General features: G+C 36.7%; 1 protein-coding gene across 2 annotated transcripts; it reads right to left on the bottom strand.

Annotated features, from left to right (window-relative positions):
- Window positions 1–17,555: 17,555 nt before the first annotated feature.
- ATG7 (autophagy related 7) lies at window positions 17,556–128,076 on the bottom strand. 2 transcript variants are annotated; one of them, XM_074914255.1, is made up of 19 exons: window positions 128,039–128,076; window positions 123,794–124,004; window positions 123,526–123,580; window positions 121,697–121,814; window positions 120,581–120,658; window positions 119,910–120,026; window positions 118,495–118,644; window positions 116,220–116,308; window positions 115,014–115,135; window positions 113,879–113,969; window positions 111,846–111,990; window positions 111,071–111,229; window positions 105,106–105,300; window positions 100,268–100,471; window positions 99,901–100,016; window positions 99,081–99,156; window positions 95,770–95,850; window positions 78,469–78,591; window positions 17,556–19,135 (listed from the first exon to the last, which is right to left on the bottom strand). In XM_074914255.1, exons 2-19 carry the CDS (start codon window positions 123,969–123,971, stop codon window positions 19,103–19,105), a joined length of 2,130 nt encoding a protein of 709 aa, XP_074770356.1. In that variant the 5' UTR covers window positions 123,972–124,004; window positions 128,039–128,076; the 3' UTR covers window positions 17,556–19,102. The 2 variants fall into 2 exon arrangements, with proteins under 2 accessions (XP_074770356.1, XP_074770355.1); XM_074914254.1 differs by lacking the exon at window positions 128,039–128,076 and adding an exon at window positions 127,513–127,992.
- Window positions 128,077–134,479: the final 6,403 nt, after the last annotated feature.

The following is a 134,479-nucleotide window of genomic DNA, read 5'->3' as shown; positions in this document are numbered from 1 at the left end:
GAGGTGTCTCCAAAATTAAAAAAGGAACCCCTAAAAATACCGAGACACGGAGTTACTGGTGTATTAGAAGTGCCTGAATGGTTTGAACACCAAGGTCGGTGTGCCCATGCGTGTGCAAGTGGCTCTGCTCAGGGTGTGGGAGCTTCCATGAGAACACAGCAAGAATGATGAGTTTAACACATCTGAAAAACATCCCTCTCTAAATACGCATGGAAAGAAGCCTAAATACATGCTTCAAGGGCTGTTGGGAGGGAAGCCAACTGCAACACGCCTCACAAGCCTCTCGGGCTGCTTGCTGAAGGGAGCCGGTTTCCTTTCAGGAAAAAGTCATCCTTACATCAACATTTGGGGACTACTCGAGTCAGGACAGGCAGCATTGCTGTTTCTCAGGTCAGCAGCTTAGAGAATGTTCTGTTTTCTCCATGGCAAAAGGAAAAATAATTTTTTTCTTATCACGTTATTTTTCTAATTAGCAGCAAGCAGTAATTTTGCACAAAGGGGTAGTACCATGGTTTAGAAGAACTGAGCCGCACACACACACATTTCATATTATTAAGCCCTACACAATTTGTAATGGCTTATCTTTTTCTGTGAGCTAAATGAAGGGCAACTTTCAGCTACGCGTTTGTAACCTCACCCCTACATGCACGCACACGTTACTTTTGCTAATTTACTTCAAACCAGAATTTTTATTCTAGAAAACAGGCCTGACAGCACCACTCTACTGTGGATTAGAGTTCAGTTCTTTGCCTAGTTCAGTGATGGACCTCTCCTGAATACAGTTTCTATGTATTTCAAGCTGCCTCAGGTGTGAAAATGAACTTTACAGACAAATATAGAGGCTGGCTAGACAGTGCCTGGTGCAGCAGCGGTGCTGTGGGAGTGCAGAGCTGAGTAGAGGGGCACGGGTGGTAAGTCTGCGTGCTTGCTAAGCCTGGACTAAGGGCGTCGCTGGTCGATGGCCACTGAACCTCCCCAGCAGCCTGTGCTCGCCCAGTTGGGCTGAGGGGCCCTCACACACTGTTCATCTCCGTTGAAGCTCGAAGCAGAGGCAGCAGGGCCGGGCGGTGCTGGGCCGTGCCACCCGTTTTGCCCGCGCGGGGCCTGCGCCGAGCAGGCCGGCGGCAGATGCCTGCGGGCTCCCGCCCCTGCTGCAGCACGCTCTGCGGGAACCGCCGCAGCTGCTCGTAACGCAGCTCCACCACGTAACGGCGAGACTTCAAACCTGGCACGTGCACAAAACTCAAAATTGTAACCAGTTCGCCATCGGAGATCGCTGGGGCTGTAACTGCACCAGTCCAGAAGCTGCTTCGCGAGCTGCAGCTGAACTGTCACTGCAGCCGCGCTGAGCGCTCCCGGGGCGCCGGGCACTGAGCCAGCTGTTCCTAGGAGGCCAAGTCGCTCAACAAAGATGTAAGATTGTCTTTCAGCCTCACCCAGAAGCCTTTGTGCGGCAGCAGAGCGAGTCGGACACTCGCTGCTCGCGCCGTACCGAGGGCTGGCGTTACGATGGCTGCAGGTGGAGCCCTCGGCAGCCCCCAGGCACCCTGCCCGTCCCCCCGGTACCCTGCCAAAGTGCAGCACTAGGCCTTCACATGTGATGTGTGTAAGAGCTCCACTCACCCGAGTTGGCACACTCAGGCTTGGCTGAGGGGAAAGTTCACCACTATCTTTAGCTCCTTCTTGAGGAATGGCAAAATAAGACACTGGCCTGCAGCTTCCTGATACAGAAGCTTCCATTTCACCTGGCACCGATACAGCTCCAAGTATGTTACACGGTGTCTGCAGCTCTCCTCCCTGAGCAGAGAGCTACCACGCAGCTGGATTATGCTGTGGCTTGAAGCACACTTCATCACTGAAGGGCCCATGACAGAATATATACCAATTTAATAACTAAAATACACCAATTTAATAATTTTGTAACCCCCCCATCAATGGGAACATTCTGCCCCTCTGTGTGGAACAGCTCTCTCAAGTGCACTTCTTGGGTATAAAAGAGCCAAGATAGATAATTTAATTGCTTATTTTTAAACTGCAGTTACATCTAGCTCCACAGCAGCTGCCTTGTTCTTCCAACAAAGCTCTGCTGTTTTCCCTTGGTGCTCTCCTGTCACAGCACACGAGGCAACAGCACTGTATGTCTGCAGAGGTGCAGGAGGGAGAGCTCAGAGTGCACACTCTGTCTCAGGACTACGGTCACCTCCTCTGGTAGAGGCTTTTCCACAGCTCCCGCACCCCAGAGAGGTGCTGGGGGGCTTGAGGAGGCAGTGCTCCTCACCAGGAATGACATTTAAGAAACACAAGTGTTTGCTTCTCCATCAGCAGGGCACAAGGCTTGAAGGAGACCAGCAGACCTGGGTGGATGTTACTGACCTCTGCATGTACGGCAAAACCAGGAACACGGCCACTTCAGGACATGCCCCTCCACGGGTGCTCAGCCTTCAGCGGTACAACCTTCTTGAGTGGAGCAACGTTCATGGGAGCATCCAAGTCTAATCCTGCCCAGCCGCTGTCCCAGGGAGATGCTGTTGCTAACCAGCTGTTTCTGTAGAAAAGGCAAGGGGAGAGCAAGTCATTTCATCCTTGATCTAAAGCCACAGGCACCACTTCTTTCTCCAGTTCTCTGATTTCAGATTTTCTTTGAAACATTTAATAGTTTAGACAAACAGAGGTGCCTTAATAACACCCTGAACACAGGCTGAAAGCAAGCTGCAGAAGACGACCAACTCTGGGGTAGAACAGGCCTTGCAAAAGCAGTGATTAAATTGCAAGACAATAAACAAAAATTTAATTAAAACTCCAAGGACAAATCTGGTCCTGGTACGTTTTATCTTCATAGAAATGGTAGAAGGAGCACCTTGTGGAAGCTGGGAATCTTCCATGGAGCTCTGGAGCTTTTAGTTCAAAACTACAGTTTGAATTCCTCAGTCTTCCGCAAAACAACTCCATCAGGTGATGCCCTTCCTCACTGTCTGTCCATGTTTACTCTAGACTAACTGCTGAGCTTGGCATCAGGTTTGATTTTTATTTGCAGAAACGCATCACGTTTTTCCTGCTTAATTCTGCTCAGCAAATCTGACCTTCGCCTTTACAGAAACCCACGACTATACAAGGCACGTTCCAGTGAGCAGAGCAGAGCCCCAACTCCGGTGCTGGTGTGCAAGGGGGCCTCTGCGCACCCTCCTGGGCGGAGACAGGAGCTGTCACCATCCTGGGCAACGCACTTGGCCTCTTTGTGGGCACGTTCCATAGTCCTGAACTTCACTCCCAGGATTTTCCCTCTCCTCAGGAACTGCCACACCAGTAAATACTGACCGAGTAGACCGGCAGATCTCATTGGACCAGCCTGGGAGCATTCATGAAGGGAACCAGATGCTCCACTGGGCTCATCTCAAGGAGAAACAAGAGCAGCAGGTCTCCAGATAGGTCCTTTTGAATGAGACCCACACACCCGCCCTGAGGAGTGACACAGTGGGCCCGGTGCCTCCTGGAGCACTCCCGGCACAAGCTCCTCCTGTGCTGCTCCCTCTCCGGTGCTAGATGTGGACAATGTCACTTGGAAGGCTGCCTCCATCCTCATCTGACAACTGCACCCCTAAGGATCATTAAATAGGAAATTCTCATATTTTCCTTTGTGACACAATCAGGAGCCCAATTCATCAGACAACAATGCGCTAACTTAGGGGTTTTTATAGCTGCTAATTGCTGTATCACTTAAGCATTTATACCCGATTGACATGCCTCTCTGTTAAGAATGGTTGGCATGGGATTAGTCATACATGGATATTCAGACTGACATGCATTTATATTTTAACAGAGTTGGAAATAACAGAATTTCTTTTTCTATAGGCTACTTCTAAATCATGACAAAGCAGTTACTGACTTTCAGTAAGAACACACTTCATTACATTCACATGAGACTGTTTCAATCTCTTTTGCTTGAAGGCTAGCCAGTTACACCACTGTTGCACTGTTCATTCTAATTTTACATTTTATTTTGCTAAGCAGCAGCTTTCTTGAATGCCAAGGAGAACATCTGTCTTCTCTCCATCACAAAGACAGACACAAAGGCATCTGTCAACATGAAGCTGTGTCAGCCACATGCCTGCTACATTTAATAGTCAAAAAGCTGCTTATCTTAAAACTGTTTACTCAGTTTGGGCAAATACTATGCACACAGAATGCTTCTGATAGCATTAATCCAGGAAAACACGAAGCTCAGATCTCCTGCTTCCTGAAATATTAAAATAATGTGGGTCTAGTTGTATTTAATGACATGTGGCTTGTGTGTTAAAATAATCACACGATATACCACTGCAGTTATATTAGTTCTAGTTAGTTAAAGTATAAAAAATACAGGATTATTTTTCTTTCAGATTAAAAAAAAAATTGAACTATCTTTAAAAAAAAAAGTTCTCAGGCTAAAACCAAGCCTTTGCTCTTCAGCAATCCACTGCAGTATTCTAAACCTTTTCTTTTTGGAGGGGGAAGTAGGGATGAAAATAATGGAAAGAACTAACAATACTTGGAGACTAAAGCAAGGGCCTTTCCTTTTCCTTCTAAGTGACAGGTTCTTGGGCTCCTGCTAAGGCGATAGAATATTTTAGACTATTAACTTCTTCAGATGACAATGCATGTATTCAGATAGTACCACAGGTAATACAGCATTGTTGTGGGGTTTACAGCAGCAGCAAAGTCCTTTTCTCTTACTTTCACTGACATACCTTTATTTAACTTGATGTTACTTTTATTCAGCAAATGTTTTCTCATGGCATTAGTAGTTACTGACATTGCTCTGGCTGCTAGAGCCTGTTGTTCTGTTTAATATGCTGATACAAACACATCTATTCTGAAAACAAAACCACAATAACAGAACCGCAGGTCTGGCCTCCTGGCACTCCTGACATACAAGGGGTCACGGGTACCCCCCCGCTCCCCGCCTCGCGGGAGGGACGTGGAGCCGCCGCAGCTCCCGCTGCTCTCGGGTCGCTCCCTCGATGGAGCCGTGGCTGCCCGCGGGGAGGCCGCTGCCGAGGGACAGAGGAACCCCCCTGCTCCCGCCCGGCGGTGCCAGCCAGCTCACCAGCCATCCCTTCACACTGCCAACAAGCTGCTCTCAAAGGTGAGTACCAACAAGAGCGTGACCCCAGGTGGAAACCTCCTGCCACCAGTCTGACTTCCCTACCAAGGAAAATTCTGGAAGGAAATTAACTGGAACAAGTATCTAATCGAAGATGACTATCACTTCTTCTCATTATTCAGCGTTGCAAAAAATACAGTCATCCTCTGTTGTGAAGGTCTTTTTGATCTTGACGGTAAGCTTTTGTCACTTGTTTGTCAGTCTCTCCTTCCCAGTGGCTCTCATACCTCCCCCAGGAATTTGAAAATCAAGATTTAAAGAAGTAATTTAATAACCTGCAGGGCCAGTTAAGTAAAGTCATAACTGAAACCAGTAAACCTATTTCTTCTAAAGTAAGCAATATTCTCATTTTGTCCCCTGAAACACAGGCGTATGTACATATATAATTTACCTTTTGCTTTAAGAAAGCCTTGATGATACATCAGGACAGCGCAATTAGCTAGTCCAGGGGAAAATAAGAGTATGCAAGATATTTTCCTTATTGCAATAAAGACATGGCTGTCTGAATATAGGCTAAGAACAGGGTTCAGAATGATCAACCACAAAAATGTAAAATGTACTTCAACTTTTAAAGACTAGGGGTTGTCTAAAACATACTGTATCAGAGATCATTGTTTTGAACCACTCCCCTGTCGTTTCTTGCATTTGCTAATTCAGCCTTCAGCTTCCCTAGTCTATACAATGTAACGTCATCAGCTCAAATGCTGAGTTTTTGGGCGGGGAAGTGAAGAAAAACCCAAGTCCTGCAAAGCCACCACGACACAGAACGTGGTGGGATTCTAGGGCTCTTGTTTTCAAGATCTGCGTGGCAAGAATAGATTTCCTCACAACACAAAATAACGCTTTTGTTGTTGCCAGTCTTACAAATGCAGTCTGTAATGTGAGGCTAGCTATGACCTTTCAGGATGATGCAAAATCAGCAGTAAAAAATCAAATTGTGACTTTGCTGACATGACTGTAAATTTAGTGATTAATCCAACAAATAAACAATTTCTGCTTGGAAAGACAGGAAAGGGGAGTGTGGGATTCTCCTCCTGCTCTGCCCTGTTATGGCTGAACTCTGGGTGCTGTTTTGGTCCTTCCAGTTCTCACAGGAAATGTGAAAAATGCCTGGGCAAAGGCTGAGGATTAAAGTCAACAGCAGATCCACCCATAATACATCATTAAAGAAAGAGAAGCTAATGAAGGCAAGAAGAAACATTTGCCTATTTATATGAAAAGTTCCTTACTTTAAACAGTTGCCCCATGACAGACCCCACCTCCTCTCCATCAGTGACACTCTCCCAGAGCAACTTTTGTGCATTTTTGCCCTAAGAGAAGCACTAATTTTACCAGCACACTACATCTAGCTCAGACATCAATCCCCTTTGCGCCCTCCTCTCGTCGCACCTTCCGCCAGGCCCTCCCCTCCCCTCCACCCTCCCCACTCCCCCGGCGCTCAGGTGCAGCACTGGAGCCTCTCACACCGCCCCGCCGCGCCGGAGGAACTTGGCGTGAAGTGCCTGGGGGCTGGAGCAGAACTACAGTAACTTGCCAGTGACTACACAAGTAAAATCCACCCAAGGCTCCAAGATCTGCAACTGTACAGAAAATTCTTTGAACTGACTTTTTCTGAATTATAAAGTAAGTTCTTCCCTTGAGCTTTTAACAGCATAGAAATCTATACTCAGAATGCTGATTTCCAGAGCTCAACAAAAAGAAAAATGAGTGTATCCAATTTGATCAGCTGCCCAGAATGTAACGTCTAATGCTGGTATACAGAGGAAATAAAGCATCATAGCTGCCAAATATGTGATCTTGCTACTAGAGAATCAACAGGATTTGGATTTCAGGACTTCTTTACACTATTCCAGAGCCATTCAAAAAGTGGTTTTCTGCCTTTTATAAGGAAAGGATAGAGACCATTGCTTTTATACTACTTGCATAGATCTCAACTGATTTGCCAGCTGTTTGTCCCGTGGATACCAAGGCATAATGAACAGAACACTATCAAAGTGTTCCAATGACTAGAAATCTTTCTTGCCATGCAGTTATGTTGGTTATAACTTGCGTTAAGGTAGTAACACTGATAGCTCACCACAGCTGTATTATGTGTTCACAGAAATCACTGTATGAGAAAATATTTCCCTTGAATTTTTCAGAAGCAAAATTAAAATCAGGTTGTTATAAATAATTGCATTTGGAATTAATTCTGTTCTTGAGCCATTTAGCTTCACATTTTCAATTCTTTCTACACAGCCACAAACCAGATGTTCATTTTTAAATTAAAGAAAAAACAAAACAGATTCTTGGGAATTGAAGGAACACAAAACAAAAAAGCCCAGTGTTGGGAGACCAGCAACAACACTCTGAGAGTTGAGAAAGCTATCATCTACTGATCTAGTCAGACTGATGAAAAGCAAAGACTCTCTCCTCAGTGAACTCCCAATGCTTAGCTTTGCAGCCCTGATGTGGGAATTAGCTATGCTATAACCTCAAACCAAAACAATTCAAGAACTGCCACACAGGATGGCATTTAGGGAGCGCTGGGAACGTTCATGGAGGTACAGGATCACATCATGAAGCTTCCATATATATATATATATATATATATATATATATATATTTTTTTTTTTTTTTTTTTTTTTTTTTCTTGTGGGTGAGAAGTCTGCTTAAGCAAGTATATTGGTCTAATTCCTCTGTAGGCACAAAGTAAGAATGTTCCTCTCCTTCCTGAGAGTGCTAGAAAATTTGGGTAACAAAAGAGAAATAGCACTTAATTTCTGTAACAGAGTGAAAGGGAGAAGTAGAAACCTGGCGGGCTAACCTACACTCCCTCTGATCCTTTGAAACCTTATAGCTAGAGCAACCCAAGAAGAAGCTCCAAAATAGAAGAAAATTGATGCTAAGCCTCAGGAGAACTTCCCATAGATAGACATACCCTGACCAGAAAAAGGGACCTGTCAGTAGCCAAGGAAATGGACTGAAGCTTGTAGGAGGAGTGTAAACTGCTCAAAGCCAATAAAAATACCTCTGATGGGAAAGCTCCCAAACTGGGGCATCCTTGATCTGTTGCTCCTAAAGCCTCAAGCAGGAAGCCAGTCTCTTTATAGCTGTCTTTCCTGGCTCTCTTCCAGGTTCCCCTTCTTCTGGCACTACTGCTTTTCTTCTGCCCCTTCATATCTCCCATCTAGAATGGAAACGGGAAGAAAATAATAGCATGGTAGGACAAAAGAATTACTGGGCTTTGTTACAACAGAGATTTGGAGCAGTGGGCAATGGTTTCAAAGGATTTCACTTTATTTGCTCTTCTCTCAATATTGAAGTTTGGTACTTCTTCTGTGAAAAGTTTCATTGGGGAAACCAGCCAATGACTACACTGTGGAAGTTCAGTAAAACACAAAAATGTCACTAACACCACTATATAGTCCAACAAATTGCAGGTCATGGCAACTTATTTACACCTTGTACTTGGTTCATGAGCAGTTCTCTGTATTTCACTCAGGAAATGGACAGAAAAAGTTTTTTTCTCCTCTGGAGTACATTTATAATATATGGTCAGAACTAATTAAGAAACATTTGTTAATTAAGAACATTTAAAAAACCCCTGAAGTCCAATTCTTACTTGCTTCTTGCTTCTTAATTCTTCTGTTTCTTTACCAAAGTAAACGCACACCTTCCTTTGGCAAATGAATCCGAACCTTTAACTCTAGGGGACAGAAAATTTAAATGGCAGTGCAGGCCTTGGAGAACACAACCGATGTTATTTCTTGCCACTTTCAGACTGGATTGCTAAATTATATTACCTTGATTTCCAACTGTGCTAACAACCCCAGCTTACTGTGCATTTGAACCCCTCTGGGAGTAGCAAACATTTACTGTGAAACGAACAGTTACGCTTCTAGCAGTCAGACTGGTAACAAACAACACAAGCCTCAAAACCAGAAACCCATTTTTAAAAAGTGGACTTAACTAACTCTTTCCTTTTCTGTTTTCTTTTCCACAAGAATAACAAAGCTCTTTTGTGACTCCTCACTATTTTAGCTGATTTGTTACACAAAACATAATGCTCATCCCGGTAAGGATATTTTCCAGTACATACACACAAGAAAGAGCAAAACTGAAACAGCAAGCATTTAAAAGTTAACAACATATTTATTTAATCTTCTTTTACACACATAAAAGTTTTTAAAATACATGCTTAATGTAGGATTGTCTTTACATTTGAAATCAAACTCCTTTTAGAATTCCAAAACCCAGTTGAAGACCTCAGCAAAGTCTGGCTCAGAGCATCCAAAGCTGGGCATCCAAAAATTGAGGCAAATTCCTTTCACTAACCACGTCTGAACTCCTTGTCCAAACGGATCAAATTAGAAGGCATTAATAGACAATATTAAAGATGAGATACACCTGTCTCGTCTCTAATACTTGTGCTTTTCTATTGCCTAGCTGACTCAGTCAAGATTGGTCTTGCTGTTCTAGGCACTTACTCAGCAAAAGCAACTCTACCAAAGAAAGCTCAGGCAATGGATGGGAGGCAGAGATGATGTGACTTTCTTTGGCTTCACTGGAGGTCTGTGGTACAGCCCATGTGTTCTGCCTCAATCCATCTTCCCATGACTATGACTATTACGGAGAGGACAAAGTTGCTTTAAATAAGCAGTGTTTTTTAAAATCACAGTAATTCATTACATTAATCCCAAAACTGTGAAAGCTGGAACATAACATTTCAGCTTAGAAAATTTCTGAAGCCATAATTACCTACTATAATAGCAACAAAATAATGTAAAAACTGTAATTTGGTCATATTCTGAAACAACGTTCTGCTGCATGTCCTCGTGGCATGAGTGTCAGCCCCCTCCTGACACTCAAGTGACATTTAAACCACATTCTTTTCCAGTATCTCAGATCAACAGGTATGTTGTTATGCTCTGTTCCAAGCTGACTTTTAATCAGTGGATATCATCTATCAGAATCGCTTAATGACATTTACAAATACTAACAACAGGAAGCTAAATTAAGTAACAGATACTATCATTGTTGGAAATGAAACTAGAGTATGTCCAGCAAGAGGGGAACGCTGTACACACACCAGTTGACTTGCTCCCTGCTTCTCCCTTGCAAATCAGAGTGTGGTTACAAAGAAGCCTATCTTAAGTTTGTAATATTTGACTGCTAAACACTACTGAATTCCTGTTCAACAAAATATAGTTAGCAAGTAATTGCAACGTCTTACCCCAGGATTTCTGAGAGCACTGGTCACAGCGCACCGGGCAGCTGGTGACAATGACCTAGCTCCATGCTATACATCAGCCCCTGCCCTGCAGGGCTCACAGGGCACCGTACGTGTACCTCACTCATTCCCAACCACTGCCCTAGGGAAAATCACAGACAGTGCCTAACCGCATGCAAGAGACATGCAATAGTAAACATTTTAATTAGAGGAGTATTGTCTTTTATCTGTGTGACCAAATAATTGTAATGTTATTACATTTATATCATCTATCATCTCAAAGCATTCTCAACTTAGTACCAACAACAACATACAACTATTGCTCTAATAGCTGTTGGGTGGAACTTGAGTAAGAGTTTTCATTAAAAGCATGCGTGACCCCGACACAAAGGGTAATTTAGAAAACGAAGGATCCAAAGGAAGCTGCACAGCAACTTTAGGAAGACAGGGTGGAAAAAATTTTTAAAAATTAGAAAGAAAACAAAAAGAGATAGAGAACTTTGTTTTAGAAATAACTTTAATTGCATGGGTCTCCATAGTGCCAAAGTCTGGTGCGGATTGACATAACTGGAAGAAAGACCACTGGCTATGGTAGTCACTGATACCACCTCCCGGAATACATGGACTTTGAGTTTTCCTTTACAGTGCAACCTCAATGGCACTGCGGGCTCAGTGAGAACCCGTGCGGTCAGAACACAACCAAAAGGACATATCTAAAGTCTGCTGCACTAATTTCTGTGAGTTCCAAAACTGCTACCGTTTAAACAAAAGGACAGTGATCCTTTGCTCATGACAATAATAATAAAACGCAACACTTTTACAGCCCGTCCATGAACACTGTGAATAAATGACCTAGACACTCATCCAACTTGTCACATTCCTTTGATGACAAGAATTCCTGACATTACTTTTAACACTCGCTTAAGAGCCAGCTCCTGTCGTGACGTCACTGGGGGTTTTGTCCAAGAGCGAACTGCAGCCGCCCGTCCCCGCCCCCACCTGCTCCAACCACTGCTCCAACCACTGCTCCTGCCGCCTCTGGAGACACTCAGCAAAGAACCCGGCTCCTCCTATTTCAATCATGTATTTATATAGCATTATCACTGAAAAGTATCAGTTGCAGGAAAGGAAACGCTGAAATCTACCAAGAATCTCATGTGGTGCAAATACACACTACGGAGTGCAGCCAGGGAGATCCTTTAAAACTGCCCAGTAGTATGAAAACACATTTCTTTTGTCTGCATTACTTCCAAAATAATAACGGAAAATTATGCTCAGAGCTTTTCCTCCCCCTCCCCCTCCCCCCCCCCCCCCCAATCAGGAATTAATTAAGAATGCTTTATAACAACAGAACCTCTACTAAGGGCTAATTAGATAATTAAAACCTCTCACCCCTCCCCTCTCACAAAAAAAAAAACAAAACAACCAAAAACCCAACTACTAAACAAAGCTGCAAGTATTAAAAGAAAAACCAACAGTCCCTATTTAGGAAACAGGCAATTCAAACAAGAGTTGCCGGTGATGTCATTTCATTTATACTTTGCCTGAGTCACAGGTTCCTGAGGAAGTGGTAACACCTACAGAATTACTGTATAAAAGTCACTTTGAAGCACAAAATGAAAATAAAGACACATAAGGACAAAGCACAATCATACCTACTTTATAAATTTCCTCGTCTCTTACACTAATCTGTCACTAGAAATTAATTTGCTTGTTCATCCAGATCCCTCACTCAGCAGTGAGGCACTGAGCACTGGGGGTGGGGAGGAAACATTCAACAGGGAATGAAAAAAAAGTGGGGGGAAGGACACCAATTTACTAGCTGTCAAAAACTAGAGTTCAAATGCAGAGTGGGCCAGACTTGGAACCTCCACAGCCCTTGCCTTTCTTCCAAGCCTATTGACATGATGTGGAAACAATTTTAGCAGCATTTCTTCACACAGTTTTAGCCCATACTGGTTTTGATTTAGAAAGTAAAATCATTCCAGAAATGAGACGCCAGCTTGCATTTCAAATGCACCAGACTCCTGCAGCACTGCCTCGCAGGGAAGCAACTGTAGTTTCTTAAGAGGCTGCACACACATTAGACCAAAAGAGAAATTGAGGAAAACACTGCTGGCCTCCTCCCTAAGAATGAGACCAGAATAACATCTCTCCTTTCTTATTTATGTAGCGCATAACAGTATTTCACTAACAATGGAACATTTTGCTGGGATCTTACAAAAATCAAATATCCTGGTGCTCAAAAGCAAACTGAAGTTACATACAAGCCTACATTTTTGGATGCTCAGAGACTACTGAAGCAGCAATCCACTGCCAAAGAATGTAAGTAACTGTATAGGAAAGGAGAAAAGTTACAATTTTTTTAAAAAACTGTGCTTTTGATTTGCAGCAGTACAACGCTATATGTATGCTTCTGTCCTTTCCTGTTAGCTTACTAAAATATTTTGTTAAGAAGTAATTTGAAATTTTTAGCATTTAAAATGAAATGCACGTGTGCATGTGACCTTCAGTTCCAGAGGCGAAGTCCATTGTACTTTATATCAATGCCCTGCATAAACATGTATTCAAAGAACAAGAGGAAGCAGGCATTTAGACCGCTACAGTAGATGGAAAGACAGTGTGTACTCCATGCCAGGCAGGAAACATAACATGCTTGTTTTTAGAACTCCTGACTGCCCCTTTTTATTCCCCAAGTCCAAGGAAGTGCCTGCAAGAAGCTACAATGGCAAGAGAGTACTGGCCCGATTAAAAGAAACCATGCTTTAAATAGTTGCAAAGTTAGACAAACAGCTGATGGGTTCTGAAAATCTTTACAAAGAATGTCCTAAATAATTCCAGCAGATGTGAAAAAATGCTATGGTTAAGTCTCAGCAGGCAGATAATATTGTCAACTATTGAGGGCAACAACTAGAACTTGAACTGATATATGGTTGGAGTACTCATCTGAATCCTTACCCTGCGGTGAGATCATTTGAAGTTGGAAATAAGGTGAAAAAATTGCTGCCCTAAGATATAGAATACCTTAAGGTACTTAACATCATTGCTACTCAAGCTTATTGCTACTGATTCTTTTGGGAGTAGCTTCAGTTTCTCTTCCGTGGTGCCAATTTCCTTGTCCAGGTTAAAATAATCCTCAAGTGACTCACCCCAAAGATTTCACTACAACCTGAACAAAACACCAATCACTGGCTGGTGGAAGAATACAGACTGCTGAATTTCAGCTACTGTACTCAAAAGTGGCTACAAATTAGCCCAAGCCACAGCCGACTTTGGTTAACACTACATGACTTCAAACAATAGCCAACAATACTTCAACGAAACAATAGGTCAGAGCAACAGAACAGTTTCTTTGACCCAGGATAAGTGACAATAAAAACCATAGATATTCCCTGCCAAGTAAATATATCTGATTTCCATACATTTTACAGCTGAAGAATTAAATAGAAGTTTAAGAAAAAAAAGCAGGCAGTGTTAACCTCTCTGTATCAACCTAGGAGTAGAGCTACCACAAAGCAAGGAGTCCTGCAGTCTGTCCATTCATGAATCACTGCTCACCATAACAAGTCACTATTGTCAGCGACAGTGGACAAAAGGCCATCAATGAAAGTAAAACGAGAAAGAAAACTCTGTCAACAAATTGTCAGGGTATTTTATTTCAAAACCTGTCAAGTGCTGCAAAGAAAAGAAAATGAACTTTGTAGAAATTATTACACTGGATAGCTGAAGTGGTAATAGAGAGGGAAAGTCTATATAAATTTCAAAACTAAAGCATTACCTGTGTGGTGCCACACTATTTTTAAACACTGTTAGGGTTCTGGAGAAGGTCCAGGCAGCTGCAAGGGAAAGAGAGCTGGAACTGAAATGGGACAGGTAGGTAGGTTTTTCATAGTTTAGGAATTTACATATTGCCAGATTAGGGCAGTCCAAAATCCTTCTAGTGTGGTATTTCTGTCTTTCAAAACAGTTAATCCAGGTTCTCTAAAAGAGAAAAGATGCACAATACCCTCCTAAAGGAAGGTTTCATTTCAGCAGGCTGTGCATGAGCATATCTCCACTAAATATTAAAAAAAGAAAAAAAAAAGAAAAAAGTAAAAAAAGAAAAGGAATTAATGAAGCCATGCCAAAAGATTCAGAAAAAAAAAATGGTAACAGGCTCAGGACATGTTGCAAATAATGTTTTAATGGCTCTCTTTGGAGTATAAATGCTTATTTGTTTCTAAGGAAAGTATTGCATCGTTATTTTTTAAAAAAAATCCTAGAAACTTGGGTACAAAAATTTGGAAAAGTAGCAAGGAAAAATCCCACCATCTAGCTGTTCATGCTCTGTTCAGTTCTTGTTACTCTTAACGCAAAGTCAGAGCACAGCAAACACTGCACCAACGCGCGAGACGGGCTGTTGGCACTCTCAGAGTGGTGCCTGGGCTCGCACTGCAGGACAGCTGGCACAACGACAAGAAAGGTTGACTATGTGATAGCTTGCAACATATTTATTTTTGAAAGAATGTGAGCTATCCTTCCTATTCCCATAAGAACAGAGTTAAGACTCTCCTTGAACTCTTAAACCATGGTTATACTCTGAAGAGAAACTACGTAAAAATATCCTCATGGATTCTGTCATGGCTTTTAATGATTCTTTAAGAAACGGGCATTCTCGATCAACAGCATAAAAGCTGGCATCAGAAGCTTACTGATCTTTTCACACACTACTGGCATTAATAAGAATCCTGCATACCAAAGTCTACTCTCAGTCACATCTTCGCAATCTCACTGGTTTTATGATTTGGCTTGAAAAAGAGGAAGAAAACACAAAGGAAATCTGGGAGCTAGGTGAACTCTTCATGGTCCAACTCTGTCCCAGAGTAGCGCAGTGGTGACGTAGGTAGTGGTGGACTCGGCAGTCTTAGGCTTACGGCTGGACTCAATGACCTTAAGGGTCTTTTCCAAAATAAATGATTCTATGATTCCATTAGCAATTCCAATTAGACTAGTTAGCATACATTTAGAAGGAAATTGTTCAGTAAGAAGGAGAAAGAAGTGCTATGATATGATTCTACAGTGCACAGTGAAAAGTTCAGAAATACATAAAACCCATTTCAGTAATTTTTCTATGTGAGCACAAGTGAAAAATTAAAAGAAAATGCTTGTATATGGAAAAAATACTCAGTTTTGCTAATACTTATGTGGCATATACTTATGACGAGCAGCCAAATCTTATACAAAGAAACAGAATTAGAAAGAACATTATACACGAAGTGGAGTATCAGTACCAATATCAAAGATGACAAAAATGAAATTTTAGTTTATGTCACTGGACTTCTCTGAGGATACAATACCAAAGCCATACAGAACAGAGGGAGGGGAAACGTGTTTTTCCAGGCTCAAAATCAATGATTTTAAGGGCTGGAGCAATCACTGCAGTTTCCTTTGATGTGCCAAAATAAGTATTGTGCTGTTGACTTCTACTGAAGCAGAATCGCCCTTTAGTTCTTGGCAGTCATCAGCTTCCTAGGAACATAAATCCTATGGTTCCATTCCTCTGTGATTTTCTCAACCAACCTGTCTGGGCCATCATGAATCTTCATGGATCTAAGTGTAATATTCAAATTTGTGCCCTTTCTCCCTTATAGAGCCCAATGTTGAAGGCTTAAGACTCAAACTAGCCTCATACTCCACAGTATAGTTTCTCATGTGGTCTGACCCACCTACTGCCTATGATTCTGCTGGCTTTCATGGCCCTAAGACAATTTAGACATGATATAAAGAGGATGCCCTAAGTGAAATTTATTCCTGGTTGACAGACTATGACACAGGTGAAGAGGACTTAATAGCAGATTGTGAAAGCAAGGATGATGAGAGCAGGTGAGAGCTTTAAAGAAGAAAACTCTTATACAGAATGTCAAGCTCCTCACTTTCATGGATGTGGTACTACTCCATGACAAGTTCCAGACTCCAGCCAGCAAACACATCGAAGGGATGACACTGAAGAAAAATTCTAGTCAGTAGAAGCGTAAAAGCAAAACAGAAGCTATCACTCCGTGAGTTTCTATAATACGCAAGCACAAAAATAACGTCAACAGCTCTCCATTGATATCTGTGGTCTTCTAACACTACTAAATGTCTCTAGATGTGATATGTAAGTGTCATAGTTGCCTCCTGTGAGATACAGTCCCACCCATGCCACCTTATAATGTCATCACATTTCTGTTAGATAGTTTAAGAAGATGAGTAGGTTCCTCTGAGGCTGTTCATTTTGGTTTATATCTGTTTATCAACAGATTTGGTTTATACCTGAAAAGCCACTGGTAGCTGTTGGGTTCTACAATGCAAATATGAGTTTGGGCTCTTCACTGATGCGAAGGAGGCAGCACAAATAAAATGTAAATCCTACCTCCTTGATGAAGAAAGGTAAAGTTTAGCTTCATCCAGTAAACAGTAATAGCTGGAGCTGAGGACTGTGCCAAAATCCTGCCATTAAGTGCATACAAGCCAGTAAATAAGTGTGCTTATCTGTTAATAGTATTTGAAAGTGCATTCATTCATTTGAAAGGATCCTCATGATTTCTCACTCAGTAAATGCCTAGAAATGGAGTAAAAGCAAAGTAAGAACAATTCTGATCCGCAAGGAGAAAGAAAACATCATAGTTAGACAACGGAAGTTATTCCAAGTCAAACTGAAGTGTTTCTGGACATCAGAGACATCTGGGAAGCATATGTACAGGAAACAGCTCAGCCTGAGAGAGTTGTATGTTACTGAAATTACAGAGGTAAGGAAACATTATATTAACCCTGAGTTTTGAACCTTTCGATCTTGTATACTTCTGCAGTTAAATAGATAATTTCAATGTAAAGGTACAATGTAACTTTAAGAGGATACGCAGAGTTTCAGATAGTTAAAATAATTATTAATGTTTATCAGATTTCAGAAAGATGTCTAGTTTGCAAGTTTTAGACAACCAAAAACTGCCAAGAGACACTCCACAGTCAGCAACTCCAAAAGATAAAAATGCAGATCATTCTCTTTAAACTACCCCAGTACTGGTTCATGATTCCCACTGGACTATGGCATGGCTAACAAAATGGAAGTCATTTGAACTCATAACTAATTATGTACATTAACAAAGTGCTTTACAACGGACATGGCATGTTATCAGTCTTATTGTTCATTCCCTGACCAACAAAAGATCAGTTTCCTATGACTACTAGTCTTTCAAAAAATATATTTCACTCATATACATTTTTACATTACAATGAAGTTAGCTAAACACAACATTCCCTTAAGGCTACTTAAGAAAACATATAATTATAATGAATATGATTGTTAAAATAAATAGCAACAATATCTATTTTAGACACTTGATGCAAACCTCAGCATGTTTCAATAAATCTTTTTTTATGATCAGAATATGGGAGTTGCAGATATCCTTGGTTTTAGGCAAATTTGACCTGACAGAACTTCTTCTGATGTGGCATAAGAGATAAAATGTGAAATTATCTACACCAAATATTCAGAGCTTATGTTAAGGAAGGACCTAAAATAACTGGATTGACCAAACTAATTTTCATAATATATACGGGAAATAAAGACTGCTTGGCAGATAAAGAGATTTGCATTTTTTCTGAGTGAGTTAGTCCGTAATCCCCACAATATAAAGCCATAAAAGGGATTTCAAATATACTTCTAAAACCTATTCCAAGATAAAAACCAATAGATTCACTTTCAATTTTGTAGTAATGTACTTCAATATTTTTCAATCCTTTTTTCTCAAGTTATCTTTAAACCTCAAGGATTCTCAAACTGCTCTTTGTGCTCAGCCATAATCTCTGAAGCCATTGCTGATGCTGCAGAAATTTAAAAACTTAAAATCCAACCAAAACAAAAATCAGAATTGCTATTTTTTTAACACCTGTAGAGTACCACATGACAGCATCCAAGAATAGCAAAGTTAGAGAACCAATTTCTTCTTTCAGTTAAGCATTTGTCTACAAGTTTTGACTGAATCAGTTATACACCCCCCAAAGCAATTTTTACTATATAACAGAGCCTTCTCTAAACTTCAGGGGAGCCTAATCATGATACCAACACATTTTGGTTTTGCCTGTGTAAAAATAAGTCAAGCCACATTCTTTTCCATAGCATGAAATTATGAGATCTTTACAGAGAATAACACCTCCACTGACACAGGCAAAACAATCAATTGTAGCGTAAGTATGTACTTGGAAGCAGCAAGCAATGTGGTGTAGGCAGTAGGTGTAGATTCTTACCTACTCCTGCTCTCCTTTAAAGATGCAGTTTAAACTCCCAATAGCAGAATATTATCAATCTTAATAATTTCCAACTAAAGGGGCACTATTCTGGGAAAGATGAAAAAAGACATTTAGACATGCTGCTTGGACATGTCCATTGACAAGCAAAATAAAAACTGGGACAAATAAAACACCAAAGTTTACTTAAGCAGCATATTTTATATGTAAGCCATATTTAGAAACTGAAAAAAAAAAGAAAATAAGACGAGGTTTAAACATAACCACATTGCTTTAGTTATTTACATAATAAAAACGAAAATGTGGAGAGTTATATCCATAACAGACTGCTCTTAAGGTGAAGATATTAGTGTCAAAATGTGGATTATATTTGTTTGTATTTGTAGCAGACAGAATGGGTAAGCAATCATTAACTTGTCAAACAACAGATAAAAGGTGGTGCTGCAGTCCAAAGTAGGTCATCTTCCACCTTATTCAGCTGATTTTCAGACTGTTTCATCATCACTCATGTCCCAGATCTGCAACAAAAAAGGAAGCGTATTTTTAGCTTGTAGAGTTCAAATATGCTTTTAATATATCTTTATAAAATTAGTATTACTTTTTAAAAAAGAATAACAACTAACATTTTGTGGAATGTTGACTAGCACCAAAGGAGCTTTACATAAAATTCAGTATTTATCTCTTCTTTTAACAACCTACACATCATTCAATATTTGTAATCTTGGGGATAATTTTTAACATATACTTTTCAGCATTTGCTCCTGAACTGTGAGTTTGGTTATTTGTTGTTTATTATCATTTACAGTGAGCTGTAGACCCAAACCCAGACATTTTGTTTTGGTTTGCTGACTCATTGCCACATATTTAGTGTAGAGAATAACTTACAATAAATAGTATACACTGCAGAAAATTTTCAAGACATTCATGAAGAACTAATACACCAATACTTCATTTTGTACTCAAATATTAGATCTCATAAATAGCAGCCTAAAGATGAGAAGTTATATGGAAATTCATACTTTCCTATTTTTTAAAGAAATTTTAGGACTACACGGATTTTCTTCTGCAGTACAATATAACTGTAATTTTACTTTGCTACTTGGCCTTGTTCAGTAAGCAGTTATGGACTGGGAGAAAAAAGTGAGTATTTCCACAGAACATCAAGGTATCTGGTATCCTTGTGAACATACTAAGGCGAGTGTTATAAATTCATATCAGTTACCAGGGAGTAGAATGCATGATGTGAGGAAAAATACAGGGACCTGCACGCAGAACTACTGAGGGAGGACAGGGACGACCATATTCTGAATATTCTTCCAGACAAATGAGGGTGCTCCTAAAAGACTTATTATTTTCTTTGAAGTTTAGCTCATGGCAAATACTCTCCTTCCACTTGGCAGGGCTTGCAGGAGCTTGGGATCAGGACTAACATGGGTAGTTGGATTTAATATCATAATATCGATTCATCTCTGACTGAAAGAGATGATATTATGTGAAGAATAAGAATTAAGAATTTTCTTCATTTCAAATTTGCCTAAATTAGCAGCAGTACTCCTGGAGTACCATGACAAGTCTTTTTGATTACAAGAACAAAAATGCCATTTATATGGCATACAGCACTCAGAACTGTGTCCCTCCAATGACTTAATAAAAAAGGAGCAGCATCAGTCCTCTGTCCCCGTGGAAAAGGAAATCCAGTTTATTTGTTCCAAAAGTTATTTTGTGCGTTGGCATAAAGTGGCCCAGTAAGTTATACTCTCATTTTACACCCTGACCACTAAAATATATCCAAAGAAATACAGAACACAAACAGTTATTTAGACTGTAAATTCTTCAGGGCACAAAGCAGTATTTTACACGTATACGAGGTCTAGTACAATGGGGCAGTGTTCACAGCTGCATTGTTTAGCCTGAGACAAATAAAAAATACAAACAACCCCATTTCTTGACAGGCACCAATGAATATTGACCTACAGCTTTAATAAACCCCTTCAAGACAAAATGCAGTATTTCTGGAATTTGAAAGCATTCTGAAAAAAGCTCCTCAACTCCAACCTCAGAAAACATAGAAAACATTTCTATGCAGTGCTACAAGCTGTGTCAAATGAAAACTCTGAATGGCAAAATTTTCTCAATTCCTAGAAGTGTTGCAAAATGGTGGTGTAAATCTTTATGGAAAATACTGAAGGAACAGTTTGTTTACAAAAGGGAAAAAGAGTTTTCGTCCTGCCCTAGATGAGCAGCTTGGAGCTTGCCAAGGCAAACACAAATGTCCAACTCATCAGTCAGGGTCAAGGATGTGGAAAATAAATACAAAAAACAAAATCTTTAAATAGAGTTTATGGTATGATTCAAGCTGGCAAAAAACAAGAAATCCAAAGTTTAGACTGATAGTCCATCTTTGTCTAGTCCACTCTTGTGTTTGAAAACAAAGCCCATAGATTGGAACCCTTACAAACACACCTCTCTGTCAAAGCAGCACAATAAGTACTTTTTAAAAATACACCACGAGGTGATTCAAAGGCAAAAGTCAAAGAAGCCAACCGACAGCCCTAAAAAAAAGTTATCTTTATCTACTTAACAGATATACTGGGAGCGTAGCCAGCTTCTCCGCTCTGTGCTTTCCCATCATCTGTTCGGATCTGAGCAGTGTGGGTGAGAAGGCAAGTACACTCTCCGTTTTGTTTGTTTGTTTTTCACAGAGAAAGGCTGGTAAGGGTGCCAGTTACATCAGTCGTTTTGTGATATGAAAATACTTCTATCCAGGAACTGGCTAGCTGTTCTGTAATTCCTGTAAAGCTTGGAGAGCCTTTTTGCTTTACACATCTGAAGTGTGATGCTTGCATTACTCTAACACCCCATACAATACAAACAGCAGCTCCAACGGCACTGTAATTTCTTTCCGTTGAAACTAAAGAAAGCAGTTCCCTGTATTTGGCCTTAACAGTCGAGGACAGGCAACCCACAGAGGGCCTCAAGTAACTTGAAGACTAACAGTGCAAGCACATCGCAGAGCCAGCAGCAGCGCCTACTAGGCTGTTTAGGAAATACAGTGCTGTTAACAAGAGGATAAAAGCGAAGAGAAATGAAAGTCAATTAAATTCTCTCCTATCTAAAGCACAGCTCTTTTCTAGGAGGCTCTTAACATAAAAATATTTGCAAAAAGACTGAAACTGAGGTTCACAGGTATTTAACCACTATACAAACATCCCGGACTGAGGAGAATTTTTTTTTTTTAAAATGTTTAAAAAGTATGCTATTATTTTACTTCCACAACACAGTTTTATAAGACAGATTACACTTCACCTAACTATCAGAGCAGTCACAACCATAAAATCACAGAGTGGTCTGGGTTGGAAGGGACCTTAAAGACCAGCCAGTCCCACCCCCTGCCATGGGCAGGGACACCTTCCACAAGCCCAGGTTGCCCAAAGCCCCGTCCAACCTGGCCTTGAACCTTCCAGGGAAGGGGCATGACATGGTGTGTTGAATCATACTAAAGTTTATAAAGAACAAAGTAGTAATACCTTAATATACATGCAGAGGGGCGAGGAGAACATGAAACAAAATGAGAAAATTCAATAAAAAAGTTAACATGCATGTTAACCTAAAGAAACCAAGCTACATGACATTGTGCAAAAGTTGTGGTGTTGTCAATACTAACAACTAAATTCTAATACATCATAGGCTCTTAGTTCAGAGCAATACACATTTTCATGAACTGACATTTAAACTACATAGACTACGAGTATGAAAACTTTGGATATTACTTCAAAAGAGTGAAACTTTTAAGAGGAGAAATCATGAAATACAGAAAGCCATGAAAGACAATGTCTGTAAGACTGTCACAACAAGAATCTGATACCCAAATCAAGCTGTGAATTTGGATTTTGTTTTCACTTCTCTTCTGTCCTGCAGCACACCTGGGTGAGTCAAACCTAAATGCAGCTACAGGCAATGACAGAAGAAGTCATAAAATAGGAAGATAATAAAACAGCTGTCAAAACCAACCCAGTCTGTACAAATCCGGACAGATTATCTGAATGCACCTGTTTCTTCAAATAGGTGCTTTTATATTCAAACTTCTTTGTAGAGATTCTTAAATTTCAGATGCAAATTATGTCTATTCGGGATAAGAGTAGAATTCCCACACTTGTTTTCTTGAAATGACTAGTATTATTTTCTTACATAATAGGAATAATAGAGAAAAAAAGTCCTGTGTATTAACTTAACTGTTCACAAGTTCCCACTGATTGGTTTTACAGTTCCAGATTGCATGTTCAATAAATCCTACTGAATAGAGAGTATTGCATTTCCTTCATACAACAACAACAACACCTGGTACCTGAAATTTAATTCCACGACAATGGCTCCAAAATTGGTGTTCACCTACTGAAACAGGTAGTGGCTTTGCATCCTAGAATTAATATATGTAATTCAAATACATAACTACTGTTTATCTTATAAATAAACTTTCAAGAATATAAATGTACCCTTGAGGGATTCTTAAACTTGCCAGCATGGATCTAGCAGGATTTGCCTCAGAAATGGCTACCGCATTAAGAGAGACAAAACAAACAAACAAACAACCCCCACAGATACTATTTTCTACACACAACTGAGATAAATTTACATACACATGTACCAAAACACTCTGCTTAGAAAAACCTGGAATAGTTTTATCATGCAAACCACAGTATTTACTATGTTATAAATGCTCCAAATATGGTGAAGTGTAAGTAAAGAGTAAAATTCTACAGGCAGAGGCAAGGGCTGAAAATTAGGTTACATACATCAAACAGCACAGCTGAGTATCACATGAGAACATACAGCTTCCCAGATCAATTAACGCTTATCATATCTTGGTCTTTGATGTAGAAATGTACACTTACTCAGGAAATTTAAATAAACAAAAAAACCCCCACATTCAAGCATATGTTTGAATTTAAAGCAACTAAATAGCTATAAAATGTGAGGGTTTTGATAGATATTAGGTTAAACAATGTTCTATGATCTACCAGAGAGACAATACATCAGAACTTTTGGCAGGCTAAATTACTTCACAGGGTATGTGTGTCTAAATGTAAGAGAAATGAGCTAGACAGAGCAGGCTGCATGAACGTGCCTTGTATGTCTTGTTCAGTATTATTCTTGGTCCACTGGCTGTATCTTTCAGGAATGGCAAAGAAATTAAATTGCAACTTGAAATTCATTAAATGCCTGCAAGTTCTAACACGCACCTTTTTCAGACTTCGTGGTATAGACTGAGGGATAATTATAAAGTTCAGCACCCTCCTTTCATCTTGGATACCTGATGCACAGTAAGCACTACCCTTCATCTTAGTGAAACTGAAAACACTTCAAGCATTTTGCATATTCAACAATTCCTTCCCCATCCCCCTTTCCCACAGGAAAAAAAAAGCCATAAATGAACAACCAACATGAAGAGTATTCTACACTAAGGTGAGCATTTAGCTTTGTTCAGAATTTATATCCAGACGCATGTCAGAGCCTGCATAGTGCACTCTCCGGTGAAGTATTTTCTTTGCTATCTAAGAAACCAAAGTAATGCACTTAAAAAAGGATCCACTCTTGCTCCCAGGGGCAAAAGCTTATCCTGCAACAATCGCAGTGGTTCCCCCACAACTGTTCATCCAGTCCACACCTAACTGCTCTTCTACAACAGATTTCTATTTCTGCAGCAGGATATAGCTAATTTTTTTATTTTTTTTTTCAGAAGTGGCTTCTAAGTTTCTATAATTACTCTACAGCTAAAATCAGTTTTGGCTATAAACTGAAGAATTAACTATCAGATACTTCCCACTTCAGTTGACACAGAAATTACAAACACACACAAAAAGAAGTTAACCTTAAAAAAAAAATAAAAGCCAAGGATTATAAAAACTGCATTTCTTATTTCAAGCTGCTTTATTTAAACAGTAGGTAATTTTTTCCGATCTCTGTACACAGTTGTCCTACCCTAGCTAGTTGATCATGGCTGACAAATTCCCGGCATCCCTAGCACCTCCATACATTCTTTTTTTCTGTCTCTGTCTTCAGAGCCCACCCCATCTGAATGGTTTACTATCTCTCAATAAAATTCAAGTCCATCAACTTTGTATTTTTTTTCAATGATGGTGTCCCTGACTGATGCTTGTCTTCCCTTTGCAGCCTTTTGAAAATTCTGTATTTTCAGCCTGCAACCACAGCTTAAAAGGTCAAGGTCATGAGATATTCCCATTTTTATCTCAACCAAGAGCAACCATCATTTTTTGAGTTCCTCTTGTATGCATTCTCTTGGATATATGTATAATACTTGTCATGACTGGCCTCACTTTTCATACAAAATGCAAACATTACCCCTTTTCAATTCATCCACTGATTTTCATCTTGTGAGCTGCAGTATAAGAATCCTGTCAACAACTTTCAGGACATCTCTTCTTTCTTCCTCTGATGTCCTCCATTCTATCAAGCTACAAGTGTCGTGAATTTGATTTCCTGTCCCTTTACTGTTTACTCAATTTTTGCATCCTTTTATCCAGCACCTAGTGTTCTAGAAGCTTGGGACAGAGGGATCAGAGCCTTCTTCTGAAAATGACTTCTTCCAAGATGGGCTTTATATTTTGACTGACCTACCTACATTTGAGCTATGACTGCAACAGCTGGTCAATACGGAAATTCAGCAAGCTCCTTAGCACATGGGCTCAGTCTGTTCATACACTTGAAACCACACCATTTTCTAAGTATCTTGTAGAACTGGCATCTGAAGATTTGAGATACTTTGAAAAACATATTTAAGAATGAAATAGAAAAAGGCAAGTAAACCGTACAGAAAGTATTTGTTTACATTGTGAACTTTTAGCTAGAAAGCCATTTTTATATCCTGTAGTAATACATTCCAAACAGATACACAAATAGTAGCACTGGACAGTAATTGCTCCCTTCTGTTTTGATAGGAGTTTTCCTAGGTATTTATCAGAATATTATATGAAAACATTCATAAAAAGGATGATTTTTTTATAATACAACTAACAGTTAATGAAACAATATAATAAAAGAAACAAAAAAAATGCATACTAGGGTTTTCTTGGTGTAAGAATGCCTCAGACACATTTCCTTCCATTGTTTCTTGTTTTACCAGGCAAAAAAACCAAAGCAGAGAAGCAAGCAAAAACAAACCCAATTTTTCTCCCCCTCTATAAGTGCTTTGAAGCTGAAAAGGCCATTTTTCAGGGCACAGCACTTGAGTTGTTGGAATGACATATACCTGAGCGGATAGTTTCTACTATTAATTATTTTCCTCAGGCTCTTAAAAACTGAAAATAAACAAGTGTGAAAACAACCAACCAACCACCCCCCTACCAAGCAGGTTTGATGATTGCCATTATCCTATTTTGCGTGGGATTTTAAACTTCATTTTACTACCACTAAAAGGCAACTATCCAAACAGAACGTCTGTTTGAATAAAGCCACAATTAATGTAAATACTATCATAGTAATGATTAGATCTGATATAAACCCTTTGACTGAAACAAAAATAAAAACATTATAGTATACAAAAGTATATATTCAAATTCTTCTATCATATTCTTCCTTTGATGTGCCCAAATTTTACATTTAAAATAAAAATATGTGTAAGTCTATATTCATTACATTTCTAAATCCCACAAAAAATTCACAATGTAAATGCACATTTACTTTCAAGGTTTTCACAGCCTTGTACAGGAAATCTGGATCATATACAGAAATGAAGATCTCAGAATAATTAACAGCATTTACGCATGTGAGTTCCATTCCAACTACACAGACTTTACATGTTTTGCTGTAAATCAATAGCTTGCCATGTTCCACTACATCTTTTTAATTCACAGGTGATGCATAACTGCTGTCCAAGACCTGTAAATTGGTTTTCAGGTCATAAAGAATCAAACATTTGATAGTTACTGGTTAAAAAAAGAGCAGCTGTTTAACTACACAAGCTATTCATCTGAATTTCAAAACTAATTCAGAAACAACAGACATTATAAAACATGACACAAGGCACACTCAGTGCTCTAATACAGGGTCACAAAATCACAAACTGAGCTCAATTGGAGGATACCTCTGGAAATTTTGTCTGTTCAAAAGAGCAGGGCCACCTAGATCAGATTGCTCAGGGTCTTCTCCGGCTGATTTTTAAACATTTTTGAGATTTCACAGCCTCTCTAAGGATCCTGATCCAATGTTTTACTCTACCTTCAAACCAAAGATTAAATAATCTCTTGAAACAAGGATCGTCTTTATCAAATTAACCCATACCCATCACATATCCATAAATACGCCCTCTATCATTATCATCCTCATAATGCTTCTTTATAGCACCTGTGCTGGTTGACAGAGCCACATCTTCCTTACAGTAACAGAAGAGTCATCTACTTCCAATCTTTTCAACAGCTTAAAGATGCTAAGTTACAGAGGTACAGTTTCTCTTCACCTAATAAACCAGACAACCTTTACAATCAAAAGAAATTCAGACCACAACTATATGGCTGGTCAGACAGGGGACACGTTCCTGAATGTGCATTCTGACAGCCTGCGTGAAGAATCAGTCATCTCACCACTCTTCACGGAGACAGAGAGTTGAGGTGGAAGAAGGAACTAAGATCGATATTTGCAAATCATGCCGTACCACAAAGGGAGACAGCAAAAAGACGCTTTAGAACTGGAAAAATCTCCCTCTTATTTTCAAAAGAACTTCCAACTTCTGCAAGTGAAAAAAAGGTCCACAGAAATCCTTGAAGTTGTACTGACTGAGTGAAGTGCACAATTTTCTGATGAGACACAGAATCCCACAACAATAAAAAGTACTACTGGAAGGTCACCTAACTCAGATATGAGCCACACTTCAATCCTACAGTATTCTCCTGTTTATCCAACCACACTCCACCTTCACAAAGTGTAGCTGGCAAAAAGAAACAAAATATGCATTATTCTAAATAATTCTGCTATCAACAATATGGATCCTTTTCAGCTCAATTCCCATTATCAGAAAATAATATTTGGCAGAAAAACTAACACAGATTTCCTACATGCAGTTATGCCATCTTACATACGTATTCTGTACACATCTTTAGTATAAATGTATTTCCACTAGTGCACTGTATATAACACATAAGTAAAAGAAACTTGAAAAGCAATCAAAATATGAATTCATTAGAATTTTGATTTATCCAGTGACCCCACTAATCTCATCATTGCTTCCATGGAGATACATGCAGTGTTTACACAACATTTCTATTTTGTGGAGGAGGCATCACAAAACTTTATCCTCTCTCCTCTTCTGCAGAAAGAATGCTCCTCATATAGTTAGAAACTGAAATTATTTCTGAAGACACCAGCTGAAACTAACTGAATAAAGGAAAATGGTTTCCAGCATTAAATGCATAAATGATACTGTAATAATCAGATTTATTTCACATTATATAGTTGAAAAACGTAGAGAAGAGAAATGCATTTGTATTAAAATCTGACATGTCGGTCTCCCCCATGATTATTACTAAAATCCTACAGATCACTTTTCCCATTAAGTTTATCAAATAGGATAAAAATAAATATTACCTAGAAAACTGCAAGTGTTGGTATAAAAGCACAGCTAGTAAAATCTTTAGATATTAAAGGTAGAGATGTTCTAGAAATACAACAGGCAGATTAGGTTTACAGTTTAGTTCTACTAAACCCCTACTGTTATAAATGGACAGAAAATTAACATGAAAAACCAAAAGGTGCATCATCAATAACAGACCTCTACAAGCACATTACCTCACTCAAAGCATTTTCTATGCCCATACGCTACACAATTTTCTAAATAATAGAGGCAGCCTCAAGCTCATTAAAAAACCTACATAGTGACTCGGGAAACAGTTCTGAAACTACATGTCTGATCCAGATTCAGCTGAAAACTTGTACAAGTGTCAGATTTATTTTTACAACACTTCCATTAATACAGAAACAACTGAACAAACAAGAATTTTGATGATACTGCGCAGAGATTTTGTGCTAGCAGGGTCTTGCATGACTTTTAGGATTCTGCAACACTTTTCAAAAATGCTTTTGATTTTCTGACCACATAATGTTGTAGTTGTATGTGTCCTAGCTATCAAATCTCCTTATTTAATTCTCTCATTTTCCCTTTCTTCATCTGTCCTTCCAGACCTGCTTTAACAAAGGGGAAACCCACTTGCTCTCCTGTTGGCTTTTTCATTTCATTTATTTTCATTTTATCAAGCTCGCAATGGTAGGTGAAAAGTATTTCAGTCCAATGGCACTAAACTGTAGGAAGATGGCATGACCACATCAAGTGATTTCTTTTCTCTGAGTGCAGCAAATTGTTCACCAACTCAAAATCAAACCCACTCTGTTGCACTTTGTAACCCAGTGCTCTGAAAAAGAGAATAAACACAGTCCCTCCAATGTAATCTCTGTGGTACAAACCAATCCTTTTATTAAAAGTCTATTTAGCCTAGTCAAGTTTAGCACAGCGCTGTTAGAGCATTTCTATAGTATCAGAGTATCTCGAAGCATGCAGGATGCCATGCTATGGAGCTCTGTAACTCAGAGAACATTGCAGATGTGCTACAGTAAAGGCGTCCAATTGCTTACAAGCCAAACAGCTTGTTTTGGCTCAGAATGCTCTTTCCCCCCTATATGGGATTACTTTGATGGTTTTGCCTATTATATGATTGCAATTACACTGAGTTTATGGGATCAACGGGGACTGCAGAAAGAACATGTTAATCCAACTGTGAATGACAGAGTGAGAAACTACTTTTAAAAGTGATTGCAGGGCAGCAAATATAATGAGTATGCTTTCGAAACGGGAATATAAACCAAGGCTGCTAAATGAATTTTCCATGAGATTCATCTTAAAACAAGCAACAGATCTCTTGCACTATGAAAACATATTTTATTTCTTTGTGGCACTAAATTTACATGATCTTAAAGATCCTTTTTTTTTTCACTTCACCACCTCCTCTTCCCCCTCAAGAAAGAACTGGAATATACTTATGAGGTTGTTCTCCATAATTAAAAAAATTGTTTTAATTCAAACAGAAAATTGTAAAATGCAGCAGGACCTACATTTTACATGTCCTTACAGGGATCTCCTCTCATGCTGTGCTTCCCAGCAGGTTGCCTGAGCCAGGCGATGCCAGGGTACAACAGCATTCAGCTGAGACATATCCCCAGAGCAACAACCTGCTGCAGACAGCACTGCTGCTGTTTCATCGGGCTGTGCTTTTCCTTCCGTGCCAAGAGCAGGAGGATCGAGCAGCCGTTTGACAATATGCTGTGAGTGACACCTTTTCAGACAAGATTCAAAACTGAGGTCATACTCATTTAAAAACATTTAAGATCACGTTGCCCTTCAAAAAATGGTTTTATTTTCAGTAGTGAATAAAATGATTTATTTTACTCAGTTTATAAAGCTCTTCCATTCCTTACAGAACTGATAATAAACAGAAATTAAAAGGAACAGGTGATTATAGATATTGCATAGGGGAAAACTGAAGACTCGATATAAACCAAAACACAGAGGCACTCTATAAATAACTGAAACATTAAGCTATTGTTTGCAACTGCTCTTTTTTTAAACTGAAAAAAAAAAATCTGAGAAGCACTCTCATAATGTTAACTTAAATGTTTGGGTCTGAATTTGAGAAACGTAAGATTGTGTTCAATAGCTACAATGTGGGACTCAGGCAGGCAAATGATTTTATCCAAAACAAACACCTTAAAAGAACTATTTTGATCATCTCTTTACTTTGGCAACATATGATCCCGCTCCCTAAATACGGTTCTTGTCCTGTGTAAACTTTTGCTGCACAGTGTTCACTGACAAGCTGCGTTCTGGCTTGCAACTCCATATATAATCATCTCATTCTTATCCCTTCTGACTTAACATCAAATTTTCATAACTTTTTTTGGCTCGATGGAGTATTCTTACAAAATGTCATTGGTGCATTCACCTATTGTGTAATACAGAAGACTTAAAAAAAAAAACCAAACAGAAAACCCAAGCAACACCACAAAAAACAGCTAGCACAAAGGATGGTTTTCCCAGGAGTAGTATTTTTCCAGAGCATCCTCACTGGGAGCTCAGAGAAATGGTACAATTTTCTATTTTCTGTAAAGCTGACCACCTCTCTTGGATTAACCTTTTGAATGCCTGTCACTTTATCATGAAATTTATTTAAAAGCTCTTATGCAATTTTAATAGTTTTCTTCTAGCGTGATAAACAAGTGTTATTACTGTTCTACTGAAACAGTTCTTTCTTCTCATAACGGTATATAAAAAATTCTGCTGTAACTAAGGACAGGTTTTGATTTCCTTCACATCAGAAATGGATGTTTTCTCCCCCCTTTTTTTTTATTATGGGTAACAGAAAATATTTTCTAAGAAGCTCAGTCTGAATTAGTCATATCATACCCAGGTTGTGGTCTAAGACACTATGAAAATAACAACATTAGAGAAAAGGAGTTTCAAAAGACATAAATGACATTTGGTTTCCTCATAACTGTAAGTAGGGAAGCTTTAGCTAAGCGCCAGTCATTTCTGCCTTTGAAATCCTCTCCTTTTTTCTCCTCTTGGTAATCCAAACCATCCTGGATATTAGAGCCTGCCTTTATTTGAGCTACACATCAAGACAATTTTAAACCATATCATAAACATTTTTAACACAGTCCTATTTGTCCAGAGGTCCTCTTTAAAGCCTGCATCTCCTTATGCCTTAAACTCCCCTCATTTTCTCATTGTTCTGAGGGTCATGCTGATTGCATTAATCTCATTCAAAGCACAGATCTACCACTTAGGTCTGTTATTCCAACTATAAATCTTTGTGTGTGTGTGTCTGCTGCAATACATCTCCCATGTATCACAAACCCTTTAACTGTACATTATTTCACTGTATAGCTCAAGCCAGCTCCTATCTTAAGTTACAGACTGCATGTAATTCTGCCATTAAGGAAAGCTTCTGTTGTCCACTCATCTATTTTATCAGTTACCATGGAGCTTTCTCCCACACTGACATATCCACAGGGAATAAATTGTATGATAACAAGTTGATAACTATTTCTTTGATACTCCTGAAAGCTAAATTATAATCACACGCAGGAATCAAAGAAACAAATGATGGGCTGCAATAAAATTTTGCTGTTGAAGTAGAATTTGTAAGTACAGCTTCAAACTACTAAAGACAGCAATCTCACTTTGGGGGGAAATCGAAACAGGATATTAAAAGCAAGAACTATTTTCTTTGTTGCCCCTTTGCACAACATTTAATACAATGATCCACAGTCTAGTTTCATTGTAAAGATGAAGCAAAGTTTTCCTTCATCTTCAAAGTCATGATCTGTTTCTTCCACTGATAAGACTATGTAGTCAACAAAACTTGGCACAGCCAACCTTTAGAAATTATTCACAGATATACACAGCTATAACTGAGAGAATAAGGTTGTTTAGAACTGTGATTTTTATAGATCAGTGCTCTATCAGTGCACTCTTCAGATAAAGGAAGCTTTGAAAAAATAGGAAGCATGTTCCTAGTCACATATATTTCACCCAAATGAATAATTTTCTTTAAAAAAAAGCAATCCCTTCTTTGTCTAAGACAAAATGTCACTTCAGTAACTCCCTTCAGTTACTGTATCCAACAGTAATGTACAGAAGAAAACTCTTTATGAAAACATTTTTCGAAATTTATTTTGTTCAACTTTGATTTAAACTAGCTTTTAGCATTGAAAATAAAGGTTTACCAAGAAATTCAGGGAGTAAACAGTATATAAAGTTCACCACGTTAAGATACTTCTGTAACTTCTTCGTAAAGTATCTCCACTCTCTGTTCCAGCTAATAATGAGCTGTGGAATCAGATAACAAGACTCCTTGGAGTAGCACGTACAGAAAAGGCAATGGGCATAAGTTGCAACAAGAGAAACTCTGTCTGGACACAAGGCAAAATTGTCAAGTGACAGTGGTTAAGCACTGGGATGAGCTGCCTACAGCTGTAGCCTGTACCGAGGAGGAAGCAGGACATGATGACCTCCACACCTCCCTTCCAGTCTCAATTTTCTACGATTCTGTAATATGTTGAATAACTGGTAGTTAGGTTTTATAATTTAAGTTGTATCAACATTATTATGTTACTCAGATGACTTAGTTATATTTGTCATGAACAATTAAATCCTCTAATGGGTTTAGCATCTTAACTGAATTTTTTTTGCTTTAAAGGCTTATCTGTTGCTGAGGGAAGGGGAATTGCTAAGGGAAAGAGGGAATGGCATTTCTTTTTCATGTGCTGCTCAGCACACACCATGATGAAGTTCTGTTTCCAGCTGAAACACCTAAGTAGCAAAGTTTTAATCAAATACTGTCCAATTATTTTAATACAGAACAAATATTCTATACTTATTGCAAATACATGCTTCATAATTCTTCTTTTGAAAGTCAAGGGACTGTTTTCTAGTTCAAAAAGTTTCTGAAAGACTAAATGCTGTAGTCTGATGTAGTCATTTCCTGCCAATCTGATATCTAAATATTGTTGCTCTGGATGACTTTGGTGATGTAAGGAAGTAGCTGCTCATGGAAACTTTTGTATTCTTTTGTCTTTGTAGTAATACAGCTCAATTAAAATTTCAACAAAAAAAGTGTTCCATAACATTAACCAACAATACTGAGGGAATAAAAAAACCCCAACCCATTAACAATCATATCTCAGGTTTGGATCTGTATGCTTCATTTTGTGATGCTTTCTTTGAAGAGCGTTCAATACTTTAAACTCACTAGCTTCAGAAAATTTCTCTAATTACCAAATAGACATGAGACAGATATGACAGCAGGAAGCACACAGTCTTCTTCCTTCGAGGAAGTCTGCCTTGGAGAAATGGCTTTGAGTATCTGGTTTGTCAGCCTACCTCAGCAGATAAATGACTCTTCTATTGCTCTGACAGCACAGTTTTCTCTCACCAAAGCCACACCTTCAGAGGCAGCAGATAGACCAGTCACACCTATAGTAACTTAGTGATCGCTCTATTGAGCATAACAAACCTAATCTTATTTCTCTCAAAGCTTTTATTAGTGAATTCCCTGTTCCTTGTTTTATTTAATTCGATAGCAAAAAGTTCCCCCTGACACCAGTTACACAGTATCAGTCCCCAGTTCCACTGGCATCCTGGGGATACCACTCCAGAGCTCTAAACTTACATTCAAGAGCCTCCACATTAAAGTCAAAATCTTAGCAGAGATTCTCAGATTCTTTTTGTGAGTCATGATGACAGGAAAACTGTTGTGGTCATGAATAAACAGCGCTGGGTTTTCTTACTTTGTTTTCATATAAAGCAAGGTTTGATTTTTTGGCTATATTAAGTACTGCTTCCAGGGAATTAAAAAAAACAGAAAAATCGAAACACTGGAAGTGTTTTTATTTATGCAAAGACTAAGGTGTTCCTTAAAAAGTTAAAAGTTCTTGAGTAAACCCTGAAATGAAGAGAACATGAACAGCGAAAATATTTTTGCACAAATTGAAAAACTCCTCTACCAGTTGGGAACAAGCTGGAACTTGCATGGGGCCCTACACACACTGGCAAACATCTTAATTGTTCAGAGCAGACAAAGTCTGTTTAGTCATGTCTGCTGAAGTGGGAAGGATATTACAACACATCTGTGCAGTCTGTTTCCACATAGGTCAACCAGTTCTTGAAGCCTGTTTTTAAATGACTTTCCTCCAGCCAGAACAACACACATACAGACACCATTACACAGGTTGGCCATACACCTGGCTAACACACAAGTAATCTTTTAATAGAAGCTCACAAATGAGCAATCAAAGACACAATCTCAGAGTCCTAGTAGACATGCAGTGCCAACACACTTACACTAATGTCTGGGAGAGATTTTGTAAGAGTCTAAGTATGCCTCAATGAAATTTCAAAACAAGCACATTCAAAGTTTCAGTGCCCACTGAGGATAGCAATAACATATTTAAAACACACAGGGAACCACAGCATGGCAAATAGAACAGGCAGCAGCTGAAACTGGTAGATGAATTCAAATGGGTTTCTTAATTTATAAAAGGATGAGGCATGTTACACAGGGTTCTTTCGAAGATATTCTAGCAAGTTTTTTAATCCATGTTCCAAAACAGTCAAAAGCTATTCACCTACAGACATGTCACATGACAGAAAACAATGGACCTCATGTAAATCAACTCTGCAAGGAGTAGGTGCAGTTTTGTGCTCTACAAACAGCCAAACACTGTTTTCCTGCTTTGCCTGTGGTATCTCGATTTTCAACACATACCGTCTCTTACCTACATTGCATTATTGGAAGGAAGAGTTTTAAGATGCATCTATACGCTGATCATGAAACAATATGCAAAGTGGCAGCTCTGTAAAGAGCAGCTTCATCACCTTTTCAGTGTGGGCCAGTCTTGCTCTACAAGACTGTGTTGAAGTCCAGACAACCAGCAAAATATTAAAGAAAACCATACACAAATTAGCAGACAAATCTTACTGTGTTTGGATCTCTCCGTCTCATCTAGGGTATGGTTATGGCTCAAAGAGCCCAAAGATATATTGATTCTATTGTGTACGGAGATGGGCCATTGTGGAACCATGAGGAAATGTTATATGTTGTGTTTGTATGGAAATATATACTCTTCCCTTCAGTTTAAGTTGTGGTTAAGTTCAGGTGGCAGCCTAAATTATTTACATGTATTTTAACAAATTCTGAATTAATATATACAAATAAATTTAATAAATAGTTTAAACTTTTTAAATTACAACGTTTCAGAACAGAAAACTATGTCTAGGCTTCATGTCCTAACTGAGTAGGATTTTGTTTTCACAAGGAAAAAAAAAAAAAGCCTAGAAGATGGGGTTCAATAGAAGGAATGATATATCTCCATCGATGTCTCCAAGCTGCAGTCAAGTTCTAATCTGGGGCAGTGATAGCATCAGTGACATTAGCTTAGAAACAATTGCTGTTTGCTTTATTTAGAGCAGCCAATCAAAAAGGGATTTATCTCTAGACTAGTACTTTTCCCACAGCAAAGAAAAATGAAATTCATATGGAGACCAAGTACAAAGCTGGCCAGGCACATCACATTATTTCATTTAGGAGAATTTTTTTTTTTAATTATGGCATTGCTGCTAACAAGAATAAAGAAGTCAAAAAACAACAAATCATTCAAAAGGCAGAACAAGTTCCAAGTTATTCCAATTATAAAAGTTCATGCACAAAGATTAGAAGTACCATAAAAACTTATGGAAAATTATGCAGTGAGTCAAGGTTTATTAAAAGACAATGGAGAATGGGATAATTATTGCATTTCTTCATGCTTGTGAACTGGACTTAAAGAACATTAGATGAGCAGGACAACATAGCAGAAATGGTACAGTTATGTTCCCTGACTTACACACTGTGGTATGCTTACATTAAGAAAGCTAATCTTTGTTACTTAGGAGAAAAAAGTGGTGTCCCTTTGACTTATAATCCATACCAAAAAGGCAAATTAAGACGCATCTCAGGAAAGGGCAGCACCTAAACTGATGCAATCAAGCATCAATGAGATCGAAGAATGAACATATTTAGGTTGTCTGATTATCAGTGACAGCTCTATGAAAAATTAGTTAAAGGAGATTTATTAAAAGTGTTTCATAGAAACTGAGATGAAAAAGGTATTAACTGGGGTTCTAATATCACTACAGACTGGAAGCATTTAGCAGTAAAAGAAAGGTGTCAGTAAGTTGACAAGCAGTGGTGACGAGAGTTCAAAAGAAGATAGGTATAAAGTAAAACGATTTTTAAGACAAGCTGAAAGTTAGGTCACAAGATGCATGCATGGGTAGACATCAAAAAGCTTAGAGTGACTGACAATATAAAGGACAAAGAGGTGCCAGAATAAAAAATCCCTTAAGACAAAACATAGTTGAAATACTGGGCAAAGCAGACATGGTCTGTAGGGACAGTGCCACATGGGACTAAACGAAAGAGCAAACCCTGGGCAATGAAAGATATCAGTGCCACACAAAGATACTACAGTACTGATGTTACATTTGCCTGAAGGATTAGGTTTTTCCTTGGACGTATCCAAACAATGATCCAGCCCAACTTCTTTAAGAAATATGGAATGAAAAGATTTTTGAAGTTTAAGAACCAGATTCAACAACATAGGTGGCTCCTGACAGCTCTGATCATAACAAACCATTTTTGTTTTTTAAGGATTGATGGCAACAAGCTAGTTACCATCAAACAGTGTGGAACTCAGCTGACTAAGTATGGACAGACCAACAGTTGTCATGATGATAAATAACTGCTTCAGAGTTGGTTACTGAAGTCATATTCCCAAGGGCTGTACAATGGGAATTCCAGCCTCCTTCTGAACCTAGTCCTTTAAAATTGCTTTGTCTGTTTTGGCCCTAGGCTGCATATTAGAAATGATAAAAGTAGTTCTTTCATACTCAAAGCAAGACAGTTCGATTGCCAGTGTCAACATGACAAAGTGCTGATGGCTATAGGAGTGGGGGGAGGAAGCAAAAATGGGGGGGGGGGGGGGGGGGAGAGCAACCACGAGAGAAAACTCTGTAGTTAAGACTCGAAATATAACAACAGAATTTTTCTCTCCAGTGGAAGCCCAGACAGCCCATCATATTTTTTACCTTCTGCATGTTGATTAGATTCAGAATTTTTGCTCTGGCAGTAATTACAATTCAAATTCATTATAATTATTCTTACAACATAAAGAAATGACCCCGGAAACAATTCTGTGTCTTTGATACATGTTCAATGCTTATTTGATCAGTGTTCTTTTTTCAAAAACAGTGAAAAGAAACAACCAAAAAAGGAAATAAAGTAATTTCTTGAGATAAAACCAAAATGCTATGCTTTATGCTGACCTATACATATAAAGTAAGGAGATTTTTTTCTCCCACAAAGTTAGAGCAAAAAAATGTTTAGTTTCAGCAGTAGAACACCCAGTTTTTGACAGCATATAAATTTGAATTAGGGACAGACAGACATACAACCCCAACAGACTGTAGTGGTTTATCACAGGACCTAAGAATATCCAAATTACACCCAAATAAGACTCTTCAAATATAATAATCATGACTAAGCTGCACGTAAGTTTCACCAAGAGCCAGAATAGAAAGTCTAAACAGTACCTTATTTCATTTTGAAGAATTATTTCACTACCTAAGAAGAAATATTTATAATTGGAGATATTATAAAATTTGTAGATAGTCTGTTTCAGGAATTGTAAAGTCAAAGGGAGTTCACAACACTGAAATGTCAATTTGTTTTTTTAAATGTTTTGTCTCATGCTGTCATTAATTTATGAACAGAAAATGTTCTAACAAATGTAGTCAAAACATCCGCAAGAAAAATCCAGGTAACATTCAATTTAAAATTATATACTTTATATTTACATGATGTGCGTACACTTATGGAACACGGTAAAAATTTTCTGTGACAGTACAAAACTTGAAACAAGACTGTGAATGCAAAAGCAGTAAGTTACCTTGATGGGCCCTTTAAGATACTACATAGCATGGAGTAATCTTAAATTTTATTTTAGTTTATGTACAGTAAGCTTTCACATACTTTATTTATAAACTCTTATTTGGAAATTTCAATTATTTTATTCCATGGTGCTTCTTTTTTGGACATCTGTTTCTTCACACATTTTGCCCCAAGGCAAATCAGCTGTCTTCACAGCTGAATGAAATTCCCTTCTCTGGCTCAAAGGAAAATACTTTTTTTGCCTGCTTGTTTAACTAGGAAGAAGCCAGCCATCAAAAAGCAGAAATCCTTACCTACAACCTCTGTCCTCAGATGCTAAGAACATTGTCCCTACAAACATATGTATAGTCTGACTTTGAAATGCAAGAAAAGAAGCTTGTCTACCACAGGTTATTGAATCTGTCTTTATCTTTACTAACATTAGGCCTTCTCCTAAACATTTTGTAATAACAAGAGCTAAGTTTTGTTACACAAATAGTTTTCATTAACCATACCGAGGTTTCTGCAAAAAAATAATCAAGGATGTTCTTCTATCCTGACTATCACTTATCAGAGTAAGATGTCTCCATCCCTTAGCTGAGACACAGTAGCCAGCTTTGAGTGCAGCCTTCATTAGTACCTCATAACATTAAACTGCAGGCTCAGTTTCATGTTACTGCAAATATTGGACTGCCTTCAAAAGACACTGTCCTACTCCCCTCTTCTGCACTGCATCTAGCAATCAGTTACACATGAACTGTCAGCAGAAAGTAAAATCATTAGAATTGGCATTATTTGTAACTATTTTTCTTAAGTGCTCATTGGTATTAACTATGTTATAGTAGCACTGCAGGACTCCTGTCATGATGTCACCATTTGCTAAGACATTCTCAAGCTAATCAGAAATCTGTTTCTTGAGTTCACACTGTAGTCTGCAGCCTGTGTACTGCCTATGGATGGAATCAGTGTACCTTATAAAGCCTCGGTGTTGTTATCAGTTGTCCTTTTGGCTACCCATCTTCCTGCAAACAGAAAAAATATTCTGGCCTATTTATTGATAACATCTCTATATTCAAAGTATTCTGAGAAGAGTATCAACCAATAAAATATCAACTATCTGCAATTTTCTCTTCAAGATATGATTCTTATATGGGTATTTTCTTACAGATACCTTCTAAATCGGTGCAACTGAAAAAACCTGGTGCATGGCCTGGAATAATGAAGGAAAATTATGTCTAAACTAGAAAATTATAAATGGGTATAGCTGCCATCATTGATTCAGAAGAGAAAGTCAGACACAGGAAGGGATAGGAGATGTGGAGAATTTTGAAGAAAAAAGTTAATAAAGAGCTATATTTAGGCAGGTTTTTTTTCCACTTACAATTTTTCCAGAAAATGTAATACAGCCAATAGTCTTAAGAGAAATGAAAAGCACCCAAAGCTGTATAGAGTACGACAAGCATCCAGTTATCAACAACAAAACAATTTTCATAAAATCATCCACCTCTTTCCATCAGATCAAACCATCTCTGAGCTCACATTCCTCATTTAGGCTTGACCACTTAATTCTCTCCAATCATTTGATAAATTTAAACTCCAGCTGTAGCCTGGGTGAGATGTAGGCTTTGGCAGAGAAATCAGCCTAACAAGCTCTCTGCTTGCTCACCCTTGCCTACTGCTGCAGATTATCACGCTTTTAGTGATGGCCAACATAACTGTTTATGAATTTGCACTGTGAAATGACTTAGGAAAGTGACCCACCTTTGAAGAACAAAAACCAGAATCTAAAATCAGCTCCTAACAGAAGAAAAGGGGAATGGAAATGACTGGACGCCAGTGAAGCCAAGGAGAAACTCTACTATTCAGTCTCAGAGCAAATGATTCAGCTTCAGCCAGCCTAAATTTTGCAGCTTTCCTTTGCATGTAAATGTTGTATGTCAAAAGATTCTCTTGATTTTCCACTATGTCAGTACATATAACACAAGATACTACCTTCCCTGCAAACCTTGCTGTGCTCATTCCTTAGACTGCCACAAGTATATGACCACTAGCTAACTGCTCCACATCACAAACTCAAGACTGAGAATCATCACAATGATTTAAAAAGATAAAAGCAATCAATAATTTGGACAATTGGAACACTGAAGGAAGTTTGCTTGTAAAGTACAAGCTGCTAGTACTTGATGGCTTAACAGTAAGTCTAACGAGAGACAACACCTTTAACGTTAGGCTGCAAAATAATACATGCCTTCAGTGCTGATTCGAATGAAGAAGATTCGCTTACCCAATTGCCACTTCCCTTCGGGTACTTGTTTCTGTCTTTCAAACTATCATGCATGACCCTCCTGTTTATGAGATAAAATCAGAATGTGTCTTTTGGTGACTAAGACCTTAATTCTGCTCTCTTTGAAGTCAATTGGAATTTTGGCATTTATTTAAACGATGAAGGATCAGATCGCAAAAGTGTTTGTGCAGCAGTTTTGGAAGAATGCCAGTCTTAATAGAATCAATTAAAACACATCTTAAAGACACGGCCAATCAAAATATTTATTTTCAGACTCACAGATTCATCTCAGTATTTGGCATATCTTTTCAGCTGAAATGCACAATGATGCTCCTTGGCAGAGGCAACACAGTGCTGCAACATGTTCTACAGATTTCATTATACAATATTCTTGTTAATGCAAGCATTTGAATCAGAAGCTTGTAAAGACTTAGCAGTACTGAAATACTATTCACATTTTCTTTCTCATCTTCACTAATGGAATAATATCTTTGATAAATCTGGCACATCAAGATCTTAATCCTACTCTTGGAAGAAGTTCATGAACTTACCAAGGTTTTCCCCCTGAGAAAGAATCCTTTTCAAGATAAGCTATAATATTTATTTTTCATAAATTAATTCTATTGCTCCAATGAAAAACAGGATCAAAAAAAAATCGTCAAGGCTATTATTATCACTACTTTCTAAAAGTACTAAGTAATAATTGAAGTTCAAAATAGGACTTTTGTCCACTGTGGCTTATTATCACCATGTTCTTACATTTTCAGTACACACCATACTATGATAACTTGCTATTTTCGAATTTTTTTAGAATCACAGATAGAATTAGATGTTGAGGCGTAAGGATATCTGAAGGCTTCCAGGAAGATGAGAAAAGGCAGCAACCATTTCTCATACTACACAGTTTGATGCATTTGCAAAGTGCACAGGTGAAGAGATCAACCAAAAGCAGATCCTTAGTGCAACCATTTCATAATTCTTAGAAGACTTGCATGAACATGTTTTTAAAGATTAATAAAAGTCCAACATTCCTTGTAATCTTGTTTATATTACATGTATGAATTATCCAGAATTTGAATCTCTACAGTCTTTTGAAAGCTGAAAGTATTTTATAAATATCCGTTTCCACCATCTTGCTGTCTCTATTACAGGCACAAAGACCTACACAAACTCTCTACTCTTAATATTTAATTCATCTCCTTCCCATCACGACAAGGCTTTTGATTTGAGAACTAACCAAACCCAGTTTTGTACTTAAAATGCAAAATAAAAAACAAGTTGTCAGAGGTGTAAACTGCTCTGAAAAAAAGACTTACCATCTGTAAATTGATGGTTAGTAAGTCAGTGAATAATATTCAACATTCTGAAAAGCTGCAAGGATAGCTCTGTTAATAAGGAATTGCTGACTTAAAATAACAACTGTGTTTATCGTGTCTAATAATACTTAGTGTTAACAGCCAGTCACACAGCAAGAAGAACCAAATATTCTATGTTGCGATATCAACAATATAGGTATGTTAAAATTTCTATATAATTTTAAAATGTATTTTCGTGTCTAATTCTAACAGTGCTATATATATATGAATATTTTAATTGGTTTTAAAATTAGAATATATATTATAAACAGCATAATACATTTTTTGTGGGGAGCAAAAGAACTTCTGGTTTTAATTACTGTATCACAATTAAATTACCTAATGTACATAAGATCTGCAGAGTCTTGGAAACAATAGTGGGTGGTGTTTCCTGGAATAGGGCGATATGTCTTATGACTGGGAAGGAACACACACCACCTCATTTTAATGCTAAGTCACATAGTTCAATCCACACAGTCAGGCAAGAATTAAGAACAGGAAACAGGGGGACTTCTTGTCAAGGTAACAATTCAGGGAATGGAAAAGTTAATTTAGTAGCCTGAAGCAATAGCTAAAAGTAACTTAATTCAATTATATTTGTTTCTACAAAATAGTGTATCTATTGCTAGGTTAAGCATGACCATAGAAAACATAACTGATTTTAACACTGGTTTTAAGAATTGCATATTTCAAGAGTACACAACATAATACTGCAATGCATTCTGAATATTAGTTCGGAAAAATTAAGAATCTTTCACCATTTTACCTGATTATAAAAAAGTTACGGTACTTAATGTATGTATATGTACTGCATTTAGACACACAAACTGAGTATTGAATACATGTCTTCCAAGTAAACTGAAAGACATTTCATACTGAGACAAAAACCCCTACTGTGCTAGGACACATTATCAATGCTTTTTTTACTGTTTTGTGTATGATTAAAAAAACTACAGCTTAAACAAGCCTTGCATAGTTTACACCCAACCATATTTTTTAAAGCTTCATTCCCAGTTAATCTAGAAAAACTAATCCAATTCATATTCTATTTCCAGCAGGCATAGCTAGAACCAGTTTTCAATTATTCATGTGAGACTCTGAAAAGGAAACTCAAAAACGTTCCCAAATCAGTTGTAAGTTTAATTGATTGTTCAGTGCTGCGAAACATCATACTGAACTTTCAAATAATGTTGTACATTTATCACTTAGAGGGTAAATGTAAATTGTCACCTTTTTAATCAGTGCACCAATTAGCACTGTTAATTCAAAAAAGTGCACCGTTTTAAATTTACAAGATAGAGTGCATTAGAACAGTCCACTTTTCACAAAATAGAGTGTATATTACAAATGCTGAAGTTTTTACTATAGCTATTGACAATAAATTATGAACTTTTTATCAGTTTCTCAACACAGCTTAATATTTATTTGTTTTAAAGTATATGACATCTCTTGTACATGATTTGAGTGAAAACCAGGTTATGTAGATCACAGTGGAGCTTGTGAAATCATGCAACTACTGAGTTCACTAAAACTTCTACAATTCAGTCAAGATTCTTTCCTTAGTTTATCTTAAAAATCACGGAAGTTGAGTCAGTTTTCAAACTGGTCGAGGAAGGCCTAAACCTTGTTACTCCATATGTAAGTCAATAGCAAAACTTCTTTGGCTTCCTTGTAAGATTTTCAACTTGTTCAAAACTCGTTTTGTCTGTTTATTACTAAACATGGTTTCAAAACAGTTTAGACTTGTTCAACACAGTTAGAAGCTCCATTGTGTCTGAACACAGAAAGCAGCAATCTGTGAGAACAAGCTATCTAAATCCAACAATAATATGGTCTAGCACAATTATTTTTATGGTAATTTTTTGCAAAATCTAAGTTTATGGTACATTAACTTACATTAAAATTGATGACAAGCATAAACAGTCATGAATGGTCAGCTCTCCTTCCAGAGACTGAGGTGCTGGTCAGTCCTACCATGCCCAAACAGAAGCCTCAGTCCAACACATAACATATTACATTAATGAGTAGATGCAAGAATTACAAAAATTCTTGGTCTCTTCCTAGCAGTAGAAACCACTAGAATTGTGAGCACAATTACTTTTTCAAAAAGGAAGACAGAGATGGGAACAAGGCTGTCCAGGAGGACTTTTTTTTTTTTTTTTAAAATTTGGAATATCAATTGTTTTCCAAAATTTTTTCTCCTGACAAAACAGAAAGAGCAGCTTTGCTACAGGGGAAAAAAGTAGGTCTGTCATACCAGTGATAGCTCTAATAATTATCAAGCTGTTTAGAAAAAGGTAGCTTTTAAAAAATTTTTTTGCATCAACATAGTCCCCAATTTCAGAAGTAGTATTCATGAATAACTGATGTGAATAATACTTGTCTTCTAATATCATGTCCTATATTTAAAAACAACCAAGTTTCTGAATATTTAGCAATCTGCAAAGCTAGCTGTTTCTACTGTAGCAAAACCATTTACCTTCCATGTCATCAACCCCATTCAAATGAATTAAAAAGTTTTCAAATTATTTCTATAAAAATGATATTAAAAATTTTAGTTAAGCAATACATTCAAGGGCAACTGTTATTTCTGCTGATTAAAAAGCCACTTAAGCTCAATATGAGATTTCAGTGTAGTTCAAATGTTGTGATTAAAACTTTCAGGAGTGCAGGCTTAGCAAAATACAAGAACAGAGCACAATGGCAGATTTATACATGATAGGTGTTCTTCTCCAAGAATTATTATACTTTCGCTTAGAATTCCAGAAAAAATGAAGTTAGGAACACCTGAAGGTCATTTACTGTAACCCCCACACTAAGAAGAGTCAAGGAAACCAGGCTGAGGCCTTGTCCAGTTAAATTCTGAGTATCTCAAGAATGAAGCTCCTTCAACCTCTTTCTGACCCTGGTCCAGTATTTGATCACCCTCATGATAAAAAAAAAACCAAAAACAAACCCCCAAACAACAAAAAAACCCACAGAACCTTTTTCCTTGTATGAAACCAGAATTTCCCGTGCTACACTCTCCTGTCACCATGTGCTTCCAGGAACAATTTGGCTCTGTCTTCTCACAGTTTTGTCAGAGTACTTGAAAAAGGGCACGAAGATCTTGAAAATTCCCCCCCCTAAATGAGGAAGAGCACACTGAGATGGAGGAAGATGGCTACTGAAGCACTCACATCTGACAGTAAGGCAGGCAGATCTGCTAGAGTAACAGGAGATAAAACTGCCTCTCCTCTTGTCAATCCCAAACAGCTTTGTCTCCTGAGCAGTCTACTGGTGTCTGCTGAAATACAAGATTCTCTCTTGGGGTCCCACTTACTCAAGTGCCACAGAAATAGTTTTCATGCAATTGTAAAGGAAACTCATCCCATTTAAAATCTTCTCAGCCTGGACTAATGTCACTGTCTTCACTCTCTAAGGAATTACCCCCACTTATAAGGAACCAGTTGCAAGCTCTGCAACTTCTTCTGACACATAAAGCAGCAAATCAAGGCTAAAAGGCATGTAAGTATCCAGTACCTCCTAGATGTTACCTGTAAAATGCACACCCTTGGTAGGCATGTCAGATTGACTATTTTACACCGTGCATTTAAATACTATGTGTGTAAACTAATACTAAGAAACGAATGACTTTGTGTCCTACTGCTTAATTCACCCTTTTACTTTCCTGCATTTGACAGCACTGTATGCTTAGAAAGACAGAAATTCTGTGTTCCAAGTGCAGTGCCCTTATTAGGTTGGGGATTTATTAGAAAAAAAACCTTTTACATTAGATACAAGTGTGAAAGTGTGGAATGCAATCACTTTAAAAACCAAACCTGCTCCTCAGGATTCTATGAAAAGTTCTCTCAGAATGAAGACCTCTCTGTTTACATTGGTAATTTAAAGTAAAAATTTCGACACCACCACATTCTTATTGAAGAGATGAAAATCAAGACTATTGCTTTCTAAAATTATGAACATCTAAGGCTAAACATTTTTTCTTCACAAAAGCTGAATTATTTTTGTTCAACTTCATACAAATGAAGCCTGTATCGCTTATAATCAGAGCTGTTTTGCAAAGTGCCCCTTTTCTTTAAGTTAACCTTGATCTTAATTAGAAACCAGGTTTCAATACCTATTCAAAAATGTGACTTCCCTATAAACAATACCATAACAAATACCATAGCAAATGAAACAATGGACAGGTATAATCTTACTTTTTTGACTACAAGGAAAAATTCAGTCAAAATAAACAGTTAAGAGGTTGTTTTATTTAGTTAAAACTAACAAGCCCAAACAAGCAAAGACACACTCTCAATTTAAGATTATTTTCCTCCAAGCAAGAAAAAGAATATCTTTAAAGTTAAATGACATTTAATTTTTTTTCTCCAAATTAAAAAGTCCAACACATTTAATTAGGAAAATCCCCCAAAAGACAACTTGTACACAGTAACTATTTCCTGATAGCTAAATATTTTTCTATTTAAGACAACCAAAATAAAGAGTGCATGAAAACATAAATACTTCCAAAATCCAGCACTTTACTGAGCCCTTTCAAAGAAGGCTTTACCTCTTAATTTTCAAAACACCACATACAACAGAGGCTTGAGTTTCCATGTGCAAATATATTCTAATATGCTAGGTTTTTGTCAGCATCTTATATAACTCAGAGGTTTGCATTTGCAAGCAGCCAGAAAAGTATCTCTACAGCTGTCTGGATGCAAAATAAAAACAACCCCTCTAACAAAGAATTCCATCTTTATACCACATTCACAAGGACCATACTGCCACAGCTACAATTCTGATTCACAGGTAGTTAGTCAATTAACTAAAAAGCCAAAACAAACCAGAACAAGCCTTGATCATGTCCTGGCAGTCTAGAATTGAACACCTAGAAATACGCTTGGGGAAAAGCGGAGAGGGAGGGAAACATTAGCTTCATGTTAGCTTGGATGCCTGTTAAACACCATTGGCTTCTCTGGAAACACTAGCCAGATACATCTATGAACATTTTTTGTAACTTAATTGCAAGTCTTGCAAGTAACTTTATTTTCCAGTTGTATATCCTTACTTGGTTGATTTTTAAAAATTGTTTTCTTGCGACTCTTACACACCCATGGAAACAAAGACAAGCAAGGGCTACTGATTTGTTGAAGAGCTAGAAGACATCTGTGAAGGCAAGCCAAATCCCTTCTTTTTTCTCTTATTCAAATATTTGATTAATAATAACATCAGCACTCAGAAAATGCTATAGTCCCTTGTATCAACTAACCAGTCAGAGGGCAAGGTAACCTGCTTCTTTCAGGTTTAGTTTATTTGCCTAACATTTCTAAAGACTCACAATACATTGTTTAAATCATGATACAACACTCTACAAACATGAAGCCCTATCAGTTTGGCTGAGATATTAACAACAAAACCTCCCTTGAAATAATAGCAGCAAAAAATGTCAGACGCAGCCCTACATATTAGCATAGTTTAGGAACTAAGTGCATACAAAAGCCACTGTCCAAATTTGCACTTAGTGTTATTATTATCATCCCATAGTTCAAATATCTGAAGATGAGTATTTTAATACATTGGAAAAAAAAATTCACTGCTGAACGGAGAAAAATAGATTTAAGCCACTTCCAATAGAACTTTTATATTTTGATCTTTTAAATCCCTTCCTTAGCAACAAAACACAACAAAGCATAAATACAAAGTTGATTTATTACCTACATCTTCATTGCTTAAGTTTCTTATTTTCTTTACTAGTCAGCTAAATGTTTCCGTAAGAAACAGCATTAGTCAGTGGCCTAAAGGAGAAGCGGCAATATAAGGGTCCCTTTTGCTGAAGGTACAGTTTTTAAAATTTACTTCTTCCAGTATCTGTGAAGAGGGGAATGTGAGAACACTGTGAAACCAATTACACTTGAGACATGGTAACTGATGAAGTGCCAAGTGTAAGACAACATAATTAGGAATCGAATTTTGTAATACCTGCATACTTGTTTATTAAGTTTGAATTTCTGTTACTTTCCCAAGAGAAGTTACTTAAGACATCTGGGAAAAGTCTGCTATACAAGCAAAAGCTTTCAAGAAGCGAATATGTGAATTTCTGTCAAAATTCAATTATGTTAATTTTCAACTAATTTATAACTCAAAGATGTTGACTGGCATTGAGTAACTTCAAGGAGTTTAAGATCTCAGAGAAGATCACTGCATGTGAAAATTCTGATAGATATTGAGAAATACCCCAGAGGCTTGACTTCTCAAATTAATCCTTCATCTCCAAAAATACACAATAGTACTGTAAGCATCATATAAATACTTCAGATATAATCTAGTCTAATTCCCTTCCCATTTCAACAGAGCAAATCAGAGAGATGTATTTTGTAAAGGTCTCTGCAAAAAAATGTATATTGTTTTAAATTATGAAAAACACAGCCCTTAAAATGGGATGCCTGCACAGTAACTACTCTAACTGTAACTTATGACGTGAGTACCACTAAATACTGGTAAATTCTAATTTAAGTATTTGAATGTTAATACAAATATCTAAATTAAATACAAATAACAGGAACAGGGAAACCCTGTCTGCACTATGGAAAAAACTGAGGAATAGATTAGCGTTACAGTTACAATCATGAAAAGACCATGCCTAAAAAGTCGACTTTATTATCAATGCACCACAACAGTAACGCTCAAATGAACATTCTTCAGATAGCCATAGTCCCTCAGTAATTCTTTGCAAGATAAAAGGTCTTGTGGCAGAAGGCTTTGTGTGAAATACCCTCCAAAAACACACAATTTTTGCATAGGAATGACCAGAACATAATTTGATTACCAACAAGATCCTATATGTTAGTATGAAAACATTCCTGCTATTTGCTAAAATTATAGATTGACATACATTTCAGAACCAAAATGAACAAAATAGCATTTAATTCACCATTAATTTTTTGTTATGTTATTGTCAGAATGTCACTGCCCACATCAAATCAAGTACATATACATTTATAATCAGGCACAGAAAAAAGAGCAATGCTGAAGTAGGTGGTAAATAAGCTCATTGGATGGTAAACACACTCTTTGCTGGACTACAGAAATAAATTGTAAAAGAATACACGCCCAGCTAAGAATATGTAGTTTCAATGTCAGGAGTTTTCTGGTTTGTAACTATCACAGAGGAAACAAAAATCAGCATTCAGTTTTGCTTTGCTTTTTATGTTTTTTTAAAACTAGGTTTTGCTTTCTTTCTAGCCTTTCCCTTTCCCCTCTGCAATTATGATGTTATCTGGTAACATTAGATATCGAAATCAACTTAATTGTCTTAGTTATTCTATGAAAACAGTCAGGCAAATATATGATTCAAATATCTTTAACTGTACCCTCTAGTTACAATAACTGAAAAAAAAAAAAAAAGGAATATCTGATTTAGGCTTTGCAATAGTATAGTGGTATCCTAGGGAACCATAGTGCAGAAAGAAGAACACTGCATGACAGCAAAGGATCAGTTAAACAACATGCGAACGGGCTGAAGATATACAAGCTATAGTTTACTTTTTCAGTTCAAATTGCTCTTCAATTATGTCATAACACATCTATTAATTAGTACGAACACAGTTTTGGTACATGCTATATTAAAATTACTTGTAATGCAGAAATCCCGCAGACATGGCACAGAGAATACTGATGTAAACCTTAATGAACATTAGCACAGGAGAGCAGGGCAGTTGCATTTAAACCCGTGTCAAGTGTCATGTTGCCGATCAACATATACCTACCAGAACATGTATCACCTGGGAATGTCTCTGGGTGTCAGATAAATACTCTGGGGACACATGATTTGATTCATTTTGTATTTTATATAATAGAAAAATAATAATGAATTTTCAGATGTGGGGTCAAATTCATAACAAGGTTCAAAAAGATAAAAACTCAGCACCCCAGTGAAGTTTACATGTATGCTCAACAATCACACTGGTTGACTAGATGAGAGAAGGAAAATATTTCATTTGTCAAATCATAATCTACTGAAGGAAAGCTGGGAAATATAAAGAGACAGAAAACAAGAGACTGAATAATATACAGTGAACACTGAAGAACAAACAGAACATGTGCACATCAAAGACATGAATCCATATACACCAAGAGCACAACATCCCACCAGCAAGGCAAATGCAAACAATGAAATAAATCAGCTTGTAGAAAATATTCTTCAAGGAAAAACAAAGGCACTGATTTAAACCATTTCTTTTAGGTTTACTTTATTGCCTGTAAGTAGTTCCTATGTAATAATCTTTACACACAGAAAACAAGAAAAAATGGAAAGAATGTGAACTAAATTTAATTTTGAATATAATTCATAAAAAATATATCAATTAATAATCGTATAAAATCCATGTTAAAATTATTAGATATTATAACTGGTTACACAAAATATACATTAAGATGTGATAATTGAGCTTCAGTGCCTATATATTTATGAATAACATTCAATTGTATCTCATAAGCTATAAATAAAGGACAGTAATCAATACAGCACTTAATAACAACAGGTATTTAGAGATAAACCAGAGTTATGCTTGTTCAGTTGGGTATATGCACTTGCATTAAAAAAACATTTTGTCTGAGATGACTGGCTGGATGACTTGGAGAAGCATTGATATAGTTTTGAGGATAAAGACTGTTTCCAAATTCATGGCTTTTGCATGACCTTATCAATTCAGCAGCGATTCTCCCCATCCCAAGTCTGTGGTGTTGGTACCAGGTGGGATTTGTGTGCAGCTTTCAGAACACCTGGCTTTGCTACCTCCCTGTTAGGCAAAAAATGATTATGTATGACTAGAATATTTGGAAAATTCAGCATAACACGGTAAGGTGGCTCCCTTGTTTGAAATGTCTTCTTCATCTTGACTTGGGAATTGCTGTTTTCTATTTTACTCCCAACTGTGTTGTGTATCAGTTAAAATTTAAAAACTGGGGAAGTGTTATGAAATGAATTTTCACTATTTATGTTGAGGTAGCCTGTCACTCCAATTTAATCAATACCTACCTGTTTTAAACAATGTATGTTTGAAATAAAGCACTTTCATTAAAGGTACTCCTCACAATGTGAACTCAAGAGCAATCCCAGGAGCAATCCACATTTCATACTGATGTGTTCTCAGAGTCGTGTCACCTGAGGGTCCTACCAGAACCTGGTTTCTTTCCTCAACAACAGCCCTTTTGATCTATGTTTAGCAAGAGACTTCCTTGTCCTTCTCTGACATCTTTCTCCTCTTAGAAGTTTTAACTCTAGGGAGTATGTATTGAGGTTTGGGGTTTTTTTTTGTTTTAATCAGTTTGGCTGCATCCTAAATCTTGTTTCAGAAAGACTCGAATCCCACTCTGCCTTGTACAGAACAATAATGACATGAAAGATTACATCTGCTCCAAAGAACTTAGCTAAGAGACATACAGACAAAAATTAGGAAGATATGAGAAACAGAGGTAATTTGTCTAGTGTCATCGTACAGACAACCACTGGGCCAGCCCACTGCCTACACTCTTTTCTTCATGGAAAAATTTAATTCACATGTCTTTACAGGATATTTTAACTACTGCCTTAAACAAAAGGAATCTCCCTCTGTCCTGTACCCCTAATAACTCTTAAAAATACCAATTTGTGAAGAGAGTTAGGAAAAAGGAGAGAGGAAGTCTTGTCACCATTACTCTAAAAACCAAAGGTGCACTAATTCTTAATTTTCAAGAGTTAAAGCAGCCTTGCATTGGCCACAGTGAACCAAAGCCATGCCAAATATTTACTGAAACAGAAATACCTCTAGTTAGTTTTTCTCACAGTTAGAACGGGTAATGCTCTAGTTATTGACTATGGAGTCATATAAGCAATTTTCTTTCTTCAAAAGTAAATCCTTTATGGGTTATACACAAGTGCTCAGTCACTCTGTATGAAAGCCTACTGTGAAGGTAGACTGGAGTTCCAGTCGACAAACTTTAAATAAGAACCTTTCTGCTCTCTTCCAGAAGAGGGAACTGATAAACATCTGGTCTTTGGAAATTACTTTGTGATGTTTGGATTTTGTACCAGCAAACTACTCTCACACACTGTAGTATATCATCACATGACACCAAACTTTTCCAAGAAAAACCTAGTAAAATGAAAATACTTCATTACCATGAACTCTTGTTTCTTAAAAGTTACATAATTACCATGCAATCTGTTATAAGATCTTATTTATTTTAACTTTAATTATTCACTTCAATGAAAGGATTCTTTCATAAAATAAATCTTTTCACTTAAAAAAATACAAGTCTTTTTATCTTTACTGTATATATTTTGTTTACAACTTGCCAAACTGTTATTTCACATATGTGAAAAGAAAACTGGACTGAATACATATGAAATAAACTATTGGCAAAGGAAGTGCAAGGGCTTGCCATTGAGAAGATTAGATGCACAAGAAACGTCTTTTACTTTTTCCAAAATCAACAAATGTATTAAAAAAACCTTAAACTCATAAAAAGGAAAAGATTTGCATGAAAGGACAGTGATTTTTCAGGTAACTCTGAATTTCCAAGTTATTTAAATTATCCTCAAAAGACCTGCACATTTCAGTTTTATGTTCACTAGAACACTAGGGTTCACTACACTGAGTAAAGACAGAAAATGACAAAGTTCTGGTTTTATTCAAGTCCATATTCCCCACTTGTTTAGCAAGACTGAAAACTCCTGATTACATCATCAAGAATTCTGATTAGATTTTGTGGAAACAGCACTTAAATTCTGCAGCTTTCATTATTTTTTATTCCACCTTGCTTAGTCCATAGCCTACAATATAATCTATTTCAGTCCATAAGGCACATTGTTTTTCCTTAATTTCAGAGATCAAGACAAAGAATATATTAAAAAGCGAAGTTCTGACATACTGTATATGTGATTCACTGTAGGCTAATAGTTAATTTCAAGACAGGAATCTGTTGCACACACAGTGCTTGCATCTCTCTAGTTCTCAGCTGTGGTAGAAAATGGTTTTCAGCCAAATACATGCTTGTAAAATTTTAAATTAAATTACTTCATTAAGCAGCTTCATCTCACCAAACTTCCACAGATTCAGTTCCCAGGAAAGTTTTGTAGGTGCAGATTTTCTAAAAGGAATCTCAAAGATGAAGTGTTAGCAGACAGGGCAGACGTAAGTTAAGGAAAAAAAGGATTGCAAAACTTCACTGTTCTATACAAATATTTTCTGAAGTTTGTTATAGTTATCATGTATATACTTTAGATTAACAATAACGTACTGCTAAGAATCAGATTAAATCATACCATCAGCTACTTCATGCTATTCCTTGTCTCTAACAGTTCAACTATGCAGCTAAGACAAGTTTACATTTCTTTCAACTCGACAACAGCCAAAATAGAAAAGTAAATGACACACACATATGAAATACTCACTTTTAAAATAATTTTAAATATAGTAATTTTCTCAGAATTTTTCAAAACTTTACAAGTGAAAATACAACGGAAGTGAGATCGAACTCCCTGAGGAAAACCATACAAGATCAGAAACAAAACTTGGATATAATTCAAGGATCCTCAATTGCTCCTTTTCTGCTAAAAATGCACATTCCTTTCTAAATTCAAAACAAAAATAAAAGATGTGAGAAGATTTACAACAAATTAAACTGTCCTTTTTATCCCTGTTACAACCACAAATTTAGGTTCAAATGTAGTTATTATGCAGTCACACTTCCACAACATGGTACGAAATACTGTCAGATTAGAATGCTTAAATGTCTTACTAGCAGAAATCGTTGCCTTTCACCTCTGTTTTTTCCTCACCCTTAGTAGCTCTCAGAAGATCCTAGCAGGCATAAACATGCTCTCTTTTAATTACAGAACTGGATTACTGTTGTAACTGATTCCCAGTTTTAGCAAATTATAATCAAGTACCCATTGTGCATAACAATCATTTAATGGCCGAAAAACCATAATAAAGCAAGCTTTAATGAAGAAAGCTGGAAACTTGCCAGAATTTTATGGCAGTGCACTCAAAAAGAAAGAGTTACAATCTGTATTTAAGATTAAGAGAACCTTTTAATCCAGATGGCCAGAATTAAACAAGGCAGTGCAGGGAAATTTTGATCAAAAGCTGGTACAACATGAAAGTACCCAAATTCCCCCAGTAAACCACTGCTAATTATTTCAACCAGAGGTTGCACGTTCATTTTGTATTGTGAAGAACTTTGAGGAAAATACAGTATGAATGTGTTGCTTTCTCTGTGGTAATTCACTTATTCACTAACATCTTTGACAAAAGCGCGGAACGGTTTAGCAGCAAGGAATCTATTTGCTGGCATTTATTTGGGGAAATATTTGGGCAGTTACACAATAAAATTAAAGGAGTTTGCAAAATTAATTTAAAATTGTTTCAGATTAGCATACACAAAGTTTTAAGATACAGTGGAATAAACTACAGCTCCTGCAACAGAAACTTGAACAGGTCCTTAGTTTCATATTGTATTATTAATATAAATGACAGCCAAGTTTCAATTTGCTCTCTGTTAATTCACTTGGAACTGCTGACACACTACTTAGTAATATTAGCCTTCCCCGATTCATCCCCCAGTCAGCAGAGAGGATGTGAGATTTCCTATCGCGCATGAGCCCCGCTATGAAGGGACTGTTGATCATTGCAGACTTGTCAGTGGATGTGTGTGAACAGGCCGCTTACTGTATGGCTCCTGACAGCCTCACATTTGATGAGTCAGAACAATATCATCTGATAACAAGGGCATTTATAGCCAGTAAATTGTGGAGTATTTCTAAATTCCTAAAACTAAAATTACTCTTTAGCAACTAAAAAGTAAAAATGTTTTTTTAAAAGAGCAATATAGCAGTAAGAGACTTTGGGTTTTAATGACCCTCTTTCTGCTTCTGTGAGTTCTACATAAACACCAGAGTGGAGAAGTACATGCAGAAGATGGATTTCTCAGCTCCTCTATAATAAAAAGTCTTATCTTTTGCATTTTTTTTTATACTGATAAAATAAAACCTCTGTAAAATTCATTAATTAATTAGAAATCATGGAGTCCAGTCAAGCCTGAACTTAGAGAAAACCAGCAACATTTTACCTTCCTAAAAACATCTAACAAGAACCCATTTTGTACACCTACTTATTCTGATGCTTACACCCATTTCTTTGATCTTTTTGCTGAGGCCAAGCCAGAGTTGAACCATGACATAAATCACTCTGTCACAGTTACAAGTTAGGAATACTGATTCAGAGAAAAAAATAAGGAATCCTGGTGAGGATCTCTGTAACAGACTCAGTGGGCAAATACCACTGTCCACAGAGTGGTGTTTCTTCACAGCATCTTGTAGCCTTCCTCAGACCCATGAGCATCAGAGTGTGATCTGTCATTTCTCATGCTATCCCTGTGTGCCTCTGGAGAACCAGAAAGTGATCTGCTTTTTGACAGGGTGACTTTTTGCTGTTGCTTAAGACAGTTTTACTTGGAAGAAGATAGCTGTGTCTTTGATTTGTATTTTTCCATTTTATGATTTTCTGACAGCAGTAACCTTTGAAAGTCTGCTAGGCTCCCTTAAATGAAAAAGAACCTGCAAAATCTGATCAGTCTATGTCTATGTACTGATGTCCATATTTATGCTTTATACTTCTGTTATCCATGTGCAGATACAGAAGATGGCTTTAGTTATCTCTGTTAACCCATCTCCTGTTCCCAGCCACAGAACAAGGTCTACTTGCGTGCCCAGGGCAGCACTGCACTGCAACCTTTACGTAGTTCTCAATTCTACCTAACAGATTAAAGGAGTTGAGAAAAACTTGCTGAGAACATAAGTGATACACACAGGTTTGTCAGAAGAATCAAAACTAAGGCTGAAACATGTCTGAAACCTCAGGCAAAAGGTTCATACTGGCTGCATAACATTTTTCCATTTCTAAATGTTATAATTTTCCCTATGAGCTCACTCAAGGGTTAATGAAACATTATTGACATGAATCAAAATCAGAAAATATATTGCGGCAACTGAACATGATCTGAATTAAAAATTGTGCTTCTGGTGATAACACGATCTCCTGGATTATTTGCAGATTGAGCAGTAGAAAATAAATCTTGTCCAAAAGCAACAATGAGAGCTTTTATGGGCATGCAACTGCTAGCCCCTTGGGGCAATGAGCAATCCAATGATGGCAATTCCCCCTTACCCCCAATTTTTCAAACAAAACTCTTCTGCAGTATCAACAATCTTAGGGTTTCTGCTGTACCAAGAGCTGCTGCTGTCACATTAATGGTGCACTGGTTCATTGTGCCAGAAAAATACAACTGTCACTGGCAATAGCTTACACACAGGGAAGGAAAAGCCAATACCAATGTAACTATTATTATGGTCGAGTATTCATCAAACACAGCTCTGAAAGAAGCAAGAAAAACAAAACAAAATCACATGTGAAATTTATTAATGAAAAATACAGAAGGAAAAACTAGTTGAGGAAAAAAGATCAAAATTGCCAAAATACTTGCAAAACGCAAAAAGAAAGACAGCAGCTGGCCTATGTCACTGAACTATTCTGGCTCTTCTTCCAGAACCCATAGAAATCAATGAAATAATATCATACTTGGTCCTGTATCTGCACTTGCTAATTGGAACAGCATTGACTCATGCTCCAAAGCTCTACTCTCTCTGCTGCTACAAGGGAATTCTTAGTATAATTAAGTTAAAAATTACAAAATACCATGCTGAAATAAACATTGGAGAACAAATTATTATAAAATACTCATAAAAATGTCCTCCAAAATCAATGTATTGTTTATTTGTGGAATGCCTGCAATTGTTTTTTAAGGGTGTCATAAAAATTCCTCACTCACCAGGAGTCCATTCATGAGGGCAATGAATTTCCAGAGGACCTGATATTTTATACAACTCAAGAGAAATATTTTTGGATACACATTTAAAAAAATGTTTTAAACTAATAGTTTTATTACTTAAAATGAGCAAAGACTTGCCGACAACGTAAACAATGAAAATTAAAAAAAAATAAAGAACACAAGTCTTGTAACTTAAATACAATACCCATTGTCTGGACTTCCCTATTTCCATGAAGAACATCTGATTTTCATTTTGGATTAGAACATTCTGCTGAAATTACTAATATACTGGGATTTAATTTAATTTAATTGCAAAATTTCAAGATGAACAACTTAAACTATGATCTGATCCGTGTTCCATAACTGAGAATTTACATTCTAACTCTGGAAACAACAATAAAATCTAATGTTGAATCCTAGTTGAAATAAGTTTTGATGATCTCAGAGCAAACAGTAGTTCTCATCAGAAAAAAACCCCACCACATAAAACTCAGTGCAACTGGCAGCTTTTGCCACTGCTTAGCCAGGGAAAATTTGGCTAGTGAGTTGATATCTTTGTAAATCCAAGAACTTCCAGTATTTTTCTCTGAAGAGATAATCAATTGCCAGAGATAAAAACTAGACTTAAAATGTGCTTAAGTCAATGGTGAGAACAATAATGACAAACTCCTCTCTGGTATGTCACTTACTTGGCTATTCTGTTCAGTGTATAAAGATGTGAGAGATTGGAGCTGAACATATGAACAGTCAGTAACAAAGGGGTTCCTTCCCCTTTTTGTTTCTGGGGGGGGTGTGTGTGAAAATGTATATGGGAATTGTTAGTAATGCCAACATGCTCTGGCTTGTAACAAAAGAATAAAACATTTGACCTAAGAGGTCGACAACAGTTTTAATACAAAAGACTCCATAACTGCAAAACAACAAGATTTAGTCCAGCTTTTTCATATGCTCCACTCTTTTCATGGAATTTTGGTGAAATAGCATTATTTAGGAGACACACAAAATTACAAAATATGTAATTAAAAAAATAAACTCCAATAAAAAGTATAGAAAGGTCTAATACAAAAGCTTGACAGAAAATGTATGAGCCAGAAACAGATGAACTGACTCATGTCTGAACTCACCACTAGTGAGGGTAGACATCTATTTTTGACAGTGCGTATATAACATCTAAAAAAAAGACAGAGTTTGCTCTGCATCTAAGACAGTAAGTATTGTTATATGAATAGCCTTGATTTTCCTTAGGAATCCATGAAATTACATTAGATCAACTACTAGTCTCGGGCACGAAGAAGTAAGGTATGGAAACAAAAAGAGAAGAAAGTTTTTTCTATAAAATATTAGTGTTTACAATGTAACTTTTGATGTTTAATTGTCAAATCTAGGATGTAACAGGACTTGGCAAGAGATGTATATTAGAATAACACTCAAGGCATAAATTGTCCCACACGTGAGGAAGGTTGCTGACAAGGGGCAGTGGACTGAAAGAATATTTCCCCAAAATGACTGTTAAATTACACCTGATACTTAACAGTCAAGAAAAACAGGTACTGAGAATTTCTTATTGCTCAACAGGAATATACCTATTGGAAGACGCATGTTTGTACAAGAAGAATGGGAAACCAACCAGCTAACTAAACTGACTTTATAGGTAAAAAAGTGTAAATGCTAAGGCAAGGTAATTGTGGTGTGAATGCAGGAAACTGCATACATTCCATCTCACACACAGAGTAACTAAAGAAAACAAATACCAATGCAGTACTTGATACTAATCGTATGTACCAGTCTTTGTAAAGAACAAATTTAAATATTTACATACAAACAAAAAATAAATTTAAATATAAACCAGTTAACAGCTTCACATTGACTACTAGTCTAGTAATTGCTGAAAATGAAAGCATTTGCAAGCATAAATAGAATAAACGCCATATTACTTATTTACTCAGATTATTGTGAAAGAAAAAACGATGGAAGAAAAATTGTGATTTTTTTTTTTAAACATGACAATCTGCTCAGAAAAAGTGCAAGGAAGAACTATTTATGAAGAGCATTTTGTATGGAATTCTGGTAGAAAACCAAGTTCATTATTGAAAAGTAAATTGTTTAGAAGCATTCTTGTGTCAACTTGCTGTTTATTCAAAGAGTTTACCATTAAATAACATGAAATAAGTCTGTAAATGGAAGTTGAAAAGATTAAAATTTTTACTTCAAATCATGCAGATGCAAACTTAAAACATACAGATGATACAAAGTAGATATTCAAAACTAATGCAAATAGGTGTGAAACAAACAGAGAAATTATGGATGACAAGACATGAGAGAAAAACATGATACAGTTAAACACAAAGTAAGCTACGGATCAGACTGAATTAAGTGAATGAGAGAGAAAAATTTCATCACTAAAGTGACAGTGATGATATATCTTGGAAAACCAAAGCAATACTGTGAAAATGTTAAAAATAACGGGAACGGAAGGTTTAAACAAAACTATATTGGAGTAGGACTGGAGCATTTTATAGTAAACTGGAAAAACACAATAGAAGGATGAGACGTTTTGAATACTTAAAAGAAAACATTTGTGGCCCATGAATTAAATAGTTCCATCTCTCAACAACAACGAAATAATCATCACAGCAAAAGGGAAACCAGGAAAGTATTTAAGAGAAAAAAATAAGAATAGTGATTTGCATAGTAACAATGTCTGTGACTGTGTCAATATAAGCACAAGGGAGAGAATAAGGGATGTCTTCATCCAAACAGTTTTAGAATTACCTTTGGGTGGGATACAGTGAGAAAAATTAGCTGAAAGCTTGCAAGACAAGATAAATTGCAGCTGTCGTTTTTTTGTGGACTAACAGATTATTCCCATTTCCACTAACATGTAACATTGTTAGGAGATCATTTCCATTCTTCCCTTCTGTCCTCCATCTCTAAAGACATACAGAACCAATGGACTGTTAGCATTTTAAGATTTTGATTCTGTGATGCCCTTTATAGCATGGAAGAAGAAATTAAAAGTCAATATATTCCAATGCAATTTGGAACACAGGTTTTGCCAGTCAGCACGCAGCACTTCAGAGCAGAAAACACTTTCCACACTGCAGACGCTCCTCTACCCTCTATATGGCAAGGCATACGCATTTGCAACACAAAGTGTTCAGGCTAGTCAGGTGGGTTGGTTTCTTTTTTAAACTGCTCACGCAGTTCTGAATGATCCTCCCCTGTGCTTCCCTACCTGCCTACATTTACTGTGAGTATAAATACAGGCACTGCACTCCTGTGCCTCAAATGTAATACACCACATAGTGTATCAGGCTTCTGAAAAAAACAGTCATTTGGGCAGGCTGTGACAGAAACCACGGTTGACTTTTCATTACGTAAAAACCCCAACCCAAATAGCATACTGTTAACAGGAGTTAATACATCACTTCCAAATACTCTGGCATATGTTAAGCATGTCACCCTGAGAAACTATACAACATGCACCTGGATGCTTTTTTACTCCCTCTCCTTGCTGTATCTACCCAGGGATTCACTCCGCAGCCGGAAGAGCTATACTTCAAAAGGTACAAAAGACAACTTATACAAAAAATCATAGGTTTTATTCTTCAGGGGAATGATTTATTATTGCTGAGATCTTAATTTAGTAATCAGACACTATTGAAGAGAAAAAAACCTCACCTGATCATGGAATAGTTAGATGAGAAACCCATTCCAGCTTTTGATGTAGTTTTGTCCCAAATTCAAAGTTAAAAAGACTGGGAAAGAACTTCCCCAATTTACTGAAATCCAATCCCTGACTGGATTTCATCCAGGTCTATACCTCAAAGGCAAAAGGGACTTAGTCATATTTTTACATAACTAAATTCCTGAGTCACATTACAGAGAGTCAAATGAAACTCAAGAACAATTTCTGCCATTACATATTTTCTTTTTATAGTATTGCTTGTAAGAAACAAATGTTGTAAGTATTTCAAAACTTAAAAGCTTTTCATCATTGCTTATTGCTCATTTCTCATTCAGATTTACTAACACTCATATTAATACACACAACACTAATTCTGCATCATGGTAACAAGAGCAAATGATGACTGCCCAGCTAACTCTAAGAATCCAATAAATAATTTGTAATTAACCAGCCGTTAATAATAATAATAATTTTGAAACATCTTTGCAGTACTACAGACTTCACATAATGGAATGGAATGCAGCTGTCTAGAAAAAGTTACTGGATGTCACACTAGTCTCTGAGCTGGGTTAATGAAAATGCAACCAATTTTATACAGCTGAGATTAATGGAATGATCACATTGACGTGATATGCATTCACTGAACTCTTAATTCACATAAAAAAGAGACCTTGCAGCAGCCCAGCACACCACAGTGCTGTAACGAATTTATATTTCATCATCTCTTCTAATTACACTAACCGTGACTAAATATTGGAGATGCTGCAGAAAAAAGGCAAATTTTAGTCCTTTGTTTCTAAAGCCACATTTTCCCACTTCCTCTTTGCCTGAGGCTTGCAATCTCTGTTCTTCTAATCTCCTCTATGTCCCTCTTAAATTCAGAGCATTTCAAACTAACTCGCTCAGCCTACCTAGCATGTCAACAAGCCCCAGACCCCTTTCAAACTACAACAGTTGTCAACCCCTTTTTCCCCCAGGACAGCACAGCTTAGATTTCTGGTGGTACTCAGATCTTGTCTTGCTCAGACACCTGTGACCAGTGCATTGGCATTGATCTCACTTATCCTTGTGCTTCCTCCCTTACATCTTTGAGATATTGACTGCTCTCACTATTTTTGTCTCCAAGATCCAGACCACAGACACCTCCTCCACAAACACAATAGACCATTTCCTCTCTCACATGCATACGAACAATAAGTCATTTAAGAAATATGCTTAAATTGATGTCTTGATCATGTCGATTCTGATAACATCACTCCAGTTATAAAGAATATTAGTTCCATTTCTCTGTGCAAGTGCTGAATTTATTACTTTCTGTAAATTATCTAGTAATTTTGAGACTTAAAGAATACTATAATGAAATTCTTTGTTTGCTCAGTGTCAGTTAAAAGCTGTCAAACCTGCTGATTCATTTCATCAGCATTTATTGTGCTTCATTAATTCTAGATCTAAACGTTTTCAACAAAATAATGAAGTTATATATAACTCAAAGAGGCAGCACCTATAAATCCTTCAAGCCTTTGGCAACTTCTTTAATCCAAAGTAATCATGTTTCCTTGTATAACAAGTCTTGTGATGTCTGTAATAGCATCTCACTATAGTAACAACAGTCTTAATGTTATAGCTCTCTTGCATGCCTGAAGTATTAATCAGATCCCATTTGAAATACAGCATTAGAGTACTCTTGATACTCTTCCTGAAACTAATATGCTAATTAGAGGCCCCCACAAAATTTTTTAAAAGTACAGTAAAGATCAATACTGTGAAGTTGTTTTTTGATACTGGAGTCACACATTGCAGCTTTCTGGTTATTACTTTATTACCTCATCCTTCCACATTGAAATAACAGTTCTAAAAAGGCAGCCTCTTCTATAAGCAATCTTCTTTGCCACAAGTTCCATCCTTTTGCTTTTAAACAATAAAGAAAAATGCCCCTTTACAATCAGAATTAAGGATAGCAGATTTTATGGTAGAGCTGGGAACATCGTTCTCCTTTGAAAGCAAACGGCTCAAATGATCGCAATATTCATTCTTCAATTTAGAAATTTCTTCATGAAAACAAAATTTTTCTTAAGTGAGCTTAAATTCTAGTTTTCTAAATGCACTAATCATTTTCTAGTATTGTCCTGAAAACTCATGTTGCATCCTCCACAGTTATTACTTATGAGGTAAGGATGTTACTAATGCTACATTACAAAAAATGATCATTTTTTTAAATAACAAACCTTGTTTGAGTTTAATCTCACTTAGCAGAAAAATCAAGTTTGTGACCTTTACACCTCAATTTAACTAAAAATACATCTAACAGCACACGTTACCTCCTTTTCCTAAATGTCCCATAGCCGTCTCTAATTTCCACTGTATAAAAAAAAATTCAGTCAGGTCCTTGAACTTTATCAACACGTTTCAGCTATAGCCAAGATTTTACTTTGTTGAGTGATCCAAAGCAAGCATAAATCTACATACTAAACACACATTAAACAATATTAAATTACATATTAAATGCATTAAACAATTAGATCCAAGTTCTAAACTCTAGATTAAATCCAGAAAGCAGAAATATCAAAAAGTATCCCCAACCAACACAAAACCTGTAATTCCAAGAAAGGCAGGGTTTAAAGTATTTCATTACCCATCTAAAAGTGTGGGCTTGTGTTTTACAGTTTGGATTCAATCCAAAGGCTGTCCCCAGTTAATCCATCCCCCTCTTTGGAGAACCAAAGACAGCTGGAGAGGATGATGACCATATCAATATCCATGCTTGCTGCTGTCACGAATACATGCTAGCACAGTTGGACAAACTCACAGAGTATATATAATTCAGTATAGAATTCTCTCATAGGAGCTTGCCTGCTCCATTGTGCCATCAGAGAAAATGTGAAAGCAGCAAGAAAGCCTACAACCATCACTGTTCTTTAGAATACTGCAATGACTGCCTATGATAAAGTTAAAACAGACTGCCCAGCAGTCATTCACATATGAAAGCTACAACAGATGCTCTTTAATTCTTTATCTGAATGAACCTCAGTCATTTAGCTTCCACAATTCTTTTTAGTATTTCTTACAGTGAGCCAAACTCATGTAAAGAGACTTCTTTTGGAGGCCTGAAGTAATATCTTATTTTGCATTCGCCCCTTCTTTGTCCATTATCTTTTTTAATTCTACTAAGAAATAAAACCAAGCCTCAGTTTCATGACCGTCAGTCCCTGAAAACACGTACAAAATATCAGAATTTATTAGATACAAGATTATTGCCTGTGGAGAAAGAAATTAAACTAGTTTCAGTGACTGATATACTCTACCAGCCAACTGTATCAACTGTACTCTTTCAAAAATGCTAGCACAGTAATCACAGGTACAGCAGTACGGTGCAGTATTACCACTATTTCAGTAAGCACCATGTGTGGCAGAAGCAGATCCAGAGATTAGTACATATAAATCACTCACCCAGGAAGAAAAAAGTCTACACAATTGCCAACTAAGACAACTAATATGAAATGCATGTTTTTACAAGGGCTATTCAAAGAAATAGTATTTGTGGGAAGAATGACTCATAGGATAGCAAACTTCATATACTACAGTTACTCAAAGTGAGAAGACAAAGAGAATTAGAATTTAGATTTTTTTTTTTAAATAACCAAGAAACATTAGCAAAACCAGCTGTTGCACTGTAATAATTTTAAATAGCTTTGTTATGCCTTCATATTCTCTTCCAGTAGTAGTTTTCTCTTTTTCTTTTTAACTTGCATTTTGGGTTTGCTGTTGTTGGCACTCTGTCTCGGTAGACAGTAAACTTTTCAACAATATAAACCCTTTTAAAACTGTATCTCTTAACCCCTATCCCCTTGAGAGGTTGGAAAGTAATTACTTAATTCTTTACAGGTTTACTTGTGCGTCCTTTCTTCTATTTCTGTGACTTTTCTTTCTACTTTAGTTATAACAAAATAAATAATCATTTTAGTAATCTCCATCTAAATCACAGTTTGTATCTTTTCCTTAACTATTTATTTTTTGTGTTTATTGATTAACCTATATAATTTCACACTTAACTTGCAGGAGATCAAATTCACTGTCAGATAGGCTTGAGTTAGTACTTTAAAATTACAGAAATTTATTTCATGTATAGTACGTAGTTAAACAGAACCCATACTTTAAGATGACAAAGTACTAATGTGCTTGCACATACAGAATATTTCTCAAAAATCATTTCTACAATCTCACTGCTTTAAGTTCATTCCAAACAGACTAGTTTTATTATGTTTACTTTTGCGTTTTAACTGCAATAGATTCAATTCCCTTGTCTTAATTTGCTACGGAAGTGTCGTGCCATTAAATAATAATTTTGCAACATTTTACACTTCAGTAATAAGACAACACCTGCATGTATACCTTCATACACAGAGATTTCAGCACAGCTGCTCTGCACAACCTCAGAGTCCCCTGAACTCACAGAAGGACTGAAACATACGTTGGTACACGGTGCTTCAACTGAGGACAGTGCTGCCCACAGAGCTGAGGGAATTCTGTAAAGGACTTTCATAGATAAGGACTATTTTTAATAAATTTATTTTATGAAAATTATCTGAGTCTGATTTAGTTTTCTTTTAATGCATTATCAAATCATGTTTTTATTTCTTTCACCCTAAAAGAATCTCTAAGATCCCCCCACTTGTTCTCAGGCTTTCCTTAACTGGGCACATACATATACGTTGCTGGAACAGACCCGTGTGCTCCCCTTCTCCCTGTGATTTGAGAGTAATTTCTCCAGTCCCATTCTTTAGAGTTAATAACAATTTTTCCTTCAAAATTTCTGGAACCTGGTGTACCTGCTTATTTTGATTGCCGCATTGGTTTAAAGAGCAGATACTTGGCTCTGTGAGACTAAAGACAGGAACTCACTGAATCACAGAATGACTGAGTTAGAAGGGACCTCTGGGGGGCATCTTGTTCAATCCCCTGCTCGAGCAGGGTCACCTTGAGCACAATGGACCATGCCCAGACAGCTTCTGAGTATCTCTGAGGATGAAGAGTTCACAACCTCCCTGGACAACCTGTTAATCTAAAGTCTCATATAGGTAATCATTATCTACTGAAAACCAATGACTACACACAAAATTTTATTTTCATTTTTCACTTTCTCAAAGGGTATTAAAATTACCAACAAGGTCTAAGCACTTGCATTTGGCCTTCCTGCTGTCGGTGACAAAGTGCTAACGAGTAGAGAAAGTTAAAGACAAAATTAGCAATATTTGCTTCATATTTATTCTTAATCATGTTTTAGCCATGATATTCACTTGATACTAAAGCTTGCAGCTCAGCTTAACTTCTTTAAGAGTATTTTGCTAGATTTCAAGGTTTCGCATTTTCCCCTTACCAAAGCCATTAATCCAGTCAAACTGCATTATTTTAAGGTTGCTGTATAACAACTGAATGATTTTAAAAACCATCATCACACCTGTAGAATGACAAAAGTTTTCCTGTATATGAAAATAACATAACAAACTCAGTAACTCACAAGCAGCTCTTGCTTCATGAAAGTATATACATGTGAAGTATAGTTCCAGTGTTCCAGACTCAATACCTAGAGAACGCAACAACTCATCACTAATTTGAAGCATGTTAGTTAATTAATTAATATCTAAACCAGGGTTTTTAAAGGCTGAGAGAGCAAGAAAACAGAAACTCATCCTAAAACTTTATGTTTTAAAACTTCACATTCTCCAAACTTTAAAATTAAACCTTTTTCTCTGGCCACAATTTTATTGTGTGCATAACACTATAGACATTTTTGACGTCTCTTCATGAGGTCAGACACAACTTTTGTTTCCATCATTTTGCCCTTATATCAACTAAGAGAAATCACTGCTAAGGAAAAATTATCACTGAAGTGATAAGATATGCAATCCTTATCTTCTTGGGTACAAATAGGTTAATCTTGGAATCAAATCTGGGTTTTAACTATGAAATTGGTCATTAATTTTTACGACTCCTAAGCTATCAGGTGGTCTCTCCAGGACTCCAGCCAATTCCATAAAAACAAGTATGTTGCACAGCAGATTTCAGCTAGAAGCCAAGTCATAATGTGTTCAAGAAAAAGATGTTGTAAAAAGGAAACTTCAGGAGAACCTGAACTAGAGTAAGGCAAAGGAAATACTAGCACTTTGTAGAGATGTTCATTTAAGTGTAAATACCATGAAAATATTTAGAATCAAATAGAAAGAAAACTCAGGCCAGTAAACTAGGTTAGTACTAATTTTAAAGGCTACTCAAATTTGGCTGTTTTATAAATCTCCGCAATATTAGTGCCAACTTTAGCCAACATTTGCACTATAGTAGTAATATGGATGTAAATCTTTAAACAATCATGCTGGTAAAATTATTCCATACTTCATAAAGAAAGAAATCATAAGACATTGTGAAAATTTAAGTTGATAAGTAATTTACAAAGGGTTTTCCATATGAGATTTCCACATAAGAGCAGGTCTTAATGTTGATGTTTTGTTATTAAAATTTGTGATGCTTAATTTCCTCTGACTGTCATGTGAATGTGAATTAGCAGTCACTGGCATTAAAGAGAAGTTATGGTAAAGCTGTATGATTTTTGAACAGCTCTTCACATTGTAATCAACATTTATTACCACTTACTCACTAGTTCCACCTCTATTTACAGGAAAATCAGTAGTTTACAAAGTTGGGAAAAAAGCTACTACTGTTTCTACAGAAAGGTCTTGCAGTCAAAATCACATGTTGACAATAATGAAATACCAATGCACTTGGCATATGTGATAATGGATAGCACAAGTTCTCTTGCACAGCTCTAACAAGAATGCATAAAAGAAGTTTGAGAGACATTTCCAGAGGAAATGTAGATTGTCAGAATGCAGACACGGTTAACAACTACTCTTGTGGACAACATTTAACAGTCTACAAGATGAACAGAGTATATTAAAAACTGGGGGGATGGAGTATATTCATACATAATACAGTAACTCAATTAACATTCAAACATTCAACAGTTCAGTGAATGTAGAGGCAGACTTGCCTCAAGAAATTCATAGCACCTTTGGGTAAGGCTACAACAGTATGTGTTTATTGAAATCTGCATCTGGTAGCAATTTGTCCAGCAGCAAACTTTTTTCCTTTTTTTACTCAAATGATCTACAGGGGCCCATATACTCTGCAACTGTTCGCTTGCACTAAGATGCACATTGTATAATTTATGTTCTTAATTATAAAACAAAGTTTATCAGCATGTTTGTCTGTGTTGTGTAATTTCTTATTCTTAACATGAGAATAATAGAATGCATCTTGAACAGTCTATTCATTCTTCATTGTAACAAAATATATTGGAATGGAAGAGATTTAATCACTAAATTATTTTAATTCTCCCTTCTTTACTGGACATTTTTTCTTTAAAGAAAAAGGAGACAACAGAGTTTGAAAATCTTTCTAGAAGATAATTACTGCCCTACCCCATCGCCCCCCCATGCCTCCCCCCCAAAAAAACCCCGAAAAAACAAACAAACAAAGAAAAAGAGAATGCAGGTTATAATCCTAATTTGCCAATTATTGTTTTACTAATGATACACTTCATTTAAACTTGTGGCCTACCCCAAAAGACAGTTTTGTTTTTATAAAATCTTGTCTGCAAAAACTAGCTAGATATTTTGGAAAATACAAATCTCGTCCTCACCACCTATCTAACCCCAAATCCCACAAGGAAGGAAAACTGATTAGAGCAAGGGCAAAGAAAAAGCCAGCATCCTGAGGAAGGAAAGAATGGAGGCTGAACATCCTATATCAAGAGGATCATAGTTTTGTCTCTGGATATGCACTTGCTCCCTCTCAGTATTTATAACATTAATTCACCAACTTTGAGTCACTGAGTTAGGTTAGGAAAAAAAAAAAAAAAAAAAAAGAGTTCAAACACACAGTAATTTTTAAGAGCTTTTAGTCATTGTGAGGTGTGATGCATCTAGATGTATCATTTGGCTGGGTCTCAAATGTAATGGAGACCTGGGAGCTTTTTTGTACACCTTGTGCAAAAGGGGACAGAGAGAGCTGACAATCTCTATTCCCACAATGGAGAAGTGCAAGAAGCTTCAGAAGAAATGCATTTTTGGAACAGAGAGGTTCACTATTAAGTTGCCTTAACTTTCCCTGCCCTCCCCTTTATATAACTTGAATTTGAAGAAGCTTATGTGTCATTACTTTTTTATTTGTAGGCATAAAAATACCCCATTTCAGCAATACCGGTATCTGGAGCATCAGACAAAGAAGCTGAGAGCAGAGGGACACTTTAAGACATTCTTGCTACAGGAACAAGATCATAATCACTTACTTGATAATTCTCCTTTAATTTATCACATACCTATAGTGCTGCAGTTACAGAGAAAATCAGATCAGAATCACAGTTAATTAATTTTTTAATGATAGCACCATAAAGTGAACCTCTAATCAGCACAGATTACCAAAACATTAGAAAGTTACTCCTGAAAAGTTTACCCCAGGGATTTTTGAACCTAATTCCCATGAGACACAGAGTACTCTAACAAGGCTTTTATTTTTATCTATATGTTATCATTACCGTCTTCACTAAACAGGGTGACTTAGTGGCATTTAATTTTGTTAAATCTTATTAGGATTACAGTCACCTTGCAAAGCAGGCACTGGGAGGAATCAGGGACTACTTGAATCTTTGCAAATGGAACACAAAAGGACTAGATACACTACATTCTGTACACTTCTACCAGCTTGCTGTTGCCTAAACCCTTGGAGCCATGGAAATCCTGAACCCATCGAAAATACTGAATCTTATAATGGTATTCAAAAGAGAAATATATGGTATCTTAGGATCTAACATAACAAGGATGTAAGGATTTGACAGAGGCACTGTTCAAAGTTTGAATCCCCTAAAATAGTATCTTTCTGATGGATGCGGATGGGAAGATAGGTTTGAGTGAACGTTTAAGTAAAACAAAACTAAAATCCATAAAGCATTTTCTATGTCAAGGCAGCTGGACAGGTCAGAATTAGGTTAATGTAAATACAAGTACTGTAGAATAATGTTGACAAATTACAATACAGATTATAACCTATTTTTCTACATATATCAAGGTACTGTCTTCTCCATGCACGCAGTAATGTAAGAGTGTGAGGTAGACTTGTACACTATTATTCTTACTGTTAGTCTGTTACCACATTTTTGATATTTTTTCCTACTATAAACTTTGATCCTGTACTAAATATAAAAGTCATGAGCAGCACTCATTGTAGCTTCTTAATGACAGACTGCTGCAATCTGACTGCTGAAATGCACAGCTGAGAAGACGGAGAAATTATTTTACCATGTTAAGCAAGATAAGAAGATTGAGTATTAAATCTATTACAGGTTTAAAGTTATCAGTGGCTCTTACTAGCCAAACACATGGTTAGTGTTGTAAAGTCCTTTTCTAGACAGACAGAAGGGGAAATAAGAGTACCAGGAAAGAACAGACTGCAAGTCAAAAACATTTGGATCCAATTATGAAGAAAGATTTTAGGATTTCAGTGTGTAACTCCCCACAAATTTCAAGGCATGAGACTCCTAGAAAATTAGGCCAGAATTTATAGGAAATACATGTTCATAACTGCACTGTTTTGAAGTGATACACCACTTCAGTGATTCTGTATCAGTTTTTAGCATGGTTGTTCAGCACTGCTTTACCTTAAAACTCTGAATAATCATTAGTAAGAAGGAAAAGCACTTTGCAAAACTCTATCTCCATGGGCAACCTAGTTGATAATTTTAACTCCTTTGATCACCTTCCTTCTTTACCTTTAGAACATACACAATTACTCTTTATGCCTGAATTAGTAATTTGGTGTCTATGCCTGCTGCTGGAGCAGCCAAAACACTCAAGACAGTATTTCCTTACCTATATACAGGGCAGGTGAAACAGGAACATGGAAAATTACACCAAGATAATTATGCAATAGAGATGTGCAGCACTTCTGTCTCAGTCAAGGCTCAGAAGGGCAGAATGCTCCTGGAGAAACAGTTTTACCTTCATTACATAGGGAAAAATGCACTTCCGGTCCAACACAGACAACAGAGGGATAAGGAATATTTATCATGGTGATAGTGTTGTTTTGCACTTGCACAAGCTTCATGCCCTATCTCTAGTCAGCTCCAAGAAACCACTCTTTTTCAGTCCTTCCCTACCACATCCCACAGTTGGGTCCTCACTGCTTTCTCAGTAACTGCTTATTAAGCATTGTCAAATATTTTTATGACTCTTTCAGAGACTTAAATGACTGAAGTCCTTAGTGTCATAGGAGGGTATGCCTAGATAGTGCTTTAGAAGCACCAAGTCCCTACTCGCTACATTAGCCATTTCAGTTACAGAAGTAATTTGCAACTTCTTCACCTTGTAATGTCAGACACTGGCAAAGAAATCATGCCAGAATATCGAACCTGTTCAGTTATATCAATGCTAATTACTTGTGATGGATCATTACATGTGAAAATTGTCATCTTGTGCCTTGTGGAAGACAACAGTAAAACATGTAATTAAGTGCACTAAATTCCTTAGGGGTATGATTAGTTTCTAAAGACATCAACAAACTCATTTTCAGATTTTACAGCATCAGTAGAGAAGAAGTTCACATCAAAAATGTGGGTGCTATGTTCATTATTAACTAAAAATATTCTCAAATATTTAGTACAATCTAAAATCTAAGTACAATTTAATATCATTTACTAGCATGGCACAAATCGAAGCATTACTTCATCAGTTCAAATACTCCTTGCTTAGATACTGATCTATTGAGAGCAATTAAAATAATTGATAAAAAAGAAAATAGTGTACCTTTGCAACTACACTTGAGGTGCTGTTATTAAAACAGGAGACATCAGAAAGCAGACCCTTTGACCCCTCTTTGTAGAGAATGTTCGATATTGAACAGTACTAACCTCCACTGATCAATACTGTTTATGAAGAGGACAAACAATCCTGAATTATTATCTACACAAGACAGTACTCAAAAGCTGCATAGGCATTATGCAGAACATAGACTCAATACTAATGCTACAGCAGTTTCATAGCACCTGGAAAGGTGCTATAGTACTAAGGGTAATTTTTTTTATAGCTGCCTATTTGTTGCATAGCTTTTTCCATCACATAAAAACTGATGAGATTATAAATTTATTCACAGCAGTACTTTCCATTTTATAGCTACGCAAGATTTACTGTGAAATTTTATATAGAGATAGATTAAAACTCTATGAATGTTTTGGCACTAGGACAATTCACAGTTTAATACATGGAAAAAAAAAATAGCATCTGTTGCTAACCCAAATGGCATTATTCCATTTCTTTCAGTGGGTTTAGTCTAAATTTTTTCCATATATTTGAAATTTCAAACAAACAAAAAAACCCCATAGCTTGATATCAACAGTAACTTAAATTTAAAAAAAAATTCTTTACAATGAATAGTCATCATTTCCTCTATCTCTGTCCCCAAGCATTAATTCTTACATTTGAATCTGCAGAGTTTCATTTGACTAATAACTATACAAGTTTAATAAGTCTATCAATATATGCAGCTAATCAGCAGCACCTTTTATTGACAGATGCCAACATTACAATTTGCAAATAAAAATATTTTATAAGGTTGTTTCATGTTTTTGAGACAAGGTCACATACGATGTTTATGACAATGTAGATTTACTAATTTGAAGTTATACGGGTAGTGTTTCTATACCTGTCCTTGCTTTTAAAACCCCTCTTTGGAATCCAAACATTAATGAGGGTTGGCTGATGAAAATATGTTTGTAACTATAACACTCCAAGCTCTGTTCTTACAGGACTCTCAGCTCAGAAGACTGGCAGGCCCTCATCCTTGAGATCTTCCGTGAAGCATTCCTGTGGTACAGTACACTCAAAGAAATCTTTTCATGCTGTATAACCCTACAATCACCTGTCCTTCCCTTTTCTTTCCCTTGGCTTCAGCTAAGCAAAATGACTGTACACGGCCCTCCCTGTCCTGAAGGGTCAAATATATCTTTATTCAAATACACCATGAAACACGAGTATTTGTGCACATCAGTTGCTGATGTAAGCCTTGGGAAGAGCATTTGAGTGTTATTAGTAATAATAATTGAAGTTATCAATAAAGTTATCAGGGGAAAGACAAAGATATCATGTTTTGGTACAAAATAGAGGCAATACTTCCCAGGTATTTCTGAATTCTTCAAAGAGCAGCATAAGGTATCAACATGAAGGACTGATTCAAAGGCTTGTTCAAAGGCTATAAAACTCATTTTGAACTGTTTCATGTTGATGTAACAATTACCTCTCCTCAGCTAAATTTCAACAGCAGATATACCATAGATTCAGCAGAACACTGTGTGAAGGACAGACTTACTAAATTTTTAGGCATGTAAGAGTAAAGCATAATAACCAGAATGCATTGTAAATTTATATACATTTTAAAATCTACTGTAACTGAGACTCATTTCTCATTTGGACTGTGTTCAATGGGATTTTTTTTTCAGAAAAAAATTACCATTACTTGAAGATCTGGGAAATATTGCTTGATGAATGAAGAAAAATGATGACACTAATTGACAACATGAGAAAAAGAAAAAAACAACCCACCTCCTGAAAGAGAACAGATTAATCTCTTAATCTCTTAAAAAAGAAATTCCAGGGCAGGCCTGAATCTGTCAAAGTTAATTTCTCCTGAAATGCACCAGATTAAAAACATGAAGGAAAACAAAAAAGCTCACAGACACAAAAAAGTCTCAAATATTAATTTTGGTGTACCCATAAGTAGTGTTTTTTGTAGAAAATTTTTATAACATCAAGTAAAATTCAATTCTGAATACTACTTGGCTAACAGAAAAAAATTGTTAAGCTACAGAATTTACTATTCTAATATTATTGAAGTTGGTTTTTTTCTGTTTTGTTTGGGTTTTTTTTTTGGCTATTCATATGTTATTGTTTCAGCATCAAATATGTTGCATAATATAATGCAGAATCAGAAACAAGCAGGATATTTTTAATAGCAAAGCACATTGGAAATTCTGAACTTTCTTCTAAATCTGGATAAGCACAAAGTTCACTTTTAATACCAGCTGCCTATTATACTACTAAGTCCGGTTCCCCAGCAAATGGCTGAAAAAAATGGCTAGGCATAAACTTCAAATAAGTGCAGAATCAGAATAAAAAAGGGTTTTCTGTATTTTCTCCCATTCAAAGAGCTCAAAGTATTTTACTAGTATGATTTTTTTTTTAAATTAATCCTTACCTTCTATATGATAAGAGTTCTAATCTGTATTGTTTACGATACAGTAAACTAGCACAGCAAGGGGATTTTACAAATACCATATAGGCTTCATTCACTGAAACTACAGATACTATGTATCACATTTTGAGACAAAAAATCTGAAGTCAAAATTAGTAAAGTGAAATAACATCTAGAGATCTCATGTTCTGCTGGCACCAATATCTGACCTTTATAATCACATTCAGAAGTATGAACTCTGGTCAGGATTTGATTTTTCCAAACCTCTTTACTATCCTATAAGATTGCAAGAGTTCTACCACTTCTTGTGTTTTAATCAGTCATAAAACAACGTGAGAATTTTATTTCTTTTATGTATTTTCTTTCATCCTGATCAAAGTAGAAAGTATAGTAAAGCTTCCTAAAGCATCCCAGTAATTTAGGAAGTCCAAAGAAAGGAAGTATATTTATATATGGGTCTTATTAAAAACACAGAGAAATTAAGTTTCTCTACTTCTGAAATGGATATAGCCAAAAGTGACTTTTATAGAAATTCAGCTACATCTATTACAGTGAATTAATGCAAAAATTTCACTTTACCACTATCATTGCTCCTTCTATCACTACCTTTTAATAGATGCTTCACTCCCAGTGATTTCAAGAGCACTTATGTATATTCAGGTAAGGTTAAGCCTGGTTACTTTGCTTAATTGGGCCTTGAAGAACAGTGGCAGCTGTTTCTGAAGGAAGAGGGTAACAACAAAGAGTACCTTAAAGAAGCAGTCTTAGAAAATCCCACAAATGGGAATGGTTCTTCCACAACTATGGAATAATCTTGGCTATGGGTTTTATTAATGTGTCAGTTTTCACTTCCAGAAGTATGCCACATCAGTAAAAATTAATCTTTAGCACAGAGTAGTTGAGTGCATATCAGGAGAGCTTAATTTTAGACTAGATTGAATATAAAGAGCTCTCCACACCAGCAAAACAAAATACACTTCGCAGTGTCTAAGTCTGGCACATGTGTCAAGCAAAGCAGCTGGTTTTAGAGATGCACTGTGATACACAACCATCCTTGGGCAGCCCAGCCAAGTTCTGAACTGGAAGTCATTCAGCTGGTTGTTGTTCTGTCTCCAAATCAACGCCTCCAGTTTCTGATTAATAATTCAAGAGATGCATAGGCTTTCTCTATTTTAAGCCCAGCTATTAAACTCTACACATTGAACAAGTGTCAAGTTAAAAAGTTTAGGTTAGGAGTAAGGAGACAAAGTGATCTGGAAAACAGAAGTGCAATTTTTATGTGAGCTTGGGCAGCTCCCAAAGTGAACTGTATCCAGTGGAAACAAGGTCTAAGTGCTGACGTGGGAGTTTCCCACAGCTTCTATTGGCCTTCAAAGCCATGCGTGTCATCAGAGTCTCTTGCTGAAGCTGTACATAAATATCTAACTGTATTAAAAAAACAAAAAATGTTCCACAGAAACTAAATTAAAGCCAGATGTGGAAAAAGCAGATGCTGAAATTGACTGTCATTTCAAGACAGAATAGAAACACTTGCTAATTTTATTATTCACTGAGTAAACTGTCATGCTAAGGAAGTCATGTAGAACATTTACAATTTCCTGATGCATCTTATGTTCAAGAAATAGGTGCTCTACTGAATAAAACCCCTGCAATTAGTATCAAATTTGAACCACAGACTAAATCTGTGTTATGATTCCTACTCTAGTTGCACATTGAATTATGATTATATTCTTATCAGTCATTTTAAAAAGGTAAGGTAAAGTAAGTCAGGATGGTATTAACACTTAGGCCAGCAGCACAGCACTGGAACAGGAAATTGAACAAGTTAAAAAGATACTCAGTAAGTGAAAAATCTTCCATATCTTACTGCAAATTGTATTGCTTTAATCCAGGCAAGCGCAGTTCATGCTAAGCATGTAGGGAGGTAAGGTTTTCATAGAAACTTCAGGCCATCCAAAAATGTTCTATTTAATTCAGTCAGCCACTCGTACAGAACATGCATGACTTATCCAGAATCTCTGTTAAGCAACTCAAAACTTAGAAGCAATTTTTAAAAATTAGTTTAGTATTTAGCTCATTAAAGCACTTACATACACACATCATGAAAGCACCTAAGCATGTTAGATGAATTAAAAAAAAAAGCGTCTGATTTATGTTAAGATGCAGTATGCTGAACCGTAAGACCAGCACAACAAAACCTCCTGTTCTTCTGACCACAATAAAACATTCTGAGCAAAACATTCAATTAAATGCTTTAAATGAATCAACATTTTAAGAGTGATCCTTTTGAAAAAAGAACAAGATGGAATAGTTTCCCTATCAGGTGCAAGTTTATTAGTCTAATATCAGTGATTTTATATATGGAATTAAAACACAATTATTGATGTTACTGCAGCAAATTTAAGGTTGGATGACTTTGGAAGTCTGTTTTCTTTACAGTGGAGCAATGGCACTGTGCAAATTTTACCACATAGAAGAAAAGGAAAATCTTCAGTTACTAGAAGCCATTTTTATGGTCTCCAAACCCAACATCTACAATATCTCTCTGAAGAGTCTGAGTTCAGAAAGGCAAGTAACTTCTCAACAGAACAATCAAATATTCTAATTATCAAAATAGGCCACAGATGTCTTATAAAAGCTCTCTCACTATCGTTGCAGTTTTTAGAATGCCACGTCTCAAGAATACCTTAAATCAACCTAAAGAGCACTGATCTTAACAAATCTAATGCCTCCATTTTAGAGAATACATTCTGCCAACAGTAGCTCAAAAGTAGTCAGAAACCTGAAAAAGGATTTTGCCATCTTCAAACTCAGCAATGTAAATTGCACCAACTGCACTGTACAAAAAAAGAGCTCAAAGTACAATTCAGCAGAAAATATACTAAAGAACTCTTTTGTGCACCTACATTTTTTAAAAACTGCCCCAGATTATGTACTGATGTAGCAGAGGACAACAAAACCACCTTTTTATTTTTCAGAGTCAACAGTGACAAAATGTAACTAAAGAAAGGTCTTTCAATCCAAAGAAAGCAAGCATGCTCCAGAATCTGCAAACTATCTGCCTGTTAGACCATACGACTCAGAAATACAAACTTTATCAAGACTATTAAAATAATTAACCCTGATAAAACAGATGAGTTTTTACAAAAACACAGCAATGATACAGGGAAGCAAAAAGTTGTTGCTGGTTCTGTGGTAGTTGGGTTAATTTGAATGCACTAGCTTTGCAAGTCTTTTGTACGTCAGTTTTTCCACCTTTGAGCAATGATTTCACTGCATAAACCTCACTGTTGAACCCAAAGACTTTTGAGAACACGCTAATTCAATTTTTTATGTTAAACTTGGTACTTCAGTACCAAGTTGCAATAAACTCACTCCAGACTCTACGTTTTGTAAAGAATATCTAAAACTTTACAAACACCTGTGTATATTCTGAAGCTGCAAAAGAAATTTATTAATTAATATCTGCAAAATAGTAAATTTCTAGCTAGGGCAATTGTACTTGGTTTTAACGCTGTCCTTAGCAGCCTACACACTTTTTAGCACCCTAGAAGTCAGGTATGGCAATCAGACTACAATCACTCTTATTGTTAGTGAGTAGCACCTGTTAAAGGTGTATTTGTTTTTTTTTGTTGGATCCCTCTCATATATTTGTATTTTTTCTAGGTATCACCAGGCTGATTTAAGAATGCATTAGGTATTTCATGGTTTAATGTCTCCAGCACCTGCTTCAATTATTTTAAAAGGTTAAAACATGAAACAGAGAGTCAAGTCATCATTATCCTGCACGAACCCTATTAAGCAACACTGTTGAGCCATTTCCAGCTGAAAAAACAGCTATACCGTTTGCACAGGCTACAGTAACTGAATAATCACTTCTCAAAGCCAACTTTAGAAACATCCATGTGATACGACTACATCAAAATTAAATTACAGATGTAGAAGAGTATAGACATTTGCGGATAGAGTAAGCATTACAAATCACTATTAAGATACAAAATTAAGACAGATACCCATTTCACTTTTTGTGACAAACTCAGTATCGCAACGCTTCAGACAGGGTTATCACCCATGAGAACAAAACATACCCCATTTTCATTCTACATTACAACTTTTGTCACTACAGAATAAACACCAATAAACAACACTGTTCTCCCCATATTATAATCCATCAAAAAGTACAATAATTACATTTTAGATTGACCTAAAATGATAATTTTTTTCCTTACAACACTTAACATAAGTCACTTGTTTTCTTTAAAAGCAATACTTGAAAACCCACATAGAAAAAGTTAATTTAAGAGAATGTCTAGCCTATCTAGGACCTGTGTAAATACTGTGGTTAGTGTGTACTGGGCTCTGTGCTATCATGGTTGCCTATTATCAGTACTTGTAAGGCTTGCACAAACTGCAGTTCACATTGCCAGTGAAACACACCCTAAAAGATGATAGGAACTTTCTCGACATAAATTCAGACCTGTCAAGCAACAGCTGTTACTTAAAATACTTCTGTAATTTCACAAAATGTGAAAGCAAGACAATGAATAATAACAACAGTGCTACACATTTCTAACTGGCTGTCAACAGGCATCCCATCATCTATTCTGAAAAAAGAATGATCTCTCACATCCAACAATATTTCTTATTCTATAACATTAAGAGGACACATTTTATCTTGCTGGATGGAATATGCAATGTGGCTTGTGTAAATCATCCTGTAAATCAAATACCACTGCTCGATTCTATCACTGATTCATTTAATCACATGGTTATACAGCTGAACATAAGACCAAACACCCTTTACTGACACCTGTTTATTCTTAACATCCAAATTGTATTTTCTTACCTCAGCAGCTTGTGTTTCCTGGTGTAATAAAGTTAGACCTGTTAAGTCTTCTAAGAAGGAATGTGAAGAATTAAAAACTTTAGCGAGGAAATTAAACCCTTCTCGTTCATATTGGTCAAGGACCTGTCAAAAAAGGAAACAGAAAAGGATTTTAAAATATTATGCCCATAATATGATTCATTATCGTATTTTGCTCACAAAATAAAAGTACAATCTTTCTGAACATGCAGAAAATGACCGTATATTATAAACAGATAAAAAATTACAGAGAAAAGAATAATCATTTCTCCCAACTCCATTTCTAAAGTGGGGAAAGGTGGAGGTAAGAGGAAGACAAGTGAGTTTAAGATTTCCTGGTTTAAATGTATTTTTAAGCTCATAACAAGACAGATGATATGGCAAGAAGAAAAATTTAGTCGCAAAGTCATGAAAGGAGCATTTGAGTTACACAAATCACAGTAGAAGACTGTTCCAATGTATCAGCTAAGGGAAAGAACCATGCTGGGATAGACTGAAAAATTCTCCGAGTCAGTGTCCAAGTCCAACATCCTCCCAGTCTCTAGAGATTCATGGTTCTGAGACTATTGTATCCTAAAGCACTCTCTATTTTTCTACTCTAATTTTCCAAGTTTATCTTTTATTTTGAGAATCTTACAGACTCCTACATGAATTGTGAGGAAGGTTTTAGCCTATGGTCCTCTCAAACCCCTGAGCATGAAGAATTTTATTTCATGCAGCTTTAGCTTAAATAACTATTTGGCTGGCTGGTTTCAATCAAATGTGATGGAGATTAAGGAAAAAAAAAAAGATAAATGTCAAAGATGAACATGATTCTAAAAGTTTTGTGAAAGCAGGTAGCAAGAAAATGGAAGGAACTTACGATCAAGCAATCCCAGTATCAATTTTTCCTATTTTTACTGAGTGCTACCACTCATCATTTAAGATCCTACTCTGCTGTCAGCAGCCTCACAGATGAAACAGCTCAGCTTGACTGACTACAACTTTTTACTATAGAAATTCATGCAGCAGAGCAGGATACATGCAGGGACTTCAGAAACACACAATATTTTAATACAAAGGAGCAGTATACGTGACATTGGAGATAGAAAGGCTGGGGAAGGATCACCCAATGTAGAGAAGATGCAAGTTTTTCAAAATGGAATGGATTAAGCCATGGAATGGATTAATCTATGAAACTGAACACCTGCCAAAAATCTTTTGTTGTGGAAGTTATCATAGCCTTTCTCAACAGTTACATCTTCACCTCTATCATCATCTTCCCCAGATAAATCAACATCAGTTCAAGAGTGAAGGACAGAGAAAGGGGCTAACAGGCAGTTTCACAGATGGTTGTTAGTTTTTTGAATTATGATCCTTTCCAAAATCCAGCATCTGTAAAAGTCAGCACCTCTTCCAGTTGCTGATTCTGGTAATCCACTCTTGCCTCTCACCCTCCCAACCACATACACTGTTTCTGTGTATTTAAAGCCTGTGAAGATCTGAAGTCCCTGCACGAGTCTCTCTTTACATCACTTTTTACAAGGAACATTGTATCGCTGTCATACCACACTTTTCAGAAACACATCCTTGGCAGACAGTGGGGTACAGCTCTATTTGAAAAAAATCATAAACTCAACACTTAACGAAACACCAGAGACTCCACAAACAACTTTATCTCTGTATCTGACCAGCCACGGGAAAAGCACCAAAATTGGCTATCAAGATACGGCTCCAGGACTCCTGTGCTCAAAGAAACACTGGATTTTTCATTCTCTGACATCAAAATTTCAAAACAAATCACAATATTGGGCCCATCCATGTCTTCTTATAGCTTAGCTGTGCAAATTATATGCACCACGCATTTCTATTTTTAACTTATCTCATTTTAGTGTAGTTCTTGCAGAACAATTCTAAGTATAACACAAAGGTTCTTTTATCCAGAACACTGTTGCAAGGGCTGTGGACAAACTTTCTTTCACTCTATATATTCTATTCTTATTTTGGGAGAGAAGCGGTAAGAGAAATCTGAACAGCTCATGTATGCACTCCTTAAACATATCCACTGTTACCAGATGGACATGTTCTCCATAGCCAGTGGAATTATTTTCCTCTGGAAAAGAAGAAAAAAACCATCCTGGAAGGACTGTAGTTTGTTCTATTGTGAAACAGGCAATTCAACCAAGTGAGCTTCATTACAAGGTTTAAAAATGAATAGACAACCCCTGCTACCCCCACCCCCAAAGAAGCCACTCACCCTTCTTTGGACAATAGCGGTGAGGTGGCAGGGGGGGAAGTAGGGGGTGTGTGTGTGGAAATGGTTTCATTATGAATTCATCTAACTCAACCAAAATCACCACTTACTCTCAATAATCTTACTCTTTTCTAGTTTAACAATTCCTAAAGGTCTCAAATAACCTTTGCATTGATAAGTCTTAAAACTGGGAACAGAGCCCAACAGCAGTCTTCAGCAAAACACATCCAGTGAGCTTTTACACTGAGTCCTCCAGGAATTCAAGCTCATTAAAAATATATGTATTTAGTTGACAGCATTGTAAGTTTACTGATAAAAACAGACTAGGATCTCACTCAGATCTTCACGGAAAATATCCATTTAGCAGCAAAATTCTCTACTTCATATTTAGGTTTCAAAAAAACCACAAAGAACTGAAATGCAACTATAAAGAAGACAACAGATGTAGGTGACTATGACAAGCATTTGCCACCTTCTTGACCACACTTTCCACTTCTAAAATAAATAAATAAATAGAAACTGCACTTCGTGTTCTCTTACTAAATCTGGAGGAATTGTTTTCCTACTTTAAAGATTTATTTTGCCACACATAGTTTTTTGTGTGTTTGTGTAATGACCCATAAACGTAATCAGAAATTTAAAAAGGAAAGGAAAAAAGAGATTAAAAAAATGCTCAGGAGCATTTCTTTGGATTTTTCTTGGGTTTTATAATTTCATTGTGGATAATTCCAGCGTGCCATTTGAGGTTTGTCCTCTTAATATCCATTACGTATAATGAATTTGCACTGTGGATATACACATATATTTATTGACTATTCTGTATTTCAAAATTCTAATCAAACAACCAGATGTGCAGAAGTCTCTTGCATCTGGCTCTTTCTGAAACACTGTATACAGACATCAGTTTATAAACTTGGATTACATTCACAGCCCTGCCTGTATATAATCCTCAAAGCTATCAGCATTATCAAATGTGTTGCTATTGCTTTAATATGTTGGAACCACAATACAGAGCTTAGAAGACATCTCTTTAGTGATGCAAGCCAGATTACAGTTCATGGTATGTTGAAACAATACACAGCCTATACACAGCGAAACTGTAGCCTCATTTAAAATATTACAGCATATCAAAGAAATGCAGGGACAACAACAATAAGATATTTTGGTCTCTTCACAGAGGTAAAAATTGCTAAAAGATGTGTAGTAACTTTGGATATGAAAATACTATGAACAGAGCAGGGAGCTGAGTGCAACCTTACTATATACAAGAAGTCTATCAAATAGCTTTTAAATTTGGTTGATTTTGTCACTCAGCTAACTATGCCTTGATCCTCATTTCCAAAGAGCTGTGACTCAAGCCTGAATTGAAAATTTCCAGGTATTGCTTCCTCAATAAGCACATTAGTTCAGTGTGCCAGGGTGCACTGTATAAAACGCCCTGGTTCATTTCAGAGACATGCTTAACATTTCTATCTTCCCTGCCATAGCTATAAATGAATTCTTAGGTACTCACACAAAGCAGACTGCATGACTACAGACATCCACAACGTCTAGCATTAGTTTTGGATGAATCACCTGGAAGAATTTTTATTGAATGCAAGTGCCCTTTGTATTGTGATTAGCATAGAAGAGACTAGGAAATCTCCCATTAAGTGTCTTTTAAAATATTAATAAAATAAAATCACAGAACCATGAGTTAAAGGTATATTATTTTTTGATCTAGTGAGCTGTAGCTTTTTTTTTTCAATGTTGTGTAGAAACAATACACATTAATATCACCAAATCTGCCATAGTTACATGGAAAGATTTAAAAATTTATTTCTTCCATGTAGAAACTCCCAACATGCCACACTGCTAGATTTCCCATGGCACTACAATGGCATATTTAGATTAGGGTAACAAATCTGACTACAGACTCAATATCTTAAAAACCTAAACCCAAAGTACAACAATACAGAGTATTTTTCTTGTAGTAGCACCTGAAGAAGTCTGAAAAACTTTATCAAAAGTATACTTGCAGATTATAATGACTTGCTTTTTATAATGGAAATAGCCTGCTGAATAGAAAAACTAGTTTAAAAGCATAAATTCCAGCCACAAGGCCCAGAGAGCCAAAGAACAATCTGGCAGCATCACTCTGTTTGTTACTTGAGCAGTGCTGGTAACACTAAAGAAGGTATACACTGTAATGAATCCTTTTAATACAGGTAGCAACTGAAAGAACATTTTGTCACCTTCAGGGACTTTATTAACCAATTCAGATGATTAAAACTTTACAATAAATACCAGAAAAGGGATAAACACCATCAGCTTGCCCACGTCTAACCTTTACTACCCATATTCAGTAACAGTTGTCCTCTGACAAATGTAAAGGGGCAGATATTTGTTCAGTAGCCACTAAACACATCTCAAAAAAAAAAAAAAGAATGAGGCAAAATAAAAATAATCTCGAATTCCTATGCCAGGAGACCACACAGGAATACTCTGCAGGTCATCGTGAATAAAGCCAGTCTAGACATCAAATAGACACAAAATAATCGTAAAAAATGTTTCCAGATTTAATAAGTACCCAATTTGTTGCTGTGTGGAAAGGAAATTTTATCCTATTTAATCATGTCCAGCAGAGTCTCAAGGCCCATGGCTGGCATGAGTTTGCTTTTTCAGTTCTTAACAATTCTCTTTGCTGCCAACACCATACTTGGTACCAATGTGATCACTCTTAATAACAGCTTTAGAGGAGGAAAATACTTCAGAGATGTTATAATCTTTGTAATTATTAATCTCAAATTAGTTACTATCTGACCACTATCTGACCTCACGAACTTCTTAGGGGAATAAACGTGTCACTATCTAGTCAGTGACATGACACTACGTAGCAATTAATTTTCTCACGCAGAAAAAACTGCAAAGCAGCAACAAAAAAAAATAGGATATAATTCTTCTGCCTAGCAAGGCAAGCTGGAGTAATACAGATTTATTAAGGCACTCTTATCTTTTTCTCACTTGCAGGTCACTTTCCAGAGCTTAGGAGAATTAGAAAGTAGCATGCCTTCTGTATTTCATGTCTGTTACAAATACTGTCAGGAGAATCCACATTTTAAACCCACTCTCTTTTCTGACACATGTAAATCTCCTTTCAGGTTGACACTATAACCTCAGCTCCAGTCTCCATTTTACAGAGCCAGAGCTACAACTGATTTTTCACATGATGGTATTTTAATAGAACAAATGAATCTGTGGATGCACATTATCGCAACAGGCACAAATTAATGTCTTACTAAAGCCTTTTGTGTAAATGATACACAGTAACCCATTTTATTAGCAGTCTTTTTATTCTTGTCTGTTTACTGAAGGAAAAAAAAACCCTGAAATCTCATGGTAGGAGGAAAAAAATAGAGGCTTAGGGTAGAAGAACTTGTTTTGAAACGAGAAACAGATGTGCAGCCTTGGTGTTATATTCTTTTTAACAGTGTTCTTCACAAAGAAGTCTCAATTGCTGGTTAGAAAGACATTTAGAAAGACAATCTGGCTCCAGGATTGCTTTATAGCACAAAAGTTAATATCTGGTTAAGTAAAAAATACAAAATCAAACTCCTAATCCCAAGAACCTGTCCACTGATGTAAAACTGGCTCATATTTTATGCCTCATTTTTGTCACATGATTTTTTAAACTTTTCACCAGTGTTTACATTTGTTTTGGCTGTTTTGTTTTCTAAGTAGTTAGCATCTGTAAAGCTTGAAACAGTGCTGTTTACTTTTGGGGAAAAAAAATAAATTAATGCTACCAGATTAATTGTTTACACTAAATAAGATATATGGGTAGTCTACCTCCAAAACAATGCGGGTGCTGTGTTCTACACTCTTCCTGGCTTTAAACACTTTCCACTCACAAAAGAGAGCACACTTCCCCTCCCCGCCTTCCCCCATAGGGGACAGATACTTTACTAACAGTTCAGAGTCAGAAAAATCACAAAATTCGATGCTCTATTTAGAAGTTATACATGCCTAGATGTATTTTTGCACCATGCTAACTATCCAGTTATCACGGGCAATGCAGGATGAATAGAACTGCCAGTGTTAGCATCTTGAAAAGAGACATTTCGGTTTCAACAGCTGCTTGGAAAATAAGGAAGACATGTAAAAGTCCTGCCAGTTAAACTCTTCAAAGCTCAATGTATCTGCTATTGAAGCAGGAAGTTTAGTGACAAACTACAATGCTGTGAAGAATCCTCCTAAGTGAGAAGAGAATAAAATGAGGCACATGAGCTCTTGCTTGGGATCTTGGGTCTAGACAGCTGATAGGCAGCACTGCTAATGTTCAAAATATTATCCTGAGACCGATAATTCCGGGTTCCTTAAATTCTCAGCTCCTAGACTCCTTCCTTTTCATGAAGTTCTCAATTTTTATTACCATTTGGTTCTAAAAAGTTGTAAAGAAAAGCCTAATAAGGTAATCATGTAATACATCTATGAAAAAGAATGCAACAAAATGGAACTTTTCTGAAGAGCACATAATGATTTTTCAGGGACTCACTTCATGATATTGGAGCATAAAAGTCTGACAATGACGTATGAGCACAAAGATGCCTCCTAAGACACTTCATCTTTCAATAATACTCCAAGTATCATCTAAAATGTGTATATGAATGGTCATACACACTTGTGCATTCATACACAAGTAAGTTTTAAGAACACAATCATAAACCAAAGTTCTGTAGAAGGCTGTATTCCAGGTGCACACTGAAGAAGGCTATTCTGAAAATACTGGAAGGTTACAAACCACAAGGCAAAATGGCATCACTTTTAGCTTATGTCCAAATAATTAAAACACCCTCTGCATACACAATTTTCTCCTTACCTTCCCATAATCAGTATTTAAAATGAAAGCAAATTAGTATAAAACCTGAACTAAACCAAGTACAATATGCTGAAATTTCATTTAAGAAAGAGATTGCTGTTTTAATTTAGAGTAGGAATGCAGTGATACAAATGCATTTTGTCTATTGCTATTACCCACACTGGACAGAAAATGGAGTATTAACTTACTGAAGAATAGGCCCTGAAAGGTCTCAACAAGATTTTTTTTTAGCTCAGGACTTTTCAGTTTCTTCTTTTGAATAATGAAAAGGAAGAAGGCAGAGTTCTTGGAAATTTCAGAGATGTCAGTTTAAGAATGGTCTTGTCAACATTAAGTTCTCAGGAACTGCATGTGTTCTGAGCTTTTCTCAAATAAACTTGGATGTGTTTTATATACAGGTAACCATTTTCCCTGGCAAGTATTGATAGATTAACAATACACACAAAACTATGAGATTTTTATTTTAGCTACTCTTTCCTATCTAAAATTTTTCCTACAAATTATTTTAAACATAATGGCATCTTCAGATTACAGTCAATATAAGGACTTTCTACTGGACAGCGTACAAGTTTAAGGCATTCCCTTGCTGAAAGCATTAGTAAATAGAAGTGAAAAGAAAGAGAGGAATGAAGAGAGAGGAAGAGTAGAAGAAAATAAACACCTCCATGTTAGAGACTGAGAACAGAGGAACAAAAGAGTTTTCAAGTAGACAATATCATTAGATCATCTGTCCTGACCTCTTTTAATACATGGGTATATCCTTCAGTCACCTAACAGCCATCTCTTGCTCACTCCGCATTTTACACTGGATAGATATTTACAACTTTATTTATCCCCATTCTGCTTCCTGTCCAAAATTTATGCTGATTAGCTCATCAGCAGTTACAACATTTTTGGCTCCAGTTCATACTGCTATTAGTCACTACCTATTGTATAGCAACTGCAGATAGCCCTTCTTTTTCCCCAGTCACATCTGAGGTTACTGACAAATTGCAGCTGGATAATCTGTTACCCATATATAAGGACAGGCATCTATAGCACAATTCTCATTTTTGCCTCGATGAAACAGCCCAGAAACAGCATCCATTTTCTGCAGACAATCCCTAATGCCAGGAGTGAAGCAAGGTCACTCCCCCAAACATCTAAGAAAATTATTCTTCTCACATAAAAGCAACTATTTTCTGCTGAATACCATTTTGCCTGCCTACACAATTTCATTCTATAAGGGTTGGAGTGGTCTGTCTTTGATAGGTTGACTTAAGCAAGAAAAAAGCCAGTAATGACTGGGTACTGCATATGAAGTCATTTATTCCATCTGGCTCTCCCCTGCCGTCAGCAGTTCAACAATAAGGCATGATCTATCAGACACTAAGCGCCCAGAACTAACTATCCCTACCTTAAGAAGAAATTGCAGCTGCTCAGTAGTTCCTAAACCCAGATCTCTAGCTTCAAAATCCATATTTTGTAGACTATTTTAGAGATGAGGATTTTATTATCTGGGTGTGCCACAATACCTATGCAAAACAGCACTGGCAGAACAACATTTTTACCAAAACCACACATATTTCCTGGATTTCATTAGGTTCAGTTATTTTACCATCTTTTAAAATTTAATTTCCTTCGCTACTTTTCAATCTCAAAGAAAACTGAAGCACTTCTGCAAAGACACATGTATAGACAGCCCTGCAAAAATGTGGAAAAATTGCATAAAGGTTAAACTTAACTGCTCAGAAATGCCTACGTGGGCATTTGCAAACAAAAGAACATTTGCCCAATAAAGTGATGCTGACGATTTGTTAAATTTAACAAATTAACAAACACCTATTAAAGAAAATAGGTATAGATGTAGACAGACTCCTGTCAAAGACCGCAATGAGAAGAATGCAGAAAAGCATAGAAGAAAAAACTACAAGAGTTAAAAATAGGCAAGTATTAATATCTGGGAAAAGATGCAGCACCCATCCCTTTAATCTCATGAGATTAAAAATATAATGCAAATACAAGTAAACGATACATTGCTTAAGTATCACAATCAAACAGTTTAGCATAATTTAAATATGAGATTATAATAAAGCAAATTCTATTTGCATAAAGATTAGGGGAAAAAAAATAATCAGACTGTTACATCATCACCCAGGTCCATGAGACAACTGTTACAAGACATGACCATAGAAGAAAGAAACATGAATGTGTTTCCATTCTTTCACTGCTGTATGTTGGCATTACTTTTTAATACGTAGAGGTGGAATTATGGCTGAAATTGTCAAATGCACACAGTGCTGCACTATATAAATCTGAAGTACTTGTTTATGAAAATTATCAGTTCAAAATACTGCTTTGAACCACAAGCTTGTATGTCTGAAAATTTTCATTCATGTGATTTAGACTTGAAACTTTATGGAATCCTGCCTACTTTTCAAATTTTTCTCATGTATACTCTAAAAACTGACAATTAGCACTCTTTGCACATAACTGATAAGAACAAGTATTTTTTCTCAGTCATTAAATGACTTTTTTAATTGTTACCAATATTAAAGAATTGTATATGTTCCAGCCAGGAACACGTGGGCTTTTTTTTACTTAAATTGATTCCTCAACTTACAAATAAAAACTCTAGGCATAAATGGCAGACATGAAAAATACTATGTCTATATTGCTTTGGATAAATATGCACTGAATCCTTGGAATAACTGAACAATAAATAAGGGAATAGAACACATTAAGTTGCAAGCATGCAAAAACCTTATGAAGTAAAAAGAACAATTACAAATTACTCATACCCAGCAAAATGAACAACTGACCCTTGAGTTCCAGATGGCAACCTACAGAATTAGGTTTGAACTGTTTCTACATTGGACAATGGTAGGATGAGGATCATCACCACACCATCACTACACATCTAAGGTTCCTAGTGTCTATCCAGTTCAGTATTCTCCAACTTGGTTTTTTGCAATACTTACGTGAAAGTCTGTCAGCAAGTATGTATTTTAAGTCAAAATATTTTAGTTGTTTTGTTTTTACTGACACAAAAGAAATTCTGTAACAGCTTTCAGAGAGAGATGACAAGACAGCATTAAGCTGCCATTAGGATAAATAATAAAAAGCAGTATTCTAGACACAGCTAGATATTGAACATGTCAATGTTCAAGCAGAACACTGTGGTGATACTATCTCTTTCCTACTGACTGACAGTCCTTTACTTTGTACTAATTGTAGTTAAAATGTAACTGAATTGGAGGAAGAAGAAATATTGAAAATACCAAAAAACTCCTGATGTATAGAATTTAATTTAAATGCAACAGAAATACAACCTGTCAGAAATACACATCAATTGTTTTTAACAATGGCAGGTTTCTCCTTCCCTTAAAAACAGTATTTTAAAGTTAAAAATGGGGAAACTAAATTTATTCATGGTGCAGAAACTGTATTATATGAGCATTTTCACTTAAAGCCTTCAACCATTTCTGGTTTTTTAGTTCAGATAATATAGACTTTTATTTAAGATAGACTTCATAAACCATTCTCCCTCCCCCTTACAACTGCTTAGAATAATATCTTACATTCGTTTAGGATCACTGAACAATTACTGGAACATATTTTTACTTCTTTTAATGCTATTTAACTTGGAGACAAGTAAACTAGTCAATACCATGGAATAGTCAGTCACACCAGCTCCTCCTCGCACCAAATTCTGGGTTTCTCTGCAACATAGCTTTGATTCTGCTATCTAACATGGTACGCTGCCACATCAGCATAAATCAACATGCTATTTCACTTAAACGTCAGGAAACACTTAACAAATTCACCAAATAAAAGAAACATGGAATAACAAAATCATTTGTTCTCTTCTCTGAAGGGTGAAAGTGTGTTACTTATTACTAGAAAGGGATTATCAATCTAGCAACTTTACTATTCTGAAACTAAAAGTCGTAACAACTGAATTGTTGATTTTCTGGAGCAAAAGGAAGAGGGAATAAAACAAATTTTAGTGCGTTGTATGTTCTCTGTTCTTTTTTTTCTCCATTCCTCTTTCTCTCTCCCTCTCAAGAAAGCTTTTTAATGATTTAATCAGCAGAGTTCAAAACTTCCACTGCAAAGAACACAATACTGAAGAATGGCTCCTAAAACCCTTAGCTATCTACTCCCTTGTGCCATGAAAACAAGACCCCAAACCATAATGATTTGGGGAGGAATGCTGTTTTACTTTGTTATTTAAACACATTTTCTATGCCAAGCTGTATTTAAACTCCCTAAGATATCTAATGGTTGCATTTGCCATCCAGAAAGAAGTCTTACATGACAAAGGCAAAGGGACTGGCTAGAATAAAGACAATTATCCTAGGATAGGGGGCTGGGTAATAAAAACTGGTTTTGTTCAGCAAAACATGAAAGACACAAACCTCCAGTTTTCAACATTTAAATACAGTTGCAAACACCCACACTCAAAACAAACATTTTGACACCGCACATACAGCTGCTAGCTTCTGAGAGGCTACGATTTACTTCTCCTGAAGTCAGAAGTCTTGAAAATGCATCCTCCTCTCAGAGCTCAGAGCCCTGAACACAAAACAAATCCTCACCCATGTGAAAATATTTGGGTTGGTGGTTTAGTCTCACAAGACACAAACTAATCTTCAACTTTTTATAAACCATGTCAGTCTTGATATAGAAAATACATTAACAACATAAGCTAAAATGGAATAACTTCTTACCTATTTGTTGTGGAGAAGCACACTAGTTTCTTCTCCTTAAGAGAAACAGTAATAACAGCAAGAAATTAGTCTCTGCTGTAACTCCAACTAAATTACTACAGAGGATAAGAGTAGACAAAAAGAAAAAAAAAAGTCTCCTAAATTCTTTTATACTTGCTACATTTATCTCAGTTGAAGAAAACGCAACTAAACAATAAATTGATTAAGAAACAATTTCATAGATATGTCAAAAATTGAAATGAAGACACAATAGAATGGCTAAAAGCAATTGTTCGTTAAAGGTTTCTAGCATTATCATGTCTGGAGGAGGGGAGAAGAGGACAAGTAAACAATGCCAGAAGCAGTATTGGGTAAAGTTCTGAACTATCCTTCTTATGATCTGTCTGAATTCTTAAACAACCTTATTTCTCTTCAGTACCATAAGATAAAGCATTATTTTCTTCTTTTTTTTTTTTTTAAAAATCCTCTCTTCTGTTGACTTTGGGAGGCTGTTTGTTGTCAACAGCCTCTGTTATCTATTAAATGTCAATAAATCTGCATCCCACAATGCTGAATAACTGGTGCAAAACATTCAGCATTTCTAACTCTTACAATCTCGCCATAACAGTGCTAACACATGGGAATGTCAATCTCCTGTCTGAATGTCGGTAAATGATAGGATTTAAGATTGAACATAAACATGCTCTATCTTTCCCCATGTTTCTTCTGTTTACAAGCTTTCTTGTGGAGCTTTAGGTGCAGGGCAGTTCATGTGACACTACTGCCTTCACATGGCATTAGCTATGATGTTTCCAGTCATCACGATGGACTAAGGAGGAACAAGACATATCTTCTCCATAGAACTGCACATACTTCATGAACATCATGTATTTTTTTTTCAGATATAGGACAGAGATAAAGAGGTCTCTCCCACCATATTAGATTTCAGTGTGGTTTGTTTTCTTAAGTTCCATTTTTCAATTAACACCCATCCTGTCTGTACAGACACCTCCTCACCTTCTTCAATGCACAAAACTGAATACACTGCTGATTCCACACCCTCTTCTCTGTTCACAAAATAGGGTAATGTTCAAAGTTAATATTACTGTTAAGATTTCTGGGGTTCTTGATTGCATTTGCCCTCCTCTAAGGGAACAAAATTCCATCATAATGGTCACATAATGGTCATCTTTTCTTAGTGTGTGATGCGGCACTCTGAGTACACACCACAGCTTCTGTTAGTGTCCTTTCACTTGAGATAATCTATACTATATTTTGTTGTCTTTATAATAAAAATTCAGTATTTTTGAAATAGTAAGACCAGGCATTATTTTCAAGAATGTGCATCTTTCAGGCAACCAGCAGTAAAACCATCCTCACCATGACTAATTTTGAAAATATATATTATTTCTATTCTCTCATTCCATTTAAAATTTATATCCAGAGAGGTAAAGACTGACTGAGATTTCAAAAGTTATGGGCAAGATAATTCTGCCTCCTGCTCCCCCCAGTTAAAAGTAACATTTTTTCAAAGAGGAAAAACAAAAGTGATAAATTTCTGTAGGTCACTTATCATAAAGTAAATTTCTATGCCACCTTAAGAGTAAGAAAAACATCACATTTAAACTCAATATGCTGAAAATACGCCTAGGTATATTAATGATGCGTTCTTTAAGTCTGAATGAAATCTATCCAATATTAATACAGAGGCTGCACTGTACATAGAAGTGTCAAATGTTAACATATGTAAATTCAGGAAATAAGGAGAGTTATAAACGGACTCAGTTACATAGACTTAGTGTTACAGCACAGCTACAGAAATAACTCTTTTTAAACATTCTTTTAAATTTTTGCAGTGTTCATTCCTGAAGGACAAACATTTCTCCCCATTTCCTCCATCATTTCTGCAAGCTATGCAAGACTTAGCTTTTTTTAGTACAGGAAAGACCAAGGCTTTTTTCCCCCCGTAACTTACACATCTCTATTTAACATCAACACAATACTTGAATTGAGAGGTGTGCAATATAAAAAGATTAAAAGTTTCCCTGACAGATCATGCAATATGCTGTAACCGGGAGAAAGCAAACATGAACGTTTTTTCTCAATGCAGCTAGGGCAAATATGAAAAGTCTTACTGGAATCAAAATTATCTCAACTGAAAAATTCAGTAAGTTACTGAATAGTGCAGGTTACTGTCATAACTGAGTGGAACCATTTAAAGTAAAAATGCATGCAAAGCAGTTAGCAGATGAGAACAATAAAAGCATTGTTATGTCTACATGATGATAGATTTCAAAACTGAAACACTCATAAATAACTTATGCAACACAGGCACTTACTAAATGTCACAGCAAAAGTGTTTAATGTATTCCTGGGATGTTAAAAAGGGAAAACATCTGCAAGGGTAGGGAAATATCTTGACTGAAAACAGAAATTGTAACAGTGCCTAGAATACCATCCCTGATACTAGCATCTACCCTGTCATGAAATGCAATGAAATTGAAAAACATTCAAAGATGTCAGCAAAATTACTCAGTAGTGAAAAACTACAATTTAACTTAAGTAGCTTGGTTCTTCAGCATACTGAACAGAAAGTTGAGAAAGAACTTGAAAATTAGTAGAGATACTTATGCTGCTTTTTTTTTTTTTTTAATTCGAGAGTAGAGATAATTACACATCAGAACAATATTAGTAGGGGAAGTAGAGAACTATCTTTAAGGACAATAAGCTAGCTTTCTAGCACAAGGACAGTAAATCTGAACTCTGGAGGAAATAACGTCTGTGAGTTACATGTAAAAGCAGAGGGGATATCTGTATATCCAAGTTGGTTAGTAACAATGACTTTTCTGACATTAAACTCTGAATTCATTCCATGATGCACAAGGAAGGAGGAGCAATTGCATGAAAATTTTCATTACCTTAATTACAATATAAACACTGGAAGTTTTGCATTAAGAAACATGTTTTAACATTGATGTTTCAAGGCTTTAGCCAGTTGCCTACAAGGATCAGGTAGTACACTCTACCACTCTAGTTTTCAGAGGGATTGTAATGCTTCTCACCATAATATTATAAGAAAATATCCTAATTTTGCTCCCAAGAGGGTAAACAGACAGCTTAATTAGCACAGTAAGTAATAAGCTTAACATTCTTGTTCTGTAAGTAATGAAGTTATTAGAAATAAATTTCTACACTAAAGAACTTTGGATTCTCTCAGTAACAGAGCAAGTTTGACATGGAAGAGAAAGCGCATCAGAAGAGCTTACACTGCTCCTCAGACCTACTACTCAACTGGCAGTGCACTGCTGTTAACTCTGAAAGAGGATACTTTCCATTCCAGCACATGCTTGTGCAGAACCAGAATAAGACAGAGGGGGAAATCATACAAGGAAAATTTGGCCCAGAATAAAAATAGATCGGTTTCCTGCTGCGACCATCCCAAAATTCCTGAACAATTGCCTGTGGGAAGCTTCTCTGGCATGCAGCCTGTTTAGGACAATTCTGGGTAAGGAATAGCTGGCTGCTTGGACGTCTAGTCTCTTCAGCTTCAAAAACTAAGAAATGAAGTTATGACTGTGAGTTGAAATAGGATCTAATCTCTAAACATGCAGATCAGTAGCTGCTTCTCCTAAGTCATCCAGCTGTACTGGATGACTTAAGAACGTACTGGAATTTTTTAAAAAATTCCTAATTCATTAGTTTTGTGTTTCAAGAGTTACAGAGTGACAAGAGCTCAGGAGAGAATGCTGACATAACTTATCCATTTTCATCTTTCTTATCAACAAATTCAATTATATCAGAAAAGCAACATCTCTCCTGTGCTCAAAGTTTGAATCTACAGTAAATCTGACATAGATGAGGATGAAATTATGCTAAATCACTGCATTAAAAAAAAGCAACAAACCAACATAGAGACTACAATTAAATTGTAATTGGATTTGTCATTTCAAAGTATTAGCATCAGATTTCCAGATAATACAGGGTGACATACTCTTATGCTAATAAATAGAAAGTTAGCAAAGTAAACAAATGCTGTGTTTCTACTGTAAGGAAATACGTGCACCAATGAAGCAACCTTTTCAGCACAGAAGTAATTTAATACCCAAACCACATGAAAAGTGATCTCTCTGGGAATAGCACAGCTGCTAAAATCCAAGTCAGTTTTTATTAAATCATCAAGTCTGTTTATGTAAAACAGGGCTCTCTTAAAATGACCTCCAAGAGGAAATGATTTGCTAACAAAAAATTGATACCTGCATTTAATTTATCTACATCAGTGTATGTTTTTACATATCACTATGTCCTGGATCGAAATAAAAAAAGAAAAAAGAAACAAGCTTATTCCAACAGTTCAATTTCTCAGGCTCCACTATCATAAAGTTTTAGCTACTGCTGAGCTTTCAGCTATTCAAGAGGGCAGATACATGTTTCTAAAAATAACAGCAGTTTTAAGTTTAGTGCTTCAACTTCTGAGGAGAAAATGGATATTAACAGTCCTTCAAAACTTGTCAGATATACTATGGAAGAAGAAATTGTGCAAGTCCTCAAAAAAATGATACTGCCTCAAGAGTTTTTGATAGCTGTTGAAAACAAGAAGGACAAATGCAGCAAAAAGAACAGAAAGAACTTCTTGCAGGAAGCCTCGAGGTACATAAAAGTGAAGTGAACTAAATTAAAGGCACTCCCAAACAGTCCAAATCATGAGTCAAAACCTCTGAATCTTCATATTGAGATATCCCAAACCTTCTTGAATGTGCATTACATGGCCATAGAAAACTTGCCAGAAAAAAACTTTTCAAGGCCACAGTACAGGAAAACAGTCCAAGACTGAAGAGGAGGCCTCACACAGACACATTAGTGGGCTGCCCTAGTGTTCTGGCAAGACACAGCTCAGACCCAAGCAACAGCTGTAAATCTATTAGGTGACTCAGGACTGTCAACACTAGCATCAAAATGAAAGAGTCTTTTCAATAAAGAAATGTTATGAAAGTAAGTAAATTTTTTTTCTTAAGCATTCTTCATATGTTTGTTTGGTATCATGAACCAGAAATTCAGACAGTTTGGCATATTTGTAGCGATACTAAGTTCAAGGAAGCTAAAGAGACACATTTATTTATCGGACATCAGAAATAATTTCTTAAACAACTAAAACCAATAGCAATTTTGTTCCTTCCTCCAAAGCTAGAAGGTATTGACAGTGTTTATGTGATAAACTTTTCAGAAATGTGTTGGCCCTAATCTCTGCTTGGTTTCTTTAGCTGACTAAATAGTTATGTGCAGATAGAATGCTGATAGGTGATGCCAAAGAAATTTGGGAAACAGCTAAAGAGGAAGTGTATGAGGGCAAAGGAACTTTAGCTGAAGTGAGAACACAGATTCCAAGCGCTAAGGAAGTAAGAGAAAATGTCAAATACAAAGCAGTCCTTGGCACCCCAAGACTGACCTAGAGCAAGATCCAAGCCCATTTTGTACATGTAAAGTACAGACAAACTCAGACTTACTTTGGTTGAACAGGCTGTGCACTTATCAAATGCCAGGCTGACTGGAAGAACATTATCAAATCTTGATAAAAATCCACGGATCTGGAAGACAAAATAATTACAATACTATTTTACAATTACAAAACACATTTCAAAAATTCTATCTCAATAGAATGTCTATGACTAGGTCATACTGTTCTAACACAATGGTCCCCAATAACACCTGTAGTAGATTTATATTCGATATATATTCCTGGTTTTCTATATAGAAATAATAGCTGACTATCTAGACGCAACACTATTTAAACAGAAATAGAGGCACAGCACCACCTGGAGTTTGACTTCTCCGATTGCAAAGTTTGATCAAAAATAAAAAGTCATGGTATAACCAGCTAAACACATTTTGTTTCCCATCTCTGTAACATATAATCTGAGAAAACTTAACTGTCATGCATTCCAAAACTGTGCTGATAATAGGATACTATTGGTATATAATTTTTAAATTCCAGACCTTCGTTTATGGTAACAGAGATGACACTGAAAACACTTTGCAGCAGGGTTTGATCCTTTAGACTATGAATTCTTCAGAGTATTGTGGTTTTTATTCTGTGCTTTCACAGGCCTACTACAATAAAGAGACATCTCTAAGAACAGAACTTAAGTAGCTCTTCAATACAAATAATAATGCCTTAGTTAATATTGAAGCCTATTACGGAAAATATTTTCAGTATGCACTCCACACGCTTAATCCAGCTGAAATGGCATAAACCTCAGAAGCCAACAGCAATTTAAACAGTATTAACATTGAGGTATTTTTGTAGAAACACCAAGACATACATAATGTTAGAATACAAAAATACAGTAATTTTTAAACCAAACCCCCACCCAGAAAAAGAAAGGAAAGCAACAAAATTGAGTCTTTCTGATACCACCTTGCTTTGTATTTCTGTTATCCTAGGAACTCCATGACACTTCCTGGAATAAATTCACTTCATTTATGACAGACTATGAGTGTGCAACAGTTACTATCCACAAAGGAATACCTTCTTAATAAAGAGGACTGATGCATTAATTAATTACTATTCTTTTTCCACACAAGTGGGCTAAGCAAATGAACAAAGAACAACACAAAAAAACACACACCCCTGGAGAAAATACTGCACTCACTGAGTTATTAGATGAGGGACTGCTAAGAGAAGCCAGCAGTTTGTAGAAGGATTATATTTGAAAAAAATTTTCTATTTTCATTTGGTACCTACTAAACTTCTATTTGTGTTAGAATGTCTAAAATAAGACATGCATGATAGTCATTAAATGTAAATGTGAAAACAGATACAGGGCTGACAGAAGTCATAATTAAATTAAAAGTTTTCTGATTAAAATCCGTATTTGATAGCATAGCCCAAAACAGAACAATAATGCAAGTAAAATCATATAGGGGTATAAGACAAATCAGACATGACTTACTGGACAGTTAACATTCTCATCATCAGGAAATAAATGAACTGTGAGATCATTCTTTTTCCAGTAGAAATAGCAAACACTCTAAAGTTTACTGGGAAATACTCTAAAAAAAATATTACTACATAATGTAATATTTCTAGCTTTTTGTCGGGAGGAAAAAAAAAAATTACTTCTTCACTATCCCTTTTTAGATGTCAAGAGAAAGTTAAAATTACACATCTGTTTTCCAGAGGTCTGGAGCATTGTCACCATTCTGAAACAAAGTCAGTGTGTATGTATAAGACTCACAAAAATTCAACCATCAAAATTACTGAAGTTATTTTTCAAAACAAACTGACCCCTTTTCACCCCAAAATCACTTTCATATTACCATCCCAGATGATCACAGGAAACATTCAGATAATTACAGAGATCTGGAAATGATTACATTCATTTTTCAACTAAGAAAGCAAAAACTTCTCCAAAGATAAATCAGAAGTGAGTACCTGGATCATCAAATGACCAAGATTTAGGTTTAGCTTTTTCTTCCTATTGAGATATGAGAGGTCAAAAAATCTCCCTCAGATTGCAGCTGTTAGCAAAGGCTGTGCCCAGCTGACAACAGCATTAGCATTTGAACTACAGATAACCCTACAGGATAAGGGACTAACTTAGGTATAAAGTAGACTGACAGTCATTGTGAAAGTTACAAATTTTTGGCAGTGCCAAAGTTGGAAACTGTCAAGAACCTTCCAGATGAGCAGATGATGAGTGCCAACAAGGACAAAAGCCTCGTCCTGAGGGTATCTGAACCAGCCAGTCGAGGACTGGATATTCCCCACCAATCCTGCAGCTGACAGTGTCCACAGCAACAAGCAGAAAAACTTCAGGGGTATGGGAGAGAGATTCCTGTCAGAGAACTGGGGCAACTCCAGGATTACTGGAGAGAGAGAACTCAGGGAAAACTCAGGGGCACCTCATCGTGTAAACACTGGTTACTACACAAAATTATAAACAAAATTAAACTAATTTTATATAGACTGTCACAACAACCCTGTGATTACTCGGACATTGCAAAGAAGACAATATACTAGTAGCTTTATCTGTTTTGGAATCATGGTTCATACTTGGCACAAAAAAACCCTAGTATCAATAGAATCTAAATGTACCACTTAGAAACAAATAAATGATTTACTGATAGAGTGGAAGCATCCAGAGTCACTCAGATACCAACATGAAGAAAGAAGCACAAAATACTTTTAATCCCCAATGGTAGTATCATAGGGGATATGATTATGAGGATAAGATCAGCAGGCAATTTTTTTATGCACTGTACCAATATAAAAAAAATTAAAAATCTATCCAGCAATTTGAAAAACGGTATCCTTAACACATATGTAACTGGAGTTTGGGTTGAGTAGAAGACAAAAATTGCTGTATTGCACAGATATACATTAATATTTTGGAGAACCACAATAATTGCGAGTTGGCTGGATTTGATTTTTTTTTTTTTTTTAATTTGGAAGGGATTTAAAAAGCAAACAAAAGTAACTTTGAGATGACCATACTGTCACCTCTGATGGGAAACAGAAAAGTCAGAGATTGCCTTATTCACATACTGCCCGTTCCAAATAAATTCCTGCTAAGTAGGTAGCGGGAATTGTGCTTCCGCAAATAGGACAGACACAATGCCAGGAACACAACTACTTTGGCCTGTGTGACAGATTTATTTATTTTTAATATTTTTTTTTAAACAAACGTGGAGAGTCAGTCCTTCAGGGGAATGGAATCAGCATATAGTATGTTTTTGTTAAGGAGACAAAGTCTGATGTTTGCCTTATATCAGTTCCCAGCTTTTAAACAAAAGCATTTACTCACAAGTTATTTACCTGATGAGGAACAAGTCCAAGAGAAGTAGGCGGTTCATTCATTCTATCATCACTACTGCTGGCTACAGCATAACCGCTGCCAAAAATCCAAGAAGGAAAATTAGAACAAGACGATATACTCAACAGTCAAAATTTCCAATAAGCTTCAAGACATTCTGTTACAGCTTAGAGTTTAGAATCTGGAAAGGAACATATCTGGAAAGTCTGTTTCATAGTAACTAAGATTCAGGATGGGAATATAAAAACCCTTTTTCAGAATCAGTCTTAGCGACTTGTAACATACACTCATGTCCAACTCCTAATTTACTTTTTGTTTCACAGATTTTAAAGAAAACAAGCCTGAATTTCAGGTCTCAGAATTTCACAGTAATTTCTGTATCAAACCCACTTAATTTTAAATAAGATTTTGCAATACTTGGCTTATCTTGAAGCTCTTCATGTATCATACGTAGTTATGGTAGCTCCTCATTACAGTCAAACACTCTCTTGAGCAAAGGAATGCCAAAATCCACTAATAGGAATACTTTCTTCTTTTGAAATATTCTCAGTACTTTTCTACTTTTAAACTCAAAGAGAAAAAACTGCCAATATTCAAGATTAAAACTTAAAATTTGATGAATCAGTTCTCTCTTAAACACTGTTAAACTACACTAATATAGTAGATACGAGCTATACATTACCTTAATTTACAGGCAATGTTATACCTTACAGAATTGTCCTACTTGATGTGTACTTCCTCCTCCTTCTCCCAAAAGATTACATTAAATAAATCTTATTTCTTAGAGAACACCTTTTGAAGAGCAATCCAGAAATGACTCACCCTTCTGGATGCTGTAAAACAGAAACCATTAATTCCACTGCAAGTGCTCCAGCTACCATGGCTAATCCAGGTCGACTGACTGTGCACTGTTGATCCAATGTCCGATCCCTGGTGGACTACAAAGATAGACAATTCTAAAGGAAAGAAAAAAGTAACTCAAAAGTAACTAGCTGCCCGACTAGACAAAACATCTTTAGTTGTGTGCAATTAATTTATTTGATCTTCCAAATAAAAGATGAACTATTTCTTAATCTTGTGTACAACAACATAAAACAAACCCCTTTATGAAACACCATTTAAAGGAAATAAAAATTCAAGTCACAACAAAAGAGATATATAATCACCATTTGCATAAGGTTCTACTCACATCCCCTGGTGCCACAACATCATTGCAGAAGTAGCAACCCAGTTTATAGCCAGGGATATTTGAAAATAGTGATGATCCCAAAAGATCAGAAGAACCAGAAGCATTGTTGAAACATGAATCACCAGATTCTTGCTGTTTTGGTTTCTTTAGCCCGTGTCTCATAACAACAAATGTGTCAAATCCCAATGCAGCATTGATGACCAACTGTGAACAATAAAGACAGAAGAACAGATTTTAAGTGAGCCAAAAGGGGAGGGAATGAAAGGCCTCAAGGTTTTATTCACTGAAAATGTTAAAAAAAAACCCACATGCTGTAGATGGACGAACAACCAACTAACTGCATATATATCATCCTAGCCATGAACAACAGATTTTCTGATAGGTGCAAAATTCCAGTTGTCAAACATTTAGAAGAAACCAAAAGTCTGTTTCAGAAATCCACAAACCGTTACCTTTTTCTGTGTCTTTCAGGAAAATTTGATGGAAATTACCAGCTCGCTCTAATTGTTACACCAACCTATGCACACTTGCTGACCAAAAAAAAAAAAAAAAAAGGGAACAGGAACTCCATCAATGTGTTGTGCTAGTTTGCATCTGAAACTAGGTTCACACCAACTAATATTCACTGTCTCACTGTTACTGAAGCTGCAGTTACAGAAGTTACTGAAGCTGCTATGCACTGGTATAAATTAACATCCATATATCCAAATTTGGCCCAACAGTCATACAATAATTAGTATCGTTATGGGAAAAAATTATTTTGGTTCCAGCTCAGAATTTATTTTCAAGTTTGCTTCATATTCTGTATATTCATATTCCAAGTGCCACTTAAGTACAACAGTGGCTATCAATAACAAGTTTTCATGTCATTTGAAATTCTATGTGTAGTCTTTTTAGATCACTGTGGTCTGAAATACAACTCATTAAACACTCCTATGTGACAAAGCAAAGAAATGCAAGTCTATTAACCAAAAAAATTTCTGCTCAGTGAGGAAAGCAATTAATGGTTACTTATGGTCTTCATATGCATTTGTTTAGTCACATGGGGAGCACTAGCAGCTGTGGTACACAATTACACTGTCATCATTTTTCCCTTTCTCTTCATTTTGTGACAAGTGCTTAAAGTAATGCGAAGCTGTATACATCATAACCATAATACCATAAAAACAATGCTTAAACCAGCAGATTTTACTAAACTTACAGGCCATGATTTAGATATAGCAAAAAGTAAAAACAATAATCACTGTAGCCAGTAAAATATAAAGGAAAATATTGTACTGCATCATATGCAAGTATTTTGGATACAAATTCTAGTACAGCAGTTTGCCATTTTTCATTCTTACAGTCAGGAATTATTTAAAACAGGGACTCCGAGGGAAGCTGTCAAGAATTAGCCATCTTAACTAGCAAGCTTGGGAGTTTCATCATCACTTTTGGTATTTCAAATACTTTCTGGATATTCATTTTCAACCTTGTTGCAGTTGACTCTTTCCTCAGTCCTAAACTGTTCCGTTGAATCTGTGGTAGCACAGAGAAGTCTACAGCAAACAATTAAAAGACTGCATCTTTTCACTACATCTACCTGTAAAACTTGAAGATGGTATTCCATTTTGAAAGTATGACTAACATGTCATGACTGGTATTATCAGAAATTAATAATATTGCTAAACACTTCCCATGACAATAAACTGTTCCTCTCTCTTCAGTTTACTGTCCAGCCACTATTTGAATTGAACTGATTGACCTTTAATTGAAAAAAAAAAAAAAAATGTTCTTGATAAAGAGACTATGGAAAAGTGTATCTTTTGGCATGTGTTTAAAAAAAAATAGCAAAATTTTAAAAGTTCCAGTGTTCAGCAGGAACAGAGATTTAACATCTAACACAGAGATTTAACATTTGAGCTCTGTGTTGGTAAGATACTTGTTTTGGGAGGAAGGACTGCAGGAATATCAAAGATCATCAAGGCAACTGAATGATTATGTGGGGAAACCAACTCAATGAAATTAAGACTGTGAATTCTTATATTAAGAAAAAATAGTATCTAAAGCTTTAGAGATTATAGTCTGTATATGAGGTCAGTGAGACTGCATGCGTAAGTGCTTATGTAGTCCAAATGTTAAAACATCTTTTGTGGTCAGTACACAGAACTGGTCATACGAACCAGGCTAAGAAATAAAGCATAAGCTTCTACACATGTACCCTTTACAGAGAACTTTACGCAGATTATCACGCACTACGTTCTTCATTTCCCATGTGCCTGTTTTGAGACCTTGGGTCCAAACTATGGCAGTACTTCAGATTTGCAACTGTCATACAAGTTCACATTTGAAGTAGAGCTCCCAGTAAATGTTTATCAACACGAAGTACAAGCAGATACCGAGCATTTCAGTTTGGATGCCTTGAGAATTTCATTGCTGTGCTTATTCAGTGACAGAGAATCCTTACATCCAAGTGATCTTATGAAAATCCCTGTGACGCAGTCAGACACACTATGGCACTGAATATCAGAAACCGTCACAAAGAAATTACAAAATTTGTCCTCAAAGTATGACTTGAACACTGCAAGGCAATATACTGGAGGACTGGTAGCTAAGCAAACGTGGGAGGAAGATTTTTGAGATCATTAAAACACCCCTATCCTGACTGAAGCAGACGGAGGGGCTTCATACCAAACTGTGTATATTGCTTATAACTACCAACCATCATACATACAGAAGAGTCGTATGGCACTTTCCAGTTTCAATATCCAGCTTTATAAACTGACTCTTTTTATGTCATTTCTGTGCTGTTTTTAAACAGCTAAAAGATTGCTGAAAGACCACAGGTGCAAACTGCAGAAAAGACAGCAGGATTAAGTAGGAACTGCTTAAATTATCAAATTACATACACTCAGTTACACCTGAAGTTATACTTCAGTGAAGTCCACACTAAAGGGACACACTGATCTTTCACTGGCAGTGTAGCTCACTGGCAAAGGGAAGTTCATTTGAGCTACAAAGACATAAAAGCCTATCACTCAGGATCAGAAATCTATTTAAGTAAGGAACAAATGAAAGAAAATAATTTAAGACCTTGGCTTAAAAGAGAGAACTGTTTGATTTGGAAAAAAACTACTTGCAAAGCAGGTGCAGAGGAAATTTAGTTAAGTTCAAATTAACATAAACTTCAGGAGAAAGGAGAACATACTTGGAATTTATAAGGTAAAACTAATTTGCAAATACCACAAATCTGTATTCTGTCTCCTTTCTGCTGTCCAGGGTTTTTGGAAATAAATATAAACACAAACAAAAGAAACTATAAACAACTAACAACTATTAGGGAACTAGAGTTGTCATAGCTGGAAAATCACTGAGGTCAGGAAATACAAAAAGCAGAGATCAAATAACATTGATTCAGCTGTGTCACATGTATGCTTTCTTTTACTTTCATGTTAATTTCACTGAATAAATTGCTATGGACATCACTACGTTTATGCCACAAAATACACAGGATGTGCACTGTGGTTAGGCTGACATGTTAAAAGCTTAATACTTGCATTTTCTGATTTTGTGCTATTTTAACTGAGCAAACATGAAACCACACAATTCTTGAATTAAGAAACATCAAGATTACTTGAGACTGCTTTACTAAAGTCTACATCATGATAGCAGGGGGAAGTATCTGTTCAGGATAATTTAGTTGCATTCTTCAGCAAAACTGTATTTTCAAGACTGTATTAATCTGGAGAAAGATGATGCTTCCAGAATCCTGTGTGATTTAGAATATTCTTTCACAGAAAAAGTTTGGGTGCCACACTGTCTTCAAGAATAACATTCACAGAAAAGTAAAGGCTCATCATTCATGTCTAATCCCCAGCAAGATTTGTAGAACAGGAAAAAGAGGCTCAAAATCTTCTCCCCATATGCTTTTGTTACTCTCCTGCAAAAATTTCGTTAAGGTCATGTTTTATTTCTTAGTCTGGTTTGTATGACCAGCTCTGTACACTGACCACAAAAGTTATTCTAACATTTGGACTACATAAGCATTTATACGAATAGACTCCCTAATCTCGTATACAGAGTATGATCTTTAAAGCTTCAGATACTACTGTAAGAATTCACATCCTTAATTTAACGTGCTGTAGCCCTCTCCATTATTCTTCGCCTGCAACATAAGGATATTATTTTTAAGCTACAGAAATAGCTGAAGCATGGAACACTACCTGAGTAAGAGTCATGGGCAGTTTGGATGCATTGGAGCAGCACAACAGTATGTTTTCCAACAAGGCAATGAGGAAAAACCCAAAGTTAACTTTTAGCTAAAGAAGTATTGGCATACTTTTTTAAAGTTCAGAATTTACCTTCTAATTTTTCACTTTAAAGATATATTTTGAAAATGTGGTTTCAGACATGTTTCTACAATTCACATCCCCTATCAATCACTACTATAATGTCTTTAGTCCTTTGTGTGATTGTCTTACTATGAAATTATTTCTCTTGGTATTACTATGAAATATGTACCCTTAGAGAAGCTCAAAAGATAGTGACTAGACAAGACCCTGAGCAACATGCTGTAAAGTTGGCTCTATTCTGAACAGAGTTGGATATGATCACCTCCAGAGGTCTCTTTCAACATGTATAATTCTGTGACACAAGTTTCTATTTCCTCTTCAACACTCTCTTTCTGTCTTACACAGAATCTTTGAGGCTACAGAAAACAAGAAAAAAATTCTGTACAATCACAAAATATTGGTCAAATATTTCAATTTCCCATGAAGTTCTTTTAGGTATACATAGCTGGTTGATATGCAAGAGCTGAAATACAGTGACAAGGATATTAGCAAGGTATGGTATGATACCTTCCTCTTGCTGGCTGCAATAACAGCAGGAAGCCATCGACTCTCTCTAGTGTCCATTAGCAGGAAAACAACGTCATGAGCATCAATAAGCTCTTCAAGTTTAGCCACATCCTTCCGAGCCTGTGCCATTGTTACTTCAGAAAAATTGACTGGGTGGCCTGGCATAGGGATGCTCATGTTATAGCCTTCTGAACTCTAGATGGAGGTAGGCAGAAAACAACATATGAAAAAGACAAACTTGTGACTGAATAGAATTATTATAAAGTTCAATACAAAACTGTAGAGTACAAATTCAATTACTGTTTGATGAATGGCAACTTTATGCTTTACATCTCTCTGTATATCAGTGCTGTGCACAGAGCACAGTGCTAAAGTTTCTGAGGGAATGGCAGTCTCAGTGCTGTACTTCTCCAGAACAGAGCAGCTCAACACAAACACACTAGTCTGGGTCATGAGAGCAGACCAACCATATTCAGGGGGCTCAGTGCCTGAACTAACAAGCCCAGTCTCTCAGAAGGTCTTATTAGGTCTGGCAAATCCCCACAAGAAGACAACTGAACTGCTTCTTAATCCCAGAGCTTACAGACATCACTACACAAGCAAGCAGACAGATCGTACATATGATTATGATCATGCTGTTCAACTTCTATAAAACTTTTGTCCGGGAGGATCTTTCCAGCCACTTCACACACAATGTTAACAGGATGTAGTTTATATTTCTGATACCGAATATTGTTTCAATTACAGTAAGACAGATGCAAAGTATCACACAGTCTCCTCTTTGTTTTAAATTCTTTATAAAGAAGAATGATAGTCTTGAATGATTTTCACGTAATTCAACCAGCCATATGTGAACTTCATATAGAAGAAAATAACTTCTGAGACTTGTTACTCCAGCACTTGGATGTCTGGGGGCTTGCACTATGCAGATGCTGAAAGAGGTTGCTCCTATTGCAGAAAACTCCCTATTTGGGCAAGGCACATTGAGCAGAAAATGGCTAAAGAGCCAAATAAGCATATACACAATGCATATACAACGCAAACAATTAACTCACGCATTTGGAAATATGTTAACACAATCTGTCAGCCATCTGCTATAGGAGAATAATGGATCCTTCATATATGTTACAGAAGTATAGGCCTTGCCAAAGTCTCCTTGCTTGTCACTGTGCTGTAAGCAACTAACAATTTAAAAGCCAAAATTTAAAAGCTAGATGAACCAAACATAAAATTACATGGGAAGAGAGGAAAGGAAGGTTGGTGGAACATACTTTTGTATAGAACAATTACATGCACAACTCATAAATCCAGGTGAGCCAAATAACCAGAAGGGTGAAGTATACATTCTAAACATCATAAATATCCCTGAAGATAAAAAGAAACAAGACACATATAGCAGCTTGGGGAAATGAATTTGAGTAATATCTGCATTAACCATACTAAAGCATGCACCTTTTTTTTTCTTCCCCTTCTTCCTCCCCATCCCCCACCTCCAAGGGGAAAAATGTAGAGTCCACAGTGATCCAGTATGCTATTTAACAGGGCAGCTCCACTGTTTCCCAGAGAGGACAGCTCTGCATCACCAGTACAGACACTGGGTAATTACTGGAGGAGGTTTTACCTTCACTGTCCTTATCTCCTCCAAAAAGCTGTGGCAGGAACATAAAACTTAATCCATGCTGTATACGAGTAATGTATTTATGGAAAATTTGTCATGCCCCTGTATTGTATACAAGTGCTGATTTATTAGGTAAGTATAACTGACATTACTGGTGACTTAGGAAGTTGTTTTTTATTTAAAAAAAAAAAAAAAAAAAGAACAAGTAAACAAATAAGCTGAACACCAGCTGCATGGAAGTATGGTAATGAAGTTTAAAAAATATTCAAATCTTACCAGAATTCAAAAAACCCCTCTATCCAGTGCTTGTAGCTGTAGGAATATATACAAGTCTAGCAGCTTCAATAGCTTTAATTTTATTTGAATAACTGTCCCTTGAAAAAAGACACCAGTCACTAGCAAAAGTGGCTGAGGTATACTTGCAGCCAAATGCTGGCAAAAAGAGCAAGTGTACCTTGTGATGGCATATGCATATTATTTTAAGGAGAAGTAAATGTGCATATATCCACAAAGATAGATGTCATTCATTCCACAGAATTCCAAAATCTCACGGAATCTATAAATTACAAAAAGAACTTTGCTTGACTGCTCACAAAAAGGCTTAGATTTTAAGACCAAAATCTTCATACTAACAAAAGATTTAAAATGCCCCCAAATTATCCAAAACAAAATGATACTTAGTTACCACCCCATATTAGTCCCATACTTATTTAAAAAAGGGACTGTATGTTGGCATGTGCAAAATCATAAAATATAATGCACTTTTCAACACTTTCACTGACAGCTGACCAAAGCTGTGCTTGAGGCTCCGGTGCTTTTGTTTTGTTTTTTCAAAAAGCAAACAGATATCAGAATATTGCAATTTGTGGTGCTACCATAACCTTCTCTCTCATTTTTATTCACATTTCTATGAACTTTCTGCATTTTTTGTTAACCCATGGCTTGGATCACTTTGAAGATATCTGTGCTCAGTATATGAAACCTGAACAGCAGTGTGATGTGGGTAGGTACACAGAAAATTAAGAAATGTGATGTTGTCATCATTAAATTGTACTATTGGAAATAACTACATAAAGTGGCCCCCCATGCAGTGTAGTACAAAGGATGATAAAATGCTGGATACACTGGAGATCCATGCCTGAAGACTTCAAGAAATGATTGTATAAGAGAACCAATAAAGTCTAATTCAACAGCAGCTATATGAATGACTCTGTGCATTACCTACTTGTAATGAAAGGCTGTAAATCCGTAAATTCTGCTGTTTTCAAGTCCTCCCTTCTTTTTATTATAAAACTCTAAGCTACAGCTAATGATAATCTTAGAAGTGGAATGAAACAAATCAAAGCTCCTTGCCAAAGCATTCCTTCTTGTTTCATTTGCAATGATGAGATGGTTACTCTTCCAACTAGAAAGAATGTAAAATTGAAAAAACAAAAAAGAATTCACATAGAGCAGTCAAGCATTTCACAGTCAACCAGGAGAAACTGCATACTGTGTGCAAAATATCACTCATGCTGAAATCAGAGAAAGTAAATTAGACTGCAAGTGAAATGCACAGAAATATAAAACCAAGTTTTCAGAATTGCCCTCAGAACCAACATTACTGCTTGGATTCCATGGGCTTAAAAGACTGTGGGTTTCCAAACAGCAAGAGACAGCTTTGGCTACTCCTTCAGTACGACAGAAACAAGTAGGCTCAAAATCCAGGAAAACTAATCTTTTTATTCAAAGACATTTAGACTGATAAATATGAAGTTTGATGACAAGCAACAGAGCTGTCTGCAGTAACAGATGCAGCTCCATTTTGAGAAGTCCAGCAAACTCAGCTCGGTTATAAAAATCTCCAGCTGCAGTAGCCTCACTGTCCAAACTGTCCCAAAGCACCAAGACTTCACCCTGGCTAATTAAAGACTTACTGTTAGTCCATGTGTTTGGCCTGCTGCTTAAACCTCACCACTCTCACATGCTGTCAGCATGATATTAACTGTTTGAACCAGGGTTTTTACTGTTAAGCTGTGTTAATTCTTGCTAATGCTACCATGTTGTTTCTCTGTGTATTTACTGATGGTCAAACATGCTACCTCTTCACAAATTCTACTGTGGGAATGAGTGCGACAAAAACATATATTAGAAACATTCCAACATAAGGGTACAGAGGATCTGTGCAACTGCTTTCTCCTCATTGTGCCACAAAGCTATGAAACTAGGTCTGAGTCCCACTGAAGGCTAATCAGATGTGGCCCATCCATGGCACAAGGAAACAAGAGAGAATGAGTAACACTGATAGGGATAGTGTGCTAAGAAAGCAGTGGTAGATGCAGAACATTTGAGGCATATGGTAGAGGAGAAATTCCCTACATACAGTACGGGTTGCATGTTGTATATGCTATTACTGAACAGGAAAAGTAGTTTTTTCTTATGTACACCAAATCTCCTAATGCTCATTGATACAGGCTCAGTAAAGCATTATTATTGGTTCCCCCTTATTACTGGAAGCTCCTCCTCTCCAGGTTATATTTAACTTTTTTTTTTTTTAAAGCCTCATCATAATCTCAAGATAGCCCAGTCTTTTGCTTTCTTGATTATTTCTACCAAGAAAACTCATACACTTACTTTTGATCTTTATCTCTACATGCAAAACTGTACCATTCAGGATTCCACAAAGAAGCTTTTATTTCTTCTAATTAAACTACTCATTCCTTCTTAATATTCCTGCTTTAATTTTCTCAAGTTTAAAAAGTGACAAATCATGTGACACAAATCCTAATTAGCATCATGGTGGTGCTCTGTATGACACCACACAGATGCTTTCTTTTCTGTACTTGTTCTACTAGTTAATATTTCTATAACTAAATGAATATCACCAAGTAACAGTAGCACTACAGTGCAGCAAAGTTAAATAGAATTCTATGAACTTTCAGAGAGTGTCTTCTGGTTTGCTTACCAAAAGTTCTGAAAGTGAAATGTTTAGCATTTTTAAATTCTGGGAAACATTGTTTAATATTCAAATATTAATTTAATTACTACTTAGTATCAAAACTGATTTCATGAACAATAACAATAATAGGATCAACTCAGATGAAAACAGAAGCACAAAGCAATCCTTGGGTCAAACTAAATGAACCTAAAAATGTTTGGAAATTATCTTCTGTAAAGCTTGTTCACAACACTGATCATCAACAACATAACAATCTGCATTCCACTGTTCATCACTCAATAATATTATGACTAGTAACATAATCAGTGGCATTTTAAATACAGAATTGCATAGTAAGTATACATAACTCATTCTTATTACACTAAGCAGTTAAGATACTGTTTGCCAGCTAAGCTCTGGTAACTACAGCTACAAATCTAAGACAGTCTCAATTAAAAAAAAAAAAAACAACCTATAAACAGCTGAGTGACTTCTAGCACATGCCAAATGAGTATTAAAAAATTTTGTTCATTGATAGAGCAAGCTGAGAGCATGTCTATTCTAAAATTACAGGCCATATCAATTCTTCCCCCAAAGGAAGACTGAAACTAAGAGAACTGCAAATATTTGTAAGGTTTTTTTTTTTTTTTCCCCTTAAATCTAGTTTACTTCAGCATTGAAAATTAGATGTGTTTGATTGAACATGCAAACTGAATAATGTTCATATGATTCACATCCCTGGAGTCAAAGAGGACAAAGCCTGCCATTGGTGAGTCTTTCATGATAAAGCCTCTTAAACAACATAGAAGTTCATTCTTGCCTTTGTTCTCTTTCAACTACTGCATTTTAATAGTAAGTTACTACCACCAGGCTCCCCAAAAGGCCAACACTGTTATCTTCTCCAGGCTGCTACAAAGCACTTCCCTTTTCTGGAAGTTAAAGATTAAGTTATTTGCCTCTAATGTAGAAAATCAACACAAATAAGATTGCAAATTTTGGGTGTAAAACATAATAGGAAATTTCAACAATACATTGATTACTGCCTTCAAGACCTTCTGCTCCCATAATAGATAACTAATGTGTCTAAGCTCACATTTAAGAGCAGAGTGGAAAAACACAGTATTAAAAGCAGCCACTACTGGAAGTTCATTATGACATACTAGGACAGAAAAAAAATTTACTTCATCAGTATGCTACAAACGGAATCAGATGATTCTTAACTATATTATATTATTACAAATATTTATTGTCTCAATAAAGTTTAACAGGTATGGAGTATTTCAAATAAAATGCTTACAAATTTGTCAATAACCACCGTAAGACCTGGGTTTTTTTCCCCACTCATAATAATGCTTAATTACTAGAACTTTTTCAAGTCGTCGGTTTCTCTTCCAAGGAAGATATTAACACATATTAAATAATGATCTTACCACTCCTGGGAAGATTTTCTGTAGCCTGTCTGCTGCTGCAAGTGCCTTAGGCTTCCCCCCACTAAGACAGTCTTCAAACTCATACAGTGGCTGTCGTACTGGGTTGGAGTAGGAGATCTTTGCATTGTCCACAAATGTAATCTTCCTGACTCCCCAACCCTAAACAAGAAAGTAATTTAAATAAGGGTAAGTACAATGGGCTTAGACATATACTTTTGAGTAATGCCAGAAACTCAAGAGGAGTTTTGTCCAATTTTTCTAGAAAGATCAAGCTACAAAAGCTTTTTGAAGTTATTCACAGCAACAACGTTGTACTTGCACTGAAATAAGGGAATAGAAAATTTGGTCTGTTCAGATTGAACAGTAACCCCTCTAAACCCTACTGAATTCAGTGGAATGTGGTAAACATCCCTGAAAGTAAGTATCAGTACAGTAACTTACTTCAAGTACTTCACTGTGAATTTGATCCTATTAGCTTGTTAATTCATTCCAGAATTTCTTGTTCAATCTTTCTTTATGTAAATTCAAAACAAATTACTACTTTGCTAAGGTTCTCTTACTATCTACTATTAGCAGAACTTCAAGTTATTTCTACTGGCTACAGGTCTTACCTCTTCCCTGCAATTTATAGTATCAACTAATACAGATTATGTGTACTTTAACACAGAGGAATAAAACTTTTCTCTTACGTGCCATGGCAGCCACTCAAAAATAAATAATCATATAGAATTTACGAGAAACAGCAGATTATTTTAAAGACTAACTCAGGACTTACCATCAAGGTCCTTGCAACACTACAACCCAGTGTACCAGCTCCTAACAGCAGACACTTGGCAGACACAATTTTTTCCAGATCAAGAGTAGGCACCAACCGCCAGCACATCAACTTCAAATTAAGATCCACTGATGATTCTGCTAACCTATATTATGAAATAAATAACAACATACTTCTGAATGTTCTTGCATGTCTTCAAAGTGATTACTTCTATTTCAACTGAAAAAGTTCAATACAGTTTTTTTTTAAAGGAGAGAAAGAATTCAACAATTTAACATATAGGTAATATGAAAAACAAAGTCCCCCAAGCATACTTCCACCTAATAAGAAAGTGCATAGCAAGGAGATCAGAAGAAACTTTGTTTATGCTGTCTGTTTGCTTGTGACATGTGAAGTATGTTCTGAAGGGTCCTAACTGTAAATTTCTAATCTTTCCGCCAATCAGACACACAGGAAAAACAAGGAAACAGAAGGTGCCAAAAGTCATTCTATATAAATACACATACTGTTCCTGATATTCTATTTCCTTGGAACCTCCTCTTGTAACTAATGTGTTGGCCAAACACCATTAATCAACATTCTTATAAAAGCTGTGACTGCACTGCTTAAAAACAGAAGAGCAAATCACTACTGAAACAAGAGTAGATAGATAGATAGCAAAGTGGAAGTTTAAAAAAAATAGTTTGTAGACACTTGACAAGATGGTTATTAACCATCACATTTTGCTAGGGAAGTGTTCTCAAACTAGGATATGCAGAAAAGGTACAGCTAGCCACTCTGAGCTTGCTGTAAAAAATCCACTAAAGCCACATACTTCCTTATGATTTGGAACAAGTCTCTAAGGGCTTCTGAAAAAGGTAACAATCCAAGATTAAAATTTTAGTAACAAAATCGATGTGTGAAAATAAAAATAGTGTCTCAGCCAAGATTCCTATTAAGCTGAGTGGTAAGACACAGATCATTTGTCCATAAATTTTTCTCTTTTAAATTAACTTGCTTCTTGTATCCAGTTACATCTGTCCTTAACATGAAATAACACGTTTTACCCCTAAAAAATGTCACCAATTCTTTGTGGAAGTTTTAGCAGGAAAATGAGGTAGGAAATCCATGCTCAACCTAGTGTCAGATGTTTTAATTCATCAGAACACAGGGTGTGAAAAACTCTCATCAAGTTAGGTCATGACAGTTCTCAGATTCCTGACACTTTAATCCCTTATACATCATGAACGTAACTTCTGCAGTATCCAGTAAATTATTTGTCCAACAAGGATTTAAGATCACAATTGCCAAGGTTGGCATATTACCAACAGTCTCTCTGGGAATTAACAGAAGTGCGTATACACACAAAAGGTCAAGTTACATTTATTTCAAGAATTAAGAGCCCTCAAATGAACCTTCTCTAATGTCTATGAACATACTGTGAATGGCCACAATTGCAAGGCAAAAATGGCTTAGCTTGATAGGTAAAATATGTTAACCTAAATCATTAGATCAACATGCTCCTACAGTGTTTCAAATTCAAGAACACACATGTAGTCAGTGAAAGCAGATGAGCCAACAGACTGTGTAACTAGACTGTTTTCAATCCATTGCCCATACATTATCTGCAGAATGATAAAAATTACTAAGTTTAGGTTTCCTGAGCTCTCTCCTGTCACACTCTTAACAATTTCAAAAGGCTGAACTTTTCTGCATGCTTATTTTCATTATATTTAACAACCTGCAGGTTACTGAATTCAGTGAAAACCACAGGCCTGTTACACTATGGTCTACATTCCACTCAGCGTTAAATATAATGTGTTTGGAATTTTAAGCTAGAGTCAAAAATTGCAAACATTTCTGCTGCATACAGTGCACTCTGCTCTATTACAGTCCTTACCTCCAACAGGAGTGTCCAAACAATATACAGTATATGTGTTACTGTATATTCTCACCCAACAGAGACAGACAGTCCTTGCATTTCAGATTTCAACTTGTTATGGCTTAAGCCCAAGTAAAGAAAACTATAGAAATTTAAAAGGTAATAAACAAACCTTTTTGGATCCATGCATTCACTGAGATTCACCATCCTTGGACCTATGCCTCCCTTTTGGTTTTTCTCCCATCCAACAGCTTTTGGACAATCTGTTTGACATTTCAAAAAGCAAAGGAAGGAAAAAGGAAGAAAAGAATGAAAGCCTTAGTATCAGAGGGTAGAAGAAAAAAATTTTGTTGGCTTTAACCTTGTCGGAAAAAAACAACAAATTCTAAACCTGTAAGTAAATAACCTGTATCTTAACAAGCTAGTATATGTTGCGATACAAATTTTGCTGGTTTACATCAACTGAAAGTATTGCTTCTTGGAGAAGTGCTTTACTCTCAGGTTCAATGTGCTGCTTTTGTCTGTTCAGCTTGCTTCAAATTGAGGACAGAGGGATGGCATCATTCCTCATTGAGCCTCTGGATCTTTAATGTCAGACTGCTATATTCAGAAGTCGGTAAATTTTGCCAAGTTCAAACATCTCTGTGTTCCCTAGACCCCACCTGTAAAGTTCAATAGAGAATTATATATCCTAATTATATAATTAAACAATTCACAACGATGGTATGTAAAGCATTCAGAACTTCTTGGATGAGCTAGATAAATTTTGTGATACTGTCCTGTCCACACAGAGTCTGAGATTATGTTCTAATGTTTTAAATTTATGGCTTTAAAATACATCTGCCTACCTCACTATGGGATTAAAGAATCAATCCCACTCTCTAGTAGGCTTTACCATTTTAGAAATATACAGAAAGTTTGCATCACATAAATTCATTAGCATATGCATTTTTTCTAGCTGAGGGACCACATATAAATTTAACAAGAAAAAAAGAGACTAATTGCTAATTGTCTAGTTTTTGTATTTTATATGACACCAAGAGGACTTTTCTTCTTTTTAAAATTAGAAATACAATTTAACAAGGAAAAAATTAAAACAGAGTATGTTCTCTTCTTTCTTTTTTGAAGAATGAACCATTTCCTTTATGGACATTTAACAGAAATTCAAACAATTTAGAATCCATTTGCAATAACTTAGCATATGCAATGATTTAGTAGTATTAATTTATTTTTTCTATCTTCACCGTGATTGAGGCAGGGAAAAAAAAAAAAAAAGGGTAAAGAAATTTTATTTTTAAACGTATTACCTGGGCCAAGAGCTCTCTCCGGAAGTTTTATTTCAAAGATAATGCTGTGTGTTATGTCTCTCACCCCTTGCATGGTCCTATCTCTGAAGCAGAGCACTTCAACTGACTGGAGAATGCTGCCCCTGCCATTTGAAAAAAGATAAATCCAGAGAGACATACAACCTCATTAACAGGAAAGAGACTTCATTTAAATACTATTGCACACACGTTTAGTCTCTTGCAGATTCTGAGGCTTTTTCTCTTAATACTGGAACACTGTTATTCTTATGAGACATAAATAAAAGCAATTGCTTAGTATGTGAAAATGACTAGTTTGCTGTGAAATGGCTCTAAATAAATGACACTGTCAGCCTGTCCTCTGTTATTTATACAGTGCTGCTGGACAAACTGCATATTTAGAGGAATAAAAAGCAGGGAAACCCTAAGAGCTCACATCAGGTGACATGATGTACTTTGCCATGGCACAAGCAAAATCCTCTGAGTTCTCAATATAGTATCATTTTTCCTCCTTATGAATCAAATACCCAAATAAAACAATTAGAACTTTAGTGCCTAAAAACTTATGTATCTCAGAATGTGTAAAGCTCTCTGGGCACTTGCACATCCTTCTACGGTACAGTTGAGCTAGCAGCCCAGAAAATGCCATACCTAACTGAGGTATATCATCTCCCTGCTGTGTGCTTTGTAATAAAAGGCAAAAGTGGAAACTATGAAAACACCACTTAATTACATTTTTGTTACAGCAATCCAAATTTATTTGATACTTTAAATGACACATTTTTTCAAACACCAGAGTGTCCTGTCTTCCCAACTTCTGTCTCCAAAAATTAAATAAGGTACACTACAAGGAAACCAGAGTGTCTGATTTTCAAAACTTAGGTCTACTATTACTTGGCAGTAATTAATTACATAAAATCATAGAATACTTTAAACAAGATTTGCAATACCTACAGGGTATTGGCAAGTTCTGAAGCACATATTTCCAGGTACATGCATGCATGTGAAGATTAGGAATAATAGGAACTTGTGACTGACAGAAGTAAAAAACAGAGTAATATGCAAAATCAGTATCACTGAAGGTGAGTCATGTCAAGGTTAAAAGTTAAATCTCAGGTGTGTGATATGAGTAAAGTGCCATGGAGGGGAAAATGCCTAGTTTGCTATCAACCAATAAATAACCTTTGTAGGAAAGAAAAAAGTAGATACCATTTGTGGGCTGCCAGTATCAGGAAATTTCTCAGTGGCCATCCTGGATAGTGGGATAAATTACATGGATCATAAACTCCAACTGTCACCTGCAAATAAAATTGCTCTAAATGAAAGGTCATCTACCCATGCTGATATTCAGTTACCTGACATTTTTAACATGAAATTTCTGAGCAGAGAAGGCCTACACACACATTTTACTCTTTTACAAATGTTTAATACATGGTCACACCAGATTTCAGTCAAGCGTTTGCCACAGCTTTGAGATGTGTTCAGTTAAACTTATGGACATATACTTTTCACTACAGTACTTTCATCTTCCTTAAACACACCATTATGGCAGAAGCCCAGCAACAGAAGCTTTGCTCTCAAAACAAAAATCTGTATTGATTTTGGGATGATGAAAAAAGTAAAGAGGACAGGCCAGCAGGATGTCAAGTCAAAGCAAAACCAGCATAAAAATCACTTATAAAGCCAACCTTCAAGATGGGATCATGTTGAATCAGTGTAATACCATGCTCATAGCTGAGGCATCTAAATTAGGAGCTTACTTCACAGTTGATGCAGAACCAAAACACATCCAGAGATTAGGAAGATGCCATGGCTTACCTTCAGATATGCTGAACACCCAAACTCAGACATCGCTAGTGATACCTGTGTCTCTCACATCTACAGAGCCCTCCCCTCCTGTTTCTTTGCCTACAGATGGGCTTAGAGTGCCTGGTCTGCACTCTGGTACATCAGTGAGGTGTCCCTAGAGCAGTCTGCAATGCAAATGAACCAATCTAATGGATGCAGATAGGAGAAACAGGGGCACACTCCCCACCCCTCCTCCCAACCATATACTACTGCTGCTGCTTTGCAACTGCTCACTCAAGCAGGCATAAGACCCCTTAGTAAACTGATTCCATTTCGTAAACTAGCAGAAAACTAACTCAGCAACAGCAAAACCATATTTTCTTCCAGGGGAGCAAGTTCAGTTGGCTCTCTGAAATACAAACAAATTCTATAGGCAGTATTGATGCAATAAACGTTATCCAACAGATCTAAAATTTTGGCACTTCCCTCTAAGTGTATGTTAATGAAGAAATATATTGCAGATGATTACAGATTTCTCTCGTATTGACAATGTCCCTATATAAGTAAGTAAACTCTTACCTGTGACCCATTACTGTAGTTATACTACGAGTTAAAACCTCAGCCTTCACATTCTTATTTTGCAAAGAACTACAGACCTAGGTCTTAATTTCAGAAAACCAAATTTGGAAAAGCAAAAAAAAAAAACCCTGAAGATCAAGTATTATAAAACAGAACCGAATTACTTTTATGAGGTGTGACAATACCTCCTTAAAAAACTTATTAGCACTTATTGCACTTATTAGCCCTTCACCATAACTCTGCATATTGTTTCCTAACACTTCAATGACATTCAAGATGAAAAAAAAGTTTGAAGTTCACAAAAAGTAAAGACAGTAAAGCATTCAGAGAGGCCTAGCAAAGTTAGCTGAGCAACATGATCCAAACCAGAATTCAATATACATAAACACAAGCCAACCAAGCCAGTCAGCTCTTGCTGTGATGACATCTGCTCCATGTATCATTGTAATTCTTCCCTAACTGGAAGCAATGGACAGTTCTCACTTCACCCAAATGTCATGCATGTTCTCTGCATTTAGCAGAAAAAATATCCCAGCCTCTTCTGGTGCACAACGCATCTATCTTCCAAAATTACGAAGCATTACCTTGAACATTCTTCATTTACAGATTCCCAGCTATTTGTGTCCAAAGCTCTCATGTTGTAACATATACATGTGGCAAAATACATGCTGAATTGAAAACTCCTGTATAGTATTCCCTGATCACTGTTACCACAACCAACAAATACACAAAATATGAGTATCAATTTTTAGTACACAAACAATAAAAGAAGTGTTTCGTATTATTATAGCATTGTAAGAAAAGTGGTTGGAAAACTTTAAACCTTATGCTGACTCATAAATTTACATTGTTTCTGTTTTGATAATGAGGGAGACAGAGCATGAAGAACTTTGTTTTCAAGCTCACCATTACTCTGATATAACTGGGCTTCTGCGTAAGAACTAGAGACACTTAACTCAACACAAAAAAAAAATCAATTCAAGCTGCTAGTCTTCAGCTATTTACCCAGTCTATCCATTGGTCAACCATTGTGCCCAGCTCAGTATTACAGACATTTTTCAAACCATTTCTAAATTAAACATCTGTAGGTTATAAAAAGACACAAAATTCTCCTTACCTTTCCCCCTTGGTCTTGGAAGAAACCATCCCACTTTTTCAGCAGAGATATCTCAACAGAATTGTCATGATACTTGATTAAAAAATAAGGCAAGGCTGTAACTCCCTCTTTCTGGCAAAGTTCATCATATGCTTTCTGAAGTGCTTGTATCTAAAAGCAAAAAAGATGACTGTAACCAACAGTTTTAATAATCTTATACAGAACCACAGAAAGTGTTTAAGCATCTGGAGAAGCAAGCTCATTCAAACTTAAAATACAGTGTATTCAGAATATTGAAAGTCCATTATGACCACAACAGCTGAGATAAAAAATTCGAGTGCGAAAAGAGCATTTGCTGATGCAAATTTAAACAGGAACATTATTATTTTTGCCACAAACTGATCTACCAGTAGAAATTAAAACAAGATAAAAAACTCATTCTGATAGTCACAGTAGCTTTATAAGAATGTAAATCTGTCCCTCTGTTCTTAGCAAAAGAACAGAGACCTATTCAATTTATTTTGTTATATGTATTTTCAGTGTTTAGCTGAAACTCTGTCTTTGGATCAGGACTAGTATTAGTATGGTATTTATTACTACAGAACTAATAAGGGTCTTCTGAGAAGAAGGGAACTAAGCATTTTTCCCTGAGATAAAACAGTTTCTCATTGATTATTCACAGAATCATCTAGGTTGGAAAAGACCTTGAAGATCATCCAGTCCAATCATCAACCCAACGTTAACAGTTCCCAACTCCCCCAGATCCCTCAGCGCTGGGTCAACCCGACTCTTCAACCCCTCCAGGGATGGGGACTCCCCCCCTGCCCTGGGCAGCCCATTCCAATGCCCAACAGCCCCTTCTGCAAAGAAATGCTTCCTGATATCTAGTCTAAAACCTTAACTTCTGTCAAAGCAAAAAAGTACATGTGGGGAAGTTGATTTTTTTCATCCTTTCGCACTGTAATATGAAAGAAACTACAAAAAATTGTTAACTTTTCTCCTAAAAAAAACCCAGACTTCCCTATCCAGTTCTTCTTGTCCAATCATGTCTTTTATTAACACTTTTGTAATTGCTAATGACTTAGTTCTTCCAGGGAATACCCCTTTAAAAACGTTTCTTGAAAATATAATTAATTTCAAGAATATAGCCATATATTCAATAAGCTGTATACAAAAATTAAAAATAACATAACTGCCTCTTCAAGAATTGTTAAACACACCTGCATCTAAATGAATAAAGTGAAGTGATGTTAAGCTGAGAAATTTTATACAATAATGAAAAAAGAAGTAAACAAAAAATCCATATGGAAATAAAAGATTTTAGAAGAAATTAGATTCTCAAACTAATTCAGTATGCACTAACAAAAAGTTTAAGTTTCACAGCCCACAAAACTGCTGTGTGCTATAGACTTCATAATATTTAGTATTTTTAATACCTGATTTAGTGGGAATCTGTCACCAAGACACACTGGTTTCTGAATTATATGTATTCCATCAGGGAAGCAGAGTGCAGGGTAGCAAAACCAGTAATAAAAATGATACTTTTTTAAATCCTAGAAAAAAAAAAATTGTGAAATTAGATAATAAAGATATAAATCAGAATAAATTATGGTTTGGAGTACTAGTCATAATTGATGGTTGATGATACTAACCATACTAACCATAGTTGTTCTTACTTCACAAGGCACTGTGTCATAATTTTAGAAAATAAAAAATAGTAGAAGACTTCCCTTCTCTGTATATGTTTTATTTAAGATTTAAACAGACAGATTTTGTGAGATGGAGCATTATTTATTAAAACTTTCTATTTGCTAAACATGAAACAGATGCTCCACTTTTACTAATAAGCATGTCAGATAATCTTATACATTTGTTGAAAAAAATATGAGATGGCATCAGCATTTTTTTAAACAATACTTCCTAAAATATTTTATATCTGTACATGAGAATACCTTATTAGGTTTTTTAAAATGCTTTCAGACATTTTAAGATGTCTGAGAATGATCCTGATAACATTAATATGCTAATACTAATACAGCATTTCTCGTAAAAGAAACTACATTTCCTCTACAATGCTCTAAGGATGAGACATATTATCATTACTCACTGCGAATGTCAGCAGCAGGAACCTGTTCAAGAGCATAGGGTTTTCAAGAGCAGCTCCAGATTTTATTGATTCCCATATCTGTCATTGATTGTGGGGACAAGAAAGAAGAGAAAGGGCAGAGAAACAAAGCATCAAGGTAGCATGAGAACAGCTGCAGAAATCTTTAATTCTTCCAGGTACCTTTAAAATACTGAAATTAAAATTCCCAGGAATACACTGCGATCTTTTCCTAACTGATCTCATCCACGCTATTATCTACACTAAAAGGATTCTAAAGGTAAGACACAGACATGCACTCTCCAACACAAAAAATGATGGAAGCTGGGGAACAAGAGGAGCATTAGTTCATGGATCAAGCATGGAGCATCCAACAAAACAAAACAAACATCAGGAACAGTTCTTCATGTATGGGAACAAATAACACTAGCACAATATGGAACATACTGTGATATTAATATAGCCTTTTGTTGTACTCTTATTTTTTTCATTCATGGGATCTACAGATATGTGAATAAGCTACTAAGAAATTTCACCAAAAAAATGGAGACTTGGAAAAAGGCAGTACACTGCATGTTGGTGAGAGAAGAAGCTATAATACTTGTATGAGGCAGACCTGTTTGATCTTTGTCTTAAAAAGAATAAAAAAAATAAGAGAAATAAAGCATTCTGACTAGCCCCTTCCTTTGACAGCCATCTTTTTCTTGTTTTATCTCAGCCTTCTTGCTGTTCTGGAGCTTAGCCATAACTTTGTCACACAGATGTATTGCAACAAACTAAAGTTTAAACCAGGCGCTGGTTTCTGGGTGTCAAGACAAACTGTAAAAATGTGCTCTACAGAATTCAAGTCACTGGTAGCTCTAACAGCACTGTTAAGCTTAAAATGTAGCCTAGTAGAACACCAAATGAAGTCCTCCAACTATAATTAGCTACTCTCTACTCATGTAAAGAACAGTAAAAAGCAAACATCAAATGGTTACTTCCAGAATAAGTTAAATCCTGAGGCTACTACATGGGTGAGTATGGACAGTATGTCCAATATCTGGGGCAGAGACTGTGAAGCACTTCACTGGTTATTTCCAAATTCTTTCTGTCAGTTGACTTGATTTTTAGTCATACCTCATTTGCTTCTTTTTCCAGAAGTGATTTCTTATCACAGGATTTGAAAGTCTCGAGAGTGTTGGTATTATACAACGTTCCAAAAGCAGGACAGCAACGTGCTGGTATTGAAGCATTCCTGAATAAGAGAAAGAAATCTGTGGGAATTGGATACTAATGCCTTTAACATGATCAGTGGGAGTAGCAGTAGCTATCCTGCGGTGCAAGGCTGCACTGAAACTGTCAAATGATGAGGCATAGTAACAAAAGTTAACAACAGTTCTAACAAAAACATTTTATGATCATAATGCTTTATGGTACATGGATTGGTACAAGAACCTGTGCAAATCCACATATATATTATGACTTCAAAAATGTATCAGGCATCTATATTTATCTATAAGCAATGTGACATTAAATCACAGACTGAAGATTTAAAAGTTTGGTTCAAATATAAACTATCCATGACAAATGTGATTTGCACTAAGAAAAAATGATTAGGACTGAACTTTAGATGTCAGTATTTCATTCGCATAAAGAGTTACTCAGTTAATATTTTATGTTTAAAAAACATCCTAAAGGAAGTCTAAACCAGACAAAAGATTGAATAGCTTTTATAGCCTGTAACATTATCAGCTGAAGAAGCTACTGTTTGCAAACAGGGTACATATTTTCCCCCCTTTCCAAATGTAAATTCAGTAAAACATCTAAAATATTCCCTCAATTTATAGATCTGATTGATTTCATTGACTCTTTTAACATCATTCTGCTAAAACTCAAATATGGCAAATGTTTATTACATAATAAATACAAGTGATGCAGTTTCCAAAAATGTTTAAAGCTAGAAGGGAACTTTTCATGATCATGTAAACTGACTACCTCAAGTACAGAAACAGAAATACAAAAAATTGTTACAGTAGAAGGAATAATTAAACATTACATAAACGGACCTTTCATAATTTTTGTCATAACATTTGAGAGCTCAAATATTATGATGCCATCAATTTTTTTCCTAATCTGAAATTTCTGTTCCCAATTCCACAGCTTTCTTCCAATTACACTTTACTGCATATGCTTTCAGTATCGTACCTAAAAGTCCTTACATAAAAATTAATGGAATAGTGTCTCCTAAGAAATTATCTCAAAATGCACAGAGCCTCACTAGGCTCCTAACATCATAAGCAAGCAAGGCAGATACAACTTTATAATCCATGAGTTTAAAACAAACAAGACAATAACTACGAAAACATCTGTTCCTATGTTAGTCATAGTAACTTAGGCATTTGCTGGAAATTAAAACCATGTGGAAAAAATATTTCTCATCTCATTTTTGCTGTGTACACTGAGCACCTTTGGTTTACTTTTCACTTGAGGGCAAAGACAAAAGTACAAAACTCCAGTCATACAGGTTAAATACCTTGGAACATATTAAAATGTAACAACTAGGGATTGTAAAAACTGTTTCGAGATCCTAATTGTCATGGTGAATCCTCAATAAAGATCTTGGTAAAAATTTGACCAGAAGTCAGATGACTGAAATATCCTTCCTTACGCAGAAGAGCTGAAAAAATGTAAAAAATTGGTATTTTATATAAACATACATACAAACAGTGAGTGGATGTGAGACTTACCAGCATATTTTAAACTTGGCCCTTCAGATGAATATACTACTTCAAAGACAGGGAGTTAATGTTTGCAACTCAAAGCAGTCTCTCCACTGTTCTAAAGTTCATGAAAATGTGTATTTATTTTCATGTAGAATTTGCTCAAGTAATATTATATATCACAGCATTACTGTTATGCAAGGAAAGTGTCTTCACAAACTAAGGTAAACCACAGTACATACTTACATATCAAAGGCACTAAACTCCAGTGTCAAGCGAGCTGGCAAACCCAAAGGATCACCTGGACAAAAAGCAGCAACATGCTTCTTTTAATAGACTAATTTCCCTCATTTTGTTAATCTAAGTTATAAATTACCCACAGACACATCAGAATTCACAGCTCACCCAGTCATGTTTTCTAATATTTCAGCAAAAAACCTAAAACATGTTACACAAATAGAGGAATGACAGGAAAAATCCAAACTACTAAGCAAGATGTCCAGTTTCTACCTACCATTGTAGTAGTATCCTTTGATAACTTTTGGGGTCTCATCCAGTCGGTACTCATTGAGTTTCCTCTGGGTTAGTTCATGCCAGAATCCTGCATCCAAGGCACTACTGAAGGGAGCAAACTGCAGCTTTAAGATTCCAGGATCTACAGGATGGTGCACCTCACCACTGGCAGTTGCCATGATTTTTGTTAATGATCGCTGTTAAACAGAATTCTGTAAAAGCAGATATTCCTGATAAGTACATACTCAACTGACCATACTACTCGTGAAGCAAAGTCCTTCCGATTTCTTTTATGTAAAATAATGGAAGGCAAGTATATGTTCTGTTTGGCCATGCTACCTAAAAGAACCTGATTTCCTGACAGACATTCAATTTCTCCTATCACTTAGGATACTACACCTGAACTATGTACTTCTGAGTTATATCTTGTATTGTGCTGCCACACATAAAAATAAAAAAATGCTAAACCCTGCATCTGCATTCCTTCTGTTAAGATATCCGTCTAAAAGCCTGTTAGTACTATTTTTCTGATGGCATTTAAAATTCAAACTAACATTTCATTTAGCTAGGTCTTCACTTGCAGCCTGTGGTGAGAGTTGAACACTCATAAAGCATTTACAAATTAACAAGTAAAGCTAGGAAAGGGAAACTAAAACCAGTCTTGCAGCCAGTGAAGGGCAAAGCTGGAAACAAAACCTAGAACTTCCTTGCCAGTTGCACTAGCCATTAGAAAGTCAATGTGATGTACAAGTCTAGATTGTTTTCCTACAGTTCTCTTCTAAAGGTCTGCATACAGGAAGAACTTTTTTTTGTAACCCAAACCACTATTCCGTATTGGCTGAGCGATATTCCTAGAAACACGGAGTCTTCAGTTCACAACATTTACAAATTTCAGAATTTTAGATCTTTTTCTATCCCAGAATGAGGAGTAAAACATCTAAACTGGGCTATCATAAGCCTCTACTTCAACTAGGCATAAGTCCCCTTGCTCATATTTAGCAGCAGCATTCAACTCACTGTAAGGTGATTCAGCTCAATCTGCTTATTTTCTTGCAAACCCATCAAATAAAAACACTGCCCCCAAGAATCTCTTGTACTTACTGTTAGTATTCCTCTTCACGTCTATACCTACACATATTAAGATGCAAGTTTCAAAGACACAGTCCACTACAGAGTATTCAAATATACATCTGGGGGAGGGAAGGTCCTCCTATTAGGCATTCCAGTTTGACTGTCTAGCTAAGTAAGCATAAATGTTGCAAAACAAGGATTTGTTATATATTAAAAGTAAGATTTAAAAATATTAGTTTTAAAACTCCTCACAAAGATACGAACATATGCTCATACCTATTTACCACAACACACCCATCTACCAAGTTAGTAACTGTTGTTTTCTAATCCCAGAAGGGAGATCAACATCCACCGGTTCAGGTTTTGTTCACAACGCTTACCAAATCAACGATCTGAATTCAAATGATCTTGAAATTATTCCTTCAACTAATTTTTTTAATATTAATTCATTTAGTTTGTACAACATAATCCCATCTGATTGCCTTCACAATACCTGTGACCTTCACACATGGATCAATGGTAGGATTTTAAATATAGGATGCTCAGTGTTCCCAGCATAGCTCTATTAGCTGACACCAATCTAAACTGATGTACTACAGTTTCACTGTACTGTAGCTTGGTCTGAATCGAACAGTTCCAGGTTTATTGTCCCATGAAATCACTTGTGCAACAAACAGAGCTTACATGCTTTTCTTTGATGCTTTTCGGAACAGGAGGAAGTGAATGAGAGGTGGGTTTAATTTCTTAATAACTGCCAAATAGCAAGCTCTTCTCTGAAAGACATAGTTATGCTTTTCCTTACACAACAGTTCCTTAAACCAAGTCTTCAGTGTAATCCAGCTATGTCTTCTACATTCAGTTTATACAGTTTATTTCCTTCTACCATAAATGCCTTCTTTACTCACTGATAAATTGTGCAATGAGATTTTTTGGGTGTAGGTTTAAGGTTTTCCATATTTTTCATGGTGAAAGCTAAACATTTCAGTTCTGTCATGATGTCTTCCTTCAACAGGCATACTGCAAATATGCCATTTTGTCACCTCCCCCCATCATTTTTTTTTTTAAATTTTATTTTTGACAGCAGCTGGAATTTGTGGTAGTGTTAACTTTGATAGCTTACTTGAAAAACCTCTCAAATCTCTTTTAATTAACATGAAAAAAGATCAGTTAGTTTCTTGAAACTCTGCAAGTACTATAACTATAAACAGCAGAACTGCACGGAATTTTCTGACCATTTTTATAAAATTATTTTTCTGCGTGTAAGATACAGAAGTAGTAACATGAATTAGAAAACATTTAACTTTTACTACTACATAGGCCTTAAGCCTTATAAAGCTGTTTTGCAACTGTCACAGAAAGCTTATCATAAAACAGGCAAACAATTTTTTGTCATATAGATGCTAGCAACAAGTCAGATTACACAGTACTTGATGCTAAGCCTTCCATAATAAAACTTTATTCAAAGGTCCAATAGCTGCCTAATACACATTAATCCATTAAATCTCCCATTGCCTTTTTTTCAGAAGCTTGGGAAGGTATTATTTAACACTTAAAAAAACCCCCAAAACAACAAGAAGTGATATAAAGTTGTTACTTTCCTTGCCAGACAAGCTCTATTGTAAATAAAAGTTCACTCATTTTGAATTTTTTTCAAGTCTTTTTTCAACTTTTCAAACAGGTAAAGTTTCCATTTTGCTTCTCCCCTCCAGAAGTACAGGACATACCCAACACTAAAATGTATTGTCAAATATTTTAAATGACCAAGAAGCCAGCTACCTACCAGTATCTCAGTAACACACTGAAAATATCAGCATAAAAGCTTCCACTAGGCATGAATTTTAATATTCTACTTATTTTCACTATTACTGTACCTGAAGAGTTACTGTAAAACTGAAGGAATAAAAATAACAGGCTTCACTATTGTATCCACATGCAAACAGAGAAGCACATACAAACACCTCTGATTTATTGACACTTCAGAAAATATTCTTTAATGTCCTTGGATGTAAATATACACTTACATGCTTTCTTAATGCAAGAGCGGTAAGTAAAGGTAAATCTGTGCAACAAATTTTAGAATACTGAAAAGAGATTAAATGTATACATTTTGTAGAACTTACATACAGAAATTCATGTACAACCTCTAATAGTAATGTTACTAGGAGAATAAAGGAAAAAAAAACCCAAAACTTTAAATGTGGAACAGACCCTAAGTTTTAAAAGGGCCCAGTTGAAACATATGCTTGAAGTGAAAAGATTTATGGGTATGTTAGACACACCTACGTTCTGTGACCAGTAGGAAATTTAACAAGTGCAAGCAGCAAGGATTATATATATATATATATATATATAAAATGCACTATCACTAGTCTAAGTTCTAGCACTTGTTCTTAAATATGCAGGCATTTAAAGCTGATCTAACGGAGGAATATATTAAGTGAAAAACACACCAAGACTTTTAATATGTCTTTCCCTTGACAGACATAATTAATCTGTAGTATGACATAATTTAAACTACAGACATAATTTAAGTAAGTATAATTTATGTAAGTATGATTAGCAGTTTAACAGCACTTAAAACTATCGTGAAGCTAGAAGTTTTAAACCAAATTCACATAATCCCCTAAAATCTACATCTTTTTAACAAACCTTTTTATTCTGTGGTCCAGAGCTGAGTATTTTGAAGACCTCCTCTATGCCTAGGCGACAACAGAAATCGCTACTGCCCACCGCTACATTTTCAGAGAAGCTGCCTCTTGGCTGATGTCCCTTACCAAGCCTATTTTCGGGACGGGGTGAGCTTTCCCTATTTCCAGCAACATTACGGTCACAAAAAGGCCACCCCTCCCTGCTGGAGCCAGCCTGCTCCTCAACCCCCCGCCTCCGGGCCCGCCGCCGCCTCCGGCTCCTCACGCCGGGCCGGGGCCGGTCGCCCCGCACCAGCCGGCCCCCGCCTGCCGTCCGTGACCGCAGCCCCGGCGCCCGCCCGCCCCGAGGCGCTCCCACCCCGGAGCCCGCGGGGAGCCGGCCCCAGGAGCCCAGGGCACCGGGACACGCCGGCCTGGAGGGGCGCGGGAAGGGAAGGCGACGGCGGCAGGGGGCTGAGGGCGGGCGAGTAGGGAGGAGGGCGGGCGAGCCACCCCCAGCGCCACCGGCACGCGCGCGGACCGCTCACCCGCGACGCCGCTCTTTACTTCCTGCATTGCCGGCCGGCGCGGCCAGTGACGTCATCCCGGCGCGGCCACGTGATCGGGGCGGCCGGCGCGAGGCGGGCGTCGTCACGCACGCGCCGCGGCGGGGTTGGCTGCGCCCGGTCCTGTCAGGCGGGGCCGGGCGGCGGCGCCCCCAGCCCCGGTGGCGGCTCCCCGGGGCAGGGAGAGCCCTCCTCAGCGGAGGGTGGCGGCCGGGCGCTGTCCGCCCCGCTGGGCTCCAGCCCGCCCCCGTCTCTGCAGGCCGTAGCCGCGTGTAAGGAGTGTGCGGTTAGATGAGCCAGGCCGCGGTACGCAGTGAGCAGTGACGCGGTGAGAACTAAAACCCGCCTTTTCCTCCTCTGTGCTCACGGGCTGCTGCGTGCATCGGCTCGGGGGTGCGCCCGGTGCTCAGGGACTCGCCGTGAGCGAGTAATGAGTCCCCGCGGCGGGGACAAACAACCGATGGGGCTGAGCGAGTGACAACAGCCGCCGAGCCCGGTGTGACTCCGTCCCGCTGCTCGGCAGTCGGGAGACTGCATCTGGAGTTAGGTGTCCGGCTCTGTCCCACGCCAGCTTCCCCAGTACAAGAGCACAGACAGGTGGCCAGCACAGGGCCACTGCAGTGGTCTGGGGGCTGCAGCACAGGACATGAGAGGCTGGCAGAGCTGGGTTTGCTTCGTGGGGAGAACACCGGGCCGAAGGGGATTGAATGGAGGTCTTACATAAACTAAAGCGAAGAACATGGAGGCAAATTCTGAGAGATGCATGGCAAAAAGCGGGAAGGGCACATGTCAAAACAAGGAAAATGCCAAATGAATATGTAGAGAAAAAGCTGCCTAATATGGCTGGTTAAGCACTGGAGTAGGTTCCCAGAGAGACTGTAATCTCCGTCCTGGGGGACCTGATTACACAAGCCCCTGAGCAGCATGATCTAAATACGATCTTTGAGATGGAGGTTGGACTAGATGACATCCAGAAGTCCCTTACAATCTAAATTTTTTTATGAGTCTATATTGATTTTTGCAGATCTAGAATATGAAACAAAGTGTGTTTTCTACAAAACAAGCATTGCTTCTTTAGATAGTTTATATCATTTATCTATTAGGGAAAACGAATTTGCCAGAGCTGCCTTCTATTTTTGAGCACACAATGCTGCAGTAACACCCATATTTTAGAAACTGGCAGCAAAATTGTGAGCAAGCATCAGAGGAAAAGCTGCCAGTCAGATAAGCATGGCTAAGGTCACATAAAGACAATTGTTCAGGCACCGTTAGGAGAAAATTTTAATTGCTGCTAATTATGCAAATTTAGACCTGATGTTTGGATAGAGGACCTTGCTGTGGAGCATGGGCCAAACAGACCTTTCAGGAATTTCACAAATAAACCAAATTGGAATAAACTTGGGAAGTTTGCTATAGATGCTATACCTTGAATCTAATGACATTACATCAGTAAAATTCTACAGTTCCTCATTCTGCATGCCACTCGCTTTATTAGTATTGGTAATACCTTTACTCTGTTGCACACTCATAACTCAGTTCTGCAGTTCATTTCCCCAAGGCTGGAAAATATTCTATCACTTTTTGGTATTTGTATTCTCATTTTACATGAAATATAAAGGGAATATTGATGACATCCCATGAAAATAGCTGGAATGCTGTTACCCAGACTCCACAGAACTATAAGGTTATAGAACCTATGAACCTTAGATTCATAGTCTTTGAACAGTTCCAGTTTCCTAACATGGTTTATGAAATAGCTGTCAGCACATAACATAGATCATGAGAAATAATACCAGTACAGGGCAGAGGGACACTCTTCTGTGAGGCCACATCCCCATGTCATCTCAACTAGACATGTCATACCTGGAAAGAAATCAGACCCTAGGAGTCAGATTTCTGCACAACAGTTGTAGCTTCAGGGAAATGGGAGATACATCTGGTAGGCTTGCAGTCTCAGACTATCATTCTTTATACAGACTAGCTGACGTGGGAAAGAAACTTGCGATTCACACACGAAACCGCTGATGTATACATAGGAGCATACTGCAGTGAAGTCTTACAGTGTAAGAGAAAGAGGCAGCTTTGGTCAAAGATCCATCAGTGCCAGGGATCTTCAGGAAAGTGGCTATAAAAAAGTTAATCTGAGATTCATGCTGGAGTTGATTGATTGTTGAAGATACGGATTACCTTGTGAGGCCCTCCTATGAGCAAATACAAGTGTCTGTAATAAACATGAGAATAGCAATTAACTAGAAGACAGGCTCTTTAAAAACAAGGAACAAATCTGTTGGGTGGTTTTGGCACATATTTCCATAGGTAAGACTTTAAAATTCCCCAAGCAAAATCTTGCAGCAAGGGAAAATCATCCTGGAACTGAAGATGAGAATAAAATAGAAGCAGATGCAAATTCATCAATTCCTGGGGAATATGGACTCAATGTGTTTTGGAGAAGATAACTTCTCAGAGCTATTTTGTTCAGATTAGATTCTGTTATAAGTTTTAATAAAAATAGTATTTATTTAGGTTTATATAGTCCTTTCAATTTAAGGATGTAAATGCATTTTATACAACATCCTCAGTGAACATGTGTTATGGTTTAACCCCAGCTGGCAATTAAGCACCACGCAGCCACTCACTCCTCCCTGCTCCCAGTGGGACAGGGAGGAGAATCAGAAAAAAAGTAGAACTCGTGAGTTAAGAGCAGTTTAATAACTAAAATAGAATAAAATATAATAATAGCTATAATGCTAATAATTAGGACATTGTAATTGTAATGAAAAAGAATATAACAAAAAGAAATAAAACCCAGAAGACAAGTGATGCACGAGGCGATTGCTCACCGCCCACTGGCTGATGCCCGAGCAGCAGTCCGCCCCTCCTGGCCTACTCCCCCCAGTTCATATACTGGGCAAGATGTCCTATGGTATGGAATATCCTCTGGCTACTTGGGGTCAGCTCTCCTGGCCATGCTCCCTCCCAGCTTCTCATGCACCTGCTCACTGGCAGAGCATGGGAAACTGAAAAATCATATACTTAGGATAAGTGCTACTTAGCAACAACTAAAACATCAGTGGGCTACCAACGTTATTCTCGCACTGAATCTAAATCACAGCACTGTACCAGCTACTGGGAAGAAAATTATCTCAGCTGAAACCAGGACAACGTGACCACAACATCCAAGCAGAACCTGGCAGAATTATTCTATCATTTTATTTACAAAAGGTACTGTCGAAAGTGATCTAGTTCTATGCTGTACACTGGTTACTGTTGCAAGAGTGGGACACCGCAAAATTAAAAGTCTGTGTAGCAACGAATACCCAAATCAGTAGTGGAAGAAGGTAGGAGTATGCTGACAAAGGTATCATCTTGCAGTTGCCACGTTGATAGACTTCTGTGAGTGTTGTCACTAATTTCTCCGGCACAGGCAGGTTCCTCTCCTATGAGCACTTGGACATGATCCAGAGAAACAGTTGCTACCCCTCAAAGAACTGAGTCGCAGGATTATTTGTATCTAGTGAGAAGGAAATTAGATTGCCAGGTAGGAGACCTGAATTCAGTTCTCCAGCCTGACTGTGTTGTTTTTGAAGACTAAGTTATGCCTGATCAAAACAGAAGGCATTTGCTTTTAGTCATTCAATTTAATTACACAGTAGGCATTAATTTTAATTACACAGTGCCAATGTTTAGCAATGGGTGCTGTGTATTTCTTTTAAGGCATATTTTAGTCAAAACATATCAGAGTTTAAACACAAGGTATCTTGGCAGACAAAATGAAATTATAAGGCATACAAATATTGTTAAAAATTGAAACCTTGTTAGACTTACCAGATGTCAATATGGCTTTAACCATTACCATACACAAATGTACATCTCTTTCAGTGGGAACTCATACTTTTTAATTGGTGGAGATCTCAAATTACAATTTTGTAGTAGCCTCCTATGTGTGCTCATGTCTCTGTGCATGTATAGAGTGTACTTCTCACATTTGATTTTTTATATTTCTGTTTTAGATTTTAAGATGACCACGTAGGGATGACTTATTTCCGTGTCAAGTATGTATCATTTTTTAAAGATAATTTGGAATTTGATACCAGGAGGGTAAACTATTTTCATGAGCTTTTTTCACACAGTGTTAACATTAATTGTTCCTTTTATCTTCTAATCCTTCAATAGACAAGTAATTTGATGAAAATTAATAGTTGGCTGGCAGCCAAACCCCACGCAGCCACTCACTCACCCTCCCCTGCCCAGAGGATGGGGAAGGGAATTGGAGGGGTAAAGGTGAGAAGATTCATAGGTTGAGATGAAAACAGTTTAATAATGGAAATAAAATAAAGAAAAATATAATAATAATAATAATAATAATAATAATAATAATAATAGAAAATACAAATTAGTTATGCACAATGCAATTTCTTACCACCCACCGACCAATGCCCAGCCCATTCCCAGGCAGTGATCCCAGAGGAGGGAAAATGCTGAAATGACAATCCCAGGAGAGAGAGAGCCCCAGCCTCCTGGCCAGCTTTCATCTATACACTGAGCATAACATTACATGATATGGAATATTCTGTTGGGCAATTTGGGTCCAGTGCTCTGGCTGTGCTCCCTCCCAGCTTCTTGTGTACCTGCACACTAGCAGGACATAGGAAGTTGAAAAAACCTTGATTTCTTAGCAACAATTAAAAAAACAGTGTATTATCAACATTGTTCTCATACCAAATCCCGTACTGAAGCCAAAACACAGTGCTATTCTAGCTGCTTAGAAGGAAAATTAGCTCTATCCCAGCCAAACCTGAGACATACTTAATGAATGAGCAAAAGTGAATATGTGTGTGTACTATTTAAACTTGGCATTTCCAGATTAACTCATTCTCATTCTGGTGGAGGGAATGCATGAACTGAAACTTTCAAGTGTATTCTTACACTTCATCTTTAGGAATTTAAGCCATGCCAGCTGTTAGGAGGCTGGTCCTCTAGCATCCCTGATAGCAGTGGAAAGCAATCTGCAGAATTCAAGACCTCCTCTAGAACTATTCAGAGATGTCTACATGTTTCTATATTAATATCTTAGGATTAGAAATACATTTTTAAAGTTACTTTCAGTCTTCTTCATTTATTGTGCTCACACAAAGTGCATCATAAAGTGGCCTCACAGAGAACGTAACGGAGTCCTTTTAGATGATGGAATGAAGCCAAAATGTGCACCTACACTAACATTTCTTTTACTGAGTGCCACATTTTCTGAAAATAATATGGGAAAATAAACATGTATAGATGGCAGGATCCACTTGCTAATTGCACTCCTCCATTAATATGATACACAGTATTTGATGCAGAAGCCCAGAATTCTCATTATCCACTAGATGTCACCATTGACACAGAAAAAATCGTGAGAATATATTTTCTGCCTCTTAAAAGCGAGGTTGGTTTTACCACACCTTAATCAAAGTAGAACTCCAGTCCAAGGAATTTGTTATGTTCTCTTAAAACTGTGTGTCCTCTGACCTTCTTTATTAACTGGAAAACACTGAAAATGTTTCACAGGAAACCACACCTGGAATATTCTCTTGAGGCTTGGCCCCACGTAGTAGTAGGCTTCTCCATTCCAGAGCCATTTGAATTGCCTATTCAGTAAAATAAACTGATAAATCCTGTTAAGAACCTTGCTAATTGAAAGTTTAAAATAGGCAGTAGTCTGTTTTCCTATTATTATCTATTATAGCTATCATATCAGAAAAGCCCAACTTTCCCTGTCTTTATTATTAACACAGTTACACTAAGATTATGGATAAAAATTAAGGGAGATTAAAAATATTCAGGCAGCTTTATTTGCCTAGGTTTAGCTGTTCTGTGTTTGAATGTTCTTTAATTGTACCAGAAGTATTCTTTGTTATAGTCACAATTTTTAGAACAGTTTTCAGTTTTGTTTAGGTTGCTGTCTCATGTATTAATACATTTTAAAGTCAGAAAAGGCAATTTTCATGATCAAGAGGTTAGACTTCTTGACAACTCTAACTCACCTTTGCGTGAGCATGTTTCAGCAGTGTACACTAATAACTGTAGCTGAGTGTGCTGCTTTTTTATTTCCTTGGGGATCACCTAAATCACTATCCATTTTGGCTAGAAGTGATCTTGCATATGAAAGTAGAAAAAAGATCATAATGGCTGTGAATCTGAGCAATAGTTTGTGAAAGGCCATTGGATTAGAGCATACCTGTAGTCCTAAAGAAGGCACATTTTATTGACTTCTGCAGATACTGCTCCTGCAGTGAAAAAGTTGTCTGAATGAATTTTGCTGCTTCTATATTCTGTCTCTGCATTTTGCCTTTTTTTCTCCTAGTTTTGAGTCCCTTCATTGCAGTTTTTCCTGTATGCTACTTGAGACCAAAGCCAACTTATCTCTGAACCTTGTATGATACA

Source organism: Athene noctua, chromosome 10, assembly GCF_965140245.1.
Source record: "Athene noctua chromosome 10, bAthNoc1.hap1.1, whole genome shotgun sequence".
Classification (NCBI taxonomy): Eukaryota; Metazoa; Chordata; class Aves; order Strigiformes; family Strigidae; genus Athene; species Athene noctua.
The sequence above is the reverse complement of the archived record's forward strand: the minus strand, read 5'-3'. Positions and strand labels throughout refer to the sequence as shown.

Bases quoted from the DNA above. Each gene is read 5' to 3' on its own strand.
- ATG7 (XM_074914255.1), bottom strand. From the start codon at position 123,971: ATGGCAACTGCCAGTGGTGAGGTGCACCATCCTGTAGATCCTGGAATC. The intron at 111,991-113,878 runs GTTTGTTTATTA...TTCATAATATAG, and splicing joins GAATGCATGGATCCAAAAAG to GTTAGCAGAATCATCAGTGG. The intron at 111,230-111,845 runs GTAAGTCCTGAG...TTTCTTGTTTAG, and splicing joins GTGTTGCAAGGACCTTGATG to GGTTGGGGAGTCAGGAAGAT.